General features: G+C 43.3%; 1 protein-coding gene across 1 annotated transcript; it reads right to left on the bottom strand.

Moving 5' to 3' along the window:
* Window positions 1–55,791: 55,791 nt before the first annotated feature.
* LOC124615891 lies at window positions 55,792–122,940 on the bottom strand. Its single transcript, XM_047144064.1, has 3 exons — window positions 122,610–122,940; window positions 117,435–118,209; window positions 55,792–56,622 (listed from the first exon to the last, which is right to left on the bottom strand). The coding sequence occupies exons 1-3, from the start codon at window positions 122,686–122,688 to the stop codon at window positions 56,430–56,432; spliced, it is 1,047 nt and encodes a 348-aa protein (XP_047000020.1). The 5' UTR covers window positions 122,689–122,940; the 3' UTR covers window positions 55,792–56,429.
* Between the last annotated feature and the right edge of the window lie 21,239 nt (window positions 122,941–144,179).

Below are 144,179 nucleotides of genomic sequence, written 5' to 3'. Positions count from 1 at the left end.
AGCTCTGATGATGGCGCAGGGTAGCAGTAGGGGGAAGCTATACATTTGTTCCAGGAGTGTTGTTCCTTACTTTTTCTGTAAACAGTTCAGTTATTTAGTAAAGGGAAATGTATCTACAACTTTTAAGTAACAATGGAAAGGAATTTTGTGTTCTTCAAAAACAATCCGGATTTTCATTTTCCAGATAAAAAAATATGAAAATTGCTTTGTAAGTAAAATATACTTAAATTTTAAAGCTAATTATTGCTAGAGGTACTTTTATACAATTAGAAAAAAATTATAGGCTCCTACTTGTTTGTGTCAATAGACTTATTCTAAAGTCACTACAAACTACTGTACATCATAAACATGTTTGTAAAAGAGGATTGCTACATGGATTTAGTGTTTTTCCTACCAAATCCATTTCACTTTTAAATGAACATTCTAATTTTCACTGTGACAATTGATGATACAATATGTGCACACATGTGCAGCTACAGTTCGGATTCAGGTTAAATTTTGTGCGTATGTAAATTCATTTTGCACACTTGTTTCTCTTTACAAATCGTTACGCACGATTTTTTTTAAAATTGCGTGGTTACAAGGAAAATTGTAAGGTTAACTTGTGTCAGTGATACCCTTGCGTTCTCTACTTATTGTATGTGTTTAAGGACTTGAAATTAAGTGTTCAGTTTTCATTTTGTAGGTTGCCCATTCATTACAGGACAAATGAGGCACTGAGAGCACAAGCGGACTAACCCCGGAGAAGTCAATATGGAGGAAACAGGTCTCATAATACGGGCCCACAAATAATGTATGTTTGTGATACATTGCAGCCTTGTAACATGCATATGATGTAACTGTGGTTTTATTGAACAATATTTTGACATAGATAAATTACAAAAGTACTATATAGTAGAATATTAGCAGTTTTGTTGTGGCTTAGTCCATTTGCGCTCCAAGTAGTTGAACATTCTCAATGACAGGTCCGTTAGTACGCTGATGCATGTGACAATAGTATTCATTACTAGTATACATTGTACACATTACATGTACCATTTTACATTGGTTTCTGTAATGTTACGCATTGTGTTACATTTCAAAATCATCCACAGGCAATGTTTCTACAGCATTTGATGACGTTTGTAAAGTTTTGTAGAAATCATGATGAAGTGGAGGTACATACGGAAGCAAACTTAGCAGATCCTTCTTTTTTGCCTCTGTAATTACATTTCCATTAGGATAAAGCAGTTCGAGATTGCTGATGCATGTGGATGTTCGTTTGGCCACATCAATTTCCTGAAATGGCTCTTGGTTTTGGTTCGAGTATTTATACAATATTTTGAATCTGTTGGTTGCTTCATACCGCAGCCACTGTATGTTCAACCATTGTACTTTACAATTGCCAGAAGACATTTTTCGATTCGTGATGTTTCTTTCGAGTTGTTTTGTTGAAAAGAAACATTCCGCATTCATATTAATTACCTTGAATGGATTCCTTTTTCTGGCACTCACTACCACATCATTCCAGTGTTTAGGACGGTAAATATTAGGAAAATACTTTTTTCGTTTCTGAACTAAGCCAAAATCCTGATCACAGGGCAGGTACGAGTGTCCGCTAACTAAAAATTTATGGTCTATTTCCTTCACAGAGAACTCTGAGCTGTTGACAATGTATTGGCACAGTACAGCAACCTTTATGTTTCTATTCTGGCCTCCGCACTGATCAGAGTACATAATTAGTTTTTCAGTCCTGACAAAATTGCGTATGAAGTACAGCAAACAAGAACCAATTTCTTGTGGCCCTCTCGACGCAATGGATTCATGCCACAGAAACATGTATACATCATCATTGTGCATATTGTGGATGCCAAAGCAATATGTCCACAACTGACGTTTGTAATAGCAAACTCCAGTTGAGATGATCGGTGTAGGCAAAGTTTTCATCAAATCAAATGTTATCACTGTAACGTTACCATCTGATTTGCTAAGCAATGTATCACTATGTAAACCTGCCCGTGCATACTCAGCTTTTTGCTGATGGAATTCACGTTCTGCAATTAACTCCGTCCTCTCCTTATCATTATCGGCAGCTGTTATTTTTACCTGCAAAGCATCACATGTTCGACAAGAGTCGGACACTGGTGGATGAAATGACAAATTGAAGTTTTCGTAAAAAATTTTGCGGAAAATAAAATGAGAAACGGGCATTTGCTCCTCTGCACAGTACAGTGAATACATGACTGATAAATTTAAATCTGGTCCTAAATACTTTCTACCGTTATTTTTATGATACGCATAATGGCTTTCATACGCCGGGAATTTTTCTATGAAACGTTTTACTACATCAACTTTGTGGCGAGGTGTTTTATTACCAGGTTCACCTTTACCTCTACCATCACGAGGAGGGGTGGCTTTTTCCCCTTTATTCTTGAGTACCCTATCGATTCTTCCAGCAGATACGGCTAAAGTATTCTGAAAGAATCTTTTGCACACCCTCGTTTCAGACCCATTTGAATTGAGCAAGTAATACAATCTCGTCTTCTCCCTACGTGAATGTTGCTGACCTACGTAAGACCGTGCTTTATCAACGACTTTAATCATGGTAAACAGGAAAGCCGACTGCAGATCGTGGCTGCCTAAATTATAAAACTCATTGAACACTTGTTCCTGCTGTTCTTCGTTGATGTGTTTGTGGCACTCATACCGGCACGTACACTCGCTGATTTTCCGCAATTCCTTTCGAGGTACAAGGTTACCCTTACGGTTTACATACTCTTGACCTAGAGCTCTCCGTTCTTTCCTAACGTTACGAAGCCATTTATCTTCGTTTCTAAGGCGCTTCTTTCCTCGGCTCCGTACCACGGCATCGTCGTTCGTCTCTGGCACGTCCTCTGGAACAGTTGTTGCTGCAGCCGTGCTCGCGTCTCCCGGCACTTCCCCATCGGACGCAAACATCTCTGTAATAACAATATCCATCCCTCAATGTAATATTAACTACACTACAGTAATGGTCAACGTGTGCATTGGTATCCACAGGCGAAGCAATTGCTCAACACAACTCGGCGGGCGGTAAAACATTGTTGTACACATAACATTACAAGTGATCGTTACTTGATTACACAAAATAGCAATACATAAAGTATTGTTTGTATGTCATTCTGTTTTCGTATGGAAAACAACCTGCATTTTCTGAACAAAGTCACCATTCGAGATACGGTACATCTAGACGTGTTTGCATATGAACGCGTTAGTGTACAATCGACAATGTTATCCGCAAAAAAGGAATGGAACACAATACAAACTAACCTTCCAATTGCTCCTCCACGCTTTTCGCAGGGGCTGCCATGCTGATCAACTGAAATACATGTCCACATGGTCACTGGTCCAATACGTTGTTCCACACTAAATACACAAGTCTTTCGTTCGCCGGCGTCACGCGCAATGGCAGTGGACGGAGAGCATAGAGCACAAATGGACTATGACGCATAGTCCACTCCTGCTCTCAACGGTATCTATCGGCGGTTGAGTGCAACAGCAATGTTTACGCTGCTACATTAGACAAACCTTCAGATAAACAAACAGATCAACATGCATTGCATAATACTCGTATACTGTTATCACAACATGTCAATACCTCAAATTCACAAAAAGTGTGGGTTAGTCCGCTTATGCTCTCAGTGCCTCAAATAATACCTGCAAAGTGAGGGCAGTTTGTATTCTGCTACTTTGGTTCTGAATGAAAATGTAGACAAAATAGTTTCTAGTGCCATGATTGTGCAGCTTCAGCTGGTGGTTGTAAGCGCACAGTGGCCTTTCTCATGTGGGCTATCAATAGAATGAAAGCCCTTTGTGTGCTTCAGTGGAATGCTACTGGTAAAAGCCAGCAGTTTCTTAGAGTGGGCACTTCACTTAAATATAATACTGTGAAGCAGCTGTCAAGAAATCGAAATTGTCGTATTCTGAAGTGGTACATTGCAAATGTAAACATAAGCATACCAACCTGTATGTGATATTACCTTACACCTTTGCAGGTGCAGACCATAATATTTAAAAGTGAGATAATAGAATAATTTCATATGGAGAGTTTACTTACATGAAAGTGATCCTCGCAGAAGCACACACATAGTGACCACTATCTCATTTGGATCTTTCAAGAGCTACAGATCTTCTCATTCTTTGGAACAGTGTAGTAGTACATATCCTTTGCAACCTATTTTCCGAAATGTAAATTCCAAAGCAAGCTATAACTGTGAATGAGGTTTTCGACAGTAGCAGTAGTGTGCTAGCTAGTGATATCACATGACTTGGAGCATTTTAGTGAGCTTTCAAATCATTTTAATTGAATTTATGTTTTTTAATATTGAAATTGATGAGGAAGAAAGCATGTTATGAGAATAAAATGACAGACATTTAAACAATTTCCGGAACACAGTCAAAAGCTTAGAGACAAAGAGTTAATCCAAGTGTTTCTTGACTTTACTGTGCTGAACTCGAGTTTGTCTGAAGTCAGTGTTCGTAAGTGCCAAAGCATTTTGACATTTTTCTCAATATTTATAGCCAGAGCTGTGCTTTTACAGCTAATCTTTTTGTTACACAATTCTTAGAAGTACAATTGTCTGATGCCTGCAGGGTAAATACAAGCTCTTTTTCCACCAAAAATGTTTTCATTGAAAATATACAAGTCTTTAATCCTGTTGTTTTAAGAACTTGTGCGCCTCAGCGATACAGATAACCGTACTGTAGGTGCAACCACAATGGAGGGGTGTATGTTGAGAGGCCAGACAAATGTGTGGTTCCTGAAGAGGGGCAGCAGCGTTTTCAGTAGTTGCAGTGGCAACAGTCTGGATGATTGACTGATCTGGCCTTGTAACACTAACCAAAATGGCCTTGCTGTGCTGACACTGCGAACGGCTGAAAGCAAGGGGAAACTACAGCCGCAATTTTTCCTGAGGGCATGCAGCTTTACTGTATGGTTAAATGCCGGTGGCATCATCTTGGGTAAAATATTCCGGAGGTAAAATAGTCCCCCATTCGGATCTCCGGGCAGGAACTACTCAAGAGGACATCGTTATCAGGAGAAAGAAAACTGACGTTCTACGGATCGGAGCGTGGAATGTCAGATCCCTTAATCAGGCAGGTAGGTTAGAAAATTTGAAAAGTGAAATGGATAGGTTAAAGTTGGATATAGTGGGAGTTAGTGAAGTTCGGTGGCAGGAGGAACAAGACTTTTGGTCAGGCGAATACAGGGTTATATACAAAGGCAAATAGGGGTAATGCAGGAGTAGGTTTAATAATGAATAAAAAAAATAGGATTGCGGGTAAGCTACTACAAACAGCATAGTGAACGCATTATTGTGAAGATAAACGAAGCCCATGCCTACTACAGTAGTACAAGTTTAGATGCCAACTAGCTCTGCAGATGATGAAGAAATTGATGAAATGTATGATGAGATAAAAGAAATTATTCAGGTAATGAAGGGAGACAAAAATTTAATAGTCATGGTGACTGGAATTCAACAGTAGGAAAAGGGAGAGAAGGAAACATAGAAGGTGAACAAAAGACCTGGATAAACTGAAAGAACCAGAGGTTGTAGAGAGTTTCAGGGAGAGCATAAGGGTACAAATGACATAAATGGGGGAAAGAAATATAGTAGAAGCAGAATGGGTACCTTTGAGGGATGAAATAGTGAAGGCAGCAGAGGATCAAATAGGTAGAAAGACAAGGGCTGGTAGAAACCCTTGGGTAACAGAAGAAATATTGAATTTAATTGATGAAAGGAGAAAATATAAAAATGCAGTAAATGAAGCAGGCAAAAAGGAATACAAATGTCTCAAAAGTGAGACTGACAGGAAGTGCAAAATGGCTAAGCAGGGATGGCTAGAGGACGAATGTAAGGATGTAGAGGCTTATCTCACTAGGGGTAAGATAGATACTGCCTACAGGAAAATTAAAGAGACCTTTGGAGAAAGGAGAACCACTTGCATGAATATCAAGAACTTTGATGGAAACCCAGTTCTAAGCAAAGAAGGGAAAGCAGAAAGGTGGAAGGAGTATATAGAGGGTCTATACAAGGGTGATGTACTTGAGGACAATACTATGGAAATGGAAGAGGATGTAGATGAAGATGAAATGGGAGATATGGTATTGCGTGGAGAGTTTGACAGAGCACTGAAAGACCTGAGTCGAATCAAGGCCCCCAGAGTAGACAAAATTCCATTAGAGCTACTGACAGCCTTGGGAGAGCCAGTCCTGACAATACTCTACCATCTGGTGAGCAAGATGTATGAGACAGGTGAAATACCCTCAGACTTCAAGAAGAATATAATAATCCCAATCCCAAAGAAAGCAGGTGTTGACAGACGTGAAAATTACTGAACTATCAGTTTAATAAGTCACAGCTGCAAAATACTAACGCGAATTCTATACAGACGAATGGAAAAACTGATAGAAGCCGACCTTGGGGAAGATCAGTTTGGATTCCGTAGAAATGTTGGAACACGTGAGGCAATACTGACCCTAAGTCTTATCTTAGAAGCTAGATTAAGGAAAGGCAAACCTACATTTCTAGCATTTGTAGATTTAGAGAAAGCTTTTGACAATGTTGACTGGAATACCCTCTTTCAAATTCTGAAGGTGGCAGGGGCAAAACACACGGAGCGAAAAGCTATTTACAATTTGTACAGAAACCAGGTGGCAGTTACAAGAGTCGAGGGACATGAAAGGGAAGCAGTGGTTGGGAAGGGAGTGAGACAGGGTTGTAGCCTCTCCCTGATGTTATTCAATCTGTATATTGAGCAAGCAGTAAAGGAAACAAAAGAAAAATTTGGACTAGGTATTAAAATCCATGGAGAAGAAATAAAAACTTTGAGGTTCGCCAATTACATCGGAATTCTGTCGGAGACAGCAAAGGACTTGGAAGAGCAGTTGAATGCAATGGACAGTGCCTTGAAAGGTGGATATAAGATGAACATCAACAAAAGCAAAGTGAGGATAATGGAATGTAGTAGAGTTAACTCTGGTGATGCTGATGGAATTAGAATAGGAAATGAGACACTTAAAGTAGTAAAGGAGTTTTGCTATTTGGGGAGCAAAATAACTGATGATGGTTGAAGTAGAGAGGATATAAAATGTAGACTGGAAATGGCAAAGAAAGGGTTTCTGAAGAAGTGAAATTTGTTAACATTGAGTGTAGATTTAAGTGTCAGGAAGTCGTTTCTGAAAGTATTTGTTTAGAGTGTGGCCGTGTATGGAAATGAAATGTGGACGATAAATAGTTTGGACGAGAAGAGAATAGAAGCTTTCTAAATGTGGTGTTACAGAAGAATGCTGAAGATATGATGGGTAGATCACATAACTAATGAGGAAGTACTGAATAGAATTGGGAAGAAGAGGAGCTTGTGGCACAACTTGACTAGAAGAAGGGATCGGTTGGTAGGACATGTTCTGAGGCATCAAGGGATCACCAATTTAGTATTGGAGGGCAGCGTGGAGGGTAAAAATCGTAAAGGGAGACCAAGAGATGAATACACTAAGCAGATTCAGAAGGATGTAGGTTGCAGTAAGTACTGGGAGATGAAGAAGCTTCCACAGGATAGAGTAGCATGGAGAGGTGCATCAAACCAGTCTCAGGACTGACGACCACAACAACAACAAAAACTAATGCTTTAAGACAACTGAAAATCTCATTCATTGAGTTTCCTTCTATTTTCCGTAGTAAGTTAAACAACTTAAATATTACAGGGATTGAAGGATTTATGTTTTGCTCTTTTCAAATACATTTGTGTCAATCATAAGTACACAAATATTTATTGAACTTACTGCATTGCTGAATTTCATTTCTTTGCACCTTGCCAGCAGTGCAGGAAGCTCTTTCTTTAAAAAAAAAAAGTAATTACTGACAGATTCTATGCATAAATCGTAACCCCCCTCTCAATTGTTGAGTGATCAAAAACAGGCCATCTTCAGTATGAATGATAGCCAAAGCATTAACGTTTACGGTACCCTCCAGACTATCTTACAAGATGGTTTTGTAGTTGCCTCTTTGTCCTGTGGCAGATTTAGCGTTATTTACAATAAATTAGGGTGAAAATCAGACAAAAGAAAAAATAACTTTGCTTAGCAATTTCGTGCTTGTAATAAGAGAGCAAATAAATTGTCTCCCGTAACTGAACACTGAACAGACATCATCTTTTTGACAACCGCTAACTTCCCTTGAAAGGAAGGGATCTGGTTGCTCTGCCCCCTCCTTGTATTTGAGGTCACAGACCTATCGTGTCACTTGACTTTTGTAATCTTTGAAATGAGGAAGCATACAATTCAGGAGAAGCAAGTTAACTTTCCTGCATTAGGTAATTAATGAGTTTATCACACAGAAGTAAATTTAGTGAAGTTGGTTTTATTTTACTTTTCCCAGAATTTTAGATTTTGAAGCCCTGTCTGCAAGACTGAACTCAAATTTCGTAATCACTTTCACATGGAATGGTATCAAACTGGGATGTTAATCAAGCAAAAGATTTAACAATTAAAAACAAGTGCTTTACAAGAGTTACTGTACTGTTATAGACATCTCAAGTCTACACTGCAACTTTAAAGAAAGCTTTCTCACTATTGAAATGACAATGTTCACTGTGTAATTAGGTGAAGGTACACAGCTTAGCAGATGTGGAAAAAAAGAGTGACTTCAGGAATTCTAGGTAGTGAGATTAAAGTGAACTGTAAAATTATAAGAAGGTGGTATTGCCTGTAAGAGCCTGAGGCACAGTTTCAGGAGACAACTTAGAGAGGCTGTGCTCAGTACCCTCACAACCGCAAACCCTTCCTGTACCCCAGGGCTTCACAACATACGTGCTCGCGGAGCAAGCTGTGAGCAGCCAGGCGCGTGCACGGAGCAGCGCGAGCACGCTACCCCCACTACCGGACCAGAGCGGAGAGTCACGTGGGGCACACAACAGCTGCTGCCAGTCAATGTAAATCCGCGGCCACCTGCAGGGATATCACTCACGAATTGTTACAGCGACAAATGAAACAAATAAAGGAGAATGTACACGTGCCACACAATTATACTAGCTTAGTGTATGCCTCTACATTCGTATTAATTTGTGAACTGTTACACAATAAAAGGTGTCACTGAAGTGTGGGATTCTCGGTTATCTTGTACTTTTTGCCCTTTACAATTGCGTCTATGTTCGGAGTAATTGTTCTTGTGCACTGTAGGCGCAGCGTGCAGTTTAAATTTCGATCAGACGATGCGTTTCTCAGGCGCGTCTTGTTACATTTCATTGCAGAGAACAGTTGTTCACAAACATATGTGGAACCGAACATTGATATTATTGTAGCCGCCAGTTTGTGCAAACGAGGAAATCTATCCTGAGGGAAGTGTCTGCAGAATTCCAAAATGTTTTTCTTGTTCTGAAATTTGTCTCTGTATTCTCTGTCACACTGCAGGTCAATAAGTTCTAGTTGCAGCTCAGGACGAATCTCTTCAATATTCGCTGAATATGGAGAGGAGAGCAGATCAAAATCACTGTCTAATGCTGTCAGATCTTGAAAGCGTTGATCAAATTCTTCCTTAAGGGCAACTAAACTATGTGAATAACGTTCACAGTCTTTGTGGACATCTTGCATGGGTGATAATTTAGGAAAATGAGCTAGATTTCCTGTTTCCAGCTGACTCACCCAAAGTGTCAATTTCATTTTAAAAGCTCGTATTCGATCTATGAAATGAGTAATTAGCAGATTTTTACCTTGCAGTGAAATGTTCAAAGCATTCAGATGGCTAGTTAAATCTGCTAAGAACGCGAGGTCACATTTCCATGAAGGCTCTTTCAATTCAGGAACGCACATGTTATTTATTTCCATGAACATATTTATCTCATCTAATAGGGAAAAAAATCGATTTAATAATTCGCCATGACTAAGCCAGCGGACCTCGCTGTAATAAGGCAGGCTGCCATACTGGCTTTCTACATCCTCAAGAAAGCTTTTAAATTGCCTGTGTTGTAGCCCATGCTTCCTTATATAATTGGTTGTACGAACAACACTCATCACATTTTTTAGAGTGATACTCTTTGCACATAAGTTTCCCTGGTGGATCACACAGTGAACGCCCCTTATTTCATTCGACGCGGTCAGTTTTTTCATTTTCTCGTTCAACAGCGCAATGAAACCTGATTTTTTTCCCTGTCATCGCTGGTGCACCGTCTGTAGACACTGAAACTAAAGAATTCCAGGACAATCGTATATTTGCAACACTTTCTTCAACACTACTTAAAATATCACCTCCGGTTGTAGTGTTCTTCATGGCTACTACATCGAGGAGCTCCTCCCTCACCTGAAGATCTCTATTAACACCTCTAATATATATGGCAAGCTGCGCTGTTCCAGTGATATCAACAGTTTCGTCCAGAGCTAGAGAATACGCCATAAAATCTTTACAGATATTTGCAAGCTGGCTCTGGACGTCGTCTGCCGTGTCCTGTATGCGACGCATAATGGTGATGTTAGATAATGGCACAATCCGAAACTGTTCAACTTGGGATGGATACAAATGTTCCTCTGCAACTACCAAACATTCTTTTATTAAATCGCCATCAGTGAAGGGGCGCAGAGATTTTGCTAAAAGCAAGGCAATTTTGTAACTCACTCTGAGAGCTACCTCAGTTGATTTTTCTTCGTCGTCCAGATCTTCTTCGGATAGCTTCCTTTTAAGTTTAATAACTTCCTGTGCACGACCTGGTCCATCACATTTTCCACTTCCGTAGTCTTTCGCGTGGTACGACATATAATGTCGCTGCAAATTAAATTTCCTAAAAGAATTCAGCATTTTGTGACATACTAAACATTTTGCAACACCATCTTTTACTGTAAACAGATACAATTCCTCCCAATGGGGGTTGAACTGCGAAAACATGGTTGGGGTTACACAACGGCGACTTGACATGATTCTTAACCTGCGAAGTGACTGTTAGAGCTGATCGTAGTACTTTAAACGTTACACAGTCGGCGCGAATTCAATAGGCACGCTGCGGCCCTGTTCAAACGTGCGCGCGCATTTCCCCTCCCTCCCTTCTCCGCGACCTTGCACCTGCTCGCGAGCACGTGCCTGAGCAGACGCGAGTACTCGCGCTCAAACCTGGCCAGTTGTTACGCCCTGCTGTACCCCCTCTTCACAAGCGCGCGCGTGTGTGTGTGTGTTTTGGAGGGGTGACAATCATATGTACAAACCCTCACTCCACCATGGAGAGGTTTTTAATTTAATCCAGTATATTGCACAAAGTCTGGTGATCACAAAATTATCACCGCCACCATCTCTTCCTCAGATTGGTGGCCAACTACGACTGTAAAAATTCCTTCCACCAGCAGGAGTCGACCAAGCAACCTCAGAGTTTCACGTCACCACACAGACGTGTTAGCAACCTTGGCTGCAACGGCAGCTAGTAAAGTATCTAAGGAAAAGGAGATTGCATTGGGTTCCTAGTATGTCATACCATATGACTAAATTTAAAATCAGCCTCAATCCTTTCTTTGTATTGCCAAAGGGTGTAGCATGATGCATCTTTCATTTCCAGTCATCCACTATCAAATGGTTTTGTTCATTACACCTTCCCAAGTGTCACTTAGCACTGAGAACAAAAATGTGAGGCTTTCGAGGAACTGCTCTACCATTGTACCCAATTCTTTTTAACTCCATACATACAGTCATGGTATTAGCTAGACTGCTGGTAGGATTTTCGAACTAGTGATTCCTTCTGTTGATTTCATTTGACTACTTACAACCACCCTCCACAGTACTCAATGCTTCCTGTCTGCTTTGTTTCGGTTTACCTGTGATTGTTCCTTCATGTTTCCATTCCACAATTTCATCACAAACAGTCGACTTGGGCAGCTCTGGATGGATCTGTTTCTCGGATGACATCCAATGACTACTCTGTGTTCCAAGTCACTGAGCTGTTCTGAGCCACCCATCGTGTTGTTAGTGTTTTATACTGGCAACACAACATTCTTATTATGCTGGTGGGTCTGGCTCTCATGACAGTTTGTGGTCAATTGTAAATTACATAGGGGTGCCCATATATTGTTGATCATAGTGTTCACAGAGCGGGAATGTCTAAGGGAAATCCCCTTTATTTGCTAAAGTTGGAAAGGGACTCACCTAGTGTCATGATATAGGCCAGAATACTATTCTGGTTCTTACCACACTAGACTATTCAGTGTGGGGGATAATCAGGTCCCACTGAAATGTACCATTTGTCCTTGCATGGGAGCTTCTGCAGCATCGCAGAATTAGAAACCGGAAAAGCTGTTAGCATGAGTGACATAAAAGTATATATCTTAGGTGTTGCGAAACAACTCAAATCACTTAAGAAAGGCAAGTCTTCCAGTCCAGATGGTATACCAATCAGGTTCCTTTCAGAGTATGCAAACACAACAGTGCCTTTCTTAGCAATCATATACAACTGCTCACTTGACGAAAGGTCTGTTCCTAAAGATTGGAAAGTAGCACAGGTCACACCAATATTCAAGAAAGGAAATAGGAGTAACCCATTGAATTACAGACCCGTATCACTGACCTCAATTTGCAGTAGGGTTTTTGAGCATATACTGTACTCGAACATTATGAATCACTTGAAAATGACTTATTGATACTTAACCAACACAGATTCAGAAAATATTGTTCTTGTGCAACACAAGGGATCTCAGATCGATTCCATATTCCTAGATTTCCAGAAGGCCTTTGATACTGTTCCTCACAAGCGACTATTAATCAAATTGCGTGCATGTGGAGTATCGTCTCAGTTGTGTGACTGAATTCGTGATTTCCTCTCAGAGAGGTCACAGTTAGTAGTGATAGACGGTAAATCATTGAGTAGAACAGAAGAGATATCTGGCGTTCTACATAGACCCTCTGCTGTTCCTGATTTACATAAATGATCTAGGTGATAATCTGAGCAGCCCCCTTAGATTGTTTGCACATGACAATGTAATTTACCGTATAGTAAAATCATCAGATGATCAATTCCAATTACAAAATGATCTGGAGAGAATTTCTGGATGGTGTGAAAAGTGGCAATTGGCACTAAACAAAGAAAAGTATGAGGTCATCCACATGGGTACTAAAAGAAATCAGATAAATTTTGGGTGTACGATAAATCACACAAATCTAAAGGCAGTCAATTTGACTAAATACCTAGGAATTACAATTATGAGCAACTTCAATTTGAAAGACCACATAGATAATATTGTGGGGAAGGCGAAACAAAGACTGCGCTTTGTTGGCAGAACACTTAGAAGATGCAACAAACCCACTAAAGAGACAGCCTACATTACACTTGTCCATCCTCTGCTGGAATATTGCTGCGTGATATGGATCCTTACCAGGTAGGATTGACGGAGGACATCGAAAAACTGCAAAGAAGGGCAGCCCGTTTCGTGTTATCGTGCAATAGGGGTGAGAGTGTCACTGATATGATACACAAGTTGGGGTGGCAGTCACTGAAATGAAGGCGGTTTTCTTTGCGGCGAGATCTATTTACAAAATTTCAATCACCAATTTTCGCTTCCGAATCGAAAATGTAGGCAGAAATGATCATCATAATAAAAAAATGGGAAATGAGAGCTCAAACGGAAAGATTTAGGTGTTCCTTTTCCCCACACGCCATTCGAGAGTCGAATGGTAGAGAAGTAGTATGAAAATGGTTCGATGAACCCTCTGCCAGGCACTTAAGTGTGAATTGCAGAGTAACCATGTAGATGTAGATTGCGCAATGTCCCACTTGTGGCTGCGGTCCCAGTCCATGTACTCTTTATTATTTACAGTGTGCACAGTAATTGAAGTGATGTACTCCTCTGTAAATTTAATTGGAAGACCAGCATTAATTGTCTACACTGCTGCATTACCAAATAAGTTTTAGTAAGGGGTGCCAGTCCCACTTGTGCCCCACAAGACAGAGTTAAATTTCACAATTCAAACGTCAATAATTAAAAGCTTTGTAGCTGTTTAACTATTTTCAGGCAAAGTTCCGATAATAGGTCAGTGTCAGGAAATTTTCATCACTAACAGTTCAGTATACCACCTTTGACTGGCTGTTAGCAATTGCCATTATTATGTGATGTAGTAAAAAGGGAACAAGGTAAATGTCAAGCAAACATACCATGCGCAAATTTGCACAGAAGCAAATTAAGTTTATTTGTATTAGATCATCCTAGCCAAGTATGTAACAGCTGATGCCTCCACACATCACTCAGAGACCTTCTTTCATTGAACAATTTTACACTCATTAATCCTCAATAATTGCAGAGAGCAAGAAAGTGCCTAAGCAGAATTTGAAGCCTGTTGCTGATATCACACTTCCAAATACTTTGTATACTTTCCGTACCAGAAAAGTAATGTGGAAAACAAGCAATTTATCTGGGGTCCAGTGCAGCATGATCATAAGCTTTCAGGCCAAGGGAGGAAGCATTTCCAAAATGGCTAAAATTGCAAACTGTTCACATGCCACTGTGTTTAAAGTATACCGCGGATGGCAAATGTTGCTATCCAAAAAGGTGCCGAGGCAATTGTGATGCACCATGCATAATAGATAGTGAATGAACCAGGCTGCAGAGATGTGTACGGGCGAATAGACGTGCAACTGTTGAGCAACTGACCACCCAGATGAACCAAGAAGATAACAACATGTCTCTTTAACAATGCTCAGTGAACATTGCTGTTTATGGGCCTTCGTAGCAGGCAGTTTGTTCTTGCATGCCTACTGATCGCTGTTCATCGGCAACGAAGGCCGGAATATGCATGCCTGAGTGGCAACAGATGGCCGTTTCAGATAAATCACATTTTATGTTCCATTGAACAGACTGCTGTTGGTGTGTGCAGCATCAAACATCTGAAAGAAAACAGCCTGCAACAGCTGTCGGAAGGGTGCAACCTGGAGGGCATTCCCTGGATGATCTCATCACTCTGGAAGGCACAATAGATTGACACAAATATATATCTATCCTTGAGGACCATGTCCACCCCTATGCGCAGATTGTTAATCCATGGCACAATGGCATTTACCAGCAGGGCAATGGAACATATCACACAGTTCACAGTCTACGTGCGTGGTGCAAAGAGCACCAGGATGAGTTTGCCATTCTCCCCTGACCACCAGAGACCCTGTATTTAAACACAATTGAGAATCTGTGGGACCACTTATATAAGGCTCTTTGCACCATGGATTCTCAACCAAGAAACCTAGCACAGCTGGGCACAGCACTGGCATAGCTCCACATCCCTGTTGGGTTGGTACTTTCCAGAACATCACCGACTCTTTTGCTGCACATCTTGCAGTTTTCACAATGCAAAATGTGGTTATTCAAGCTTTTGACAGGTGGTCACATTAGTGTGACTGGACAGTGTATAACTTCATCCATAATTTAAGAAGAAGCAGAAGTTAGAAATTGACAATATGCTTGAAGTATACCATTTTCAAAAGAATTATCATCTCTAAAAGAAAGGTAAGCAAAACCCAAGTCAATACTGATCACTACTGTACTACTGGTTTGATGATCAAAACCATTGGTGATTAATTAATGAAAATGAGCAAATTAAAAAAAAAATTATCAAAATGAGTTTAAATTGGTGGCACTGTACAAGAGTCTAAAAAGTCAATAATAAATAAAATAAATTCATACTGCATCTCTAAAATATGAAATGATTATTCTCAACTGAAATGCTTGGTTAAAGGAAAATCAGTAAATGTGTGAAGACAACCAACCTTAATTAATTCTCTGTATGAGTGGGCCAACATAAATTGCCATCTGAAATGTATATTTAAATAAATAAGTAGAACGTAATCAGTAGGGTCTTGCTGTGAACCCAACTATCTTTAAAAAAATCAATTAAATCATTGCGGAAAATGCATTGAAAAATGAATTATTCCTGAAGTTCTCATGGTCAGTCATTAGACATACCATGAGTTTAATGCGCCTCCCGTTCAAGCCCATGGTTGCAGAACTTCTCTTAAAGCACAGTTTCGGCATTATTAAACATTGCCATGTTTTTGTTTTCAGGTTTACCTCAATATTCTACATGCTGCCCCCTGATTTATGTGGTTTAGATTTTACAATTGCATAAAAGGTCTGTTAAGATACGTTGCAGTCCAGCGAAAAAGAGTCATTGCTCCTGCCCTAACAAGCCTATCAGCTTGCTCCTTACCATTAATTCCTGAGTGACCAGAGACATATTACAGGTTTACCACATTGCATTGCCCTAGCCTCAGAAAAGTTTGATGGTACTCTGCAACAATCTTTGATCTTGTTGCAGGGGCTAACATGAGATTTTGGAGCTGCTTGGCTATCCTTATAACAACTATGTGGATTCTCCTCCACACATGCTCGATATGAATATCTCTGCCTGGAATACTGATGCGGGATGCCAGAGGGGGAATAGTTTTGCAGCTGGTTTCTCTTCCATAGGTGATTGAAAACAATCAATTGTGGGCATCCGCTGTTCACATTGCCATCCCAACCCAGTGGCAACCTCTGCTGCCTTACTCATTCTCCACCGTGCTGAGCTCAGGTCCATGCCTCAGTCCAGAGGGAATCATGCGAAACTAGGCTTGTGTGCTCACTTCTCTTTAATTCCTTCCCTCTTTCCTTTATTAGTGGCCCTCTAGTTCTCAGATTTTTTTCCTTTCTCCATCACCTCGACATCCCAAGGATAAGTCATAAGATCCCTTCAATAGACCACAAGCTTCTAGTAATTCTATAGTAACCTGAAAATTTTCTCCTCATTCCCCAATGAAATGTTTCAAAACTTCAGCAATGCCCTTTAGAGTTACATGAAGCCAGATATATGAGCACATTTAAGTTATGTTTGGTAGAAAAGTTAATCTTATGTTATGCCACATACAAGGACATCAGTTTTGTGACAATCCTATCCTCCTCGGAACATAGATGCTGTGTTCATGTGACTACCTCCTACTTTGCGTAATGTTTTGTTAGCTTTCCTTTGGCATCATGCCGGTGTTCATACTTTTGTGCCACATCCTGCAAGAGCCTGGGGATGTCTTCCAAAATGGGAGTTGTTCTCCCACTATTTCACGCAGATATATTACTTTTCCCTGGAAATGTTAAGATTCTCCCATTCTTCTAATAATGATTTTATGAAACGTGCAATTCTAATGGAAGGCAATCGGACTTTTTAGCTGTGCTTTCTCCTCTTCCTTTGCTGATTAATATTTGTACACTCGTTTTCAAATAACACATGCAGACAATATTTAAAACTTTCTTGAAGTATATTTCAATAAAATGTAAAAATGTTGTCATGAATTAACCAGACAGCAGTACTTAATGTACAGCTCATGTGAGAACACGGAATTGTTACAGACGATAAAAGAAGATTGAAAATCCCCCCCCCCCACATCCCCATCCCCTATCTCCCTTTAGGGTGAAGAAACAACAGAGGTCATAAGCACCCATGTCATAACTGTAGAATACTAATACAAAAAAGAAGTTAAAATTGTCTACATTTGAAGTCCAATCACTGGAAGAAAAGAACAGCTACAAACAGAGGAAGGTCCATCAAATATGCTGTAGAGACAGTGGAGGTCCTAAACCAAAGATTAGATGTCCTTCACCATATTGCTATGATGGATAAGAAGTAAAATGCAGTCGACAGCCTGTGCATTGTCACTAAAATGACCTTTAATTCAGATGGCATATATACACTGGAATGTAAGTGGTTACAAAAAGGGCATTTGGTTAGCAAATGGTGAACTGTCAAAGGTTGACAACAATGGGCACAAAGTAATGAGGGTTCACCAATTAACAAATGAAGATGGCTAAAAGGACAGTGCCCAATACACAACCTAGCTAAAATGATGTCCTCATGGCAAGAGGCTCGAGAGGAGGTCAGCGAAGTTGCTGGGAGGGAATTAATTCCTCAGAGCTTGTTCCCATGAAGAGAATTCTATTGGTGATATTAAAATGACATCACCTACCAACAGGTGGCAACATGGAGATAATCTGAATGAACAAAAGAGCTAGCAGGCCAAGATAGGAAGATTGCAGCCTTGGCAGTAGTGTTGGCAGCCTCATTTCTTGTCAGACCACCATGACTCAGAGTAGTTTGTTTGGGAAGCAAATGAAGTTCAAGATGAATACAGGCTGCCACATGAAGCCAAGGCAGAGAAGGCTTCACACCCATCGGGAACATGGCAGGTAGCGTGAAGTTAAGCTGCTGGAGCAGTAGCCAAAAGCGAACTCTGGGAGGTAATAGAGAAGAAGGGCATGCCCCATACTGGCAGCCAAGGGAGTCATCAAGAAAGAGGACATAGGATGGGTGGCCAGATATGGTAGACAAAATGCATGCATATCTGCAAGGCCACTCCTGTATGACAGTGATAGTTCAGCAGCTTCTGCGTAGAGTGTCTCAACCAAGCTAGTGTAAAAGGTGCCAGTGACCATATGTAGTCCACAATGGTGGATTGTTTCAGATGGTGTATGATGGACGGACACAAATAAACGAAACACTCATAGTCAAGAGGTCAGTACACATGCAAGAGGGCAGTCTGATCTGCTCCTCCGGAAGTACCACTTAGGACATTGAGGGTCCAGGTACAGCATGTGGCCTGGTAAGACACATGCAAGGACCAAGAAAGTTTTCTATCAAGCATGAGCCCAACAAATTTTGTAGTTCCAGCAAAGAAAAGAGGAATAGGCCCAAGATGTACAGACAGTGTGCTGCCAGAAATTCATACAAACTGTTTTGTCAGTGGAAAAGCGAAATCCACTGCTGATGCTCCCCAAGAGTAAAGATGGGCAAGACACTGCTCAAGAAGACAAGTCAATGGAGAGCTGCAATAGATTGCAAGGTTATCAATGGAAAGGGAGTCGGAAATGCATGGCAGGAGACAGGCCTTAACTGGGGTTAATGGCTATAGCAAAGAGGACAACACTCAGGACGGAGCATTGAGGCACTCTGTTCTCATGGATAAAGGTGTCCAACAAGGCTAAATCCAAATGCACCTTGAAAACTCTGTCTTTTAAAAGTTCCTGAAGGAAATGGGCATGCGGCATCGGAAGCCCCATGTGTATAAAGTACGGAGGACACCAATGCTCCACCATGTGCTGTAGGCTTTCTCCAAATCAAAAAACATGGCCACAGTCTGGTATTTACACAGAAAACAATTCATTACATGGACTGACAAAGGGACAAGATGGTCAACTGCAGAACATTGCACTCAAAATCCACATTGTGCACTGGTGAGTAGATTGTGAGACTTAAGCCACAACACCAGATAATAGCCATGAATCACACATTACATCACCTTGCAAACAGAGCTGGTGAGAGAAATGTCAGGCTGAGATATGAGTATGACAGTGGCTTCACGCCAGCATAAGGAAAATGTGCCATCTGCCCAAATGCAATTGTACATATGGAGGAGAAAAAGCTTGCCCACATGAGAAAAGTGCCGCAACGTCTGAATGTGAACGTCATCTGGCCCTTCGGTGCAAGATTGGGAGAAGTGAGAGCATGGTCTAGCTCCATCATAGTAAAGGTGACATTGTACACTACTGGCCATTAAAATTGCTACACCACAAAGATGACATGCTACAGATGCAAAATTTAACCGACAGGAAGAAGATGCTGTGATGTTCAAATGATTAGCTTTTCAGAGCATTCACACAAGGTTGGCACTGGTGGTGACACCTACAATGTGCTGACATGAGGAAAGTTTCCAACCGATTTCTCATACACAACCAGCAGTTGACTGGCGTTGCCTGGTGAAATGTTGTTGTGATGCCTTGTGTATGGAGGAGAAATGCGTACCATCACGTTTCCGACTTTGATAAAGGTCAGATTGTAGCCAATCGCAATTGTGGTTTATTGTATCGCAACATTGCTGCTCACTTTGGTCAAGATCCAATTACTGTTAGCAGAATATGGAATCAGTGGGTTCAGGAGCATAATACGGAATGCCGTGCTGGATCCCAACGGCCTCGTATCACTAGCAGTCGAGATGACAGGCATCTTGTCTGCATGGCTGTAATGGATCGTGCAGCCACGTCTCGATCCCTGAGTCAACATATGGGGACGTTTGCAAGACAATAACCATCTGCATGAACACTTTGACGACATTTGCAGCAAATGGACTATCAGCTTGGAGACCATGGCAGCGGTTACCCTTGACGCTGCATCACAGACAGGAGCACCTGAGATGGTGTACTGAACGATGAACCTGGGTGCACAAATGGCAAAACGTCATTTTTTCGGGTGAATCCAGGTTCTCTTTACAGCATCATGATGGTCACATCCGTGTTTGGCGACATCATGGTGAACGCACATTGGAAGCGTGTATTCGTCATCGCCATACTGGCCTATCACCCGGTGTGATGGTATGGGGTGCCATTGGTTACATGTCTCGCTTACCTCTTGTTTGCATTGACAGCACTTTGAACAGTGGACGTTACATTTCAGTTGTGTTACGACCCGTGGCTCTACCCTTCATTCGATCCCTGCGAAACCCTACATTTCAGCAGGATAATGCACGGCCGCATGTTGCAGGTCCTGTACGGGCCTTTCTGGATATAGAAAATGTTCGACTGCTGCCCTGGCCAGCACATTCTCCAGATATCTCAACAATTGAAAACTTCACAATACGCCAGTCACTACTGTTGATGAACAGTGGTATCGTGTTGAACCTGCATGGGCAGCTCTACCCGTACATGCCATCCAAACGCTGTTTTACTCAAAGCTCAGGCATATCAAGACCGTTATTACAGCCAGATGTGGTTGTTCTGGATACTGACTTCTCAGGATCTATTCACCCATATTACGTGAAAATGTAATCACATGTCAGTCCTAATATAATATATTTATCCAATGAATACTCGTTTATCATCTGCATTTCTTCTTTTTGTAGCAATTTTAATGACCAGTAGTGTAGTATTCACAATTCTGAGAAGAGAAGGGTATCACCTGAGCCACCTTGACTTGTTTCCATGAGATGAAGGCGAGATGATAGGAGGTGGAGCTCAAAATCTCCGCAAACTAGCAGTCTAAGGTTTTGGAGACAGCTGTAGGGTCCACAACAGTAGCATCCGCCATGGTCAGGCTGGAAATCAGGGAATGGACCTTGGTCCCATAGAACCAACAGAGGTTGCCCCACATGATGGAAGAGGAAATGAAACTGATAAAAAATTAGTAAATGAAATCCCTCTAGGGTTTTTGCTATCCTGAAGAATGCAACAACATTGCACATGCTACTGTTTATAAAAAACACAGTTTGCCATCATACGATGATGATTAAAATGCGGTGAGCTCATCTCTGTGCGCAAATCACTTTGCAGCATGCCTCGGTCCATTAGGGGACCAGGACAGTGTGCGGTAAATATTAAGTGTGAAGAGTGAGATATGAAACGTTCTGCATTGGTGAGGATAACTTTCATAAGGTACTTGACCTGGTCATCACAACTGGGAAATTTTGTTCATTGAAGATTGCCAGGGAGGAGTAAAGCCTCCAGTCAGCCTTAAGAAACTGTCAGTTGGATTTACACTTACGTGGAATAAGATTACCAAATGGATAGAGCACAGGAATTCATCATTTGAGTTTGTGTCAGAGGGAACGGACCACTTGAGATGATGGGCAAGCTGGGCAGTGCAGAACAAGAGGTCTGAATGCGAGTAGGTGTGCATGGAGTTTGCAAGGAATGTGGGTGCTCCAGTGTTAAGACAGATGAGGTTGAGTTGACTGAAAAGGTCAGCCAAGAGGGCACCTCTTGGACAGGTTCTTGAAGAGCCCCAAACGGGATGTTGTTGTAACCACAACCAACAGCGGGAACACCTTGACCAACAGCGGGAACACCTTGGGCTGCGGATCGGAGCCGCCAGGCGGGGAAGCCCCCGGCAGTGGAGAACGCACCACCGGGTAAACACAGGACGAGTCAGACGACAGACCAACGACAACTGACAACAACCGACCACGACCGACTATGAGTGACACAACAAGGAAGAGATAAACAATGGAGGCTTGTGGAAGCCACAACACCAAACACCAACCGTAAATCCACTCGGAACCAGAGCCAGGCAAATGTCAACAACGAGCAACGACCAGAACGCAGTACCGCCGAGACAGAAATGAAATCCAGAGCGAGTACCAGACTGACTGGACTAGGGCAGAGCGGGTCCCTATATACGAAACTGGAGGGAGCGGCTATTGGCCGCTGTCTGCACGTGGCTTAGCAGTGACGCCCTCGCTGCGCGAGAGCCGCTGCGCGGAATAGCCGCCGCGGAGCCCTCTATGGGCTGACCACGTCCATTTGTTCTGCCGTGTGTTCGACTTCCGCGGCAGAAGGCACTAGAGATGGTGTATGTTAAAGTCACCCAGGAGCAAAAAGTGGTGAGAGATTTGACCAATAAGCTGGGGAATGACGAACGGATGTAGACGATACAGAGAGAAAAGTTGAAGTGAGAAAGGAAAATGTGAACTGCAACAACTTGCAGCCAGGTGTTCAGTGAGATGATTTGGCTAAGGACATCATTCCAAATGAGCATCATGAATCACCTATGAGATGGAATGCTGTCCTCGGTGGAAGGTCAAAGTGGACCAGAAGGAAACGTGAGAGGTCACACTGGTTGCGAGGATGCAATTTTGTATTTCGGAGGCAGAGAATAACCAGACTCTGTGATTCTGAGAGCATCTGTAATTCCTCGTTGGAGGCCATGAATGTTCAATTGGAGAAGAGTCATAATGGTGAATGGGGAGGAGGGAACAACATAGGTTACTCACCTCAGCAGCTGCCGAATGCCAGCCTTTGAAGACTAACTGCTACAGGGTGCAGAGGCTGGAGGATCCTGTACCATGGAACCTACAGAGGTATCAGCATTCTCCTTGGATCAGTATCAGCATTCTCCTTGGATCAGTATGTGGATTCCAGGGCACAAAAACAGTAGGTGTTGTGCACCAGCAAAATGGAGGTTGGCTGGATGAGGGTATCATGCGACAGCACCGTAAAAAGGATCTCCAAGCCAGATAAGGAGAAGATGGTTTGCCTTCATTCAGTTTCTTAGGGACTTTTCAGTTGACACATGAAGACTCAGATGCTTCTTGGATGGAGGGACATAGAAAGTCTTTAAAGGAGTATTCCTTTTGTTCTTTATGGCCTGCCATTTGTGTAGCAGGTGATGCTTTGAACTTGGATGGAAGCACTACTCGATCAAACATGAGAAAAAGAGTGTGTGGGGGCACTAAAAATGCATCACCCTTTTTCATTACCTGATGAACCACTGTGACATCCTGATCAGAGAGATAAGTTTGGATTTCTCCCTCAGCCTGACCATCAAGCAGCTGAATGTAAATAACACCATTTGAAGAATTCAGCATTTGATGAGCCTTGAGACGAACAGGATAACTACAGCAAAGGATTGACCTTTTTCCGTACATGATACCATGCAGAATCAAGGTACAGCTGGGAGGGCCTTTGAATCTTTATCCTCATTCCATTTACATTCAGTAGACATAGGCTGAGGTGATGATTGGCTAACTGTGAAAAAAATCTCCCATAATTGCTAGTGCCTCCCACAGTGCACTCCTTCCAACTAGAGACCCCCTCAAGGGTGGGCTCACCCACATTATGTGACTGTTCACAACTCAGGTCACACCTCCCTAACTCCGACAAGAGGGACCAATTGGCAATTTGGAAGGTAACAGCTCATGCATTCACCCCTCCCTGGGCCTGGCCTGTACTAGGAGGTGCATGTGAACCCTACTTGTCGACTTGGGCCTGGGAACTGCATGACACATAGTCACCTATTACGCATCATATGCTTGGGCTGGCCTTCAGGAGCACACAGGGAGGAAAAAGAAACAAAGAGTAATTGCAAATGCTGAAATGGAGGAAGGGGAGGAGATGGAAGTGAAGAAACAAAGAAAAATAGATGAGGAACTGTTCCAATGCTGGGCTATCACAACTGCAACATGCATTCTCAAAAATATCCAAGACATGTTCCCAAAGAGAGGGGGAAAAAGAATAGCAGGATGATAGACGTGCAGCACAGAAAGGGTACAGGTGCTGCAAAGGCTGGGCAGCCGTGGTAGCCCAGCACAAAGTTCCCAGGGGGGAAATTTATTTCTATCATGAGTCCTTGTACCATTACCATCTCATTTCTCTATACATATTACATCATAAGAAGGCAGGCTATGTAAACATCAAAGATGTGCCACGCCATGAGCACGTTGCACATTGTCACCAGCAGTCCCATGATTTCGGCTGTGGAGGGGCTCACACAGACAAATAGTTGGATCACCACACATGAAATTGCCGTTGAACTGTCAATAAGTAAATGAGTGGTGCATCGCATAATCAGTGAGGAGCTAAATTATGGCAAAGTTTGTGCATCTTTCAGAGATTCAGAAGATGGCTAAAATGGATGTTTGCCTGACCTATCTGTTGAGATACATGGAGCAAGGAAACGATTTTGTTGTTCAGATTGCGGCATGTGACGATGTGATGAAACACGGGGTCACCACTTAGACCCTGTACCCAAATGGTTGAGCATGGAATGGTGGTATCCCAGCTCCCCTTGCCCAAAAAGAGCCCACTCTACCTCAGAGGCTGGAAAAATGATGCTGAGTTTCTTTTTCAATGAAGAAGGACCTCTACTCATAGACTGGCTACCACAGAGTGCAACACTTTACTGAGGCTTACACAAGCCATCAATAACAAGTGCAGGGGACAAGCTTTCAAATAAGGTAATGCTTCTAGGTCACTCATGGCTCAGAAGGCCCTCCTCAAGTTCCTTCAAAAATTTCATTGGAAGGCCCTGGAACATCATCCTTACAGCCCTTTTATCCCCTCTGTGACTCACTTATCTTCAGCCCCTTAGAACAGTCTCTAAAAGGTCTGAGGTTCACCGGTAACAAAGAGGTGCAGGACACTGTGGAAAACTGGATCTTTCAGCAACCCAGGATTTTCCACACTGAAGCTATTCTTTCTCTTCCTATGTGCAGGGATCAGCCTATTAGTGTCAATGGCTACAATTTGTAGTTGTACCACACATACAGGATCAGTAATTGTAATATTGTTATTACAAGATCTTTACCTTTTCGTATAAGTGTAGACTCCTTTTGATTTGGACACAGATTACAGTATGAGACTCCCAGCACTTTGCTCGTACCAAATGCCTGACTTCCTAATCACATGCCCACTGCATGACAAAACCAGGCCAGTAACCAGAAAGAACTGCAGTTTGACCTGCTGCCAATTCCGACAGCTGGTCATTGCTTTCATTCCAGATGATTTGACATGACACACTATCATCGCACATACCGCAAAGTCAGTGGGCTGTGGCAGCATTTAAGTCCTTCCAAACCAGCCACTCTGGGTCAAGTAGAGCTGTTGCCTTAACTCTGCCACAATCGGGCCTTGAATGAGGGTACTCCACCTGTTTACCCAGTCCGGGTAGCCAATACTGCACTGGCCACCCACCTTATAGTCTTCGGTGTTGGTCCAGAACTAACTCTTTGTAATGCTGTTGCTGGGCCATCATAACATTCTGCTGTGCCACACAACCTCACCAGCTTATCTGTCAGTGTCCCCTCAACTTGGTATGCCAGAGCTCAAACAATTTACTGTATCTTCAGCAGATTCTTCTGCTGCACAAGCCCATCCTATCTTTGGCAGAGAATGATGTTCACACCCAGGTAAAACCTTTCTTCCCATTACAGTTGGTGTCAGGAAGACCACTGAAGATGAAGATGGACAACCAGAAGACAACACCCAGTTCCATGGTTCCACAGCAGCCAAAGGGGAGAGGGAAGCAGACAGATGGAAGACACAATTCTGAAGATTCGACAGTGTAGCGAGATACGTTAGTAGAAGCCTGAACGTTAATTTTAAACCTTTGGTTTGACCTTTCTCTACTTTCCCATGATGTTGAGTTTAAATACCATTATAGTGTTTGGTAAGGTACCGAGGGCCAGACTGGTAACTCCAGTAATATGCACGCAATGCAATTTACCTGGGCACTCTACTCTGTGCACTGAGCCACATCTCATAGTTTGTTGGGTTTGTCATACAAAAAGGCATTACACCACTGGCATTTGTAAGTTATTAGTGTAAACCTGTAGAAGATGATACAGGGAGGCATATATAAGAGCCAATTGATCATTGTATTAGGAAGCTATCCTGATACCTGTTCCCTTGTACAGAGCAAAACAACAAGCTGCTCACCAACAAGTAAGCATTTGACAAAGAACACAGTGAAAAATATACAGAGACATCTGTGTAGAGACAAGTGCTAGTGAAATCTGAAAGAAAGTGTACGTAGTGCAAAGGCTGAAATGCTACAACGAATAGAGTTGGAAATATGAAGTTTGAATAACCCATTGACTGTACTTTAGCAAAATTCATGGGAGAATTTTCTTTGTAGGAGGCAGGAAATTTGAAAGAACAAAGTTAAATGGAACTGCAAGCCAGTGACAGAATATCAGAAAGGTAATTAGACCACATACTGGAGTCAGCCAGAAGCTGGTCAGTGAACCTCGAGCTGAGTGGATTTCTACTACTTCCATGTCACTGCCGTCTGCCTGACAAAACCAGGCTGGTAACCAGGAAGAACTGCAGCTCAATCCACTGCCAATTATGACAGCCAGTAATTGCTTTCATTGCAGATCGTTTGGCGCAACACATTAGCGTCGTGCTTACCACAAAGTCAGTAAGCTGTAGCAGCATTTACAGTGAGTTTGCCCAAACCAGCCCATTGGTATTCTACCATCTGGACAGTTACGCAAAACCCAATCTGTATCAATCGGAGCCATCACAGCTACTCTGCCTCCACTGGGACGTGAACAAGTAACCTCTGCCTGTCCGTCAATGTTCCATACTTTGCTTCTGGGCAATGCCATCATCGTGCAGCTGGGACACTGTGACACTACACTATGCAAGGCACCACTGGCTCACACTGCAGAATTATGCAAGTGTTGCTCGATTTCTGCTATCAAATCAGTGTTGACATACTGAAGACACCATCTCAGTGCCACCTGAGCAGGGCGCATCCGCTGTATGCTGCACTATCTTGCTTGGTGCTACTGTGATAGGTAATTACATAAAGACAGAAATATACTTGAAAGACTGTGTGAATTTCTGGGTTAATTAAAGACTTCTTCTGTTTGTTCTTGTGTCTGCACATAGCCACTTCAGATGATTTACGTGGTGGAGCCCAAACTGTATGAAGTAGTAAGGAACTAGTAAAGAAGTTATTGCATCCTCACCAGGACCACCTCCTATTCCTACTTGTCCATCCCATCTTCGGCAGAGAAACACATGCCTTACACCCAACAAAACCTTTCTTCCCATTACACCCTCTTGCCACTGTATACTAGTGAACAGTGAACCATTATCTAACAGAACTGCCTTCTGCATGGCCACCTCCCAACAAAACCACACATCTGATTACCACCTTCTCAATAGCCATTCTCGCAGAGAACAACTGCAATAATTTTGAGATGATGCCTACCATTAAAAAAATATAGGTCACTTCTTTTAGGCCCTGGTCAAGGTCCTAGCATATCTAAACTTGCAAGTTTGAAAGGAGCCTGTGGAATAATATTTTGCATCTTCCCCATCTGTCTTTGGATGTTAGGCTTAGTTACTTGGCAAAGATGGCAGGCTACTATTTAGCAACTCCACATCAGCAATTGGAAAAGTGCCCAGACTCAGCTAGTATCTTATTTATCTTGGCAGTCAAAAAAGGGCCACACATTTCGTGACTTACCTATATGGTTCCTTCAGTTAGACGTTGAGGCATATGGGATTACAGAATACTGTATCATTGAACATCTGAAAGTAAATTTTCTTCGACTTGTTCCCCCCTTCTCCCATAAAACCAGCCATATTATATTTAGCTTTTCACTCTACTCTAGATTTAACCCTATATTCGAGAATTTACCCTGTGTTTCTTTCAGGACCAATACTTAAAAGAAATACTGTGACTCTGAATTTTTCATTCCCTATTACTTCCTGATTCTCCTTCCCCATCCCAGTGGACAATCTAGACTGCTATCTATGACCATGTTATCCCTCCCATTTTGGTAAACAACCTCAAATTGATAATCTAACAATGCAAGTGCCCATCTAGTCAAAGACCGTGTCGTAATTTGCAAGTCACGAAGAATTATGATACGTGATTGTCTGAATAGACTCTTGTAAAGTCCCCTAACAAATAAGTACAGAATTTTTTGAAAGTAAAGACAATGGCTAATACTGCAACTTTGCTTACTGGGAAATGGCACTCAAGCATTGTCAGGCATCCTGCCAGCAACCCTGTATCTTTGCCAACTGGGAAGACTTCTATTTAGGTTAAAAGTGTGCTTCCAGGGTGTTCTGTGGAGGAGTCATTTCCATTGTATGCACAATATTTCACAGCTAGTGCTCTTCAGGTGCTGTGAATTTTGCTGTTATAGTACTCACTGCCTGGACTCCAATCAGACTGTGAACTGTTGTTGGTCTATTCCGCTATTTATAGCTGAGTTCCATTCCTGATGCCCACTATCCCCTTTGATGCTCTTTTTTCTCAGAGCTCACATTGATACAATATGAAACAAAAATCCTTCAGCATTTTCCAAATCTGGTGGCTGTGATGACCCTTGAAATTTTAATAAATAGAGTACCATACCCCAAGGGTTATTTAAATTGAAATCACTGTCCCTGTTTATTAGGTTTCCTGACATCTTCATTTCAGTAGACTCCTTAGTAATGCTGTCTCAGAAACTTGGTATTTGCACCACAATATTGGTCTCATTGTATTTCATTTCATGATTATATTCAAGACTGTGCTTGGTGATAGATGATTTGCTTGGTTGTTTTAGTCTGGTATGTCACTGATGCTCCTTGCATCTCTCCACGACTGTTCTGATAGTCTGCCCCCACATGACATACCACATTCACATGGAATGCAATGCACACCTGCCTTTCAGAGACCTAGATCATCTTTGACATTACAAAAAATACTTTTTACCTTACTAAAGAACTTGCATTTCATGTAATATCAGTACAAGCTCTGAAAAATAAAAGGGCATCAAAGAACAAAGTGAGCATCAGGAACTGAACTCAGCTAAAAAGAGTAGCATGACACAAACAGTATTTCACAGTCTGGCTGGAGCCCAGCCAGTGAGTACATATAACAGGAAAACTCATAGTACTTGAAGAACATTGGCTGAGTCTGTCATAAAAATATTGTTCATAAAATGGAAACAACAACTTGGCAGAACACCCAGAAGCACACTATTAATCAATCACCCTGCAAAACCCTGAGAAATCATATCTATTCAGGTTTCACAATGTAATTTAGATGGCCAATACTAAGACAGCACTGATACATCGCTGCCATTGCCCAGAAGGGTAATAATACTACAACTTCCGGGTTTCCTTCAGCAAATAAGCTGAGTTGGTCCAAACAAAGACTGTAGCTCTCTTCCTACCATCTTAATTCCTTTTGCAACCAGTAGATTAGCTACATACCAGCCTCCACACTTTTTTTTTTATTTCACTGTTTTGCCTACTTCTTCCAGGCTTCCACCACTAAACCAATCTTGATAGTTTCTGCAGCTTGATTTCTTAATTTTCATCTTATGACAAGCATTTAATAACTGGAGTGGCTGCACAGAGTTTCCATTTCATCTAAAACATCTAATTCCCTTTCAATAGTGATGATCTCACAACCTCTTTGCCCATATTGCAACATTATACTTCGCAACATCTGTTAACTGAATCTTCCTGGTTATCCTTCATCATCCTAGCCTTACTTTTAAATTCCTCTTATTAAAATCCAGAAACAGCATCACAGAAAGAAGCATGCGTAGCACAACTGAAAACTTTGCACTAAAACCCGCACTCTAGAGAGCTGTGCAAAGCCACAGAGCTTACTTTCAAGAGAGAGCTTACAGGGTTGTTCTTGTGGGGTGTTGCAATGTAGGTGGTGATGTAGATCTTGCATAGTAATTTCCAAGCCCAGAGGGATTGCTAGGCAAAGAATTTGTGGGAAACATTGATCCATAAAATGAACAGTATGTACTGGCTACTAGTGAATGACTGACTGACGATGATTATGTGTTTAAAGAGACTAAACTACTGGGTCACCAGTCCCTCCATTTCATGAGAGAAACATGTAAAAGGATAAAAAACAAAAAAAGTGGGGACTCGGCTACTCCAAGTATACAAGCAAGTCAAAGAATTTGAAAAAGGGCATGACAGTAGCTATAACATGATGGAAAAAACAGAGATAACCCAGGTAGCACCTTGCACAAGATGTTCTAAAGGCACAACAAGGTGAAATAGGAAGAAAGTAACCTGCAGTGACATGGGGGTACCCACCACAGTGGCAGATTCTCTCCCCCACCACAACCACCCCTAACACTGAGACTGGAGGAATATTACAGTGTAGTGTAAAATCCACTCTCCGTCAGGAAATGCAACACTTTGGTTGTGGTTGTCTCATCATCCACAAGCATCTGAGGTAGTGAGGCAGGCAAGCTGAAAGTGTGCCACAGATCAGCCAGCCAGGTGCACTCAACAAGAATATTTGCTATCGTCAGTAAACTACCGCAGCTTCCACAAGGATGATCCTTTCAACGCAGAAGGAGCGCATGGGTGAGTCTCGTATGGCTGATGTGTAGTTAGCACAACACAATGCCATCTTTCCAAAGGCCTGGAAAGATGGATGTCACACCTTAGTGGACCCTTTAATCGCTCTCAACTTGTTTTGGGTCACAGTAGCCTGCTATTCCAATTCCCAGAGCCCCAAAATATTTCCTCGAAGGTGTAATTGTAAGCCAGTGTCTGGTATTCCAAGATCAAGTTGATCTCCTGTAGTTGCGTCTTTAGCCAAGTGGTTGGCGAATTAATTTCCTGGGATGCCTATGTGACTCAATGTCCAGAAAAAAGGTCAACGTCTTTCCATAGCTGTAGAAGTCTACCAGTAGGTCTTGGATGTAGGTGACCAAAAGATTTTTGGGACAGCACAGGGATACGCTTTTTAAGCTACTCATGGAATCACTACAGATGGGAAAGTTCATTTTGGCTAGGAATTTGATGTACCACAAAGCCTGGGATATGGCAGCCAACTCAGCAGTGCATCACTGCAGGCACTCAGCAGAGAGAGCTTCTCGTGTCCCCTTGCATGTGCAAAGGCATAACAACCCTGTCATTGACTTATGATCCATCCATGTAAATGCATACTGAATTAGAAAAATCATGGAGGAATGAACGAAACAGATGTTGAAGAAGGGTTGGATCAGCATCCTTCTTGGGGTCACAAAATAGTCCATCCATATCACAAGACAGGGTACAGACCATGGGGGGTGTTGAGAGGGAGCTCTGGGAACACAGGCTAAAGGAGGGTGTTGGAGGTCCTTCAGTAGAATATTGAGTCCGATCCTAGCTGGTCTATCCAGTTATGGGCAATGCAGAAACAGTGTGAACTGTTGGTTGTGAACAGAGTTGAGTGAAATGGGTGAGCATCCATCTGACAGATTGTGACTGCGTAATTTTCCAGAAGCTCCTGTTGTCTAACACGCAGCGGTGCGAAATCACCTTCCACCAGAAAGCTAGCATCAGGGCTCTTGAGGAAGACCCAAATTGCCAACTGCACACCATTGTGGTAAACAGGGTCCAGCAAGCTCAGTACAGACTGTGCTGCTGACCCACAGGCAAAACATCCATAGTCCAAGCAAGATAAAATGAGCGTTTTGTAAAATCTTAGAACTATGCGGTCTGCACCCCATGAGGAGCTACTAAGAAAACGGAGAGGAGAGCATTTAGCTTCTTCATGCAAGTTACCTTGAGCCAGGGACATGTGGCAGCCAAGTTAGCTTGTTGTCAAATAAAATACCTAGGAACTTAAAAGTTTCAACAGCATGAAGTAACTGGTCTTAAAGACAAATTTCTGGGTGTGGGTGCACAGTATGGAGTCGACAAAAATGCACAACTCATGATTTTCCAGAATAAAATTAATAGCTGTGATTCAGGGCCCAGTCATGTACTCTCCAAACAGCCCCATGAAGTTGGCTCTCTGCAGTGTGCAGTGATGCACAGGCACAGTACAGGCAAAGATCAACCACATACAGTGATGGAGAGACTGTAGGGCTGACTGCATTTGCGATACCATTGCTAGCGATACCAAACAGCATTACACTCAGAAGTGATTCCTGAGGGACTCCAGTTTCCTGTACATATTGGTTGTTGAGAGTCAAACCTATTAGGATGCGAAAAATTCGGAGAGATAGAAAATTCTGGTTAAAAATGGGTAAATTGTCTCATCCCATGAAAGAACACAGCAATAAGGTGTTGGTGATGTACAAAAGCACTGCATACTGCAGATTCCAAACCAAGCAGGTGACCTGTGATGGGCTGGAAAGCCCGAAAGCCACTTTGGAATCGTGATGTATGCCCTCCAGCTTCAAGGCACCAACAAAGATGACAGTTCCTTCCTGCCAAATACAATCAGAAAGTCCAAGGATACGCTTCATCCTGTTGGCATGAATATGTTTGAGCATTTGTCTGTGGATTTTGTCAGGTCCAGAGGCTGTATCTCACCACTCTGCCAAAGTGCTGCAAAGCTCCCACTCACTGAAAGGAATGATGGATGATAGAGAGCCTTGTGTATGGAAGGATAGCAGGCAATGCTCAGTAAGGTATTTGCAGATCATGAAATGGGGATGGTAATTACTGCCACTGGACACACCAGTGAAGTCTCCCCCAAAACAAGTACCAAGGGATCAGTGCAGATGGTACTATTGATAATGATGCCAAAAACTGTCATGGGTGATGGATGGCTGCAAATGCGATGGAGTTTAGTCCATACTTGGGATGATGGGGTGTGGGATCGCATAAATGATACATATTGCTCCCAACACTCTTGTTTCCTTTTCTTTATTAAAAACCATGCTTTCGCCAAGCATCCCTTGAATGCTATTAAATTATTCATAGAGGGACGGCACTTGTGCTATCGAAGTGCCCTGCTGCATTTCCTGATAGCTGTGGCTATACCTTCAGACCACTATGGCATCGGCAATTGTCAGGGTGATCCAGAGTAGTAGAATATTGTTGCTGCTGCAGCATGGATGATAGTATCAATAGTATCCCCTACCACTTTTGGTATCCATCACAGACTAGCAGCAAAAGTGGCTGTAGAGGCGAAAGCCGCCAGTCAGCTTTTCAAAGTGACCAATGTGGAGCATGTTCCGGATATTTGTGAGTGAAGAGGGAAAGGACAATGGGAAAATGGTCACTGTCACAAAGATCATTATGGATGCGTCACTGAAACAGGGGTAAAGTACTCGGGCTGCAAACTGTGAGATTAATATTTGAGTATGTTCCATGCGCTGCAATGAAATGTGTTGCAGCTCCAGTATTGGGCATGCAGACATCCAGTTCTGAAAGGAGGTGCTCTAGTACTTGGCCTCTGTGAGACAGTGTCGCTGCCCACAGACGAGTCTCCCAGTAAGACAGCGGGAGGTAACTGTTCCACTAACTCTAACAACTTGTGATAATGGAAAGGTCTGAGAAAGTGACGAATGGAAAATATGGGTGTGATTACTTCGCTACCAGGTCGCAGTCCATCTGATTGTGTGACCCATCATCAGTCTGCATAGGCTCGGCCTCCACAGGTATGGGGAGCAAAACATCCAAAGCTTCAGAGAGTAGTTTATCTTTCTGCTTATTCTTCTTATCTTTGTGAGACTTCGATTTCTGTGAAGATTCCCCATTTTATCTTCTGGGAGCTAAAAGGACCATACTTTTCTTCAGCTCACAGCTAGTGGCTGCTGGTCATTGTCTTGAGTAGTTGGGTAGGGCACCTTGACAGGAGTCCTTGTACCTGGCGATGCCAGAGGATGTCTAGGCACCTCCAGCTGTGTTGATGATGTGGGAACCAATGGTGCTATAAGTATAGTGGGCAAGGGAGCTGACATTCCCTTCCCCAACTGTAGGGCAGGCCCTGGAATGCTGTTTGTTTGTCTGATGGAGCAAAAACAACTAGGGTCATACGCGCCCGTGTTAAATCTATAGAACATGAAGACAAAGAGGAGTTAAAAAAGACTACATGTCAATACCAATCGACGTAAGAGAAGACAACTAGAAACGAGGACATGGAGAAAGGTCTACAAAATACACCATAAAGAAACTAAAGAACTAAAATTTAAATGGCCTTTGCCACATTGGTAAGAAGGATAAAAAGTGAAACACGGTCGACAGCCCATGCATCGTTTGCTAAAATGGCCGATAATTTAGACAGCAAACCCAATCGGGAACATATACGGTTAAAAAATGAGCATTCCATCAGGAAATGGCGGACAGTTAAATCTTGGGCGCAATGTGTACAAAGTGGTGGGGGAGTGCCACTTAACACATGGTGATGGCTATAAAAGCAGTGCCCAATATGGAACCTAGTTAAAATGACCTCACAGCGGGAAGGCTGAGAGGAGGTCAACCAATCCACTGGGACAGGCTTAATAACTTGGAGCTTATCCTCATGAAGGGAGGACAGGGGCGATGCCAAAGTTGACAGCACCTCCCGACAGACAGCAACACAGAGATCATTGGAGAGAATATACGAAATAGTGGGCTGAGGTATGAGGACTGCAGCATTGGCAGCAGCCTCATTTCCTGTCAGACCGACATGACCAGGAACCTACATAAACAGCACAGTGGCTCCATCAAGAGTGAGCAAGTGACAGTTTTCCTGGACCCATTGCACTAAGGGACAGGCAGTGTAAAGCACACAGAGGCTCTGAAGGATGCTGAAAGGGTCTGAGCAGATGACACAATTGAAAAGCCTGTGCCGCCAGATGTACTCTGCGGCCTGATACAGGGCTAAGAGCTCGGCTGTAAATATTGACCAGTGTGCCGGAGGCCGATACCGAAAAATGTCAGCGTCAATAACAGAAGCATATCCAACACCACGGTCAGTTTGAGAGCCATCAGTGTAGACAAAAGTGCAGTCGCGAAGTTCCACATAAAGGTTGTGAAACTGGAGGCGACAGGGCAAGGCTGGAGTAGTGTCCTTAGGAAGCAAATGAAGGCCAAGGTGAACAAGGACTGCTGCATGAAGCCAAGGTGCTGAAGGGTTCACACTCACCAGGAAAGTTGCAGGGACGAGAGGGAAGCTGCCAGAGCAAGAGCCGAAAGTGAACTCCAGGAGGTAGCAGAGAAGAGGGATGCACTCCATACTGGCGATCAAAGGTGTCATTGAAGAAGGAGGCATACAATGGGTGGCCACGCATGGCAGACAAATGGCACGCATGCCTGCTGAGGAGAAAGTCATGGCGGTAGGAGATCAGTAGTTCAGCAGCTTCTGCATACAGACACTCAACTGGGCTAGTGTAAAAAGCGCCAGTGACCAAACATGCCACAATGGTGGATAGTATTGAGATGGCGTAAGAGGTATGGACATGCAGATGCATAAACAAAACACCCATAGTCTAGTGTCGAATGGACAAGGAATTGGTACTGACGGAGAAGGATGGTTCGATCTGCACACCAGGAAGTACCTTTGTGGACATGTAGGACTTTGAGGGACTGTGTACAGCGTGCTGCCAGGTAAGACACTTGCGAGGACCAAGAGAGTTTCCTATTGAGCATGAGCCCCAGGAATTTCGTAGTTTCAATGAATGGAAGAGCAACAGGTCCATGATGTAAAGACAGTGGGAGTAACCAACTGTGCTGCCAGAAATTCAAATAAATGGTTTTGTCAGTGGAAAAATGAAAGCCATTGTCGATGTTCCATGACTAAAGGTGATCGAGACATTGCTGAAGATGCCGGTCAATGAGTCTGGTCCTTGGAGAACTGAAATAGAAGGCAAAATCGTCAACAAAGAAGGAGCCAGAGATGCCGGTGGGAGACAGGCCATTATAAGGTTAATGACGATGGCAACGAGGTCGTCACTCAGGACAGAACCATGAGGCACACTGTTTACCTGGATAAAGGTGTCAGACAAGGCAAAACCCACACGGACCTTGAAAACTAGGTCTGTTAAAAACGTTTCAAGGAAATGGGGCAGGTGGCCATGGAAGCCCCACATGTAGAGAGTACACAAAATACCAGTCCTCCAGCAGGTGTCGCAGGCTTTCTTCAAATCGAAAATCATGGCCACAGTCTGGATTTACTGCAGAAAATCATTCATTCATTCATGACATGGGTTGACAAAGTGACGAAATGGTCAACTGCAGAATGGTGCGCTTGAAATCCACACTGTGCAGTAGTCAGTAAATTGCGAGACTCGAGCAACCATATCAGCCAGGAATGACTCATATGTTCCACCACCTTATAAACACAGCTGGTGAGAGAGATGGGGCAGTAGCTAGAAGGAAGGTGTTTGTCCTTACCAGGCTTGGGTATGGTTATGACAGTGGCTCCATGCCAGCATATGGGAAATGTGCCCTCTGCCCAGATGCAGTTGTATGTATGAAGGAGAAAGTGCTTGCCCACAACTGAAAGGTTCTGCAACATCTGAATGTGAACATCATCTGGCCCTAGGCCAGAGGATCTGTATGAGGTGGGAGCATTATTTAGGCCCTTAACAGTAAAGGCGGAATGGCAGCAGTCACGATTCTGAGAAGAGAAGGGCATCGTCTGTGCCCCCTCCACCTGTTTTTCGATGGAGGAACTTGAAATCTCCGCAAAATGGCAGCTCAAGGTGTTGGAGATTGCTATAGGGTCCATGATGACATGGCCTGCTACTGTCGGGCCAGAAATTGGGGAATGGATCTTTGTCCCAGAGAGCCGTCGGAGGTTGGCCCACATGACAGAGGAGGGAATGAAAGTGTTAAAATAACTAGTGAATGAAATCCAGCTAGCTTTTTTGCCAACTCAAATAATGTGACGACACTGTGCATGCATCTAAATGCAGCTTGCCATCATAAGGTGATGGTTAAAAATGCAGAGAGCACATCTCTGCATGTGAATTGTGTCACAGCATGCCTAAGTCCACCAAGGGACCGGGACACGGCGTGGTAAAGAGGAAGTGCAGGGAATGGAACATTCTGCAGCCATAAGGATAACGTTTGTTAAGACAGCCCACCTGGTCATCACAACTGGGGAAATCGTGTTTGTCAAACATCACCAGGGTTGGAGTAAAGCTGCCATTCGGCCTTAGTACGCTGCCATTTGGGTGTGCATGCAGGTGGGGTGCGAGTCAGCAAACGGATAGCACAGGGGAAATGGTCGCTTGAATAGGTGTCTGAAAGAAAGGACCACTCAAGATGACGGGCAAGCTGGGCAGTGCAGAAGACTATGTCCAAATGGGAATAGGCGTGCAAGGAGTTGGAAAGGAATGTGGGTGCTCCTGTGTTAAGGCAGAAGAGCATAAATTGGTTAAGCAGCTCAGCCAAGAGGGCACCTCTCTAACAGATTCTGGGAGAACCCCAAAGGGGATGGTGCGTGTTAAAGTCACCAAGCAGCAGAAATGGCTAGGTAGCTGTCCAATAAGCTGAAGGAAGTCTGCCCTGGTGACACTGAATGACAGAGGGATACAAATGGTAAAAAGGGAAAATGTCAGGTGAGGAAGGAAAGGCGAACTGCAACAGCTTGAAGACGGGTAGTCAGGGAGATGGGTTTACTGTGAACGTCATCCCATATATGCAGCATGGCTCCCCCATGAGATGGAATGCTGACCTCAAGGGGAAGGTCAAAACGGACCAGGAAGAAATATGAAAGCTCAGAGCAGTTGTGGGATGCAATTTTGTTTCCTGAAGGCAGAGTACAAGGGGACACTGCGATTCTAAAAGCAGCCATAAATCCTCTTTGTTGGATCGAAGGCCGCGAACATTCCATTGGAGAAGAATCATGATGAGAAGATAATGAAGGGATCACCTCGGCAATGCTGAGTGTCAGCCTGAAAAGACTCGCTGCTATAGGTCACAAAGGCAGGCAGATCCTGCTCCGTGAGGTCCACAGAAGCATCGGCTTTCTTGTGCTGTTGGTCTGCAATATGGAGAAGCAGTTGGTGGTGTGCACCAGCAACATGGAGGCCGGCCAGGTGAAAGTATCATGTGGCAACACTGTCAAAGAGGATTTTTGAGTTGGCAAAGGAGAAGACCATTTGCCTTTGTTCGACTTCTTCGATCCTTTCCAGTTAGCAGAGGAAGACTCGGTGTTGGTTGGATGTAGGGACGTTGGAAGTCTTCAAGGAATACTGTCCATTCCGGCGTGCCAGTTGTGTAGCTGGTGACTTCGCTCCTTCAGGCGAGAGTTGGGTGGCTTGTTGCACAGCTGTACGAGGGGACGTCGATGCTGCCTTGACACTGGGCGATTTCACGACCTCAGAGCTGAATTGGAGATTGCTTGTCTGTGTGGCCATGTCCTTCATGGAGTGAGACGCAGCAAGAACAGTACTATAACTGCCAGACGGTAGAACGCAGAGTTTGTGACTAGCCAATAACTAGCAGATGACTAGGTAAGGAGCTTTTTCTTTTAGCCGGGTCTCCTAGACAGCCTGCTCATCGAGATACATGGGACAATCTCGATTTGCGGCAGCACGGTCGCCATTGCAGTTGATACAGTGGGGACAAGGAGGTGGACAACTGTCCTTGTGCACATCCCTATCACAAGTTATACATTTGGCCGGGTGTCGACAAGACATTCAAGTGTGGTTGAAATGATGACATGGACTGTGATAACTTGATAGCCTGCTTTGATCTTGGATGGAAGTACCATTCTATCAAAGGTGAGAAAAAGTGTGCGTGTGGGCACTAAGGAGGAATCTACCATTTTCAATCACCTGATGGATGGCAATGACAACCTTATCAGAGAGGTATGTTTGGATTTTGGCCTTGGTCAGACCATCAAGCAGCCTAGTGTAAATAACACCACGGGAAGAGTTCGGAGTTCTAAGGGCCTCAACACAAATAGGATAGCTGTGGAGAAGTGAAGCGGCAAGCAGATGTTGTGCTTCAGATTCAGAAGTAGTCTAAAAGCAAAGTGCCATTCCATAAATGAGAGCAGGACTTCACAGGGCCAGCAATTGCATGTACGTCTTTCTAAATAATAAACAGATTTACCATTGTGAATGACTGACTGTCTTCAGTACATGAAACCACGAGAAACTGCGGTGCAGCTGGAAGGGTCTATGAATCATAAGCATCATTCCGTTTACGTTTTGTAGACACTGATTGTGAAGATGACTGGCTCATTGCGAGAAAATCCCAATGACTGCCAGCATCTCCAATGGTGTGCTCCTTCCAACTGGGGCCTCCATTCACATCGGGGTGCACCCACCTTAGGTGATTGTTCACACCTGAGAGACCAATTGGCAATTTGGGAAGGTAGCAGCTCAGTCAATCACACTGCCCTGGGCTTGGCCTGTACCAGGAGGTACATGCGAACCCTTCTGTTAACCCGGGACTGGAAATTACGCATTACCCAGTCACCTGTTATGCGTCAGACATGTGGGCTAGCCTTCAGGAGTGCACAGGGAGGAAGAAGAAAAAAGAGGAACCTTAAACGCTGAAGCGGAGGAAGGATAGGAGAAGGTAAACAAAGAAAGGAAAAGGGAACGAAAACAGTGGTGGGTCTGTTCTTATGTCAGCAACATTCCCAATGACACCCCAGACATGTTCCCCAAGGGAGGGGCAAAAGAATAGCAAGAGGACATACCTGCAGCAAAGAAGGGAAAAGATGCTGCAAAGGCTGGGGCCCTGTGTAGCCAAGCATGAACCCGTCAAAGAGTGTTGACCCGGGGGGGGGGGGGGGGGGGGGTCCTGAAATGCGACCAGGGCTAGGAAATGATGTGCGAGACCTTGTCATCACATGAGGCATGGACAGCAGCACAACAGTCATGAAATCTAACAAGGGAATGGTCCAATAAGACAAGTCGAAACCTACCCTGAAATTTTTTACATGGGAAGAAGACAATGAAAGGAATACACTGCCCAAATTTTAGCTGCTAAGAGGCTCTGCAAGTATTTTGTAAAAAAATGTTGAAGTTACACATTTTTGCCACTTGAAGAACAGCTTACATCAGCGGTTTGTACAGCCCAGCCTGCCTAGTGCATGACTCTGCAAATCACTCATGCAGTGCCACATAGAATTGTCTGGATTTCACAGACACCAATTTTAAACACCTAAAGCCTGGTTTACAATGGAGCAAATGGAAGCAAACACGTACAAATGAGCATTTGCAGAAAATTCACTACCTATTGCTTGTATATGGGTAGAATTGTTTATACTAGAGGGAACATGAGAGAACATGATGTAGTGAACATTGCCTATGAACGATGTGTTATTAGTTTTTGGAGCTAATATTCGGCATACAGGATACAACTCTGTCTTGTTAGAGCCACTGTGCGAAACTTTGCTATTCAGTTACAATTATTTTGCATGGAGGGCGAATTGTGCTTGACGGAGTATGCAAAATGGCGCAGGGAAGGAAGAATTTACGTGTCTCAATTTGTATGGAAGCGTGACATGCATGGAGATCATGCACTTTACACGGAATTGCACCTCCAACTCTCCTTAGCACTGGTCCAAAATTTTTATTGTATGTCAACTGCCATTTTTCCCTGGCTTCTCATTGCCCTTGCGGGGAAATTTATAAACAGAACATTAATTACAGATGTCAAGCATCATCTCAAGAGGTGACACAGCTAGCGTTTCCATTATGTTTGTAAGATATAATGGTCATACTCCTTTTTTTTTCTAAAACAAAAATGGCCAAGTGGCAAAGCGCACACTTTGTGATCCAGAGAGTGTGGGATCAAATCCCATTCAGACCACAGCTTTGTCACTATGATTTTTATCCGAGCATTCACTTCTCATAGATGTTGGAGTAGCTATAAAAGGACATGTGGTTCGGATTCCACATTAAACTGCAGGTCTCCTTTTTCCGATTAGGTAACTGGGGAAGGTTAGGGACACGTAAGTAGTTGCAGTGGTGTCCAGTTGAAAGATCTGCAAGAGGCCTAACGGGTACACCAGACAGAATTCTCTTTTGCTCATGCTTGTTTGCTCTGGTGAAAACCTGCCATAAACTATATAAACATTTTTTTGAATAACTTCAATTCTTGCACGTGTAATTCTGATAAAAGTGTCTAGCAGAGAAAATAAAATCATGGCAGTGTTTGATGTCACTGACAATTTCCATCAATGAGGACTTGTAATTTATTGAAATGAAATGTGTCTTGCAGTACTACATTTTATAACAATTCCTGTAGGCATTCCTTATAATAATGTTTGAATGTTGTACATCTGACTATCAGTGAAACAGTTCTTTGTTTATTCACATAAATGTGAAGTGTCTACTGAATAACAAAAACAAACATTTTTCTTGCACATGGCACACCAAACAAAGGGAAAATTAATGCAATCAGTCACTTCACGGTAACCACTAGTTTTATTTAGACTGATCTGGGATGGAGTCAGAAATGGTCCTGGCCATTGTTCTGCATATTGCGCTGCGTACCAGGCATACTTGTTCAGATTCATAAAGCATAGCGAAGAGATCTGGTAATGCACAAATATCTGCAGGTTAAGACTACTGGTCTGCTGATAAACCTAAAATGAGAGGGAGGTATCAGAAATTAAGTTGTCTGATAATTTCCTGAAAAATGCTTTCCACTTTTGAAAAAATACTTTATCGAGAGGTTGAACTGCACTAGTAGTTCCAGGCTGAATCCACATTAGATCTACAGAATTTTTGTTGTCCTCCATAAAAACAGAGGCATCTTCAATATGTCCAGGCTATGAATCCAACAAAAGCAATGACTTACATTATGTGATCAAAAGTTTTTGGACACTTGGCTAAAAATGACTTACAAGTCCATGGCACCCTCCATCGGTAATATTGGAATTCAATATGGTGTTGGCCCACCCTTAACCTTGATGACAGATTCCACTCTCACAGGCATATGTTCAGTGAGGTGCTGGAAGGTTTCTTGGGGAATGGCAGCCCATTCCTCACCGAGTGCTGCACTGAGGAGAGAGATCGATGTTGGTCGGTGAAGCCTGGCATGAAGTTGGCTTTCCAAAACATTCCAAAGGTGTTCTGTAGGATTCGAGTCAGGACTCTGTGCAGGTCAGTCCATTATAGGGATGTCACTGTCATGTAACCACTCCACTGCAGTTTGTGCATTATGAACAAGTGCATGATTGTGTTGAAAGATGCAATTGCCATCCCCACATTGCTCTTCAACAGTGGGAAGCAAGAAGGTGCTTAAAACATCAGTGTAGACCTGTGCTGTGATAGTGCCATGCAAAACAACAAAGGGTGCAACCTCCCTCCACGAAAAACATGACCACACCTTAACACCACCGCCTCCAAATTTTACTGTTGGCACTACACACGCTGGCAGAAGATGTTCCCCATGCATTTGCCATATCCACCCACTGCCATTGGATCGCCACTTTGTGTACCTTGATTCATCACTCCACACGTTTTTCCACTGTTCAATCGCCCAATGTTTATGCTCCTTACACCAAGCGAGGTGTCGTTTTTCATTTACCGGCGTGATGTGTGGCTTACGAGCAGCCACTCGACCATGAAATCCAAGTTTACTCATCTCCCACCTAATTGTCATAGTACTTGCAGCGGATTCTGATGCAGTTTGGAATTCCTGTGTGATGGTCTGGATAGAGGTCTGCCTATTACACGTTACGATCCTCTTCAAATGTCAGGGGTCTCTGTCAGTCAACAGACGAGGTCAGCCTGTATGCTTTTGTGTTGTACGTGTCCCTTCACATTTCCACTTCACTATCACATTGGAAACAGTGGACCTAGGGATGTTTAGGAGCCTGGAAATCTTGCCTAGAGATGTATGACACAAGGGACACCCAACCACCTGACTACGTTCGAATTCCACGAGTTCCACAGAGTGGCCCATTCTGCTCTTTCACAATATCTAATGACTACTGACGTCGCTGATATGGAGTACCTGGCACCAGGTGACAGCACAATGCATCTGATATGAAAACTGTATGTTATTGGGGGGGGGGGGGAGGGGGGGGGGATACTTTTGATCACATAGTGTAGTTTCTGTAACTGGTAGGAATACGTTTTGAATGAAATGGTGAAGATTATTCTTTCCCATTTTTCTGGGTTTTGATACATCAATTACAAGATTTTTGCAACTAAATAGTCCATTTTTTATTTTCGGTCCTAATTTGCCTTGCAGTTCTTGAAGACAGATATACAGTTGCAGACAAAGTAAACCACTCATACTTATCAGTGACATTATTGTATGTGAATTACATTGTTCATCCAAAATACAAAAATACATCCAATCACATCAGAGGCATGCACTTACTACTATTTCACTTTGCAGTAATAACCATATTCCGAAGGGTTTTCCAATTTTCTTGACAAATTAATTTCGATTATTATTTTGTAAATCAATCCAGAAATAAACATAGTAAACAGTATCAGGTTTCGTCATTAACAATAGAAATTTTAAGTGTGCCAAATAATTCATAATTTCTAATGTTTCTTAAAATAAATATAGACACACACTCTCTCTCTCTCTCTCTCTCTCTCTCTCTGTACTAGTACTTATTAACTGTAACATCGAAAATAAAGTAATTCCTTTTCATAAATTTGTGTTTGAAATATAACATATTGTGTATAAAATTATTTGAAAGTTTACAGAAAAGCAGCCAAGATAATATTGACCTGTCCAAAATTCAGAAAATAATACGTGTATCGACAACTACTGTACATGAAAACTAATGCTACAGGAGGATGTCCCATTACAGCCAGCTGGCCCAGGTACAGCCTGGCAACAGCTCCAGTGACAACTGGAAAGTGTCGAACAGCAGCAAAAGTTATGCTGCTGAAGCTTTAGCCTTCACTGTGCAATGCAGGCCTTGGGTGACAGGCATGACTGAGTCATAGTAATGTCTGAGAATGCAATATTGTCTGAGAGTGGGGTTTGCGATTGTGCTAGTTTGTGAGCTTGGAAAGTCACAGGAGGTTCGGGAGCAGTCTGAATGTGACACTGCTCACTGTGTGCAACAACTGTAATATGTTGAAACATCTAGTAAACAGTTCTGGTACGAGGCCCTTGTGTAGCATGTATTAATTGAGTTGGCAGAAAATTTTCTTGTTATTGGGTTTGGGCAGTCTCCAATTCCTGAGATTTTGTATTTTGTAATGTAACAGTTTATTCTTAGTAGAAAACTTTTTTTTTTTTTCCTTGGAGACAGAGACTTGTTTTTTATATTACAGGTTGCAGCATCTGAAATGTGGGAAACCTCAGACATATAGTCATGGTTGTGACGACAAACTATAGGAACAACTAGTGGTCATCATAGCACCCAGTGCAGAGACATCGTCAACATCACAGTTTTGTGGCACACCACATGGTGAGGTGCAATGCAAGGTATAAGAGCTGCTTGCTTTACCAAGGCGCCATTGAACCATCTCACAAAGCATGTGGATTAGTGCTTCGTATAAGAAAATGTAAACCTTAAACTGGTGCAAGAAATCTGCATCAAGGATGGATTATTTATTTAACATCAGCTATGAGAAAAGTATGCTGTATCGGTTTCTTCATAGAGACTCTGGAGAAGAGAAACTAAATATTGTTTCTTCTTATCTAAAGGCAATACCAGAATGAGATTTTCACTCTGCAGCGGAGTGTACGCTGATATGAAACTTCCTGGCAGATTATAACTGTGTGCCGGACCGAGACTTGAACTCGGGACCTTGGCCTTTCGCGGGCAAGTGCTGTACCATCTGAGCTACCCAAGCTTGACTCACGCCCCGTCCTCACAGCTTTACTTCTGCCAGTACCTCGTCTCCTACCTTCCAAACTTTACAGAAGCTCTCCTTTCTTTCAGGAGTGCTAGTTCTGCAATGTTTGCAGGAGAGCTTATGTAAAGTTTGGATGGCAGGAGACGAGGTACTGGCAGAAGTAAAGCTGTGAGGACGGGGTGTGAATCATGCTTGTGTAGCTCAGATGGTAGAGCACTTGCCCGCGAAAGGCCAAGGTCCCGAGTTCGAGTCTCGGTCCCTCACACAGTTTTAATCTAAAGGCAATACGCTTGCACCTGAACCCGAGACAATGGGATACATTACTAAAATGCGCTTGTCTGTGATGTACAAGTGATGCAGTTTGGTAAAATTTCTTGAAATGTCATGTTGCTTCAGTGGTTCATGAAAGATTACATTACCAATGTTGGCAGTAAATGTAAGTCCATTGACAGATCTGGCAGCAGGTTTTTGTTGGTCATATTTGTTAGGAAAAGCATCAAAAGTTGTGAAGAACTGCAAACATCAGTTTGTGACTGTGGAATAGTAAGTAGTTCTTCTTGGAGCAGTGGCCAGTGAAGCATAAACCCAGCTGCTGTTGTCTTTTATAAGGAGAAATGCATTTGCCTACAAACGGGCAGAAACATCATGCATGCACCAACACAAATGTGGAGTTCATTTGAGGCTCTACAGTAGACTATATGGACTCCTGAAGGTTCACAAAGAGGGGGTACCATTACGCCCCATTGTCAGCAACATCAGGGCACCTACATATTTGTTGGCCAAATACCTGACGGGAATATTAAGTCCTTGTTATTGTTGTGGTCTTCAGTCCTGAGACTGGTTTGATGCAGCTCTCCATGCTACTCTATCCTGTGCAAGCTTCTTCATCTTCCAGTACTTACTGCAACCTACATCCTTCTGAATCTGCTTAGTGTATTTATTTCTTGGTCTCCCTCTACGATTTTTACCCTCCACGCTGCCCTCCAATGCTAAATTTGTGATCCCTTGATGCCTCAAAACATGTCCTACCAACCGGTCCCTTCTTTTTGTCAAGTTGTGCCACAAACTCCTCTTCTCCCCAATTCCATTCAATACCTCCTCATTAGTTATGTGATCTACCCCTCTAATCTTCAGCATTCTTCTGTAGCATCACATTTCGAAAGCTTCTATTCTCTTCTTGTCCAAACTAGTTATCGTCCATGTTTCACTTCCATACATGGCTACACTCCATACAAATACTTTCAGAAACGACTTCCTGACACTTAAATCTATACTCGAGGTTAACAAATTTCTCTTCTTCAGAAACGCTTTCCTTGCCATTGCCAGTCTACATTTTATATCCTCTCTACTTCAACCATCAACAGTTATTTTGCTCCCCAAATAGCAAAACTCGTTTACTACTTTAAGTGTCTCATTTCCTAATCTAAATCCCTTAGCATCGCCCGATTTAATTTGACTACATTCCATTATCCTCATTTTGCTTTTGTTGATTTTCATCTTATATCCTCCTTTCAAGACACTGTCCATTCCATTCAACTGCTCTTCCAAGTCCTTTGCTGTCTCTGACAGAATTACAATGTCATCGGCAAACCTCAAAGTTTTTATTTCTTCTCCATGAATTTTAATACCTACTCCGAATTTTTCTTTTGTTTCCTTTACTGCTTGCTCAATATACACATTGAATAACATTGGGGAGAGGCTACAACCCTGTCTCACTCCCTTCCCAACCACTGCTTCCCTTTCATACCCCTCGACTCATATAACTGCCATCTGGTTTCTGTACAAATTGTAAATAGCCTTAAGTCCTTATGTGGGTAAATGCCCTCATCACATCAGTAATTCCATGGATTTTGTTAAAGCCTTGATAGCTTCAGGTTGGATGAGTCAGATATCATGGTGAGTTTTGACGTCGTTTCCTTGTTTACGAGAGTACCACTGCGAGAGTCACTAGAATTGATTAGTCAGAAGTTTGACGAGAAGACCACTGAACTTTTTAGGCATGTCTTGACTTCCACGTATTTTCTTTTTAACGGAGAATACTACGAACAAACGGAGGGAGTCGCCATGGGTAGCCCACTCTCACCGGTGGTAGCGAATTTGTACATGGAGAACTTCGAGGAGGAAGCCCTGTCGTCATCCGAATGGAAACCTACTTGCTTTTTCCGTTACGTGGACAACACGTTTGTCATCTGGCCACATGGTATGGATAAACTCCTTGACTTCCTCACACATCTAAACTCCATACACCCCAACATCAAATTCACTATGGAGACTGAAACGGAGGGTAAATTACCTTTCCTTGACGTCTTGATCAAGAGAAGGGCTGACGGCACCCTAGGTCATGGGGTGTATCAGAAGACAACGCGCACTGATCTGTATTTGCACGCAGACAGCTGCCACCACCCTTCACAGAGGAATGGGGTACTTAAAAGTCTAGTACATAGGGCGCGCACTATCACTGACACAGAGAGTCTACCCCAGGAATTGGAACATCTGAGAACTGTATTTCGAAAAAATGGGTACTGAGAGTGGCAGATTCAACGTGCTCTCCGCCTAACCACTACAGCACAACCTGTGGAGATGGATGAAATCACGAGGGAGGAGGTAGGCACTGCGTTTATTCCATATACAGGCGCACTCTCGGGGAAAATCGCCCGCATTTTGAAGAAACACCGGGTCGGAACTGTGTTTTGTCCTCCGAATAAAACTCATGTACTGGTGGGGAGCGCCAAAGATGACCTCGGTTTGAGGAAGGCCAGCATGTACCAGATTCCGTGTCAATGTGGCAAGTCGTATATTGGTCAGACGATGCGTACTGTCGAGGATCACTGCCGTGAACACCAGAGGTACACTCGACTGATATATCTGAGCAAGTCGGCGGTCGCTGAACATTGTTTGTCGGAAAATCACGCTATGGAGTATGAACGCATGAGGATTCTGGCACAGACGTTGAGAGAGGCCATCGAAATTCACACCAATGACGACCTCATAAACCGTGACTGTGTCTATAATCTTAGCAAGGCTTGGGAACCAGCGATTGGGTTAATCAAGAGTAAATCGAGCAAACGTATAGTTGTGACGACCACGGCGGACAGAGCCATCACACCGACGTCATCTCAGACGCCGTCGCAATCTGTTCCACTGCGTGACCGTGGTGCGGGGTGTGGACGGCGGAGGGAGTGCGCCGCAGGCGGAGGGTATTTAAATCAGCCGCCGCCGCGACCGAACCCAGTTCCCCCTGAGCAGCCATAGCGTACGGATCTCCGTACTGGCATACCGGCACGTTCACAGGAGCTCAGTCCGTCAGTTCACCTGATGATGGCAACATGTATGATCGCCGAAATATCGTGCCCGTTGGACACTGTAGACCGGCAGTACACCCGTGGATATTTTGATTAATTTTGTTGTTGTTTGTTTGAGCTGCCACCATAGAGGCCTCACATTTTGTTGCAGGACGTGGATTTGGTCTGCTAATGTACTCTGGTTCTCACTAGTAGCACCTGATTAAAACTAACATACTGACACCATTACAGGTTAAGGAAGCCACACTCAAATTGCCATTTTGTATAATTTTGTAAACACTGCCAGCAACATTTAACTGAGAAGACAAACCATCACAGCTAATAGAACTCAGACCACTCTGAACTGTGAATGTCGGTTGATTAAACCACTTATGTCTTAATGTTTCATCTGGAACTTGCACTAGAATTAAAAAAGACATTAGATGCACCTGCTGGCACATTAGGTCTTGACACTACAGGAGGATGGATGAAAATGTTTTGTGAGGATGATTCAGCACTCACACTTTCTGCCAGCTCAAAAGCAAATCCATCTTTGTTACTCATGGATAAGCATGAGAGCCATATCTCAATAGATGCTGAAGATCCGTGTCAGGAGAAGATTTTATCAATTATACTTCAGTGCACCAATAAATTGCAGCCTCTTGCATCAGCATCATGGAACCATCACATACATATTATAATACTCCTGTAGATACACAGATGAGGTCACACCCAGCTGAAACATTGCCAATTTACAATGTCGCTCATAGTGTAGGAATAGCATACCCCAAAGGAATGACTAGTTAATATCATTGATGGATTTAAGAAGACAGGCAATTTTTCTATTTTATCGCTATATGTTCAATGAAGATGGTTTTTCCATCCTCTGTTACAGAAAGACCTCAACATGAAAGCCTGGAAAAAAACATAGCACCTCTCATGAGGTCCCTGCACCTGAAACTGATGTGCGACATCCATCAAATTTTGATAATAAACACTGTCTACAGTGATGAGTTCTTCACAACTACAAGGAAGACTAACACCTATGCCCTCTCTTCAGAGAAAAGAGTAAACTACAAATGAAACTAGAATGTAAAGGCATTATGAGACATAAACCAAACCAGCATTATTTCTAGATGATAGCGATCTGACGAAAGTAAATTAATTTTCCAAGATTCCTGAGATACTAAGAAATGTCATGTGTCACAGCTGTTTCAAGAGTCAGAACTTGTAACTAAAGCTTGGAGCACTCGCCCACATTGGACAAAATTTTTTTAGTAGAGTTTAAGTCAAAAAAGAATATATATTTTGTACAAAAAAACTTACAACTGTAGGAGAGTCATCAAAGTGTGAAATGAAATTTTTTAGGAAAAGTTTGAGACTCTACAATAGATTTGTGATGCCTCTAGTTCTCCAATATTTCTTACATTGACAAGAAATATATAAAACTCTTACTTTCAAACTCTGCCACAATGCATGACAAAAAAACTATGACAACACTATATGTAAATTGAAGGGGATCACTGCTATTAGCTGCAGTGGGACATTAAGCGGAATCAGTGGTGACAAGCGTAAAAGTGTACCGGACCAGGATTCAAACTCGGGATCTCCTGGTTACTGGGCAAATGCGGTAACGACTGCACCATCGGGGACACAGTGTTATCGCAACTGCACAGACTATCTCGGTATGCCTCACGGCTGATCCATACTCCCACCGAGCACCACCTACCTGCAGTCCCTGTGGTGGCACTCAGTGGCAGTGTGGATTGGCTGTGAGGTGTACCGAGATAGTCCATGCAGTTGCAATAACACTGTGTTCTGGAAGATGCAGCGGTTGCCGCACCTGCCTAATAGGCAGGAGATCCCAGGTTCGAATCCCAGTCCAGAACACATTTTCGCTTGTCACTGCTGATTCCACTTAACGTCCTGCTGCAGCTGATGGCAGTGATTCCCCTTCAATGTTTCACAGCTGCAGGATCTACTTGGTGTCTGTTCTTTCAAAGAAACGGACACGCTGCTTTCAAGAAATGACACTAATCTGCTCTTCATTTGAGATAAATTTTGTGTATTATGATGTTCATTAGGATTTGAGATACTGTCTCAATGTTCTCATGATAATAATTAATTGGGGCAGAGAGACACCTATTGTTTTAAAATATAAATTAAGATGCTATAAAATATAATTGTACCTCTCTGCATTACTTTTGCACATTATACATTGTTACCATATGATATTATGTTTATAAAGTGTTTATAGAGTTTAATTTGAGTCTCAATTTCTGCAGCTCACTATTCCCATTTCTTCTCTACCACTGCATGTAACTCTGAAATTATATCATACACCTTCATAAAGATTGAGACATGAAAAACTACAATGTCGTCAACCACAAAGATATTATATGCTTAATATCAAATATTTAAAGCATTAACTCATTTGTAATTAGATATCTGAAGCTGTTTTATACATGGGAGTTCAATTCCTTGAAGAATCAGTGGTTTTTATTTGATATATATTAAACTGCCCAATGAGCTGAAAAAGTTATTAAATATATCAATTTAAAATGCAGCTAAAACATTCTTCATAAGCCAAGCATACTACACAATCAAAAGACTACTTAAAGAATTCATAGTAGTGGTTAATAAAGGAAGGGGATAATTATGACACTGTTACATTACAATACTGTAATGCTTCTGAGTAACAGATTTAGGGGCTTGAAGGGTCTTTGATGCAGCAATTAAGAGCAAATGTGTGCTTATATCAAAAAGCAGCATACAATAGGGTCCAACCTAATAAGGCAGCACAGTTATGAATATGCAGACTTCATCTTTGGGAAGATTTAGCTTCCTCTGCTGACCATCATGATTTAAGTTTTCTTAAATAATTTCAGGTAAATGCCAGGATGGTAACTTCATCAAGCCATGGTCGACCACCTGTCCTACCCTCTCATGGTATACTTACATATTCTGTGTGTACATATATTTTTGAGCTATTTATTTTCACTGTAATATGACGACAAATCCAGCATCATTGTAAGGTGATTCATGGGTGAATAAATAAAACTATACATGCACCAAGTCTTAAATATTTGTGAAGACTTCGCCTCCAAGCAATGATCTGTTGGGCACAGTTATATTTGTGAGACGTTTTCCTCAAGCTGAATTTTATCTTTGGAGTGTTGAAATTCAAAGGTAAACTTCGCATTTTTGTTGTTCTGTTGTATTGTCTCAGGATATCTTTGCTTTTCCAGTGTGCTGAAGTACTGTGCATGTGCGAAGAAATATTATCAACAAACTACAGTCAGTCTTATTCTGCAATAGGTTCAAGAGCTATTCCTGGTACCATCCTATCTGAATCTCCGCACATTTATTGCACAAATTAACATTATTTCATTCAACATAACCAGATACTGTTCATTATTTATCAAAATACATCAAGGTGCTGGAAACAGTAAAGTGCAAAAAATATACAAAATAACAAACTTAAAAAAAGGTTGCCGAAGCAATGAAAAAAGCATGCCAAATTCAGAAGAACGCAAAATCTCCAAGACTGGCTAAGTTTCACGGACACTCGAAATTTAGTGCAGATATCAAAGCGAGATGCTTTTAGTAGTTTCCACAATGAAACATTGTCTCAAAATATGGTAGAAAACCCAAAGAGATTCTGGTCGTATGTAAAGTACACCAGTGGTAAAAAAACAGTCAATACCGTCACTGTGCGATAGTGATGGAAAGGTTACCAATGATGAGGTTACCAATGATGATGCCACTAAAGCGGAGTTACTAAATACAGTTTTCCGTAATTCCTTTGTGAAAGAAGACGAAGTAAATATTCCAGAATTCGAAACCAGAACAGCTGTTGAATGGGAGACATAAAAGTAAATATCTTAGGTGTTGCGAAACAACTCAAATTGCTTAACAAGGGCAAGTCTTCTGGTCCAGATGGTATACCAATCAGGTTCCTTTCAGAGTATGCAGACACAATAGTGCCTTTCTTAGCAATCATATACAACCGCTCACGTGACGAAAGGTCTGTTCCTAAAGACTGGAAAGTAGCAGAGATCACACAAATATTCAAGAAAGGAAATAGGAGTAACCCATTAAATTACAGACCCATATCACTGACCTCAATTTGCAGTAGGACTTTGTAGCATATACTGTAATCGAACATTATGAATCACCTTGAAGAAAATGACTTATTGATACATGACCAACACGGATTCAGAAAAATATTGTTCTTGGGCAATGCAGCTAGCTCTTTATTCCCATGAAGTAATGAGTGCTGTCAACAAGGAATCTCTTATCTATTCCATATTCCTAGATTTCCAGAAGGCTTCTGATACTGTTCCTCACAAGTGACTATTAATCAAATTGCGTGCATATGGAGTATTGTCTCAGTTGTGACTGGATTCGAGATTTCCTCTCCGAGAGGTCACAGTTTGTAGTGATAGACTATAAATTAAAAAGAAGAACAGAGGTGATATCTGGCATTCTGCAGGGTGGTGTCATAGGCCCTCTCCTGTTCCTGATTTACATAAATGATCTACGTGATAATCTGAGCAGCCCCCTTAGAATGTTTGCAGATGACGCTGTTATTTACTGTTTAGTAAAATCATCATACGATCAATTCCAATTACAAAATGATCTAGAGAGAATTTCTGTATGGTGCGAAAAGTGGCAATTGGCACTAAACAAAGAAAAGTGTGAGGTCACCCACATGGGTACTAAAAGAAATCAGATAAATTTTGGGTATACGATAAATCACACAAATCTAAGGGCTGTCAATTCGACTAAATACCTAGAAATTACAATTACGAGCAACTTAAATTGGAAAGACCACATAGATAGTATTGTGGGGAAGGCGAAACAAAGACTGCGCTTTGTTGGCAGAACACTTAGAAGATGCAACAAACCCACTAAAGAGACAGCCTACATTACACTTGTCTGTCCTCCGCTGGAATATTGCTGCGCGGTGTGGGATCCGTTCCCGATAGGATTGACGGAGGACAATGGAAAAGTGCAAAGAAGGGCAGTTTCGTGTTATCGCGCAATAGGGGTGAGAGTGTCACTGATATGATACGCGAGTTGGGATTGCAGTCACTGAAACAAAGGCGGTTTTCTTTGCGGCGAGATCTATTTACGAAATTTCAAGCATCAACTTTCTCTCCCGAATGCGAAAATATTTTGTTGACACCCACGTACGTAGGAAGAAATGATCATCATAATGAAAAAGGGAAATCAGAGCTCGAACGGAAAGATTCAGGTGTTTCTTTTTCCCATGCGCCATTCGAGAGTGGAATGGTAGAGAAGTAGTATGAAAATGGTTCGATGAACCCTCTGCCAGGCACTTAAGTGTGAATTGCAGAGTAACCATGTAGATGTAGATGTAGGTTTGTAAACTTTTTGCGACAAGATTTGTACTGTAAGGAACCTACTTTACAGTTGAAAATTCTCTCTCTATTGCATTTCCCCTATGATAGATGAGATTAATTTTTAACAGAATGAGCATCCTGTAAAAGAATTTCCTTGTCTTTCACGTATCTTGATCTTTGACTGTGGTATGAAAAATACTTTGATTAATCATTAGGATAATAATACTTCCCTTCAACATTAACCACTCCATTAAGCTCTTTTTCTATCACTGATAATGTTTTGTCCAACACTAAAACTGTTTTACACATTTTCCACTTAATTTTGAGTACTCCAGTACAATACAAATATGTGGAAAAATGAAAGTATTTCTGGCAGATAGATGGTGTCCCTTACTAAAATCCTTAGTATTCAACATTTGCACTGTTGCTGGTATGGTATCAATTACTTCACAGTCATTCCCAATTCATTTCAGATCTATGGCTATCTCGTAAAATAATAGTTGTGAACTATTGCTGTATATTGCATATAAGACCTACATAGATATAAACTACTGAATGTGCCACTGAAGAAGACACAAAACATGACCTGCATCACACCTTTAATTCACATTTGAACTGCACATTACTTTGCAGATAAGTACAGAACAAGTTATTTGTGAGCCCTGAAATGCAACATCCTGAGGCAATACAAAAGAATAACAAAAATGCCAAGCTTATCTTTGAATTTCATGCAACTTTAAAATCATAACACTGCATAGCAACAAGCCATATTTGAAGTTCACCAGCTTTGACAGATGACACTATTGCTACTCTTGGCAAATTTTCAAAGTTAACCCAGTACTGTTGCACATCAAGTAAACTGATGTCTCCATTATTGTGTGTTAATGTGAAAACAGTCCTCACATAGATCTGTAACTAACTAGTAACTAAAATCTTTAAATTTGTACGTGCTACCAATATGAACACTGTTTTATACACCAAGTGCAAATAGAAAAAACACTGAAATCTGGCATGCATTTCTAGTGCCAAATGTGTGTTGAATATAACTTGACACAGAAATGCTATCTTTTCTTGTAATGCTCCAAATATTAAACAATGCACATATTCCTCACAAAACTTCGGTGCCTAATGTTGATATGTAAATTTCAGCTCTGACCACCAGTAGTAACTGTCGCAGAATTGGTCTGCCAAAAGTAACCTCACCCTGCCAAACCAAGTTTGTCGTGAGACCTTTAGATTGCAAAGTTGCTAGTGGCACTCTTATGTATAAGGAGCAGTCAAATGAAAAAGAGACAGATGGGAAAAACAATGAGCAAATTGTTTATTATTTCAAAGTACTCACTGTAATACATTTATCTCACTGTGACACAAGACAGGCAATACCTTTGTAGAAAAATGTTTCCATCTGCCCATAAAACCACCATTGTACTCAAGTGTGCACTTACTCATCTGAAGCAAATGTAGAGCCAAAAGTATTTTCTTCAGGGCTCCAAAAATATGAAAATTCCATGGGGAGAGATTGGGACTATATGGTGGTTGTGTAAGAGCTTTCCAGCAAAACTTCTGCAGTGTACTCCAAACCACCTTGGAAACATGTGGACAGGCATTTTGTTTCGATTATGTGGCAGAAGTTTCAGCTGGAAAGTCCTTACACATCCTCCACACAGTCCTGATCTCTTCCCCCGTGATTTCCAGTATTTCCAAATTTTTAAAGCCTTTAAAGAGAGAGACAGAGAGAGAGAGAGAGAGAGAGAGAGAGAGAGAGAGAGCAAATTTTTAAAGCCTTTAAAGAGAGAGACAGAGAGAGAGACAGAGAGAGAGAGAGAGAGAGAGAGAGAGAGAGAGAGAGAGAGAGAGATATCTGCTACAGATGAAGAGGTGCACACCTGGGTACAATCATAGTTCTGAAGGCAACTGAAAACTTTTTTTCCATAAAGGCAATGGCTGTGTTGCCTCACAGTGGGATAAATGTGTTAATAGTTATGGCAATTACTTTTAAAATAATGTACAGTTTACTTACTTTCTTCAGCTGTCTCAATTAGCATATTAATAAAACTGAAAAATGTTGCTAACCTTTTGGACAAGGTCTTTTTTCAGAGCTTATTAAGAATGTGTGACCCCCCCCCCCCCCCATCCTCCACCTCCCTTGCCTCTCACCTCCACATAGGTATATCGTAATTGGGGACCACCTCACAATACAGTGCTGTAGAATGAGTTGTAGTATTTACTCTTTTCATTATTCCCTAATATATTATCTTTTCCCAAATAATTACAAATTCTCTCGCATGTGTCTTGAATTATTTTTAAAAGTTGTTGATAAAAATGAGGTAGGTAAGCAATCCATTACTATTCTTATCTCACTTTTGTAAAGTGGCTTGATAACAGCTGCTGCTTTAATTTGAAATGGAAGCAAAGGAGGGGAAAACAAATACACCAGAATATTAACATGCAAAAATACTCTATTTCCAATTAATTTTATATGAACAAATGCAACCAATGTGGCAGTAACATATGAAGCGTTTTCTTTGTATCAAGTTACATATTCAATACTAACTAAGAATAGTCTTGGTAAAAGAACTGACAGCACCATAGTATTAGTATTGATCAAGATGCACTACAAATATCACAAAGGCAAGAATGCACTGATGATTACATACTTTTGTGCTGCAGTGTACATGAAAAACTTAGTTACATGTGTTTCTTCGAATTCAGCACACTTTTCAACATTCAAAAGAGTATAAACAAGTTCAATATGAATTTTAATGATGTGTCTGAAAATACTGTAACATCAAATTATTACAGCAAACATCTTTCTACAAACACATTAAAGTCAGAAAAAGGAAACTAACTACCAATATCAAGGATCACACTTTGGAATGATCATTTTACTGTATATATTACTGCCTTTATTGACAGACACTACAATATGATACCCATTTTAATTATTTTGCATATCTGTAAAAATAACAAAGACACACAAACACAAAAAAAAAAAAACATCTTTATTTAGTAATTTGTCAGTCAACCTCTCTCAGTGCAAGTGGCAAAGGAATGTTAAACATTTATAGAAATAGCTAGTTCACCCAGTTTTAACTTTAAGAACACCTATCCTCCTCAAATAGCGAACAATGAAAGGAGCTGCTGTTAGTGTTATGCCAATTCTCACAGGAGCACAAACTTTATGAACAGCATAGGCCACGACAAAAGTGCTAGCCCCTGCAGCGACATCACTAGCACCAAATGTCCGAAGCAAGGCTGCAACATCTAGTCCGCTAGATTAAAGAAACAAAATTTTAGTATAAGTAATAATAATAATAATAATAATAATAATATAATAGAAGGAAACATTCCACATGGGAAAAATTATATATAAAAACAAAGATGAGGTGACTTACCGAACGAAAGCGCTGGCAGGTCGATAGACACACAAACAAACACAAACATACACACAAAATTCAAGCTTTCGCAACAAACTGTTGCCTCATCAGGAAAGAGGGAAGGAGAGGGGAAGACGAAAGGAAGTGGGTTTTAAGGGAGAGGGTAAGGAGTCATTCCAATCCCGGGAGCGGAAAGACTTACCTTTGGGGGAAAAAAGGACAGGTATACACACTCACATATCCATCCACACATACAGCCACAAGCAGACATATTTAAAGGTCTCTAAATATGTCTGCTTGTGGCTGTATGTGTGGATGGATATGTGCGTGTGTGCGAGTGTATACCTGTCCTTTTTTCCCCCAAAGGTAAGTCTTTCCGCTCCCGGGATTGGAATGACTCCTTACCCTCTCCCTTAAAACCCACTTCCTTTCGTCTTCCCCTCTCCTTCCCTCTTTCCTGATGAGGCAACAGTTTGTTGCGAAAGCTTGAATTTTGTGTGTATGTTTGTGTTTGTTTGTGTGTCTATCGACCTGCCAGCGCTTTCGTTCGGTAAGTCACCTCATCTTTGTTTTTATATATAATAATAATAATAATAATAATAATAACAAAGTTTTCTGTGAAAATGGAAAATTATAATAAGCAATTATTTTCAATAACAAACAGAAAGACATATCTAAACTGAAACTATATACTATTTTATTATTTCATCAAGTGTGCAATAAACATGTCTGACAAGTATCAGGTGTAAGCAGGCCTGAGCCATGTTTTAGAACGTTATCACAAGTGATTCATCTTAATACTTATGTTTTCATTAAAGTGTCCCCTCCAAGCTTTTGATTTGACTTGTAACGCATTCAGTTTAAGTTTACACAATGTTTGGCGCAGATGCTCTTTCAATTAGAAGTTTTATGAGAGCAAAAGTTTTTTAGCCTAGGAAAAACACAGTGTTGATATCAGTAAAACGATGTTTTTGTGACCTGAATACACTGCTACAGATGTAACTGCCTTCTATATTATGGAGCGAAGCAAGTGTAACTAATACATGATTTGAGGAAGAATTTTACAGAGGGAGGTCAGCAATTTACATCTCTCACTTTTTGGAGGCTTTTATTTATCTGTTTTGCATAGCAGAGTTTGAAGTAGCACACTGCACCAGGGCATCAGGGAACAACAAAAGAATGTTGTTCTTCATAGTAATGTTAGGTCAAGATATTCATACAAGTAATGTTCCATGTTGTAACACAAGAAGTTATTGTACAAGGGGCAACCAAATGAAAATGGACAGATGGAAAAAAGAAGGTAAACTGCTCATAATTTCAAAAGTAATTGCCCTAACTGTTACGACACTGTGAGACAAGATGGTCAATGTCTTCATGGAAAAATGAAGGTGCCTATGGAAGTTTGGTTGTACCTGGACATGTACCTCTTCATCTGAAGCTAATGGAAGGCCACGTATGTCTGTCTTAAGGACTTGAAAAATTTGTAAATTGTATAGGGAAAGATCAGGGCTCTATGGAGGATATGTAAGGGCTTCCTCCACTAACTTCTGCAGCTTACTCGAAACAACCTTGGCAACATGTAGGAGGGTATTCTGCTGGCAGGATGTCTTGAATATGCAGCAGAAGATCTGCTGGGAAGCCCTTCTACATCCTCCACACAGTTCTGATGTCTTCCCACCAAATTTCCATGTTTTCAGAGTGCTGAAGCAAGACATTCATTGTTGTCAATTTTCTTCAGAAAAAGAGCTGATGTCTGGATACAATCATGGTTTTGTAGGCAACCACCAACATGAAACTTCCTGCCAGATTAAAACTGTGTGCCGGACCGAGACTCGAACTCGGGACCTTTGCCTTTCGTGGGTAAGGTTCGCAGGAGAGCTTCTGCAAAGTTTGGAAGGTAGGAGACGAGGTACTGGCAGGAGTAAAGCTGTGAGGACGGGGAGTGAGTCGTGCTTGGGTAGCTCAGTTGGTAGAGCACTTGCCCATGAAAGGCAAAGGTCCTGAGTTCGAGTCTCGGTCCGGCACAGTTTTAATCTGCCAGGAAGTTTCATATCAGCGCACACTCCACTGCAGGGTGAAAATCTCATTCTGGAAACCACCAACATTTTTACTTGAAGGCATTGACCACTTGTCTCACAGTGAGAGAAATATATGGGAAGTGTTCAGTAAGTAATGCAACACATTTTTTTTCTCAGCCAGTTTTGGTTGGGGTGGGGAGTGGAAGATGTGGGACATCTGGGAATATTCCCACTTCAACCCCTATAGTTTCATGAAGTTCTGATAGCTGGCAATACTATACATAGCCTTCAAAATGACATCTGTAATGGAGGTGTGTTCCAAACAGAGAGCTCTCACCGAGTTTCTTTGGCAAAAAACCAAAGCATTGCAGATATTCATAGGCAACAGCAAAATGTCTACAGAGATCTGGCAGTGAGCAAAAGCATAGTGAGTCATTGGATGAGGTGTCTCAACATCACAACAAGGTTGCACAAACATGTCCAATCTCCAACGTGTCAGTGGCAGCACACAGCTGTGATTCCTGCAATGTTAGAATGTGCAGACACACATTCAAGGTGACGGATGGATCACAGTCAAACACCTTGATGCCCAACTGGACATCCCTGCTGGTAGTGTGGACACACTCGTCCACTGACTCCAACGCCAAACTGTAGAGTGGTACCATGCGACCATACAGGACTTCCCAAGTAAGGTGGCCTAAGCCTGTCACTTTGAATGAAGATTATGTTGAACAATAAAGTTTTGTAGCCAAAAGAATGGAGAATAATATGGTTTATTGAAATCTTGAGTAAAACCAATCTACTTTCAGCAAAAAAGTGCTGCATTACTTACTGTATGCACTCATATTAACAGTTATGGTGATTATTTTCAAAATAATAAACAGTTTACTTACTTTTTTTCATCTGTCTGATTTTCATTTGACTGCCTCTTATATATTGGGATGCAATACATGGAAATGGTGACAGAATAAATACTACTTGTTCACTTATAGGAACTTGAAATTTTGTTGAAGCTTATCTGATACCAGCTCAAACACAACTGCATTGGAAAGAAGTTTGCTTGGACTGCATCAGCATGGTCAGAATGTAATTTAATTTCAGGTACTGAAGTTCACAGGGAAAGAAGATAGCCAACTCTAATATGAACACACTAAAATTTGAACATTTAAAATTGGAACATTGCAAGTCTTTAAACACTCACTGAAACTCTTCTAAATGAGCCAAGACAAATGGCACATTTATATGGTCCAAAAGTAGCATAATAAGATGCATATTGCACGGAGCCAAGAGTCAGCAGGTAGACATCACAACTGACAATGGTTCAGCAGCAGTTGAAGAACAAAGAGCGACTGTAATAAGTGTAATGGGAATGGCAGTTAGGCACGGAATGATGTACAAAGCTGAAGTAGTATGAAGAAATGCTATGACTAGAAGAAATGTATGCGAGAACCTGCAACACATGAGCTTGAAATTTTTATGATGTTGTGTGACTGTAGAAATAGGAATTTAATCTTACTTGCAGACAAATAAGATTGCAAGAGATATTCATAAATGTTAAAAATGAATAGTATCAATAAAAGTATTTTTTTTAAATCTGCGAATATTAATATTTCTGTTACTACCAATAACTTTATAATGTAATTGGATAGATAAAAAAAATCTTTTCACCAAGCAGTGGCTGGAGAACACATATACAAAAAAAGTTTTTGCATATGCAAGCTTTTGGAGCCAGTGGCTTCTTCTTCCCGAAGAAGGGTTGACGAGGAAAGAAGACGGCTTAAGGAAAGGGACTGGAGTGGTTTAGAAAAAGATGTATAATTCAGAAAAGTCACATAGAACCCCAGGGCAAGAGAAACTCACTGGACGGGATGAGAAGGAAAGACACTGCCGAGGACTGCACCACATAAGATTCTGGACGACTTTCCCAAACTCTACTTTTTTTTTTAAAACCTCTCCAATCCTTTTCCTTCACCCCTCTTCCTTCCCCTTCAACATTTCTTCCAGAAGGAGCCACTGGCTCCAAAAGCTTGCATATACAAAACCTTTTTTTTGCATGTTCTCCTGCCGCCACTTGATGTGTAGATTTTTTATCAATCCTATTACATTATACTGTCAAAAATTGATATTTTCATTGTTATACCATTAATGCTATGTTATATAAAATCACATCATAAAAGCTGATGTTATGAATAACAGTAATAATTGAAGTTTCAGTACTTTATGTGGATGTTATTCAAACTATTAATGGTAATTAGTAAAAATGAAAATTGTCCAACTGATTATCAAGGGCAATTCAGCTTTACATAAATTAAAAAGTAAATCCAATATTACAAAGAACAACAAAGAGAAATGTGGTTTCACAAAATGAGAAGAACTTCCACAGGCTAAGTATCAGCTGTGGTGATGAATCCATTTCTTTCCTATTATCCTACAATTAATACACTCCTGGAAATGGAAAAAAGAACACATTGACACCGGTGTGTCAGACCCACCATACTTGCTCCGGACACTGCGAGAGGGCTGTACAAGCAATGATCACACGCACGGCACAGCGGACACACCAGGAACCGCGGTGTTGGCCGTCGAATGGCGCTAGCTGCGCAGCATTTGTGCACCGCCGCCGTCAGTGTCAGCCAGTTTGCCGTGGCATACGGAGCTCCATCGCAGTCTTTAACACTGGTAGCATGCCGCGACAGCGTGGACGTGAACCGTATGTGCAGTTGACGGACTTTGAGCGAGGGCATATAGTGGGCATGCGGGAGGCCGGGTGGACGTACCGCTGAATTGCTCAACACGTGGGGCGTGAGGTCTCCACAGTACATCGATGTTGTCGCCAGTGGTCGGCGGAAGGTGCACGTGCCCGTCGACCTGGGACTGGACCGCAGCGACACACGGATGCACGCCAAGACCGTAGGATCCTACGCAGTGCCGTAGCGGACCGCACCGCCACTTCCCAAGCAAATTAGGGACACTGTTGCTCCTGGGGTATCGGCGAGGACCATTCGCAACCGTCTCCATGAAGCTGAGCTACGGTCCCGCACACCGTTAGGCGTCTTCCGCTCACGCCCCAACATCGTGCAGCCCGCCTCCAGTGGTGTCGCGACAGGCGTGAATGGTGGGACGAATGGAGACGTGTCGTCTTCAGCGATGAGAGTCGCTTCTGCCTTGGTGCCAATGATGGTCGTATGCGTGTTTGGCGCCATGCAGGTGAGCGCCACAATCAGGACCGCATACGACCGAGGCACACAGGGCCAACACCCAGCATCATGGTGTGGGGAGCGATCTCCTACACTGGCCGTACACCACTGGTGATCGTCGAGGGGACACTGAATAGTGCACGGTACATCCAAACCGTCATCGAACCCATCGTTCTACCATTCCTAGACCGGCAAGGGAACTTGCTGTTCCAACAGGACAATGCACGTCCACATGTATCCCGTGCCACCCAACGTGCTCTAGAAGGTGTAAGTCAACTACCCTGGCCAGCAAGATCTCCGGATCTGTCCCCCATTGAGCATGTTTGGGACTGGATGAAGCGTCGTCTCACGCGGTCTGCACGTCCAGCACGAACGCTGGTCCAACTGAGGCGCCAGGTGGAAATGGCATGGTAAGCCGTTCCACAGGACTACATCCAGCATCTCTACGATCGTCTCCATGTGAGAATAGCAGCCTGCATTGCTGCGAAAGGTGGATATACACTGTACTAGTGCCGACATTGTGCATGCTCTGTTGCCTGTGTCTATGTGCCTGTGGTTCTGTCAGTGTGATCATGTGATGTATCTGACCCCAGGAATGTGTCAATAAAGTTTCCCCTTCCTGGGACAATGAATTCACGGTGTTCTTATTTCAATTTCCAGGAGTGTAGTTTCTACCTGTTTTGTAACCAGAATCAACAAGACTAAAAGTTTTCGGGATGTTTGAGGCAGTACCTTGCCTTATTATTATACAGGGTGATTCAAAAAGAATACCACAACTTTAAAAATGTGTATTTAATGAAAGAAACATAATATAACCTTCTGTTACACATCATTACAAAGAGTATTTAAAAAGGTTTTTTTTTTCACTCAAAAACAAGTTCAGAGATGTTCAATATGGCCCCCTCCAGACACTCGAGCAATATCAACCCGATACTCCAACTCGTTCCACACTCTCTGTAGCATATCAGGCGTAACAGTTTGGAAAGCTGCTGTTATTTCTCGTTTCAAATCATCAATGGTGGCTGGGAGAGGTGGCCGAAACACCATATCCTTAACATACCCCCATAAGAGAAAATCGCAGGGGGTAAGATCAGGGCTTCTTGGAGGCCAGTGATGAAGTGCTCTGTCACAGGCTGCCTGGCGGCCGATCCATCGCCTCGGGTAGTTGACGTTCAGGTAGTTACGGACAGATAAGTGCCAATGTGGTGGCACTCCATCCTGCTGAAATATGAATTGTTGTGCTTCTTGTTCGAGCTGAGGGAACAGCCAATTCTCTAACATCTCCAGATACTGTACTCCAGTTACAGTAGCACCTTCGAAGAAAAAGGGACGCTGACGCCTAGTCAACAGCGCCTCAAGCGAACAAATGTACAACTAAATGAAACTTTATAGCTCCCTTAATTTGCCGACAGATAGTGCTTAGCTCTGCCTTTTGTCGTTGCAGAGTTTTAAATTCCTAAAGTTGTGGTATTCTTTTTGAATCACCCTGTACTATTACATTTTGAGTGCCTCATTCTAAAATTTATAGAATTGTCTGACAGCATACAAATTTTATAACAAAAAGTCTATAGTTGATGTATCATTGCATTTGTGTTCTACCACGTTTCTCTTCTCTTTACTAGTTTCCACGATCTGCAAACCTAACTTTTGTTGGGAAATACCAGCAATTACTATATGTACATGACGACAATACTATTCTTTTCCCAACAATTCACTGCTCAAAATATATGACATTGTTCTGTATACCCATGAATCTTTGGTAGTTGTGGTCACTGTTTTTATTTATATTGTACTAACATATACTGAATTTTTTCTTTGTGGATTCCAACTTGTTTATGAACACAAAACGATGCTGAGTAAGTTAATGATCATTGATGAAGCAAAGATGAAGATGATTAGGGTTTGTAGGTGGCTGAACAGTGTTTATTAGCCCCTTTATCCTCACAATCAACAAGCCAACAGTGCAATTTTGCAAAGAAAGCAGTACAGAGTTGGGTCAACACTTGTGGTGCTGGCACAAGAAATGACTTAAAGAGAATAATAAGCAGAGGATCGGCAATACAAGCACTTGACATACACATGTAAAGGTACAGTAACTGGAGGATAAAAGCTTCCCTGCAACATGAACTTTGGCAGGAGATGTACCCTCATGGCTCCTCCTCTCCCGTCTGCACTGACACCATGAGAAAACATTATAAAAAAGAAAAGTCTTCAGTGTATTAAGTGTTATATGGAAAAATAACAGATTTCAAGTGTAAGGAGTCATATTCATTTACATGACTGTGTGTGTCTCTTCTTTTGGACATGTCCGAAAGAATGGACACCATGTGGAATCCACAGCTATGATACATATTATGTAAACTGGAAAGGGAAGGGAAAAGGGGGAAACTCTTCAATCCAGCCATACAGCCGGTCTGATATTCCGTAGGCTCTCACTTTGTTTATCAAGCGACAGTGCGGAACTGTATCGAAAGCCTTCCGGACGTGCCCCCTGCCGCCGTTGGATAAGCAGCTGAGCAGCAAGTCGTATACTCCTAGCTCACTCATTTGTTACATAGTTTAATTCTTAATTTCTTTGCGTGTTTTTGGTACTTGCATTGTTTAATTCATAAATTTCGGGCGTATTATAGTATTTGAGAGTTGTAGCATCGCGTTTTAGTACCTGAATAGTGTAAATTCGCGTAGTCGTTTGTTTACTGTTTTGTTTTGAACGGCCAGTGTCGGTTGGTCGCAGTCAGTGTGCCCCCTGCCGCCGTTGGATAAGCAGCTGCAGCAGCAAGTCGTATACTCCTAGCTCACTCATTTGTTACATAGTTTAATTCTTAATTTCTTTGCGTGTTTTTGGTTCTTGCATTGTTTAATTCAAAAATTTCGGGCGTATTATAGTATTTGAGAGTGTAGCATCGTGTTTTAGTACCTGAATAGTGTAATTTCGCTTAGTCTCCTTCCGCCGCCGAGCAGTGTCAGCAGTGCGCAAGTAGCAGCATTACTGCATTTACTAGGCAATCTTGTATTTTAATAACCGTTTAAATTTTGTCGATTTGTTTGCGCTCTCTGTAGATTAGTTCAGACGTTCTTCGCAAAACAGTTTTTAGCATGGATAGGGACTGCAACTGCTGTGTTCGGATGTGGGCTGAGTTGGCATCCCTTCGCTCCCAGCTTCAGGCAGTGTCGGCTTCGGTCACACAGCTTGAGGCTATTGCCAATGGGCATCACTGTGGGGGTCGGGATGGGGGTTTGTCGGGGACGGCCAGCTCGTCCCACGCATCCCCTGATCGGACTACGGCTGTGGTTGCCCGGGATACTGCCCGCATTGAGGCTGATCCCTCACCTGTGGTAGAGTGGGAGGTCGTTTCAAGGTGTGGCAGGGGGCGAAAGACATTCCGGAGGGCTGAACGGAAAGCCTCTCCAGTTTGTCTGACGAACCGGTTTCAGGCTCTGTCTCAGGCTGATACTGATCTTCGGCCTGACATGGCTGCTTGTCCTGTTCCAGAGGTTGCCCCTCAGTCTGCAAGATCCGGGCAGTCGCAGAGGGTGGGCTTACTGGTAGTTGGGAGCTCCAACGTCAGGCGCGTAATGGGGCCCCTTAGGGAAATGGCAGCAAGAGAGGGGAAGAAAACCAATGTGCACTCCGTGTGCATACCGGGGGGAGTCATTCCAGATGTGGAAAGGGTCCTTCCGGATGCCATGAAGGGTACAGGGTGCACCCATCTGCAGGCGGTCGCTCATGTCGGCACCAATGATGTGTGTCGCTATGGATCGGAGGAAATCCTCTCTGGCTTCCGGCGGCTATCTGATTTGGTGAAGACTGCCAGTCTCGCTAGCGGGATGAAAGCAGAGCTCACCATCTGCAGCATCGTCGACAGGACTGACTGCGGACCTTTGGTACAGAGCCGAGTGGAGGGTCTGAATCAGAGGCTGAGACGGTTCTGCGACCGTGTGGGCTGCAGATTCCTCGACTTGCGCCATAGGGTGGTGGGGTTTCGGGTCCCGCTGGATAGGTCAGGAGTCCACTACACGCAACAAGCGGCTACACGGGTAGCAGGGGTTGTGTGGCGTGGGCTGGGCGGTTTTTTAGGTTAGATGGCCTTCGGCAAGTACAGAAAGGGCAACAGCCTCAACGGGTGCGGGGCAAAGTCAGGACATGCGGGGACCAAGCAGCAATCGGTATTGTAATTGTCAACTGTCGAAGCTGCGTTGGTAAAGTACCGGAACTTCAAGCGCTGATAGAAAGCACCGAAGCTGAAATCGTTATAGGTACAGAAAGCTGGCTTAAGCCAGAGATAAATTCTGCCGAAATTTTTACAAAGGTACAGACGGTGTTTAGAAAGGATAGATTGCATGCAACCGGTGGTGGAGTGTTCATCGCTGTTAGTAGTAGTTTATCCTGTAGTGAAGTAGAAGTGGATAGTTCCTGTGAATTATTATGGGTGGAGGTTACACTAAACAACCGAACTAGGTTAATAATTGGCTCCTTTTACCGACCTCCCCACTCAGCAGCATTAGTGGCGGAACAACTGAGAGAAAATTTGGAATACATTTCACATAAATTTTCTCAGCATGTTATAGTCTTAGGTGGAGATTTCAATTTACCAGATATAGACTGGGACACTCAGATGTTTAGGACGGGTGGTAGGGACAGAGCATCGAGTGACATTATACTGAGTGCACTATCCGAAAATTACCTCGAGCAATTAAACAGAGAACCGACTCGTGGAGATAACATATTGGACCTACTGATAACAAACAGACCCGAACTTTTCGAATCTGTATGTACAGAACAGGGAATCAGTGATCATAAGGCCGTTGCAGCATCCCTGAATATGGAAGTTAATAGGAATATAAAAAAAGGGAGGAAGGTTTATCTGTTTAGCAAGAGTAATAGAAGGCAGATTTCAGACTACCTAACAGATCAAAACGAAAATTTCTGTTCCGACACTGACAATGTTGAGTGTTTATGGAAAAAGTTCAAGGCAATCGTAAAATGCGTTTTAGACAGGTACGTGCCGAGTAAAACTGTGAGGGACGGGAAAAACCCACCGTGGTACAACAACAAAGTTAGGAAACTACTGCGAAAGCAAAGAGAGCTCCACTCCAAGTTTAAACGCAGCCAAAACCTCTCAGACAAACAGAAGCTAAACGATGTCAAAGTTAGCGTAAGGAGGGCTATGCGTGAAGCGTTCATTGAATTCGAAAGTAAAATTCTATGTACCGACTTGACAGAAAATCCTAGGAAGTTCTGGTCTTACGTTAAATCAGTAAGTGGCTCGAAACAGCATATCCAGACACTACGGGATGATGATGGCATTGAAACAGAGGATGACACGCGTAAAGCTGAAATACTAAACACCTTTTTCCAAAGCTGTTTCACAGAGGAAGACCGCACTGCAGTTCCTTCTCTAAATCCTCGCACAAACGAAAAAATGGCTGACATCAAAATAAGTGTCCAAGGAATAGAAAAGCAACTGGAATCACTCAATAGAGGAAAGTCCACTGGACCTGACGGGATACCAATTCGATTCTACACAGAGTACGCGAAAGAACTTGCCCCCCTTCTAACAGCCGTGTACCGCAAGTCTCTAGAGGAACGGAGGGTTCCAAATGATTGGAAAAGAGCACAGATAGTCCCAGTCTTCAAGAAGGGTCGTCGAGCAGATGCGCAAAACTATAGACCTATATCTCTTACGTCGATCTCTTGTAGAATTTTAGAACATGTTTTTTGCTCGCGTATCATGTCATTTCTGGAAACCCAGAATCTACTATGTAGGAATCAACATGGATTCCGGAAACAGCGATCGTGTGAGACCCAACTCGCCTTATTTGTTCATGAGACCCAGAAAATATTAGATACAGGCTCCCAGGTAGATGCTATTTTCCTTGACTACATCTACATCTACATCTACATTGATACTCCGCAAGCCACCCAACGGTGTGTGGCGGAGGGCACTTTACGTGCCACTGTCATTACCTCCCTTTCCTGTTCCAGTCGCGTATGGTTCGCGGGAAGAACGACTGTCTGAAAGCCTCCGTTTAGTATTTCAGCTTTATGTGAGTCATTCTCTGTTTCAAGGCCATCATAATTCCAGAGTGTCTGGATATGCTGTTTCGAGCCACTTACTGATTTAACGTAAGACCAGAACTTCCTAGGATTTTCTGTCAAGTCAGTACATAGAATTTTACTTTCGAATTCACTGAACACTTCACGCATAGCCCTCCTTACACTAACTTTGACACCGTTTAGCTTCTGTTTGTCTGAGAGGTTTTGGCTGCATTTAAACTTGCAGTGAAGCTCTCTATGCTTTCACAGTGGTTTCCTAACTTTGTTGTTGAACCATGGTGGGTTTTTCCCATCCCTCACAGTTTTATTCGTCATGTACCTGTCTGAAACGCATTTTACGACTGCCTTGAACTTTTTCCATAAACACTCAACATTTTCAGTGTCGGAACAGAAATTTTCGTTTTGATCTGTTAGGTAGTCTGAAATCTGCCTTCTATTACTCTTGCTAAACAGATAAACCTTCCTCCCTTTTTTTATATTCCTATTTACTTCCATATTCAGGGATGCTGCAACGGCCTTATGATCACTGATTCCTTGTTCTGCGCTTACAGAGTTAAAAAGTTCGGGTCTGTTTGTTATCAGTAGGTCCAAGATATTATCTCCACAAGTCGGTTCTCTGTTTAATTGCTCAAGGTAATTTTCGGATAGTGCACTCAGTATAATGTCACTCGATGCTCTGTCCCTATCACCTGTCCTAAACATCTGAGTGTCCCATATCTGGTAAATTGAAATCTCCACCTAAGACTATAACATGCTGAAGAAATTTATGTGAAATGTATTCCAGATTTTCTCTCAGTCGTTCTGCTGAGTCAGGAGGTCAGTAAAAGGAGCCAATTATTAACCTAGCTCGGTTGTTGAGTATAACCTCCACCCATAATAATTCACAGGCAGTATCCACTTCTATTTCACTACAGGATAAACTACTACTAACAGCAACAAACACTCCACCACCGGTTGCATGCAATCTATCCTTTCTAAACATCGTCTGTGCCTTTGTAAAAATTTCGGCAGAATTTATCTCTGGCTTAAGCCAGCTTTCCGTACCTATAACGATTTCAGCTTCGGTGCTTTCTATCAGCGCTTGAAGTTCCGGTACTTTACCAACGCAGCTTTGACAGTTTACAATTACAATACCGATTACTGCTTGGTCCCCGCATGTCCTAACTTTGAGGCTGTTGCCCGTTCTGTACTTGCCCGAGGCCATCTAACCTAAAAAACTGCCCAGTCCACGCCACACAACCCCTGTAGCCGCCTGCTGTGTGTAGTGGACTCTTGACCTATCCAGCGGAACCCGAAACCCCACCACACTATGGCGCAAGTCGAGGAATCTGCAGCCCACACGGTCGCAGAACCGTCTCAGCCTCTGATTCAGACCCTCCACTTGGCTCTGTACCAAAGGTCCGCAGTCAGTCCTGTCGACGATGCTAAAGATGGTGAGCTCTGCTTTCATCTCACTAGCGAGACTGGCAGTCTTCACCAAATCAGATAGCCGCCGGAAGCCAGAGAGGATTTCCTCCGATCCATAGCGACACACATCATTGGTGCCGACATGAGCGACCGCCTGCAGATGGGTGCACCCTGTACCCTTCATGGCATCCGGAAGGACCCTTTCCACATCTGGAATGACTCCCCCCGGTATGCACACGGAGTGCACATTGGTTTTCTTCCCCTCTCTTGCTGCCATTTCCCTAAGGGGCCCCATTACGCGCCTGACGTTGGAGCTCCCAACTACCAGTAAGCCCACCCTCTGCGACTGCCCGGATCTTGCAGACTGAGGGGCAACCTCTGGAACAGGACAAGCAGCCATGTCAGGCCGAAGATCAGTATCAGCCTGAGACAGAGCCTGAAACCGGTTCGTCAGACAAACTGGAGAGGCTTTCCGTTCAGCCCTCCGGAATGTCTTTCGCCCCCTGCCACACCTTGAAACGACCTCCCACTCTACCACAGGTGAGGGATCAGCCTCAATGCGGGCAGTATCGTCTGAACTAATCTACAGAGAGCACAAACAATTCTACCCAAAATTTAAACGGTTATTAAAATACAAAATTGCCTAGTGAATGCAGTAATGCTGCTACTTGCGCACTGCTGACACAGTGCTCGGCGGCAGAAGGAGACTACGCGATTTTAAACTATTCAGGTACTAAAACGCTATGCTACAACTCTCAAATACTATAATAAGCCCGAAATTTATGAATTAAACAATGCAAATACCCAAAAACACGCAAAGAAATTAAGAATTAAACTATGTAACAAATAAGTGAGCTACGAGTATACGACTTGCTGCTGGCACCTATTTATCCAACGGCGGCAGGGAATGCTCAGCGATTGCTACTTACTGGGCTGTTTCCCTGATTTACGTACACCAAGGTTGTCCTTGACACTACCAAGAAGGCTCTTGGTTTTGCCTGGAGGATGGAAGATGGTTTTCACTTGGTGTTTACGTAAAATGCGTCCAATTTTTCCGGATAAGGCCCCACAAAATGGAATAATAGCCAAGGCTGCTGCCTCCTGAGGTTCATCCTCAGTTTCTGCCGGTGCTGCAGGCGTGGGATGTAGAGCCTTCCGAATTTGCCCTTCCTTGTAACCGTTCCTCCGAAACATGGTCTTCAGATGGTCCAATTCTTGTTGGAGACTGTCCCTGTCGGAGATGGTGTGAGCTCTGTGTACAAAGTTTTAAGCACACCAGTCTTTTGTGCTGGGTGGTCGCAGCTAACCACATGTAGGTACAAACCGGTATGCGTCTTCTTCCTATACACGCTGTGGCCCAAAGTGCTGTCAGCTCGTCTTCTAATCAAAACATCTAGGAAAGGGAGCATCCCATCTGTTTCGATCTCCATGATGAACTTAATATTCTCGTGTCTGGAGTTGAAATGTGTGAGGAAGTCTGCCAGTTTCTCTCTTCCATGTGGCCAGATAACAATGGTATCTTCCACATATCTAAAGAAACAGATGGGTTCCTGATGTGCTGATTCAAGAGCTCCCACCTCGAAATGTTCCATGTACATATTTGCGACAACAGGTGAGAATGGACTCCCCGTGGCTACTCCTTCTGTCTGCTCATAGTAGCCGGAATCCTTGAGAAGCATCAGAGTCTTCCCCTTGACCCTCTTGGTAGGATTGGTGTCAAGCTTGCGATATGCACTGTCACTAGTAGGCCCCGCATCTTCTCAGCATAATCCTGTCGGGATAGGATCACTCTTGTGTTGCCCTTGTCTGCAGATAATATTACTATGTCTGGATCTTCTCTTAGCTCCCGTATGGTGGCACTCTCCCTGTATGTAATGTTTGGTTTCATCAGTTTTGTTTTGGTTAGAGCTCTGCAGGTTTCGCAACGAACTTCTTCAGCAGCTTCAGGTGGAAGTCGAGCAGCTGTTTGTTCCACTGTGCTAATCATGTCAGCAATGGGTACATCTTTAGGAGTTGGAGCGAAATTCAATCCTTTCTTAACAACCGAAATAGCGTCATCATCCAGTTCCTTGTTAGTGAGATTGATGATGGTCTTTCCGCTGCCATCAGAAGGTTGTTTCTCCGATATACATTCAAACTTGGATGCCTGTCGTTTGGCTGACTCCCTCTGGGTTGAGTCTGCTGTGGCCCATGTGACACCATCAACCCAATCCCACATCCAGGGGTTGAACCGGTTGGCAAGTTGTAGATGTAACTGTAGGAGTTCTTTGTTGGTAGTATCGAAGCGCCACCGCGTGAAGCGAGCTCTCTCTCGTACCAAAGCTAGGGTGGCACATTTCTTGATTCTTCTGGCCGCCGCTGAGTTGATGTGATGCTTGACCTTAGCAAAATTCAGTACCACATGTTCTTCTTGGCATTTCATAAGAAAAACAAAAGAACTCAAAAGACAAATTCTCCGATGATGCAGCTTGTCGATCCTTTTCATGCTGCGATACATCTCCTGCCCGAAGAGGTATGTGATATGATTCTTTAATTTCTCCAGGCATATTTTATGACTAAATAAATGTCGGGTGAACAGCCTGGTATGAGTGTGCATAGGACACAATATTTTGGCAATCGACCACGTTGCCATCATCAGGTGTGCTGATTTAGTGACCGGTGGTGGGGCGGCGCCAGGTATATATAGTACAAACCCCCTCCTGCTCCTCCCTATGAGTCGGTGTGGTCCATGCCCTGCATGCGGTCCAGGTACAGCATCCGTTCTCCCGCCATCTGGGCGCTGCGTCCTAGGTCTCCTCATTCAGGAGGGTCTGCCGGCACCATTTTTGCTATTCTTCCCTCCTCCCCCGAAGTTGGTACACTCTGGGAAATATCCTTTTTCTTCTTAATCCAGGTGATCGCATGTTCCCACACCTTGCTAAGGATGTAACCGCTGTCATGATTTAGTTGTGGCTCCTTTACTCTGATCTCTATGGCTTCTTTGATGACACAGTCCCAGTATTTGAAAGTCTGTGTCAGGATTTCAGTTTGGTCATAATCCATGCTGTGGAGTTCCGACAGGCAATACTCAGCGATTGCCGACTTACTGGGCTGTTGCAGTCTAGTGTGCCGTTGATGTTCTGGGCATCGGTCCTCAATCGTACGAATGGTTTGACCTATGTATACACTACCGCACTGGCAATGTATCTGATAAACCCCTGACTTATGTAAACCAAGGTTGTCCTAGACACTACCAAGAAGGCTCTTGGTTTTGCTTGGAGGATGGAAGATGGTTTTCACTTGGTGTTTACATAATATGCGTCCAATTTTTCCGAATAAGGCCCCACAAAATGGAATAGTATCCAAGGCTGCCTCCTCCCGAGGTTCATCCTCAGTTTCTGCCAGTGCTGCAGGTGTGTGGGATGTAGAGCCTTCCAAATTTGCCCTTCCTTGTAACCATTCCTCTGAAACACGATCTTCAGATGGTCCAATTCTTGTTGGAGACTGTCCCTGTCGGAGATGGTGTGAGCTCTGTGTATCAGTTTCAATAATCTGACTTAACAAACACCATACTGAGTTAAAAGCTGCTGATTATACAAAAGTGACAACAGAGTTCACTGTTGTAACTACACAAATTCTGCAGATGATTATAGAACAAATATTACTACCCACTGTAACTGAAATGTGTCACTACATAGGTTCTATATGTTACAGCAAGGGAAATGATCAGCTTGCTGCATTCCTACTTTCACTGTTCTGAAATATACATACTGTTAGTTATTAGACTAAATAAATTATGATACACGTGTGTGACATGGTTTGGCATCATCATGAAACAATGACTAAGGAAAGGACGTCACTGAATTCCTTTTACACAATAATAACATAAATATGTTCATAAGAACACACGCGCACACACACATGCACACGCAGATTATATATACACGTGGCAGCTGAGCTCCAGGTGAGGAAGTCTGTTGACTAAGTTCACTATATATATAATTTTAAGTCTGATGAAATGGTCAGAATAATTTTCCATAATAAGTGACAGTAAGTTAGAAATTTATTTTATGAGTATTTTATGAGTAAACTATGATTTCTCTCTCTTTTTCCCTTAGCCACTACTACAGCAATCAGAGAATTTTCACAGTGTCAATGCCTCACTTGCTGTGCAGTATGGCTGTTGTAGCCACAGATTCAAATCTCACTAGAAAATTATATTTAACATCAGATGTTTTTCACCACCGCCGCCGCCTCCTCCTCCTCCTCCTCCTCCTCCTCCTCCTCTTCCTGCTCTGCTATAATTTAGAATGATCACAATGAAATTAGATAACCGATTCTAAATAAACCCTTGACTTCGTACTGCAGTGCTGTGTTCATAAAAAAAGGAGCTTTCCATAACTGTCAGATGACAGTTGAAGTTTATCAAACTTCAATAAACATTGTCATATTCTCATTTATTAGTTCATAGGTGCTTTTTGTATACTTTCTACACTACTTTTTGAATGATGGAGCTGGCAGAATGGAAACACTGGACGTTTGCACTGGATGTTAGCAGAAGCTGGAATGTAACTTGCACTGCGTAAACTTGCTGGTGTCATTTTCTCAACAGCTTCCTGAGCCTGCTTCTTCAGTCATTCTTGATGTGAATCTTCACTTTATTTGTAACTTATGACGCATCTCCAAGAATGTTCATGACATTGAAATTAATGCTGTTCTCTTTCTGTTTCACTTCCTGTTTTCAGGGATGGTGTTAACGACACCATTTGGCGATACACCACATAACTGGATAAAATGATATTGAAGAACTCCACAAATATACCAAAACTGACATTGTAATAAAACAAATATTATCTCAGAAAAATAACAAAGACTCTAATCAATATGATCTGGAAAAGTAATTGCAATCTCTGGGTATTTTTTTTTTTTTTATGTACCAGCTCCTATATTCATGAAGCAGCAAAATTAATGTCTTTATGCAAATTTTATAGGGGAACATTGGTGCAGAGGTCAGCACCAGTGTTCTAAATGATAATGGCCCTGAGTCATAATAAATATTTTAATATTCGCTAATTTTTACAAGTAAAAATAAATGTAAATGTAGGAGATTTCTCTTGATTAGCGATTCTTCCCTTGAAACAGTAAAAGTAGCCAATATTTGCAATATTGAATCATATTTGAGTAAACTGTTTCAGTAATTTTTTCCTAATCCCGCTTAACGAAATTGTGAGAATCTCCTTAGCCTTGTATTTTCACAAACATAAAAATAATTTAAAACAAAGATGATGTGACTTACCAAACGAAAAAAGATGATGTGACTTACCAAACGAAAGCGCTGGCACGTCGATAGACACACAAACAAACACAAACATACACACAAAATTCCAGCTTCCGTAACCAACGGTTGCTTCATCAGGAAAGAGGGAAAGAGAGGGAAAGACGAAAGGATGTGGGTTTTAAGGGAGAGGGTAAGGAGTCATTCCAATCCCGGGAGCGGAAAGACTTACCTTAGGAGGAAAAAAGGACAGGTATACACTCGCGCGTGCGCCCACACACACACACACACACACACACACACACACACACACACACACACACATCCATCCGCACATACACAGACACAAGCAGACATTTTGTCTGCTTGTGTCTGTGTATGTGCGGATGGATATGCGTGTGTGTGCGCGAGTGTATACCTGTCCTTTTTTCCCCCTAAGGTAAGTCTTTCCGCTCCCGTGATTGGAATGACTCCTTACCCTCTCCCTTAAAACCCACATCCTTTTGTCTTTCCCTCTCCTTCCCTCTTTTCTGATGAAGCAACCGTTGGTTGCGAAAGCTTGAATTTTGTGTGTATGTTTGTTTGTCTATCGACCTGCCAGCGCTTTCATTTCGTAAGTCACATCATCTTTGTTTTTAGATATATTTTTCCCACGTGGAATGTTTCCCTCTATATATCACACACACACACACACACACACACACACACACACATATCCATCAGCACATACACAGACACAAGCAGACATTTTGTCTGCTTGTGTCTGTATATGTGTGGATGGATATGTGTGTGTGTGCGCGAGTGTATACCCATCCTTTTCCCCCCTAAGGTAAGTCTTTCCGCTCCCGGGATTGGAATGACTCCTTACCCTCTCCCTTAAAACCCAAATCCTTTCGTCTTTCCCTCTCCTTCCCTCTTTCCTGACGAGGCAACCGTTGGTTGCGAAAGCTAGAATTTTGTGTGTAAGTTTGTGTGTCTATCGACGTGCCAGCGCTTTCGTTTGGTAAGTCACATCATCTTTGTTTTTTTATATATATATATATATATATATATATATATATATATATATATATATATATACACATGGAATTTTGTTTGTTGGTGGTGTCTTTTTATATAAAACACCACGTCGGGCAAACTAACTGCGAGGAGTACCACAACTGAGTCACTGATGTGAAGAATTTTCCAGTTGTGAAGCAGGCAAAATAACATTAACTTCAACTTTTCATAATATATAAAAACCAATACATAAATAACCACCACAACTATTCTTAGGAAAAACATTTTCTAAGTCTGTAATGATGAAAAGACATGCTCATTGGTATTTATAGTATAACCACTGGACATCATCTGGACATGTGCATTGCACCTGGTGAAATAACTTTTCAGTTACCTGTGCACTTAACGCACAGCAACAAAATTAATTTTGACAGTTATTGATCTACAATGTTTAGTTTGCAGTTGGTGAATCTGATTATTAGTAACTACACCCTAAACCTAGTTACAGAAATGAGAATAAAACTACTTTACATGTAATTTTGGTATTCTGGCCCTCAGCAGCTGCATCCGTCAGATGCTAGCTGTAGGCACTTCAACACCTGATCAAAGAACACACTGGCTGGTGAAATGTACTCTTCATGCTGGTAGAATAATTGAACCTCGGCATCAACAGAGAATGTGCTCGGCAACTGTGTGACCATTGGAATTACTTCCTGGGTAGCATGGAAATACCCTGTTAAATTCACTAAATATTTGTGGCTCCATAAACTTTCCTGGTGTAATAATTGGTTGTATTCATCTCAAGTCTCCACCCGACCCAACATGAATACAACCACCTGATATTTCCTTGTCATTTCCATTGAGTAATCTGAGTGATTTTCACTAAAGGTGTGGTTTTGGGTTACTAGTTTATGTATTTGAGCCCAGGCAGGTCATTCCATGCAGAAACAGCACCTAATCTCATGTTTTATGTTGCAATTTATCTTTCCTACTAACCAATGGGGCAATATGGGGGAGAGAACTGCAGCAGCTCTTCTTTACATCCGAGACATTGTGGTTGTGCTGTGAAGTAAATGCAGTATTTGGTCTCGTTTCCAGTCTCTAAGGAAGACAGAGCTTTCATCAGCCAATCAATATGGAAGACTTTAGAAAACTTCTACATCTTAAGCCCTCTCGCAACTTCCATCATGCCTTAGAGTAACAGTGAATAACTTTTGATATTGCACATGTGAGCCTCTTGTGCTCCTTCCAACATAATTTTTGGTTTTTGTGAATGCACAGTTTTCTCTATGAAATTGTGGCACTATATAATTCCTTAACTGGACTTCTTTATGCGTCTACTCCAATTTCCAAATTACGAGACTACCGTGTATAAACTGTTCTCATCTTGAAAGAGCCATGAGCTCCTTCATGGAAGGTTTTGCTATTACTGTTGGGTCAGAAAGTGATATAAATTACCTTTGATTATCCACCTTTAGCGGACAGCCAAAAATACAGGAATGAGGGCACAAACTCACAGCTTTGCTTGTACATTGGCCACTGCACAGCTCAAGTGGAAGATAACACTTCCTCCAGACACATCTGCATCTTACAGTGTTGCCAGATAGTGCAGATGACTGGACTTTGAATTCTGAGAGTAGCTAGTTTTATTGTTGCCTTTAGGTGGTGACTCAGCCTTAGATTCTGCAGCTGTCATGTCTTATGTCTCAGACTACATAAAAATTTGCATGGCAGTGCAAAAGGGAAAAGTAAGTTGAGGTCACTTGGGGCACACATGAGGTACTCTCTCCCACATCCACCCAATACTGAATGTGGAGATGCATTATATTTTGTCATAAAATCAACTTTCCCTCAGGAAACATACGACTTTGTTATCAACCACGAGCACACACTGAGAATACATGCTATCATGAGATGATTGCCTCAGCTTCAGTGGGGGGAGTCCTCTTGACACAAGAGGGTAAGTCTGGAGTGGCAGATACACAGTCAGCACAGTGTTTGATGGCATCTTTCATGGAGGCCTGGAGAGAATTATGCTATGTCTCTGTAGTCACTGTCATTGCCCACAGCTTGAGGCATGTGGTTATCTGCTATTCCATATCTCAGGTTTTCAAAATCTAATGTTGCAATTGCAATCTTAAGTCTTTGCCTGATACTCCTAGTTCAAGTTTGCCTCTTGTTGTTGCTTCTTAAGTTATTTTACCAGCAAGATCATGACTTTCGAATCATCAGTGTAAACAGATGCTGAATTTGGGTACTCATGGGGAATGGAACTTGTATCTGAGAATGGTGGAATCAGCATTTTTCTTAAGGCCCCAAAAGAGGTCTAACCAATTCACAGGACTGGGTACATACCACAGGGGTGTGCCATGGGGAACATACACATAAGGGGACAGCTGGAGAACCCTCACACAGTCTCTCAAATCTTACACTACTGGTCTAATCATATTTGGGCGATTTGTAAGAAGTCTGAACTGTTAGTTGCGAAACACAGGTGAGTAACACAGATGAGTAGGAACCTGATTGATTGTGTCAGCATAGATCACCAAGAGTTGATGGTGTCTAACTCTCAGTGGTGATATGCCAGCTTCCAACCAGGGCACTCTACTGGCATCATACACAAGATTCCAGTTTCCAACTACACACCACTGCAGTGGACAGGGTCTAAAACATTCATTACTGGCAGCACTGCTGAGCCGAAGGCAACACATCAACAGTCCAAGCAGGATAAAATCAAAGCTTTGTAGAAGCTTAATGGGAGTGGGCCCAGTTATGTACTTTCTGTATGGGCCCCCATAGCTGGCACTCTGCAATGTGCAATGCTGTAATGCTGGCGAAGGTCATCCACACGTAGAGACAGTGAGACCCACAGTCATATCCTTCCGGACCCGGAATCTGAGAGACAGGAAATTCTGGATTGGGTAAAGAGGCGAGGAAGCCCACTCACACAGTGTTGACAGGATGTGATGGTGCTAGGTGGTGTGTATATACATTGTTGTTGTTGTTGTGGTCTTCAGTCCTGAGACTGGTTTGATGCAGCTCTCCATGCTACTCTATCCTGTGCAAGCTTTTTCATCTCCCAGTACCTACTGCAACCTACATCCTTCTGAATCTGCTTAGTGTATTCATCTCTTGGTCTCCCTCTACGATTTTTACCCTCCATGCTGCCCTCCAATACTAAATTGGTGATCCCTTGATGCCTCAGAACATGTCCTACCAACTGATCCCTTCTTCTGGTCAAGTTGTGCCACAAACTTCTCTTCTCCCCAATCCTATTCAATACTTCCTCATTAGTTATGTGATCTACCCATCTAATCTTCAGCATTCTTCTGTAGCACCACATTTCGAAAGCTTCTATTCTCTTCTTGTCCAAACTATTTATCGTCCATGTTTCACTTCCATACATGGCTACACTCCATACAAATACTTTCAGAAATGACTTCCTGACACTTAAATCAATACTGGATGTTAACAAATTTCTCTTCTTCAGAAACGCTTTCCTTGCCATTGCCAGCCTACATTTTATATCCTCTCTACTTCGACCATCATCAGTTATTTTGCTCCCCAAATAGCAAAACTCCTTTACTACTTTAAGTGCCTCATTTCCTAATCTAATTCCTTCAGCATCACCTGACTTAATTAGACTACATTCCATTATCCTTGTTTTGCTTTTGTTGATGTTCATCTTATATCCTCCTTTCAAGACACTGTCCATTCCATTCAACTGCTCTTCCAAGTCCTTTGCTGTCTCTGACAGAATTACAATGTCATCGGCGAACCTCAAAGTTTTTATTTCTTCTCCATGAATTTTAATACCTACTCCGAATTTTTCTTTTGTTTCCTTTACTGCTTGCTCAATATACAGATTGAACAACATCGGGGAGAGGCTACAACCCTGTCTTACTCCCTTCCCAACCACTGCTTCCCTTTCATGTCCCTCGACTCTTATAACTGCCATCTGGTTTCTGTACAAATTGTAAATAGCCTTTCGTTCCCTGTATTTTACCCCTGCCACCTTTAGAATTTGAAAGAGAGTATTCCAGTCAACATTGTCAAAAGCTTTCTCTAAGTCTACAAATGCTAGAAACGTAGGTTTGCCTTTCCTTAATCTTTCTTCTAAGATAAGTCGTAAGGTCAGTATTGCCTCACGTGTTCCAGTGTTTCTACGGAATCCAAACTGATCTTCCCCGAGGTTGGCTTCTACTAGTTTTTCCATTCGTCTGTAAAGAATTCGTGTTAGTATTTTGCAGCTGTGACTTATTAAGCTGATAGTTCGGTAATTTTCACATCTGTCAACACCTGCTTTCTTTGGGATTGGAATTATTATATTCTTCTTGAAGTCTGAGGGTATTTCGCCTGTTTCATACATCTTGCTCACCAGATGGTAGAGTTTTGTCAGGACTGGCTCTCCCACGGCCGTCAGTAGTTCCAATGGAATATTGTCTACTCCGGGGGCCTTGTTTCGACTCAGGTCTTTCAGTGCTCTGTCAAACTCTTCACGCAGTATCATATCTCCCATTTCATCTTCATCTACATCCTCTTCCATTTCCATAATATTGTCCTCAAGTACATCGCCCTTGTATAGACCCTCTATATACTCCTTCCACCTTTCTGCTTTCCCTTCTTTGCTTAGAACTGGGTTTCCATCTGAGCTCTTGATATTCATACAAGTCGTTCTCTTATCTCCAAAGGTCTCTTTAATTTTCCTGTAGGCAGTATCTATCTTACCCCTAGTGAGATAGGCCTCTACATCCTTACATTTGTCCTCTAGCCATCCCTGCTTAGCCATTTTGCACTTCCTGTCAATCTCATTTTTGAGACGTTTGTATTCCTTTTTGCCTGATTCGCTTACTGCATTTTTATATTTTCTCCTTTCATCAATTAAATTCAATATTTCTTCTGTTACCCAAGGATTTCTACTAGCCCTCGTCTTTTTACCTACTTGATCCTCTGCTGCCTTCACTACTTCATCCCTCAAAGCTACCCATTCTTCTTCTACTGTATTTATTTCCCCCATTCCTGTCAATTGCTCCCTTATGCTCTCCCTGAATCTCTGTACAACCTCTGGTTCTTTTAGTTTATCCAGGTCCCATCTCCTTAAATTCCCACCTTTTTGCAGTTTCTTCAGTTTTAATCTACAGGTCATAACCAATAGATTGTGGTCAGAGTCCACATCTGCCCCTGGAAATGTCTTACAATTTAAAACCTGGTTCCTAAATCTCTGTCTTACCATTATATAATCTATCTGATACCTTTTAGTATCTCCAGGGTTCTTCCAGGTATACAACCTTCTTTCATGATTCTTAAACCAAGTGTTAGTTATGATTATGTTGTGCTCTGTGCAAAATTCGACCAGGCGGCTTCCTCTTTCATTTCTGTCCCCCAATCCATATTCACCTACTATGTTTCCTTCTCTCCCTTTTCCTACACTCGAATTCCAGTCACCCATGACTATTAAATTTTCGTCTCCCTTCACAATCTGAATAATTTCTTTTATTTCACCATACATTTCTTCAATTTCTTCGTCATCTGCAGAGCTAGTTGGCATATAAACTTGTACTACTGTAGTAGGCGTGGGCTTCGTATCTATCTTGGCCACAATAATGCGTTCACTATGCTGTTTGTAGTAGCTTACACGCATTCCTATTTTCCTATTCATTATTAAACCTACTCCTGCATTACCCCTATTTGATTTTGTGTTTATAACCCTGTAGTCACCTGACCAGAGGTCTTGTTCCTCCTGCCACCGAACTTCACTAATTCCCACTATATCTAACTTCAACCTATCCATTTCCCTTTTTAAATTTTCTAACCTACCTGCCCGATTAAGGGATCTGACATTCCACGCTCCGATCCGTAGAACACCAGTTTTCTTTCTCCTGATAACGACATCCTCTTGAGTAGTCCCCGCCCGGAGATCCGAATGGGGGACTATTTTACCTCCGGAATATTTTACCCAAGAGGACGCCATCATCATGTAATCATACAGTAAAGCTGCATGCCCTCGGGAAAAATTACGGCTGTAGTTTCCCCTTGCTTTCAGCCGTTCGCAGTACCAGCACAGCAAGGCTGTTTTGGTTATTGTTACAAGGCCAGATCAGTCAATCATCCAGACTGTTGCCCTTGCAACTACTGAAAAGGCTGCTGCCCCTCTTCAGGAACCACATGTTTGTCTGGCCTCTCAACAGATACCCCTCCGTTGTGGTTGCACCTACAGTACGGCTATCTGTATCGCTGAGGCACGCAAGCCTCCCCACCAACGGCAAGGTCCATGGTTCATGGGGGGGTGTATATACATATATATTACTAAAAAGCTTGCCTTCACTGTAAGTCTCTTGAATGCTACGAAAACTTCCACGAGAAGATGGTGTTTGCACTTTAAAGCAATCCACATTTATTCTTCTGCCTCAATTGTGTGTTATATATAACACAAACATACACACAAAATTCCAGCTTTCGCAACAAACTGTTGCCTCTTCAGGAAAGAGGGAAGGAGAGGGAAAGACGAAAGGAAGTGGGTTTTGAGGGAGAGGGTAAGGAGTCATTCCAATCCCGGGAGCGGAAAGACTTACCTTAGGGGGAAAAAAGGATGGGTATACACTCGCACACACACACATATCCATCCACACATATACAGACACAAGCAGACATATTTAAAGACAAAGAGTTTGGGCAGAGATGTCAGTCGGCGGCAACTTGAAATTAGCGGAGATTGAGGCCTGGTGGATAACGGGAAGAGAGGATATATTGAAGAGCAAGTTCCCATCTCCGGAGTTCGGATAGGTTGGTGTTAGTGGGAAGTATCCAGATAACCCGGACGGTGTAACACTGTGCCAAGATGTGCTGGCCGTGCACCAAGGCATGTTTAGCCACAGGGTGATCCTCATTACCAACAAACACTGTCTGCCTGTGTCCATTCATGCGAATGGACAGTTTGTTGCTGGTCATTCCCACATAGAATGCGTCACAGTGTAGGCAGGTCAGTTGGTAGATCACGTGGGTGCTTTCACACGTGGCTCTGCCTTTGATCTTTCACCACAACACCACTCCTTTTAATACATTTACACGTTTTTTCGAAATTTTCCCGAATTTCTCCGTCCTTTAACGTGTTTCAGCGGCAACACAACCACTTAACCTTCATGCACATCGCTGTCTACCAACCCAAGTTCACCACAGGATCAACTTAACCAACACTTTTTCGCCTTTTTTCATACCAGATCTCCAGTTACTTTCTAGTTCACCCTTATCTCTCCCCATATATTTTTATCTTTCATTTTCATTTCAACCTCATGTTACACTATCCACCTTCTAATACCATGTCACCCTCACAACACCCCCACAACGACCTCATTAAGTTTTATTTACATTCCCTCCGCAAACATGCCTCCACCCTAGCCAGATTACGCTCGCATATTTTATTTTCTCAGGCTTGTCTGACATTTGGCATAACCCCCAAAGGCCTCACACTTAAAGTTCCCATCTCTGGCTGCAACCCTTCTTTCCATCAGTCCCTATACCAGTTCCAAACTGAACAATCCATTGCCCTCACCCACCTAATCCTTCACCTACACATCAACTCAGCCAATGAACACACCCGTCAACTCCTATCCTTAATAAAAGTCCTCAATCTTTCCTCTCCCACATCCACACCGGCTATTCAGAGCATCCTCCTACAGACCAACCGCAAATTAGAACACCATGCCACCCTTCACCTCAAAAAACTATCCAATCTCCTGGTTTCCCACCTCTGGAAAGGCAACTCACTCACACTTCACAACCTTTCCAGCAAACCTCAACCACCTCTCATTGCACACAAACCCAGTCTCTCCCATCTACTCAGTCTCCCACTTCCAGCTCCACTCCCTCCAAAACCTCAAAATTCCAATCAACACAATCTGGCACCACAACACCTTCATTCAGTAGTTAACCTTTCCTCCAAACCTCTCTCCCAATCCGAAACCTCTGTCCTAACCAAAGGCCTCACCTTCAGCCCCACTCCCACATCCAACCAAACAGCCCTCGTCAAAGATTTACTGTCCTACACTCGTACTCTCTGCTGGAAGTATCACTTTGCCACGAAGAAAAATGATCCTAATCCTACTCCTAATGATCCAAATCCCCAAGACACTATCCAAATTGAACCCTGCCTGGAACAGTTTCGTCCTCCGTCACAGCGGGACCCACCTCCTCTTCCTCAAAATCACCCTCTCCAAACCTTCCAGGAATTTCTGACTTCCAGCCTTGCCTCTCAATCCTTCTTAAAAAACCTTAATCCTACTCCCAACATCACCACTGCTGAAGCCCAGGCTATCCGTGATCTGAAGGCTGACCGGTCCATCGTCATTCTTCCGGCGGACAAGGGTTCCACGACTGTGGTACTTGATCGTCGGGAGTATGTGGCTGAGGGACTGCGTCAGCTTTCAGACAACACCACATACAAAGTTTGCCAAGGTAATCCCATTCCTGACGTCCAGGCGGAGCTTCAAGGAATCCTCAGAGCCTTAGGCCCCCTACAAAACCTTTCACCTGACGCCATCAACCTCCTGACCCCACCGACACCCCGCACCCCTACCTTCTACCTTCTTCCTAAAATTCACAAACCCAATCATCCCGGCCGCCCTATTGTAGCTGGTTACCAAGCCCCCACAGAACGTATCTCTGCCTACGTAGATCAACACCTTCAACCCATTACGTGCAGTCTCCCATCCTTCATCAAAGACACCAACCACTTTCTCGAACGCCTGGAATCCTTACCCAATCCGTTACCCCCAGAAACGATCCTTGTAAACATTGATGCCACTTCCTTATACACAAATATCCCGCACGTCCAGGGCCTCGCTGCGATGGAGCACTTCCTTTCACGCCGATCACCTGCCACCCTACCTAAAACCTCTTTCCTCATTACCTTAGCCAGCTTCATCCTGACGCACAACTTCTTCACTTTTGAAGGCCAGACATACCAACAATTAAAGGGAACAGCCATGGGTACCAGGATGGCCCCTTCGTATGCCAACCTATTCATGGGTTGCTTAGAGGAAGCCTTCTTGGTTACCCAGGCCTGCCAACCCAAAGTTTTATTGATGACATCTTCATGATCTGGACTCACAGTGAAGAAGAACTCCAGAATTTCCTCTCCAACCTCAACTCCTTTGGTTCCATCAGATTCACCTGGTCCTACTCCAAATCCCATGCCACTTTCCTTGATGTTGACCTCCACCTGTCCAATGGCCAGCTTCACACGTCCGTCCACATCAAACCCACCAACAAGCAACAGTACCTCCATTATGACAGCTGCCACCCATTCCACATCAAACGGTCCCTTCCCTACAGCCTAGGTCTTCGTGGCAAACGAATCTGCTCCAGTCCGGAATCCCTGAATCATTACACCAACAACCTGACAACAGCTTTCGCATCCCGCAACTACCCTCCCGACCTGGTACAGAAGCAAATAACCAGAGCCACTTCCCCGTCCTCTCAAACCCAGAACCTCCCACAGAAGAACCACAAAAGTGCCCCACTTGTGACAGGATCTTTCCGGGACTGGATCAGATTCTGAATGTGGCTCTCCAGCAGGGAAACGACTTCCTCAAATCCTACCCTGAAATGAGATCCATCCTTCATGAAATCCTCCCCACTCCACCAAGAGTGTCTTTCCGCCGTCCACCTAACCTTCGTAACCTCTTAGTTCATCCCTATGAAATCCCCAAACCACCTTCCCTACCCTCTGGCTCCTACCCTTGTAACTGCCCCCGGTGTAAAACCTGTCGAATGCACCCTCCCACCACCACCTACTCCAGTCCTGTAACCCGGAAGGTGTACACGATCAAAGGCAGAGCCACGTGTGAAAGCACCCACGTGATCTACCAACTGACCTGCCTACACTGTGACGCATTCTATGTGGGAATGACCAGCAACAAACTGTCCATTCGCATGAATGGACACAGGCAGACAGTGTTTGTTGGTAATGAGGATCACCCTGTGGCTAAACATGCCTTCGTGCACGGCCAGCACATCTTGGCACAGTGTTACACCGTCTGGGTTATCTGGATACTTCCCACTAACACCAACCTATCCAAACTCCGGAGATGGGAACTTGCTCTTCAATATATCCTCTCTTCCCGTTATCCACCAGGCCTCACTCTCCTCTAATTTCAAGTTGCCGCCACTTATACCTCACCTGTCATTCAACAACATCTTTGCCCTTGCACTTCTGCCTCGACTGACATCTCTGCCCAAACTCTTTGTCTTTAAATATGTCTGCTTGTGTCTGTATATGTGTGGATGGATGGATGGATGTGTGTGTGTGTGTGTGTGTGTGTGTGTGTGTGTGTGTGTGTGTGTGTGCGCGCGCGCGCGCGAGTGTATACCCGTCCTTTTTTCCCCCTAAGGTAAGTCTTTCCGCTCCCGGGATTGGAATGACTCCTTACCCTCTCCCTTAAAACCCACATCCTTTCGTCTCTCCCTCTCCTTCCCTCTTTCCTGATGAGGCAACAGTTTGTTGCGAAAGCTTGAATTTTGTGTGTATGTTTGTGTGTCTGTCGACCTGCCAGCACTTTCATTTGGTAAGTCACATCATCTTTGTTTTTAGATATATTTTTCCTACGTGGAATGTTTCCCTCTATTATATATATATATATATATATATATATATATATATATATATATATATAAAAAAAAACAAAGATGAGGTGACTTACCGAACAAAAGCGCTGGCAGGTCGATAGATACACAAACAAACACAAACACACACACAAAATTCAAGCTTTCGCAACAAACTGTTGCCTCATCAGGAAAGAGGGAAGGAGAGGGGAAGACGAAAGGAAGTGGGTTTTAAGGGAGAGGGTAAGGAGTCATTCCAATCCCGGGAGCGGAAAGACTTACCTTAGGGGGAAAAAAGGACAGGTATACACTCGCACACACGCACATATCCATCCACACATACAGACACAAGCAGACATATTTAAAGACAAAGAGTTTGGGCAGAGATGTCAGTCGAGGCAGAAGTGTAGAGGCAAAGAAGTTGTTGAAAGACAGGTGAGGTATGAGTGGCGGCAACTTGAAATTAGCGGAGATTGAGGCCTGGCGGATGACGAGAAGAGAGGATATACTGAAGGGCAAGTTCCCATCTCCGGAGTTCGGATAGGTTGGTGTTGGTGGGAAGTATCCAGATAACCCGGACGGTGTAACACTGTGCCAAGATGTGCTGGCTGTGCACCAAGGCATGTTTAGCCACAGGGTGATCCTCATTACCAACAAACACTGTCTGCCTGTGTCCATTCATGCGAATGGACAGTTTGTTGCTGGTCATTCCCACATAGAATGCATCACAGTGTAGGCAGGTCAGTTGGTAAATCACGTGGGTGCTTTCACACGTGGCTCTGCCTCTGATCGTGTACACCTTCCGGGTTACAGGACTGGAGTAGGTGGTGGTGGGAGGGTGCATGGGACAGGTTTTGCATCGGGGGCGGTTACAAGGATAGGAGCCAGAGGGTAGGGAAGGTGGTTTGGGGATTTCATAGGGATGAACTAACAGGTTACGAAGGTTAGGTGGACGGCGGAAAGACACTCTTGGAGGAGTGGGGAGGATTTCATGAAGGATGGATCTCATTTCAGGGCAGGATTTGAGGAAGTCGTATCCCTGCTGGAGAGCCACATTCAGAGTCTGGTCCAGTCCCGGAAAGTATCCTGTCACAAGTGGGGCACTTTTGTGGTTCTTCTGTGGGGGATTCTGGGTTTGAGGGGACGAGGAAGTGGCTCTGGTTATTTGCTTCTGTACCAGATCGGGAGGGTAGTTGCGGGATGCGAAAGCTGTTTTCAGGTTGTTGGTGTAATGATTCAGGGATTCCGGACTGGAGCAGATTCGTTTGCCACGAAGACCTAGACTGTAGGGAAGGGACCGTTTGATGTGGAATGGGTGGCAGCTGTCATAATGGAGGTACTGTTGCTTGTTGGTGGGTTTGATGTGGACGGACGTGTGAAGTTGGCCATTGGACAGGTGGAGGTCAACGTCAAGGAAAGTGGCATGGGATTTGGAGTAGGACCAGGTGAAACTGATGGAACCAAAGGAGTTGAGGTTGGAGAGGAAGTTCTGGAGTTCTTCTTCACTGTGAGTCCAGATCATGAAGATGTCATCAATAAATCTGTACCAAACTTTGGGTTGGCAGACTTGGGTAACCAAGAAGGCTTCCTCTAAGCGACCCATGAATAGGTTGGCGTACGAGGGGGCCATCCTGGTGCCCATGGCTGTTCCCTTTAATTGTTGGTATGTCTGGCCCTCAAAAGTGAAGAAGTTGTGGGTCAGGATGAAGCTGGCTAAGGTAATGAGGAAAGAGGTTTTAGGTAGGGTGGCAGGTGATCGGCGTGAAAGGAAATGCTCCATCGCAGCGAGGCCCTGGACGTGCGGAATATTTGTGTATAAGGACGTGGCATCAATGGTTACAAGGATGGTTTCCGGGGGTAACAGATTGGGTAAGGATTCCAGGCGTTCAAGGAAGTGGTTGGTGTCCTTGATGAAGGATGGGAGACTGCATGTAATGGGTTGAAGGTGTTGATCTACGTAGGCAGAGATGCGTTCTGTGGGGGCTTGGTAACCAGCTACAATGGGGCGGCCGGGATGATTGGGTTTGTGGATTTTAGGAAGAAGGTAGAAGGTAGGGGTGCGGGGTGTCGGTGGGGTCAGGAGGTTGATGGAGTCAGGTGAAAGGTTTTGCAGGGGGCCTAAGGTTCTGAGGATTCCTTGAAGCTCCGCCTGGACATCGGGAATGGGGTTACCTTGGCAAACTTTGTATGTGGTGTTGTCTGAAAGCTGACGCAGTCCCTCAGCCACATACTCCCGACGATCAAGTACCACGGTCGTGGAACCCTTGTCCGCCGGAAGAATGACGATGGATCGGTCAGCCTTCAGATCACGGATAGCCTGGGCTTCAGCAGTGGTGATGTTGGGTGTAGGATTAAGGTTTTTTAAGAAGGATTGAGATGCAAGGCTGGAAGTCAGAAATTCCTGGAAGGTTTGGAGAGGGTGATTTTGAGGAAGAGGAGGTGGGTCCCGCTGTGACGGAGGACGGAACTGTTCCAGGCAGGGTTCAATTTGGATGGTGTCTTGAGGAGTCGGATCATTAGGAGTAGGATTAGGATCATTTTTCTTCGTGGCAAAGTGATACTTCCAGCAGAGAGTACGGGTGTAGGACAGTAAATCTTTGACGAGGGCTGTTTGGTTGAATCTGGGAGTGGGGCTGAAGGTGAGGCCTTTGGATAGGACAGAGGTTTCGGATTGGGAGAGAGGTTTGGAGGAAAGGTTAACTACTGAATTAGGGTGTTGTGGTTCCAGATTGTGTTGATCGGAATTTTGAGGTTTTGGAGGGAGTGGAGCTGGAAGTGGGAGATTGAGTAGATGGGAGAGACTGGGTTTGTGTGCAATGAGAGGAGGTTGAGGTTTGCTGGAAAGGTTGTGAAGGGTGAGTGAGTTGCCTTTCCGGAGGTGGGAAACCAGGAGATTGGATAGTTTTTTGAGGTGGAGGGTGGCATGCTGTTCTAATTTACGGTTGGCCTGTAGGAGGATGCTCTGAATAGCCGGTGTGGATGTGGGGGAGGAAAGATTAAGGACTTTTATTAAGGATAGGAGTTGACGGGTGTGTTCATTGGCTGAGTTGATGTGTAGGTAAAGGATTAGGTGGGTGAGGGCAATGGATTGTTCAGTTTGGAACTGGTATAGGGACTGATGGAAGGAAGGGTTGCAGCCAGAGATGGGAACTTTGAGTGTGAGGCCTTTGGGGGTAATGCCAAATGTCAGACAAGCCTGAGAAAATAAAATATGCGAGCGTAATCTGGCTAGGGCGAAGGCATGTTTGCGGAGGGAATGTAAATAAAACTTAATGGGGTCATTGTGGGGGTGTTGTGAGGGTGACATGGTGTTAGAAGGTGGAAAGTGTAACCTGAGGTGAAATGAAAATGAAAATAAAAATATATGGGGAGAGATAAAGGTGAACCGGAAAGAAACTGGAGATTTGGAATGAAAAAAGGCGAAAAGGTGTTGGTTACAGCTGGGCTATGTTGGACTTGGGTTGGTAGACAACGATGTGCATAAAGGTTAGGTGGTTGTGTTGCCGCCAAAACACGTTAAAGGACGGAGAAATTCGGGAAAATTTCGAAAAAACTGCGTGTAGTATATTAAAAGGAGTGGTATTGTGGTGGCAGATTATGAAAATGAGGCTAACAATTGTCTGACGAAGAAATAATGGCGTTAAAACCTGTGGGAAGCGGCTAAAAATGATCGGTGATGTGGGAAAAACGGAAATGGAAATAAAGCGAAAGTTATTAGAACTGGCCGAAATGGTTGTTTAAAAGGTGAAAGGAGCTGTTTGTGAACTAGAAACGGTGGATATTATAGCGGCGGTAGTGCTGAAAGTGGCAAACAAATTTTTTGGTTATGGTTTGGAAGTGGGTTACGTATTGTTGAGTATATATATAGGCGGGATAAAATAGTATAGCAGATTACGGTAAAAAGGAGAAGGTGAATACAAAGTGAAACTACTGGCAAAAACAGAAAGAGGAAAATAAGACGACAGAAAAGATTTCGAAATGGAACAGTGACAATAACAAACGTAATTGTTGGATTCAAATTAATGATATCAATATAATGGAAGGAAACATTCCACGTGGGAAAAATTATATATAAAAACAAAGATGAGGTGACTTACCGAACAAAAGCGCTGGCAGGTCGATAGATACACAAACAAACACAAACACACACACACAAAATTCAAGCTTTCGCAACAAACTGTTGCCTCATCAGGAAAGAGGGAAGGAGAGGGGAAGACGAAAGGAAGTGGGTTTTAAGGGAGAGGGTAAGGAGTCATTCCAATCCCGGGAGCGGAAAGACTTACCTTAGGGGGAAAAAAGGACAGGTATACACTCGCACACACGCACATATCCATCCACACATACAGACACAAGCAGACATATTTAAAGACAAAGAGTTTGGGCAGAGATGTCAGTCGAGGCAGAAGTGTAGAGGCAAAGAAGTTGTTGAAAGACAGGTGAGGTATGAGTGGCGGCAACTTGAAATTAGCGGAGATTGAGGCCTGGCGGATGACGAGAAGAGAGGATATACTGAAGGGCAAGTTCCCATCTCCGGAGTTCGGATAGGTTGGTGTTGGTGGGAAGTATCCAGATAACCCGGACGGTGTAACACTGTGCCAAGATGTGCTGGCTGTGCACCAAGGCATGTTTAGCCACAGGGTGATCCTCATTACCAACAAACACTGTCTGCCTGTGTCCATTCATGCGAATGGACAGTTTGTTGCTGGTCATTCCCACATAGAATGCATCACAGTGTAGGCAGGTCAGTTGGTAAATCACGTGGGTGCTTTCACACGTGGCTCTGCCTCTGATCGTGTACACCTTCCGGGTTACAGGACTGGAGTAGGTGGTGGTGGGAGGGTGCATGGGACAGGTTTTGCATCGGGGGCGGTTACAAGGATAGGAGCCAGAGGGTAGGGAAGGTGGTTTGGGGATTTCATAGGGATGAACTAACAGGTTACGAAGGTTAGGTGGACGGCGGAAAGACACTCTTGGCGGAGTGGGGAGGATTTCATGAAGGATGGATCTCATTTCAGGGCAGGATTTGAGGAAGTCGTATCCCTGCTGGAGAGCCACATTCAGAGTCTGGTCCAGTCCCGGAAAGTATCCTGTCACAAGTGGGGCACTTTTGTGGTTCTTCTGTGGGGGATTCTGGGTTTGAGGGGACGAGGAAGTGGCTCTGGTTATTTGCTTCTGTACCAGGTCGGGAGGGTAGTTGCGGGATGCGAAAGCTGTTTTCAGGTTGTTGGTGTAATGATTCAGGGATTCCGGACTGGAGCAGATTCGTTTGCCACGAAGACCTAGGCTGTAGGGAAGGGACCGTTTGATGTGGAATGGGTGGCAGCTGTCATAATGGAGGTACTGTTGCTTGTTGGTGGGTTTGATGTGGACGGACGTGTGAAGTTGGCCATTGGACAGGTGGAGGTCAACGTCAAGGAAAGTGGCATGGGATTTGGAGTAGGACCAGGTGAAACTGATGGAACCAAAGGAGTTGAGGTTGGAGAGGAAGTTCTGGAGTTCTTCTTCACTGTGAGTCCAGATCATGAAGATGTCATCAATAAATCTGTACCAAACTTTGGGTTGGCAGACTTGGGTAACCAAGAAGGCTTCCTCTAAGCGACCCATGAATAGGTTGGCGCACGAGGGGGCCATCCTGGTGCCCATGGCTGTTCCCTTTAATTGTTGGTATGTCTGGCCCTCAAAAGTGAAGAAGTTGTGGGTTTATATATATATAAAAAATCAAAGATGAGGTGACTTACCGAACGAAAGCGCTGGCAGGTCGATAGACACACAAACAAACACAAACATACACACAAAATTCAAGCTTTCGCAACAAACTGTTGCCTCATCAGGAAAGAGGGAAGGAGAGGGGAAGACGAAAGGAAGTGGGTTTTAAGGGAGAGGGTAAGGAGTCATTCCAATCCCGGGAGCGGAAAGACTTACCTTAGGGGGAAAAAAGGACAGGTATACACTCGCACACACGCACATATCCATCCACACATACAGTCGGTGTCTGTATGTGTGGATGGATATGTGCGGGTGTATACCTGTCCTTTTTTCCCCCTAAGGTAAGTCTTTCCGCTCCCGGGATTGGAATGACTCCTTACCCTCTCCCTTAAAACCCACTTCCTTTCGTCTTCCCCTCTCCTTTCCTCTTTCCTGATGAGGCAACAGTTTGTTGTGAAAGCTTGAATTTTGTGTGTATGTTTGTGTTTGTTTGTGTGTCTATCGACCTGCCAGCGCTTTCGTTCGGTAAGTCACCTCATCTTTGATTTTATATATAATTTTTCCCACGTGGAATGTTGCCTTCTATATATATATATATATATATATATATATATATATATATATATATATATCCTACGTGGAATGTTTCCCTCTATTATAACTATATATATATGACATGTTTCTATCTTCCTGGATCATTATCTGATCTATGCAGTTGCATTAGTAACCCATAGTGTATTTCAGAACGCTACATAAGAGCATTCTCTCTCTCTCTCTCTCTCTCTCTCTCTCTCTCTCTCTCTCTCACACACACACACACACACACACACACACACACACACACACACACAAAATAGGTTGCTGATGCAGTTACACAGATCTGAAGATGATCCAGCAAGATAAAAAACTCGTCAAGTATTAAAAAATGTGCAACTGAGACTTAACAGTAAATTAAAATTGATTTTTAATACTAATCCAGTTGATGTTCTCTCATGACAAATATACCAGCTAGAGTCTTAGTGTTTAGTGTAATTTAAACACCCTTTGACACTCACAGTTGCAGCCATTTCTTCAGATCATTGTGGCACAGGTTTCTGGTAGGGAGGGCCTCAAGAACAGGGCAGCCTCATGTCAGCAGCACGTATAATAATGTCAACAGTATCTTGTACCACTCCTTCCACGTCGTCCTCTCAGTTGGCTTCAAAATTTGCTTTTGAGGTGAAAACTTACAAATTGGCTTTCCGAAGAGACTAAAATGGTGCATTTGTTGGCAGTCTGAGAAAGAGACTGTGATAGGAAAGTGGTCACTACCACAGAGGTCTCCATGAACACATTGCTGGATCATGGGTGAGATGCTCAGGCTGCAGACAGGAGGGAGGGAGGGGAGGTGTGTGGCAGGTGGACCAGAGCAGCAGTATTTGGTTCAATGTTCAATTTTTCCTTCTTGCCCCTGTGAGGTTTTGCTTTCTGTGGAGATTTTCCTGAGTTCACTTCTGGGACAGAACAGCAACATTCTTTTCTACAACCCGCAGCCTATGGCTCTATTGGCCACTGATTGGTGTAAATTTCTCTTCTGTTTCTTCCTGGGAAGGAGGCTTTGCCTATGGGATCGTTGTCATTAGTGCCGTGGGTTTGGGGGTCATGGCAGCTGGGGTCCCCCACCCAGACTGAAAAAGAGGCACTAGCATGTGGCTAGCACTAGAAGTTGCTGTCTGAGACCTTATCATGCCACGTGTGGATTTTGCCAATGTTTGAAAAGTTTGGCTTCAGACTGACTGGGTGGAGTTGTTCATAAGATTTTCAGCATCTTAATATGACAGGCGGTCAAGTCTGTTAAATTCTTGAATTATTTTCTCGGTTGAAAACTGAGCCTGTAAGCAAATTGGTGCGGGGGGAGGGGGCAGTTTACACATGTATGGAATTGTTCACAAGATATGCCTTCACATGTTGTCCTCCTGCATGTCCTACACGTAACTTCATTAGCACAGCAGGAGGATCTCTGGCACCTAAAACATTTCACAGGAGGAAAGAAGTGTTTAATGTCCTACCTGCTACTGCAAATAAAACACTTCTATAAAAGTCTGGGGTGAAATGACAATTGATGATTTGGGTTGAGGGGGACACTCGGCATCATGGTCATCAGCACCCTGACGAAAAGTCAGCATGGAAATCTCATGGGTGGGGACAAAGGCTGTCTCCACATCCAGAGCAGTTTATTATATATTAAACTCTGCCACCTTTCCCCACCAATTTAGGGATGAGGCCTGACAGCTCACAAAATTTCACCACCCTCGTAACACTGAAATCAGTAACTGCAACGATGGTGGGCAGATCTACAGCAAGACTGAGGGCTGCCCTAATATCAATATATACGATACACATAACCGCAGTACGCTGAACTGAAAGTGGCATGCCAAGAACTTCACGGAGTGGTGGATCCTCCTGCTGGAGGAGGAAGCCACGTGTTAAATGGCTACGCCCAATGTGCAATCTGGTAAGCAGAACCTCCTTCCAGTGGTGAGGCTGACATGAAATCCACCAAGCCATGAAATCCGCCAAGCCTTTGTGGTCGATTTGAGTGACCGCAATTTGTTGTCTCCCACTGACGCATGATGCATCTGTTAGAAAATGAGATGATGGCATGCAACGGGATGGGGCATTGATGGATAGCACCATCACAACATGGTTCCTTGGCAGCTTTGTTGGTCCTGTCATTGCCCTGTATCCCAATGTGACCAGGTACCCAGCAAAAGATCACCACCTTGCCACGTGTTGGAGCCGCTGTAAGATGTCATGGATGAGCTGAATCAGCAGGTCTACTGGATACTTTGTTGAAGTGCTTGTAGTGCACTAAGAGTGTCTGAACAGACAAGAAACCTTGAACAGTGATGTCTGTGAACCCTCTCCAGTACTATTAGAATGTCATATAATTCCACATCATAATTTGCAAATTGTTCCAGAAAAGGCACTTTAAAAGCCCTATCAGGGAAAACAGCAGAACAGCCGAGAGTGTTCTCTTACTCTGTATGAAGATCTATAAAACTGTGGTACGTAATTAAAATGTACGAAAACAAAGTTGTAAAAACAAAATCTAGAGTACAAGTTTTCTTGTACTGTGTTAAGCTTAAAATCACTTTGAGGCTCTGAAAACACTACAGTAACAATGTGTTCCATCCCTGACTGTTTACTTTGATGCCCGATAGATCCAGATCCCCGAGACAGTCTGTAGCATGTATCCCAAATGGCTTGGTCGCATGGAGCTGATTCCTGAAAAGCTGTTCAAAGAAGGGTTGGATCTCAGAACTAAATGTCAGTGACTGAGGTGACACAGAGATTTTCAGCACCTGTCGAGCCAAAAAGGATCTGTAGCCAAATCCAGAGTGGTCGTTCACCAGCCTCTGCACACAGACTCTGAACTGGGCTGGTCCAAAAGGCTCCACTCGATACCTGAATGCCCTCAAGGTGGATAGTATCTAACATCTTGAGGTAGGAAGAAGGGCCGATCCATAGATCACACTACCATAATCTAAGTGCGATCAAACAAATGCGCTATAAAACTGCAGGAGGTGGGACCTGTCAGCTCCCCACTGTTTTCCGCTAGGGCATTTCAAAATACTCAATGACTGAAAGCCCTTTGTTCATAGGTCTTTCAGGTGTAGGAGCCAAGTTAATTTCAAGTCAAATAATAAACCCACAAAGCGCACAGTGTCTTGAAAACATAAAACGTTGTCCCCATTGTGAGCACTGGTTGGTTAAAGCTTCGATGAGCACGGTTAAAATTGACACATGTAGTTTTCTCAGGTGAGAACCGAAAACCAGTTGCCCTGGCCCAGGTTTCCAGACTCCTAATGGTCAGCTGTAGCTGCCTCGCCATCATAATATCAGAGAAAGAGTAGAAACTGCAATGTCACTCACAAACAAAGAACATTTGACAGGGCTCCTGACTGTGGAGGAAATGCCATTGATTGTGATGGCAAACAATGTGACACTAAGGATACTGCCCAGGGGGACTCCATTCTCCTGAACATAGTCAGACATGGCATCACCAACGCGATATCAAAAACGCCGGTCCTTGAGAAAGGAATGGATAAGAAGTGGCAGGCGTCCATGTAGTCCCCATTCATGAAGTTGGTAAAGGTGGTTCTGCACTGGGAGTGGCTCAGGTGACCTTGGGATTGGAGCAGCCAGACAAGGCAGGGGTTGACCATGCGTTCGAGAATCTTAGCCATACAACCGGTAAGGGCGACACTCCAGTAACTGTTAGGGGTGCTACAGTCCTTGCCTGGTTTCCAGAATGGAATTAATATTGCCTCCTTCCATGTCATGGGATACTGTCCATCAAACCAGATCTTATTGAAACAAAAGGAGAGATGTCTTTTCGTTTCAGGGCACAAATGACAAAGCATGGCATAATGGATCCCATCAGGTCCTGGAGTAGTGTCTCTGGCTGCAGACAAAGCTGACTGGTTGGTTGGTTAAAGGGGAGGGGGGAGGGAAGAAGGGACCAAATTGTGAGGTCATTGGTCCTTTGTTACCAGTAAAATAATTACACAATGGAAAGAAGGAAAGAAAGGAGCCATACAGCACAATAACAGGAGACAGGAAGAACCAGAAGAATAATCAAAGGAAAACGAACACTACTACGGACAAAACAGGAAAAGAAAACCACAGAGAGAAGTAAAAAACAGGTAGAAGGGGTAAAAACGAGAGCAGATGATTGTGGCTGGCCGACCACGAGAATAAAAAGGAAAAGCCAGCCACTCTGCGACACATTAAAACATCTACTCAAAAAGCGTTAGAGGCAGAACACAAAGGGACAAAGGACATGCGCTAAAACTTATACAGAAATATAAAACCCATCGTCACGTATAAAACGTAAAACTAAATTATCAGATGAGGCTTTGTCAGCTAAAATTAATGGCAATGGGTTCGGTAACTGAAGAGTGTGTTGCAGGGCAGCCAAAGAAGGACAGCTCACAAAGATATGAGCCACTGTCAGCCAGGTGCTGCACCGACACTGAGGTGGGTCATCATGTCACAGGAGGTAGCCGTGTGTCACCCAAGTGTGGCCAATATGGAACTGGCAGACAATCACAGAGTCCCTGTGAGAGGCCCTCATGCAGGACTGCCACACATTCATAGTCTCCTTAATGGCGCGCATTTTGTTATGCGTGCTCAGGTTATGCCATTTCGTCTCCCAAAGCCACTAAACCTTGCGGTATAGTACTGAACACAGATCAATTGCAGAGAAGCTGATCTCCATAAGTGGTTTCCATGTAGCCTGTTTTGCCAGCCTGTCGGCAAGTTTGTTGCCTGGGATTCCGATGTGTCCTGGGGTCCAGACAAACACCAATGAACGATTGGACCTTTCCAGGGCATAGATGGACTCCTGGATGCTCATTAACGAAGGATGACAAGGGTAGTACTGGTCGATAGCTTGTAATATGCTCAAGGAGTCAGCACACAGAAGGAACGACTTCCCAGGGTAAGCCATCAGGCAAGGAATGCTTTTCAAGATGTCCTCCATGGACATCTGCGAAGCCGACGTGAGCAGCAGCCATCGAGCCGCTGGTGCAAACCACTTCGTAGCCTTGGTACATGTCAAGAATCTAGACGAAGAGTCCTTAGGGCCATGTGAAAGGTATAAGCGAAGCCACAGCCTAGGTGTACACCACGGAGGTGTACGTGAATAGACCTCAAGTATAGGTGGTAAAGGCAAGGACTCCAGTTTGGAAAAAAGGGATCGGCACAAACTGCATTTTTAAGCCCTGACCTGTGCCGCCGATGCGGGAGATGAACCACCATGGGTGGGAAAAGGAGACGATGATTCGGATGCGCAGGAGAAATACAAACGTGTGCAACGTAACTGGCCAGCAGTTGTGCACGCCTAAACTGCAATGGAGGGACTCCAGCCTCCACAAGGACGCTGGTTACCGGACTCTTCCTAAAAGATCCTGTAGCAAGGCAAACGCCACAGTGGTGCACTGGGTCGAGTAAATGCAACGCTGAGGGCGCCACCGAATCATAAACCACACTCCCATAGTCAAGGTGGGATTGAACAAGGGCTCTGTAGAGCTGCAGCAGCATAGAGCGATCTGCACTCCGGTTGGTGTTGCTCAGGCAGTAGAGGGCATTGAGGTGCTGCCAGCTCTTCCACTTGAGCTGTCGAAGGTGAAGAAGCCCAGTCAATTGGGGGTTGAAAACAAGTCCTAAGAATCGATATGTCTCCACTACAGTCAGTGGATCTTCATTAAGGTAAAGTTCTGGTTTCGGGTGAATGGTATGGGGCTGACAGAAGTGCATAACACACGACTTTGCGGCCAAAAACTGGAAACCATGGGCTAGAACCCATGACTGCGCCTTGTGGATGGCTCCCTGTAGGTGCCCCTCAGCAACATGAGTACTGGTGGAGCAGTAAAAAGTGCTGAAGTTGTCTGCATACAGAGAAGGAGAGACCGATGGCCCTACAGCTGCTGCTAGACCATTAATGGCCACTAAAAATTGGCACATACTCAATACGGAGCCCTGCAAGACCCCATTCTCCTGGATAAGGGGGGACGGGGGACGGGGGACGGGGGACGGGGGGGGGGGGGGGGGGGGGGGGGGAAATATGGGAGACACCTCCTACTTGGATATGGGAAGTATGAAGCGATAGGAAATTATGGATAAAAATCAGGAGCAGACCTTGGAGACCCCACTCGTATAATGTGGTAAGGATATGACGCCACCAGGTGGTGTCATATGCCTTCCGTAAAAAAAAAAAACCGGCAACCCTGGTGGAAGCCGCCCTGGCATAGAGCCAGTAGGCCAAGTGACTACAGGACCCAACCCAATCGCCAACACACCATACGTTCCAGCAGCTTAAAAAGAACATTGGTGAGGCTCATAGCTATCAACATCAAGCGGGTTTTTACCAGGTAGAGCACTGGAATTATGGTGCTCCTCCGCCATGGGGGTGGAAAGACGCCATTGCACAAGATCTGGTTCAAGACGACGATGAGATGTCGCTTGTAGTCAGATGAGAGATGTTTAATCATCTGACTGTGGATCCAGTCTGGTCCAGGAGCTGTGTCGGGGCAACGTGCAAGGGCACTGAGGAGCTCCCCACTCTGTAAATGGGGCGTTATAGAATCTTTAGGATTCACTGTGGCGTATAGTAAATGACAGGACTATCCCTTCCAGCCACCATTTGAGAGAGCTTGGCAATTGGATTTGCGTCGGCAGATAACATGCCATTTATGTTAACACCGGGAACACCTGTTAGGGTGTGGTACCCGAAAACATGTTTGATCTTTGCCCAGACTTGGGAAGGTGACCTATGGCACCCAATGGTCGAAACATCTCTCTCCCAAAACTCCTGCTTCTGCCATTTGATAACTAGGGGAACGTGAACACGGAGCTGTTTAAAGGCTATGAGGTGCTCCAGGGAAGGGTGCTCCTTATGCCTCTGTAGAGCTCATTGATGCTCCTTAATTGTTTCAGTGACTCTACACAGAGTACGCGAAAGAACTTGCCCCCCTTCTAACAGCCGTGTACCGCAAGTCTCTAGAGGAACGGAGGGTTTCAAATGATTGGAAAAGAGCACAGATAGTCCCAGTCTTCAAGAAGGGTCGTCGAGCAGATGCGCAAAACTATAGACCTATATCTCTTACGTCGATCTCTTGTAGAATTTTAGAACATGTTTTTTGCTCGCGTATCATGTCATTTCTGGAAACCCAGAATCTACTATGTAGGAATCAACATGGATTCCGGAAACAGCGATCGTGTGAGACCCAACTCGCCTTATTTGTTCATGAGACCCAGAAAATATTAGATACAGGCTCCCAGGTAGATGCTATTTTTCTTGACTTCCGGAAGGCGTTCGATACAGTTCCGCACTGTCGCCTGATAAACAAAGTAAGAGCCTACGGAATATCAGACCAGCTGTGTGGCTGGATTGAAGAGTTTTTAGCAAACAGAACACAGCATGTTGTTATCAATGGAGAGACGTCTACAGACGTTAAAGTAACCTCTGGCGTGCCACAGGGGAGTGTTATGGGACCATTACTTTTCACAATATATATAAATGACTTAGTAGATAGTGTCGGAAGTTCCATGCGGCTTTTCGCGGATGATGCTGTAGTATACAGAGAAGTTGCTGCATTAGAAAATTGTAGCGAAGTACAGGAAGATCTGCAGCGGATAGGCACTTGGTGCAGGGAGTGGCAACTGACCCTTAACATAGACAAATGTAATGTATTGCGAATACATAGAAAGAAGGATCCTTTATTGTATGATTATATGATAGCGGAACAAACACTGGTAGCAGTTACTTCTGTAAAATATCTGGGAGTATGCGTACGGAACGATTTGAAGTGGAATGATCATATAAAACTAATTGTTGGTAAGGCGGGTACCAGGTTGAGATTCATTGGGAGAGTGCTTAGAAAATGTAGTCCATCAACAAAGGAGGTGGCTTACAAAACACTCGTTCGACCTATACTTGAGTATTGCTCATCAGTGTGGGATCCGTACCAGGTCGGGTTGACGGAGGAGATAGAGAAGATCCAAAGAAGAGCGGCGCGTTTCGTCACTGGGTTATTTGGTAACCGTAATAGAGTTACGGAGATGTTTAATAAACTCAAGTGGCAGACTCTGCAAGAGAGGCGCTCTGCATCGCGGTGTAGCTTGCTCGCCAGGTTTCGAGAGGGTGCGTTTCTGGATGAGGTATCGAATATATTGCTTCCCCCTACTTATACTTCCCGAGGAGATCACGAATGTAAAATTAGAGAGATTAGAGCGCGCACGGAGGCTTTCAGACAGTCGTTCTTCCCGCGAACCATACGCGACTGGAACAGGAAAGGGAGGTAATGACAGTGGCACGTAAAGTGCCCTCCGCCACACACCGTTGGGTGGCTTGCGGAGTATCAATGTAGATGTAGATGTAGAATGCCTTTTGCAAGGGGCACCCTAAAGAGTGAGGGATCACATTTTCTGCCACAGAAACGATTGTTGTAGCCACCTGCTCAACCATCACATTGATGTTACCATGTGGGGGAGACTCAATGCTAACAGTAGAGATGAAAGTTTCCCAGTCCGCCTTGTTTAAAGCCCATCTGGGCATGTGTCCATGGGCCTGACACCGGGGCAGTCACAGTAAGGTGGGGAAGTGGTCACTACCACACAGGTCGTCATCTGCTCTCCAGTAGATAGATGAGAGAAGTCCTGGGCTGCAAATTGATAAATCAATGGCTGAGTAACTACCATGAACCACACTGAAACGTGTGGCAGCCCCAGTATTTAAAAGGCAGAGGTCAAACTGAGAGGTAAAGTTTCGACATCTCTGCCTCTGCCAGTAAGCACGGTGCCACCCCACAAGGGGTTATGGGCATTAAAATCACCAAAAAGTAGGAAAGGTTGAGGGAGTTGATCAATCAGTGCAGCTAATAAATTCAGGGGTACTGCATCATCTGGAGGAAGATATACATTGCAGACTTATTTCCTGCGTCGTCCTTATTCTGACAGCCACAGCTTCAATAGGAGTTTGAAGGGGCACAGTTTCACTACAGACTGAGTTTACGACATAAACGCAAACTCCACCTGACAACTATATTAGCTATGGTTTCTGTAGTATCCCTTATAGCTGCGGAGTGCAGATGTTCGCATTGCCAGGAATCAGGTTTCCTGGAGGGCAATGCAGAAAGCTGTAAAGCTTAACAGCTGCTGTAGCTCAGCCAGGCAGTGAAAAAACCGCTGCAATTCCACTGGAGGATAATGTCATCGTGAGACTGGGAAGGCATGGAACATTCAATGAGGCAGTTTACACCTCAGGGTCACCTGCTGCCACCGACTTTTTGCTTGAGCAGTCTATAACCATTGTGTCTGATTGTCCGGTGAGATCTAGGTCTTCAGCAGACACCAGAATTTCCACCTCATCTGCAGACGCAGAGGTTGTAGGTAGTGGTGGTGTGGGTGCCACCACAATTCCCTTGGTCTTGGGGACCTTCTTTTTGGATTTCTCTTGCTGTTCCTTGGGTTTCCCTGGCTGGGAGGACTTCACTGATTCAATCTCCGGGACTGAGGATGAGCATGAAGTCCTATGACCAGCTGCTTTTGAGCTCTTCACCCACTTGCAGATGTCATCTTTCCCACTAGCAGAAACCTGGGAAGGGAGTGACCCAAGGGACCCATTCCTAGCAAGAGGAGCCAAAGAAGACTTCCGCTTCTCCAGTTCAAAAGTGGGGACTGATATCCCCAATGGTTGGGGGGGAGGGGGGGTGTTGCTCCCAAAGTAGGTGGTGCAGGAGCAACAGGGAGGGAAGTGCCCCCACCATCAAGGGGGCAGGTGTAGATTTTTGGTTCTGAGAGGCAACAGGAATGCGAGGAACTGATGGGGTGACATCTGTCCTCATAGCGGTGGCGCAAGAGGAGGTCATAGCCACAGGATGTAAATGCTCAAATTTCCTCTTAGCCTCAGTGTAGGCCAGTCGGTCCAGTGTCTTATATTCCACGATTTTCCTCTCTTTCTGTATTGGGATGTGATGGACGTCCACAATCTTGACATGTGATGCTGGAAGTACAGCGGAAAGACATATGGCCCAACTTCCAGCACTTAAAGCTCCGCATCGGTGGAGGGCTACATGGCTTGACGTCACAGCGGTAGACCATCACCTTGACCTTCTCGGGCAATGTGTCACCCTCGAAGGCCAAGATGAAGGCACCGGTGGCAACTTTATTATCCCTCAGACCCCGATGGACATGCCAGATGAAATGAACACCTCACTGCCCTAAATTGGTGCGCAGATCATTGTCAGACTGTAAAAGAAGGTCCCTGGACCATATTTAAGCTCTTATGAGGCGTGATGGTAATGGAAACATCCCCCAACTTGCCACAAACGAGTAATGCCCGTGACTGGCCGAAGGATCCTGTTTTTATCAAGACTGACCCAGAGCGCATTTTGGACAAGCCCTCCACCTCTCCAAATTTGTCCTCCAAATGTTCCAGAAAAAACTGAGGCTTCATGGACACGAAAGATTCCCCATCAACTCTCCTACATACGAGGTACCAGAGCGAATAAGCTTCACTGCCATCCTTAGCCTGGCGTTCCTCCCAGGGTGTGGCCAGGGAGAGGAACGATCTGGGGTCATATTTCTTAGCACTGATGTTAGACTTTGCCCACTTAGAGACTGCTGGCAGCGGACCACCAAATAGAGATGATGTACTATGCTTCATAGTGTGTCATCTGCCCTGATGCCATCCACTCCAACCAGGGGCCCTCCCCTTGGGTGTCACCCAGCCTCAGCAAAAGCCACCTGGCAGGATGGCCATTGCTGGGAGTCCCTACTCCCCAGGGCGACGGGCATCTACTCCATGGCATACATGGGGAGTTAATGGCGCAGGCATACATGGGGAGTTAATGGCGCAGGCATCAGCAGAATGGTCCCTGTGTTGTCAGGGGGCTACGACCAACGGGGTACATGGTGGCCCCACCACAATGGACTGGCCACCATTCTGCATCTGAGGTGCAAAGAATTCCATGGTCCTTGTCGGCACAGAAAACGACACTGCATAGTGGATGGGAGAAAATGCACCCAGGAAGGTGTCCTCGCTCAAGAGATGGAGGATGAGTAGGACTGCAATGCCACGACGAGTGTGGGCTAAAGATCTCAAAGCACGATGGACACGATGCACCATGTAAGGCGCCCTTCCCCAATGGGCTCACTCTTCAGGAAAATTTTGAAAAATGGACGTCAAACCCTACAGGGGACCATCACATAAAGGCCGAAAGGTGTGAGACTACTTTTAGTCGCCTCTTACAACAAGCAGGAACACCAAGGGCCTGTTCGGGGACCCACAGGGGGAGCAGACAAACCTGATTCCAGTTCCTACATGGAGAACAGAAGGTTATAGACTTCTTCATTATGCGAGAAGAAATTGAGCTTCCTCATAGCTGCAGTCCTATGGAACACCTGAAAAGCAGGAGCTTGTCTGGATAATGTAGTAACAATAAAGAAGTGCTCAGCTAAAACCTGAGTCACACCTTCTGGCATGTCCACCACAACCCCATTACTTGACAAGGCTGTAAGGGGTCATGTACTATCCTTGCCTGAAATCTGTTTTATTGATTCCCAACTTGTGCAGTGGAAGTGCACTGATTAATGGAAGTAGTGAATTTCCTCCAGGAAGCCCTCTTCCGTTATTTTATCAGTTGCCTCGCATGTGCTCTCTCAGATCTGAAGACATGAAGATTGTCTGTTGTTGGAGAGTGAAATTCCACAAAGCTGTTTATCTGGCCCTGATTACCAATTGACAGCCGTCATTCCACCAAGGTACAGGTTGTCATCTAAGGTAGTTACTAAACCTGGGGATGGACTCTGTGGCAGCCCATTGGATCTGACAAGTGATATGGGCCACCGCCTCCTGTGGACAATCCTTTTGTTCAAAAATAGCCTGTCGACTCTACTATAACCAATTTGACCTTTATATCATCCAACTGTGTGGTCTCCTGTCAGCTACTGTCCTAGTTGGCAGACGAATCCACACTGGGAAGTGGTCACTAGAATGTAAATCTGGAACCACTGCCCACTGAAATGAGTCTGCAATATCTGGGGAACAAAAACAAAGGTCAATGGCTGACCCTGAAGCTGTGGAAAAGTGTGTCATTCAGAAGGCAGAGATTCTCAGAATGGACGAATCGCTTGATCATCTGACCCCTGGAGCAAGTGGTACCTGAGCCCCACAGCACATTGTGTGCATTTAAGACCTCCACAAGTAAGAATGGGCGAGGGAGTGCCCAGAAGAGTCCTGCCAGTGCGTCTGCATCCAAAGCCTCATTAGGGGGAGCTACGAAGAACACACTGTGATATTAAAGGGTGCGAGAGCTTCCACAGCAATTGCTTGCATGGTCATGGTGAGACGGACAGGAGATGCGTTGCATCTGCCATCAATGAAACAGCCACTCCACCTTTAGCCCTGTCTCTAGTAGTATTGTCCTTCTTGTATGTGTGGTAGCCCTGTAATGCAGGTGTGTAGGTGACTAAGATGTGTTTCTTGTAAGCAGATGCAGAACAGTTTCTCCTGGACCAGTAGATGCAATTCTTCCAAATGTGAGCAATATGCAATTCTTCCAAATGTGAGCAATATGCAATTCTTCCAAATGTGAGCAATATCCATCAAATTCCACTGCAACACTGTGAAAGCCATTGGTTAGCTATGGTTGTTCTTGTCTTTCTCCCTCACAGGCGCTGATTTACTGGGGAGGTCAGGGGGAACGTTAGCCAATTCCTCGCTCTCCTGTTCCTCCCTTTGGAAATCCTCAAGAGCATAGTCCCATAAGAAAGGGAGAGAGTTCACCGATCTGAAGGTTTAACTATCATTTTCTTGGATTTAAAACTACTTTTCAAAGGACTTTTTCTTTACTGATGGGAGGAGGTGGTTGCCTGAGTTGCAGAGATGGCTTAGTTGGCTTCTGATGTTGGATAGTGGAATGTGTCTCAGGTGGTAAGCCTATTGCTGATGGCTTCTGAACAACTTCAGTTTCAAGTGGAGCGTTTCTCCCACAGATACATTGACAAGTGCAAGTACTTGTACTTAAATCTCTGGTCTGAGTTTGTGTGGAGGCATCACACTTAGCAACTGGCGTCTTATGGGGTGGTGCAAAAGAAGTATTACAAGCCAGTGGTTGCATAGCTTTGAAAGCTTTTTTTAGCTTCACCATAGGGTTTGTATCTCTTTACTTTCAACTCCTGAATTTTCCTTTCCTCGTCGTAAACATCACGCTTTCTGCTCCACACTGGGTGATCCTCTGAGCAGTTTATGCATTTCGGAGGAAGTGTACAAGAATTGCCTGATTCGTGATCTGAGCCTCCACAATTGCCAGATGTAGCCTTCCCATTGCATCCCATTGCGGTATGGTCAAATCTTTGACACTTGTTGAATTGCACTGGGTTAGAAACAAACAGGCGAACCTTAAGACGGATATGGCCTGCAAGGATATGTTCAGGTAATTCTAGAGTACTAAACGTTAGAATAAATGTTGCCGATTTTTCCAATTTGCCATTGGCTCTCCTCATATAGCTCAGCACTTCAGTGATGCCCATATTTTTCCATTCTTCACGTAACTCCACTGGGTCCACCTTCATTATATTGGAGCAGGTAACCACGCCCTTACTAAAGTTAAGTGTGTTATGCAACTCAGCGTCAACTGGTTAGTCACCTAAGGTATTACACCCCAGAAGCTTAGATATACAATTTGAATTAGCAGTCTCAACTAGAAGTGTTCCATTATGAAGCCGTTTGACACTTTTTAGAGACGCAGCAATACCTTCCGATGTTTTGTGAATATAGAAAGGGGAAATCTTCTCAAAGGGTCCCCCTGTTTGCTTGATTACAATGAAAGTGTTTGATTACAATGAAAGTGTTATGGCACACTAATGCCCTATTACTAAGATTCTGAGACTTCTTTTTGCAAGAACTGACCAGCTGAGCTCTCTTTAAGGAGTGGGTGTAGGTACGACCTGACAGTACGCTCGTCCTATTAGTAGTAGTAGTTTGATGAGATTGTTCCATAGGGATTCCACGAGACACTAGGGAAACAACCGTTGACCTAGGCAGAGCCCTGCTTGCCTGAGGAAGCCTTATACAACTAGAGGGTGGCAGGAGCCCCAGAGGTTGCCTGCTAGAGACTGTTTTACCTCAACAGCCATTCACTCCGTCAGCATGTAGCACACCTTGAGGACGAGATTTTTTTAACAGAGGTGTGTACCTTCCTTGCAGTCCAGGTGGTGAAGCCAAGACGAAACACACAAAATTCCACTGCTGGGCGGTATGGTGGTCACCGAAGCAAACTCAGAGCTTACAGTGACAGAGGGCTGATGGCAATTACCAGTCAAGCTCAGGAACCCCGGGGTCACCAAGCCCATACTCAGAAAGCGAATGCTGGGCCCCTGAGGGGTCTAGGGTGAAAGCTTCATTGTCAACCCTCCAATATTTAGGTCCTTTCTGAATGTGATAAGCAATATGTATTCCACGCTTCTCTAGGTTACAGCACGGCATATCTGTCTGTAAGTTCCCACTGGAAGAAGACACCTCGAATCCTTTTGAATTTGTTATGGTTGGTTGGTTGGTTTGTGGGATTAAAGGGACCAGGCTGCTTCGGTCATCGGTCCCTTTTTCCAGAAAACAAAAACCACCCACAGAGAATAAAAAACGAACAACAGAGAAGACTGTAGATGACACAGGACAAGAAAGACTCAGACAGAGATCAGACGAAACAAATTAAAATCACACAGAGTGTGAAGGTGGTTGGCCGACCATAGAGAGTAAAAAGGAAAAGCCAACCACTGAGAACACATTAAAAACTCAGTGTAAAAACCGTAGGCCAAAGGCCAGAATCAACACAAAACAATAAAATAAAACAAACACTCAGATTAAATGAGAAAAACCCCCTGCCCGAATAAAACGCAAAACTAAGCCAGCCATAGCAGGGTCATCAGTTAAAAGGGCAGGGAGTGTATCAGGCAGCGCTAATGATTGCCTGAGCACAGCTAAAAGGCGACACTCCAACAAAATGTGGACCACAGATAAACGGAGCCACAGCGACATAGAGGTAGGTCCTCACGGCGTAATAAGTGGCTGTGCGTCAGCCAAGTGTGCCCAATGCGCGGCCAGCAGAGGGCAACAGACTCCTGGCGGGAGACCCGCACGGACGACCACCACACAGTCGTCATCGCCTTGATAGGGCGAAGTTTGTTTGGCATGGGCAGGTTGCGCCATTCAGTGTCCCAGAGGTTGAAAATTTTGCGGCGTAAGATTGCCCGCAAATCAGTCGCCGGGAGGCCAATCTCCAGAGATGGTGCACTGGTGGCCTCTTTCACCAGGCGGTCAACTTTTTCATTGCCGGGTATCCCAACATGGCCTGGGGTCCACACAAAGACCACAGAGCGGCCGCAACGGGCAAGAGTATGCAGGGACTCCTGGATAACCATCACCAGATGAGAACGAGGGAAACACTGGTCGAGAGCTCGTAAACCGCTCAGCGAATCGCTACAGATCACGAAGGACTCACCTGAGCAGGAGCGGATATACTCTAGGGCACGAAAGGTGGTGACCAGCTCAGCAGTGTGAACGCTGCAGCCAGCCGGCAATGAACGTTGTTCGGAATGGTCCACCAGAGTTAGCGCATAACCGATACGACCGGCAACCATCGTGCCGTCAGTGTAAACAATGCCAGAGCCCTGATACGTTGCGAGAATGGAAAGAAAGTGACGGCGGAAGGCCTCCGGAGGGACTGAGTCCTTCGGGCCCTGTGCCAATTCCAGCTGAAGGCGAGGGCGAGGCACACACCACGGGGTGTACGCAGAGGTGCCCTGAAAGGAGACGGAAGAGGTAAAGCCCCAAGCCCAGAGAGAAGCTCTCGGACGCAGACCGCCATCGTACATCCAGCCCTGGGCCGACATTCTGGAAGATGGACGTGCGACTGTGGGAATAGGAGACGATAGTTAGGATGCCCGGGCAAGCTAAAAACATGGGCAGCATAAGCAGCCAGTAATTGTTGGCGTCGTAACTCAGTGGAGGGACACCTGCCTCCACTAGTATGCTGTCCACAGGGTTGGTAAGGAAAGTACCAGTGGCAAGGCGTATCCCGCTATGGAGGATTGGGTCCAGCACTCGCAACGCAGATGGGGATGCAGAGCCATAAGCCAGGCTCCCATAATCCAGACAGGACTGGATTAATGCCTGGTAGAGCCGTAACAGGGTAGATTGGTCGGCGCCCCAGCGGGTGTGGCTCAAGCATCGCACAGCATTTAGATGCCGCCAACACATCTGTTTAAGCTGCCGAATATGAGGCAGCCAAGTCAACCGGGCATCAAAAACCACACCCAAAAACCTATGTGACTCCACCACAGCAAGATGTTCGCCATCAAGATAAAGCCGCGGCTCCCGGTGAACAGTGCGTTGCCTGCAGAAATGCATAACGCAGGTCTTGGCTGCCGAAAACTGGAACCCATGAGCTACAGCCCAAGAGTGCGCCTTACGGATAGCGCCCTGTAGCTGACGCTCAGCAGCTGCAATGCCAATAGAGCTGTAGTAAAGGCAGAAGTCGTTAGCATACAAGGACGCTGAGACAGACGTTCCCACCGCCGCAGCAAGCCCGTTAATGTCTATTAAAAACAGGCAGACACTTAAAACAGATCCCTGTGGCACACTGTTCTCCTGAACTCGGGAGGAACTATGGAAGGCCGCGACTTGCACGCGAGAGGTACGATACGACAGAAAATTTCGGATAAAGATCGGCAGAGGGCCCCGAAGACCCCATCCATGAAGCATAGAAAGTATGTGATGACACCATGTCGTATCGTACGCCTTCCGTAGGTCGAAAAAGACAGCTACAAGGTCCTGACGGCGGGCAAAGGCAGTACGGATGGCCGACTCCAGGCTCACCAGATCGTCGGTGGCAGAGCAGCCTTTACGGAACCCACCCTGAGACGGAGCCAGAAGGCCCCGAGACTCCAGTACCCAATTCAAGCGCCGGATCACCAACCGTTCGAGAAGCTTGCAAAGAACGTTGGTGAGGCTAATGGGGCGGTAGCTGTCCACCTCCAAACGGCTCTTGCCCGGTTTCAAAACGGGGATGACAATGCTTTCCCGCCATTGCGACAGAAACTCACCCTCGACCCAAATACGGTTGTAAAGGTCGAGGAGGCGTCGCTCGCAGTCTACTGAAAGGTGTTTCAGCATCTGACAGTGGATGCGATCTGGCCCAGGAGCGGTATCAGGGCAAGCGGTGAGGGCACTGTGAAATTCCCACCCACTGAATGGAGCATTGTAGGATTCAGGATGGTGGGTGCAAAAACAAAGGCTCCGACGTTCCATCCGGTCTTTAATGGAGCGGAAGGCCAGTGGGTAATTCGCAGAAGTGGAATTTAGAGCAAAATGCTCTGCCAAGTGGTTGGCAATTACGTCGGAGTCAGTACAAACCACTCCATTCAGTGAGAGCGCAGGGACGCTGACAGGGGTCCGATAGCCATAGAGGCGTCGAATCTTAGCCCAGATCTGTGATGGAGTGACATGGAGGCCAATGGTGGACACATACCGCTCCCAGCACTCCTGCTTGCGTTGGCGGATAAGGCGGCGGGCTCGCGCACGCAGCCGTTTGAAGGCGATAAGGTGTTCGATGGAGGGATGTCGCTTGTGACGCTGGAGTGCCTGCCGACGATCTTTAATCGCTTCAGCGATCTCAGGCGACCACCAAGGCACAGTCCGCCGCCGAGGGGACCCAGAAGAACGGGGAATGGCAGATTCTGTGGCAGTAACGATGCCGGTAGTGACCGATTGAACCACCGCATCAATGTCATCATTAGAGAGAGGCTCAATAGTGGCAGTGGAGGAAAACAAGTCCCAGTCAGCCTTATTCAGAGCCCACCTGCAAGGGCGCCCAGAAGACTGACGCTGTGGCAGTGACAGGAAGGTCGGAAAGTGGTCACTACCACACAGGTCGTCATGCACTCTCCATTGGACAGACTGTAAGAGGCTAGGTTTGCAGATCAAAAGGTCGATGGCGGAGTACATGCCATGCGCCACACTGAAGTGTGTGAAGGAACCATCATTTAAAAGCGAAAGATCGAGCTGTGACAATAAATGCTCAATGGTGGCACCTCGACCTGTCGCCACTGACCCACCCCACAGAGGGTTATGGGCGTTGAAGTCGCCCAGTAACAAGAAAGGTGGCGGCAATTGGGCTATCAGTGCAGCTAGGACATGCTGCACGACATCACCATCCGGTGGAAGGTAAAGACTGCAGCGGTAACAGCCTGTGGCGTCCACACCTGAACAGCGACAGCCTCTAAATGTGTTTGTAGAGGGACAGACTCGCTGTGAAGAGAGTTAAGGACATAGATGCAGACGCCACCAGACAACCTTTCATAAGCTGCCCGGTTCTTATAATAACCCCGATAGCCACGGAGGGCGGGGGTTCACATTGCTGGAAACCAAGTTTCCTGAAGAGCAATGCAGAAGAAAGGGTGAAGGCTGATAAGTTGGCGGAGCTCAGCTAGATGGTGGAAGAAACCGCTGCAGTTCCACTGGAGGATGATATTGTCCATGGCTGAGAAAGGCGTGAAGGGACTGGAAAGTCAGATTATGCCGCTGGATCACCTGCTGCCTCCAATGGAGCACCTGTGCGAGTGCTATCCATCGCGTCTGAGGGACCGGCGAGATCGAGGTCCTCAGCGGACACCAGAATCTCCACCTCGTCCTCAGACGCAGAGCTGGAAGGTTGCGGTGGGGTGGCTGCCACCGCGAGTTCCTTGGGCTTAGAGCTCTTCTTCTTGGGTTTCCCACGCTGCTCCTTGGGTTTCACTAGCTGGGAGGGCTTCACCGATTCAGTCTCCGGGACGGAGGAGGATCGCGAAGCCCTACGACCAGTTGATTGTGGGCACTTACGCCACTGTCGGTCGTCAGCCTTCCCGCTGATGGAAACCTGGGAAGGGAGGGACCCAAGGGACCCCTTGCGAGCGTGAGAAGCCGAAGAAGTTGGACACTTCTCCGGCTTAGAAGCGGGGACGGACGTCCCCGATGGGTGGGATGATGTTGCTCCTGAGGTAGGTGGCGCAGGAGCAACCCGGTGGGTAGAGCCCCCCCACTGGCGAGGGGGCAGGAGGAGTTGTACTACTCGTCGATCCAGCCGGAATTCGAGAAACTGATGGGGCTAGCACAGATGTTGTAGCAGCGGCGTAGGAAGATGTCATTCTCACAGGATGGAGTCGGTCGTATTTCCGTTTGGCCTCAGTATAGGTCAGTCGGTCCAGGGTCTTATATTCCATGATTTTACGCTCTTTCTGGAAGATTCTGCAGTCTGGCAAGCAATGTGAATGGTGCTCCCCGCAGTTGACACAGAAAGGAGGCAGGGCACATGGAGTATTGGGATGTGATGGGAGTCCGCAATCTCGACATGTGAGGCTGGAGGTGCAGTGGGAAGATTTATGGCCGAACTTCCAGCACTTAAAGCACCGCATCGAGGGAGGGATATAGGGCTTGACGTCACATCGGTAGACCATCACCTTGACCTTTTCCGGTAATGTATCACCCTCAAAGGCCAAGATGAAGGCACCGGTAGCAATCTGATTTTCCTTCGGACCCCGATGAACGCGTCTGATGAAATGTACACCTGGGCGCTCTAAATTGGCGCGCAGCTCGTCATCAGACTGCAAAAGAAGGTCCTTATGGTAAATAACTCCCTGGACCATATTTAAACTCTAATGGGGTGTGATCGTAACGGCAACATCCCCAACTTGTCACAAGCAAGTAACCGTTGTGACTGGGCAGAGGATGCCGTTTGTATCAGGACTGACGCAGAGCGCATTTTGGACAAGCCCTCCACCTCCCCAAACTTGTCCTCTAAATGCTCGGCGAAGAACTGAGGCTTTGTGGAGAGAAAAGACGCCCCATCAGCTCTCGTACAAACTAAGAATCGGGGCGAATAACTGCTACTACCATCCTGAGACTTACGTTCCTCCCACGGTGTGGCCAGTGAGGGGAACATTTTCGGATCATACTTCTGAGCATTAAATTGAGCCCGAGAACGCTTAGAGACTGCTGGCGGCTGGCCACCAGTGAGAATTTGTTATGAGGTGTGATGGAACTTGTTCATATTTGAGCATGTCACCAGAATGCAATGCCTCTGCTTAGTCATTAATTAACAGTAATAAACAGAGATCCATTTCTCAGTTTCTTCTACAAATCTATCATTAATACTTTCTCAACTCAAAACAGTGGCTTTGTTGTTGCATAAGATCCTCTGTCAGTTCTGGAGCACACCAGAACTGGGCGAACTGTCCACCTCCGTTTCTCCTTGCCTAACTCAGCCCTTGACATGGCTAAAGACTGAAATGCCACGTGGTTGTAAGCCTCTGCATTAAATACTTGATTTCTCTTTGCTGAGATGGCTGTGTTGGCATGACCTTCAGTACGAGTGAGTTTGACTTGTTTCATTGTGGATCATCCCCTTGACACCACTCACTCTAATCGAAGGCTTTCCCCACAGGCACCGCTGTGCCACAGCAAAGGCTACCTGGTGTGGCAGTCGTTGCCTGGAACTCTAGTGGCCCAGATTGGACAGACATACTTGGGAAGGTTACGGCTCAGGCATCAGCAGTGCAATCCCTGCTTTTTCCAGCGATATGACCACGAAGGTACATGACGACATCTCTATGATGGATTGGCTATCGCAATAGATTTTGGGCGCAAACGTAAATCCACTCTTCATAGTTGACAGAGAAGATCACAGCACACATTAGATAGTCTATGCATCACATACTGCAACCTTCCCCAAATGATCCGCACTTCTGAGAAATTTAGGAAGTGAAGGTCAACCCTAAAAGGGAACCACAAGTATGTCAACAAGTTCAAGAGAAAGATTGCGAAATGAGCTAAAAATGACAAGTGTTGTAGTAATAGCCAAGTCACCAATGTAAAAGTCTGACTAGATATAAGACTCAAGTCACCTCTTAGGACAGGCAAGGAACTGCCACAGGTATATTCTAGCCCCTGACACCACAGGATGGTGTTTACATCATTTCTTTATCAAGGCTCCTCTTCGAAGAAGATGCTACTCAGAATTTCAGCAGAGCCTAACGGAGAAACTACTTAGTTCTTTCATGATGATTGCATCATAGATCAGGTTCTGGGATACTACTCTGCATTATGTAAGGAATCTGGCTGTCATTCTTTCTTCACTCTCAAATATTTCTTTGAGGGGAAAATGTCAAGTTGTACAGACATCAACATAAAATAAATACTCAGATATGACACGGCATAAAATGCTCTGTAGACCAGGAAAGGGAACCATGTGAACAGTGGGCCAAGGAAGAGAGACAGCAGCCATTGCCGCTATATCGACTACTTCATTTCTGCATTTACCAACATGCCATGGGATCCAGAGGAATGCCACAGAGATGCCCCCAAGTGGAGCATGTGGAGGCAGTCCTGAATCCGGTGGACCAGAGAGTGGACGGGATAAAGCTTGGAGGTTGAGTAAAGAGCTGAGTGAATCCAAGCATATAATATACTGTCTCTACCGATGGTGACGGATGTATTGGAAAGCCTGGAGAACAGTGTAAAGCTCCGCAATAAAAACTGAACACTGGCCGGGAAGCCGAAATCTAACAGTGGTGTTGTCAATAATACAGGCACTCCCAACACCAAAGGTGGTCTTGGAGCCATCTGTGTAAATAAATGTGGCATCCTCCATTTGAGCACATAGAGCATCAAATGCCCGATGATAAACTCCAAGCTGACCAAGGTCATGTAGAAGACAGGTCCAGGGGCAAAGCCAAGGTGAACTTGTACCCCCATTTGTCAAGAAAGTTTTAGGAAATTGGAAGGAATGTTAATGTAGCAGTTGATGGAAACAGACTCTGGGTGGTAGTAGAGAGGAAGGGCTGCCTGCATACCTTTAAAAAAAAAGGAGGGGGGCATGGGTCAGATGAGCAGGCATGGAAGACAGATGACTAGCGTAACAACCCAGAAGGACAGTTTGCCGATTGGACAGCAGAGGTTCATCAGTCTCAGCGTAAAGGCTCTCCACAGGACTAGTAAAAAAGCTCCAGGCACTAAACGCAATTCATGTTGGTGGACAGAATCTAGACGCCAAAGGATAGATGCCCATACAGAGGAGTAAACTATGCTTCCATAGTCCAATTTCGAGCACACTAAGACGTGATATAGGCGGAGGAGCACCACTTTGTCAGCTCCCAAGGAGATACCACTCAGAAAATGGAAGGTGTTGAGGGATTGCAGACAGTGAGCCAAAAGATATGAAACATGGGAAGACCAGCACAGTTTTCTGTCAGAAGTAAGTCCCAAGAATCTGGCGACATCGCGACATCCATGAATGGAAGGTCAACAGCGCCTAGACGTAGAGAAGGTGGATAAAACTCCATACGACGCCAAAAATTTACACCGCCGGAGCTATGGTAGTGTGGGATACCCTTAAAGGGGACTTCAGAACTAAAGTAAAGAATAAAATTGCTGCAATGAAGGCAGACTGACTTATTCATTATATTTAAAGGCGCAACTTCATAAAACAGATGCTTAGCATCATATCAAACCATTTACAGACTGTCTCAGGAAACACTACTCCAATTGGCTTTTAGAAGTGGATCATGCACTCACTCCTCCAAGCAAGATTATGAAATAATCAACGATTTCATGGTGCATAATATCGCCAGAGTCTATCATCAAAAAGCTCAAGCAAAGCTGTATGTCCAGTGTCCTGGATGGTGGTCAGGACTACACAGTTTGGGAGAAGAGGACAAGAATAAAAAAAATTCCAAGATTTCCTGGTTAAAAATACACTTTTTCCTGGGCAAAAATACGCTATACCTCAAATGAACATATATTTTTCCAGTGTTATATGAGCTTATCAATCCTTTGAATGGTAAAGGTCTTATACATCGGTGTAGAACTTCCCAGCACTTTACAAAAAAAATGTTTTGGCAGCATCTTTCATGCATAGGAACATGTATGCTTCATATTTTCATATTACGAAAGTATAAATATTAATTCCATCAAATGTAGCACGGCAGCTTCCAATGCACTGAAACAGAGACTGCACTGTACAACATGTTTTTGTCAGCCTACCAGAGCTCATGCCACATGATCATGCTAGTCAATGACAGCAGATATTCAGAGCATAATATGGATAAGATGAGACAATTCACTGGCAAAACAATGAGAAAAGAAGCAAATTAGTATTGCTCTCATTTCAACATATCTCTCTGCATGCCAGAACACTTCGACTATTACACAGAAAAGCAAGTTATGTGTGAAACTGCAAAAGAACTCACCTCGCATAATACCTTTGCCACCATTATTGCACAATTTGTGATATGTGAAAGAATTAATATAAGTATGAAAAAGTAACCTTGAACCTTCATATTTTTTAGCGTGTGTTACCCTTTGAGATATACCAACCCCGAATGTGCAAGTAAAATTGCAAATAATGGCATAAATGGCTGGTCTTCTGGTGCCAAAATTTTAAGTGGCTAGTTCTCAAAATGTTAAGTTTTGAATGAGAGTCAAACATTCTGTGATTTAAGAAATTCATTGCACTCTCGTATGTAACATAACACACCTTGTGTAAAAGGAAATTTACTTTGGAAGTAATGCTTCTCAAACTACCATTCGCAATATTACACATGCCCTATTAGAAATGTAAACAGTTATTATGTTAGCTTCATTGAAAGGAGTTTACAAGACTTCGTAAAACATAGTCTTTGTCATAAAGCCTTCGATATATTTTTCTGTCAGTAGACACCTGTGTGTGCACTGTGTTTTGTTGTATATGGCACATTTTCTTTGCGGCTAAAGTTCTTTTGGTGTTATTCTCCTGTTTATGTTTTACTGCTGCAGTATTATTTTGCCGTAATTGGCTACAGTAAAATAAAATTCTTTGTTCAAGTATCACTACTTACCAGTCAACATTCCAAAAACTAAATGAAAGCTAAAATAATGAAAAATTCCCAATATTCTAAAAAATTTCTGGGGTTTTCTCACACGAAATAATTCCCAGTTGTCCCAGGGCATATACATCCTAAACAAATTCCAGTTGTAAAGTTAAGAATGACATGAATGAATACTGATTAACAGGCTGTTATTTCTGTGTATTTTATCTACATAAAACAGAAAATGAGATTTAGAGTGACCACTTGCGAATATTTTTGTAAATGGTTAATGTGACAAATTTTTCTCTACCGAGAACCTCCCCACCTCTCAAAATTTAGGGCACAGCTTATTTTTGAGCCAATTTGGTATAATCATTTCTGAAATTCATTCACTCATCAATTAAGCATTTAATTTATCTGATATGTTTCAATTCAAGAACTCAGGAAGCAATGTAGCTCTTCTGCTATCCTCGCTCTATCAAAACTTTAGATTGATATCCACACTGTGGAACATTCTTGGACAGGAAGTTAATGGAAGATGTTAAAAGTCATAAATAACTCATTACAAAGAGGAATATAAAATATGAGGCATGATAATTATGCATAAAAACAATTACTGTGAGAAATTTAAACCCTTATAAGAGTACATTAGTATCTGTTGTTCATAACAATGTGCTGTTAGAAGCTATTACGTATTCACACAAACTTTGCTAGTGCTTTCACATCTGCCCAACAGAGCACGTAAGAACAGAACATGATTCTGAAACAATTTTTAAAATCAAACGATTTTCAGAAGCCCAATGAGTCATAATACATTTATCAACAAATATGAGTGCACTAACATTTTGTGTGCATTACACCTTTACTTCTTGAGTTAATGGTTGTCAAAGTTACAGCCATCAGTTAGAAGGAAATATTCTCCGATTCCCAGCCAAGTGCAAAGACAGTCATGCAAAGATTTGTGTTAATACAACATTACTGTATGTTTACAACCAGTATGATTAAAGATAATTACACAACAGTGGTCGATGAGTGGGCGAACATACCTTGATACAGCTAGATAGAATCCCCCTAAAGATATTAATGATATACCAATGTGGAACACAATCACAGTTGCACCATAATCTTTCACAGCTTGCTTTAGCTTTTGTTTTTGAGAGAGGGGCTTGTTTGCATCGTTAGTGCTGCAGTATCTTGTGGGCACAAAGCTGACCTGAGGAATTATATACTGACACCGAGTGCTTAGGCTTTTTTTTAGATTTAAATTTACCGGCAAAGCATTATTCCTGGAATTTAATCTGTCAAAACAGTTAAGTGCTAAAATACCTGATCTCTTATTTTTTTCAAATTTCTCATGGGCTTCAGCAGCCGAATTTGAAAAGTGGGAATTTCTCAGCTCTTCGGCTACATATTTATCACTCTGGCCCCACTGTCCACCAGGCATGTTGAGGTAAGTGCTTTTGCCTTGTGATGAGAAGGGCTGTGGGACATTCGTCTGCATTACAGAACTCAAAGAAACAGCACCTCTGCAGTCGTAGCTTGCCACATGTGGATCAGAAGCATTTTCCGTTTTCCTACAGCCATTCTCTTGCCAGTCAATGGAAACAGCTTTTGCAGTTATTACTGGTCCAGATATATCTCTTGATCTCTCTGGCGAGAAGCAAGCTTTTTCAGCAGCTTCAAACTCTTCAACATTAGTAGGCAGCGGGAGTGGTGCTGCTGCCGGATACTGTGTGATTGTTGACTTGTGTAGTGGTGCAGCACCCTCTCTTGTTGTCACAACAGGTGCTTGCTTGTTTCTACCACTGAACCAGTTACCACCTTAAGAAAAAGAAATTATGTTAAGAAATAACAGTCAAATGTCACAACAACAGTTAAATAATAAAGAAAATCCCCAAAATAAATACATTAATTCATAGTCTAATGCACAGTACAGTTTCATTCCAACTAAGCAACTGGATACATGTTTGAGACAGTGATTAATTTATCTGACGAACTGCAATTCTTCCTCAGTTCTATCAATCTCCTCTGCAGAAATCAGCTTCTCAACAAAGAGAATGGTATATATGGGGTGGCACTAGGGCACGATGTCCGACGTTACTGGCTGGTTACCTATTTGGTAATCATTCCTATTACTCACACATCCTTAATACTTTGAGCACAAGCCTGGGGGAGGGGGGGGGGGGGGAGAGGAGGAGGAGGCAATGATGTCAAACAGAAGTACACAAGACATAGTAGAGAGAACATTTTCATCAGTGCACCCATGTTGAACAAGCAATATGTGGATGACATGGATTCAAGCTGACTATTTAACTCAGTATGCTTTTCACGTCTAAGCTCCGGAGTGTGTAAAAAGAAAGGTTTACAAATTTACAAACTGACTGACGAGACATGGACTTAATGTACAGTGGTGGTGGATGATGAAAGAAGGGAGAGGGTGAAACACCGTGCTGGCACATAGCCTACTCCTCTCAAATAGCACCAAGGGAGCCACCGAGCTTCCTGTCCCCATCCAGACAGACAGATCAATATCAACAGGTCACATACCCTCACTTCTGAGCAGAGAGGTTTGGAATTTAATACAGGACATTGGTGCAAAGACTGGTAATCAGAAACTTTATGACACCACATCTACTCCCCTTGCTGGCCAAATATTGGCACTGGAAATTTCATCCACCACCAGTATTCGAACCAGCTTATCTCTAAGTCGAGTGCTACCACACAGGCATGTGTTAGCAATCTCGGCTACGGAGGCAGATAAAGCAACGCACAGATCCACATTGAGAATTAATAGTACGAGCGGGGAGGGGGGGGGGTGTAGTATCAGGAAACAGACTGAAGTGGAAATGGTATAAAGGGCGATCAAAAAAATTTCTTCAGGTTACCTTCCATTCAGAAGGCTGTTGCACGCAGTGACTTATATTGACTTGTAAATAATAGATTTCAGCTATCAGTAGTCCTTTTTAAATTTTATTGGAAGATCTAGATTTCAGCTAGAAACTAGCCATTCTCAATGCACTATCATTTTTGATCAATGCATGTAATGCCTGTTGGACGGGCTTCATCCACAGTTCATTACCTACACACAATAAAAAAAAATAAAAAATAAATAAATATGTTTTAGGGCATTGTTGCAGTGTACATACAATGTAGCATGAATCTGATGCAGGTGTATAAGCACCAACATATAGGCAAGGGTGGCATTTGTATCTTTCCAACGTGTGTGGGTAAATGCGGAAATGTGAAATATGGCAATGTTATTACCAAAAAGGACCAATATGCTGTTATTTTTTTCTTGATTGCCAAAACACAAACAAAAATAAGAAATCCATTATGTGATTAAGACTGTCTATGGGACAGCATGACTGTTGTAAAACCTGTTTTGGAACGGTGTGCCAAGTTCCAAGCTCCTCGTGATTCGACACAAGACACCAGTCGATCTGGGAGGCCAGCCTCATCCATGGCTATTTGCTTGAAGTACCTGATGTGTCATGGACTACAGCACGCAGCAGGTCATGGTTTAGTACCAAATGGATATCTTTCATTTCATGGAATGCTGCTGCCAGGTTTATAATTTAAACTAGTATGGCTGTAGCCATCACCTTTTTGTACACGGTAACAGTAACAAATGGTGATCCTTTTAATTGTGAAGGAAACCGCCTGACACCAGTATTCATCCACTATCTTGGCAAAACTATATAAGGCAAACAGTACTTCAAAAATGTTTGTGATATTACTGCAGAACTGGCCCAAAAACAGTAACTTTCAGAAACCCTCCAACAGTTCGACACAACAGTAACAATGCAACTGCCAAATCTTTGATTACGGCGTGGTAAAGTAACTGGCATTATACTACACAGACAAGCCAATAGGCCCAACAGGTCACATTGGGATTGTAAGTTCCATTAACAGTAACGTAATTGTTCAGAATGGACAAAGGAAGGAATCTGTCCACCTCCTAACCAATGTTTGTCTTAATTAGGGAAACAAGGTAAAATCGAAATATGGGTGACTGGGTGAGGATTGGACCACACTTGCCTTTGACATGAGCCCAGTGCCATCTTAAGTCTTATTTCTCTGTACTACCCAAAGATTTTCCTTGGTGGCAACACTGGAAAAGAGAGCACTAAGACTCCGAGGGCAGTTCAAGAGTTACTTTGAGGAGAGGCAGTAGCCCTAGTTTCAAAAAATCTAATCTTGACTGGAATGCTATCCATATCACCCTTTAATGACCCAACAGGGGACACATGACAGCATTCAGTTGGCACTGCATGTCACCATGGGCCTATCTGTTGGTGTCACCATAGCCAATAAATGTGAATATGAAGTAAATGTTTTGACAAATTGAACTGCAACACAGCCTGATGCCTACCTTCTTCATTTTCAAAATTCACTTGATATTCAACATTTTTCTTATTACTAACTAACATAATAAAGTAAATTTTGAAATATTATATTGCAATGACAGAACACCAAAAAGTTATTTCAGGGCATTTTATATACATGCAACATATACGAGCAATAAAAATTATAATGGGAGGACTAGTTTAATTTTTAATCCTGTTTTAAAAGTGTATACTCCCAGAAAAAAATCAATCAGTACACTACACTCTTCTGTTTCTAATGTGGTCATGTGGAACACCAATTTAAAACCTAACTGTCTGGAGCACACTTCCTGTTCACAATCTGAATGTGCTGTAAATGTATTGTTCTATGTAATTTCTAAATCTTATATTATTCATGTATTTTCTGACAAACTAAGCTCCTTGAGGTTTGAAAATATTACTTTATTTTAGTAGTCAGCATTCTAGACATGTCAATTATCTGTTTATGTAGTTGTAGTTGTAGTAGTAGTAGTAGTAGCAGCAGTAGCAGCTTTATTCATCCGTAGATTTCTTTTTACAAGGATATAGGAGATGTCAGAGCATTTACGATTTTATAGCAATTTAAAGCAAGCTAATTTGTATACACATATATTTCCAGATTTCTAGATAGAGACAATCATTAGATTTACTCCTAGTATACAATACATTTTTTGCAAATAACTTATTAAATAACGTAATGCTACACTGTTCACTCATATCTCACTATCAGTCACTGCACACACTATACACACTTTGTTTTCCATAACGAGTGAGGTGTTGAACACAGAAAGAGGAAGAGGTGTTAGTATTGTGCTATGCATAGCTTGGGGTTAAGTATTTCTAGGGGAAAAAAAACCACACAGGAAAATAATAAACTGAAGGTGTTACGTGGAATTTGGATGTTTTCTGTTTCTTTGCAGATTACATTTACCACAAAGAGCTTGTTTAAGCTGAAATTTCCTGGCAGATTAAAACTGTGTGCTGGACCGAGACTCAAACTCGGGACCTTTGCCTTTGGCAGGCAAGTGCTCTACCGGCTGAGCTACCCAAGCACGACTCACGCCCCGTCCTCACAGCTTTACTTCTGCCAGTACCTCGTCTCCTACCTTCCAAACTTTACAGAAGCTCTCCTGCGAACCTTGCAGAACTAGCACTCCTGAAATCTGCCAGGAAGTTTCATATTAGCGCACACTCTGCTGCAGCGTGAAAATCTCATTCTGCCTTGTTTAAGCTGTTTACATTTAAGACATACAATACAACTGTATGACAACAAACAGAACTTTGGCACTTGACATATTTCTGCCTTTTCATGTTTAGTGCACAACCGTTTGCTTCAGTTGTTGAAGTGACGTATCTGGGCATTCATAAGTAACAAATTCTTCTTCCAAAGTAATGCTCACCGAACTGTTTCACTGTTTAGCTTTCTACTGTGGGGGCACTAGTACGAAAATAATAGGCATGTTGAAAACTTGCTAAGAAAAAATGAGAGATTCGCAAGCGTTACAGCCCACATGTAAAGCAAATTTCCTAGTTAAAAATGCAGAAAACTGTAGGTACGTCAAAGGAATTACAGAGAAATTATGCTTTAGGTTACAATCTCCGAACTACAAGCAGTGCGGGTTTAGTGATGTTGAGACAGATGCGACCATCACAATAGCAGTAAAACGAAGATATTGCACTATGTCGGAAGGGCAACTGAGCTCATGCAACCAAGTATATACAATTAATCTTATACTTTATTTGGTTTTATTGTACTGCTTTCAGCGATACGGGTAGAGACACCATTCTAAGGGTATATTTGGTTGAAACCTAAGATACGTTTCTGCTGTAACGCCACACTGTTTATCTCCTACTTACCTGAATTACTCCTAACAATTGAATGTAGCCGTGCTGACGTTGTTGTATAACCGTAAAACAGATATTTTGAAGAAATCATTCTTCCCTAAATGTGTTGTCATGTGATCTTAACTTTCCCTTCCAGACCACACTCCTTCGCAAATGACAGCAACTTTTCCAAGGTCGCCCCTTTCAAAAGCACAGCACTTTCTGTAAACTACAAGACATAGCAATGCTGACACTCTCCACATACGAAACTGTATACGAGCGGATCCATATGAAAAGACTCGTCTGCGCAAATACAATGGTGTCCAAAATTAAATCAACAAACGCATATTTTGCAAGGTTGCTTATATCTCGCCACAAAACGGTATAAACAGGTGATAGTAAAGTAGAAACAGTGCAAAGAATTCAGAAGGTTACTACTGCAACCTGCATAGGGGTAGACAAAAATGTTCTTCGTTTTTTCCATCTTAAGGGATTTACATACGCATTCCGACAACCGGTTAATGTGCTCAGTATGGGATGCGACCCCCTCTGGCAGCAATACAGGCCTGGCACGAATGGGTATACTGTGAATGGTGTCATCAGTCTCATGTTGGGGCCAATGACGCCCATTCTTCTTGCGGAGCTGCTCGCAGTCTTGGAGAGTGGTTGATTGATGCTGACGTGATGCAAGTGTATCCCAGACATGATCTACGGGATTCAAACTGGGAGAGCGAGCAGGCCACTCCATCTTCCGTTTCCAAGAAAACATCAACCACGTGTGCTCCATGTGATCTAGTATTCGTCCATCATTACGAAATCTGGGCGCACAGTACCTCGCAACAACCGCAAATGAGGTCCCAAGAACTCGTCACGATACCTTACACCAGTTAAACCTTGCCGATTCACCCTTACAATTTCATGAATAGGGGTTCGATAGCTAAACATAATCCTTGCCCACACCATTAGGGATACATCTCGACATCAGTCTCTTTCCACAATATTTGGGTACAAATGTGAATCCATCGAGAATCACTCTCCAGACTAAATTGGGTCTCATACAGATGAGCAACATTGGTCCAAGGTGGCATGTTGATGACTCCACTCTAGGCGTTCCCTTCTGTGAAGGTGCGTGAGAGATAGTCATTCAACAGGTCTCCAACAATAAAGGCCACTCTGCTGTCGCCTTCTACAAACAATTTGCCTCCGTACAACATGTTCAGTGCATGTTGCGAGCTCACATGCCAATTGCCCTGCGGTACTAAAGTGGTACTGTCGTGTCCTTACAGCCAAATTATGGTCCTCTCTTCTGAAGTCACACCTGCCCTAATCTTCAGGATACAGATTCGGTCTTTATAAATTGTCGTCTCATCCGCCGAAACAACAGAACGCTTCACACTAAGCCATCGAGCCACATCAGTTTGCGACTGTCCTGCTTCCATTCTTTCTATAGCCCCCCCCCTCCCACCCCCACCACCACTGCAGAGAGTATGGTACGCATCTTCCCTGTGCCATATTGCACCATTATGACTGTGTACAAAGCGATTGTGGATGTGGGACTACCCGGCAGACACTACCTCATTTCGTAGGTGACCTGATGTCATTATTGGCACGATTGTCTGCTGACCGGAATGCCATCTTCCATTTAAAACAAGATGGTACGTACATCTGGTTGACAGTTTGTATGATTACATCGTGAATTAGACACAGGACGGAGAAATAATGGTTTGGTGCTTTAATTTTAGACATCAGTGTATCTGTGCATGAAACAAGTCGCTGCAGATCTTCTGTGTCCACACAACGTAGCTTCAATCTACTGCTTGCCCAGAATCCGTCGGTCTAGGATGAACCTTTTTTTCCATTCTGAAGAAGCTGGGCGGGCAATTGAGAGTTTATGCTCTAGTGGACCATCGTTTTGCGTTTTGCATTTTTATTTTTCTCTTTAATCTCTTTTGTCAATATTTTTTTAAAGTGCTACTTACATCTATTCTTACAATTAGAACTTGAGCTAAGTTTAAAATTTACAAATTATTTAATGGTGGTGCCTAGTGTATTTTCTAATTTACACCGTTATTTTTCTCATCTTAATTACTACTAACAAGGAAAACTCCCAATCGCACATCTCTCACATTTAGTGGTGAGATGGCCCTGTGGATAGCCTGACAAAAACTGAACACAGATCAATCATTAAAGCAGGAAGAAGGTGTACTGAACTACAAAAAGGGAAGCGAAATAGGAACAGTGAACAGTCAAGATGTGCGACATTGGATGAAAGTGATTAGCGAGGGCATCGTGGTTTTGTGGTTATGGTGTTGGATTGTGCAAGGGGGGATCCACATTAAAACCTCCCTTGTGCTTAATTTTTTTTCACCGAGTTATGAACTCCCCATCCTATCTCTGACGTTTCTGTTCGCTGAATTCAAATTTTTGTCTGTGTTGTGGTGTGACGTCCGTGTGCAACAGTGAGGTGTAACGAAGGGACCTCCAGACAACGTACTTCCTACTTGTTCTGCGCAAGTACTACATGTTATGACTCTTGTGTTCCATTTTGGAAGTTTTGATTCTTGAATTCCTTTATTGTAACACAGTTCACACTCGTTTTTCTTTTTTGTGAGAGGTCTATACGGCATCCCGCCTGTTGTCACTCTTCATCACATTTACTTGCTTCAGTAATAGATTCTTACGACATGACTTATTTTCTGTAACTGATGTATATTATGACAATTGCAAAGACTACAGAAGGAGAACAGATATGTTAATAAATGGATGGAGAGTTCATGAATTTCTGAGAAAAAAAGGAACATGAGATAGGTTTGCACACGGATATTGCACTTGGCAGTCCGAGTCCGACACCGTGACTACTCAACAACGACGCTGTAGTCCTTGCAATTCGCTCAATGTTGCACATCTTAAGCTTAGATCGTTCATTGTTTCTATTTTGCTCCTTTTTTCACAGTTCAGTACAACCCGTCTAGTTTTCACACCTGATTTGTGTTCACTATTTGACGGGCTACCCACTGGACCATTTTACCACTAAAGCAGAGGCGTATGCGATGGGGAGTTTCCTTTGTAACTAAAACGAGGTTGACAATTAATTTACTAGCAAAAACTGGTTGTTTTGATTTTTCAGTATTTTTATGCCTTAATAGCTATTAACATAGTAATTCTTGGTACACAAAACAAGGTAATTCATTAGTTTGCTGTTTTTGGTAATTTAACTACTGGTACTGGCATTGTTTTGGATCTGTGCAACGTTTCATTGCACATGGTTAAACACTTTTATCTTATGGAATTGTAGTTGACTATTACAAATGTTTCTGTCTTTGTGATGGTCAGAGGGCGACTGTAAGGGGACATTGATGATGTCAGTGGGTAGTTTGTTATTGTGAGACTGTGGGACTGAGCTGCATTGTTGTGTGATCAATGTTGTCGCAGTTGTTAGTTTTCAGCGTCTACTTCTTTATTCTCATTTGAACCTGGCTCTTATTCTGGTCCCTCTAGTACACAGCCTGTGGTGGTAATATTTCCTACTGGTGTTTCAGTTTCTTGTGTCCTGAGGTCGGGGTATATGTCGAGTGTGTTTTATATAATGATGTGGTGGGGGAGGGTTAGATGTATTTAAAACTGGGTTTGTTGTTTATTGTGGGACAAAATGTTAATATGTTTTTCATGTTTTCTCTGTTGGCGAGAATCTGCTGGTCATAGCCTGTTCTCTGTTTTACGAGGCATGTTTGAAGTGGGGCGATCCCTGCTGATTCGTAGACAATGTCTGAGATTGTTCTAAAGTCAAGTTTGAGAACACTTCGGATAAGTCGTCGTTCAGCTGAGAACAGTTTGGTTACCATTGGGAAGGGTAGTCCAGCTAGTAGTGCAGAGGCACATTCCGTGATTGGTCAGATGAACGTCTTATAGGTGTGAATGGCTGTGGCGTCTGAGCAACGATGAATCGTACTTGAATCAGTCTGCTTAGGGATTTTCTTTGTGGTTTTTTTTTCTAGAATGTGGAGAAAGTGCACCTTTGAGTTGAAGTATTTGTCGAGACGTACTCCTGAATACTTTGCTGAGTCGTTCAGAGTGATTGGGATGTACCAAGCATTAGATCTTATGTCGATTATTTGTTATTTTTATTTTACTTAAATTTCGGTCTTTGAATAGGACTATCTGAGTCTTCATAGGGTTGGGCTTAGTTCACCATGTCTTCATCAATGTGGGGCCCTTTTAGGTAGTCGTTCGTTTGTCTTTGCGTTGTTATGGTAGAGATTACAGAGCACCGCTATGCCATATTGTCCGGTTTTCTGTTGGTCTGTTGACAGGTGGAATGTCAGTGTTATATAGGGAGAATATGAGTGGCGAAATGATTCCTCACTGCGCCATTCCTGCCCAGCAGACTGTTAGTAATAAAATATTAACGCTGTTTTAAGGCTGCAACACTGTTTTTCTTTGGTTTGTATTAACATCCATTCTTCAGACGCTTTAGTTTTTTGTTTATCCTCTTTATGCTTTATTGTCGCCCCCATAGAGCGTATGCTATTACTACAGTCTAAAGAATACAGTCACGACATTCACTGGCGCGAAAGTTGTTACCGTTTGACAATTGGAGCGACACTGACGCTCCAAGCAACGAGGAAGTGGACACTCACAAGCACCGTATGGATAAAGTTTGTTTCTAATTATTTTCTACTTAATTAACGGAATAGTTATTATATTGTTGCGTTCTATACATTACTTAATTACCAAGAAACACGAAGTATCGTGAAATACATATAGAAACAGCCAAACCACACCGCTTCAGTGATATAAGCTACAAGTCATTCATGAAGAAATACTTTCGAATACATCTGTATTTGCAGCTTACTCTTCTGAAAGGAAGAAAATATAAACACATTTCATGCATCAGAAGCATGTATTGTTTATTGTTTGTTGTTACTACCATAGACACTTTCCTTGACACTTAAAATTTTTTTCATGGAGTCCAGTGGTTTGGCCTTTCTTACGCTTCATGCGAATTTCTAATACTAGAGTATTTATGTAAACGTAGTAACGCTTGCTCCAAAAGAGAATATGTCGAAGATTCTTGCCGTTTGTAACTCTGATTTAGCAATAAGTCTTGAATTTGTTTCTCTTTTGTTGAGAAACAGTTTCATTGCTTTTGACGATTTAGTATCACGCCAGTAAGATTTTCCCTTAAGCTACATGTGTAGTAGTTCATTTGATACGTCAAATAGTGTAGATATTACATTCCATATCGGTTTCCTACGTTCCACTTTCACTGGTTTGGCCGAAGGTACAGCGAACAAAACCCTGCTTTATTGGATAGATATATGACGTCTTTCTGTAAGATGTCAGGTCTTGTGGTATATATTAGTAATTTTTTGTTGTTGAAGGAAAATGGCATTATGCAATAAATATTTGTATGATAGATGAGAATAGTAAATTAACTGTCTTTAAATTAACCATTTTCTATCTCCCAGGGTGCTACGAAACTAATTAATAAAAAATATGGTGTAACTTTTTAGTTATTGTCGATTTTTATGGCATTGTAAAAACTATGTCTCAGATCAAAGTAAACATTAGTATTCGCACTCAAAGGATACCGTATTCAGAAGTGTTGCTTGCTGGCCGCTTGGGGCGCTGCTATCGCTAGAGATAACAAAAACGACTGTCATGTTAGACTGTCCTATTACATATTTAAATAAATTCTGCCCAAACAGACTTATTATCGAGATTCATTTCCTGCGCCTGATAATTGTTTGTGGGTCAAGTGCATGAGTCGGTTTTTCAGTATGATGACACAGTTTTTGGTGGTATCACGAGCAACAGCAAATTTGACATTACTGGCTAGTGTTGGTGTTGTGCGATGGAGCAGTCTAAGCATCAGTGATTGAAGTTGGCTGGAGAGGACAACTGGGCAGTGTGGATCTTCAGAAGAAAAGACCTTTTAGATATTGTCAGTGGCATACCTATTAAGCCACTGAAAGAGAAAGAAGTTGAGAAAAAATCGTGGCTGGAAAAGGGCTCAAAAGCACAAGAACTTACTGTGACATGGGTGGAGGTAGCACCACTCACTTACTTACTTTCGTGTATAACGTTAACTGGCATGTAGGTGAAGACGACATATGAGAAAGAGTCCATAGTAAGCATTCACCAACTTCAGCAAAAGTTTTTCTCGCTCCAGTTTGGTGATCACTCAGTGGTTAAAGTTATGTTGAAAATGGAAACATCAATACTAAATTGAAGCAAGCAGGTGAACCATTTTAAGAGAAAATGAAAATAATCAAAGTGTTGATGCCATTGGCAGAGAGAGATGAACATTTCAATTCTGCATGGGAGTCTGTTCTCTTTGAGAAGAAAACTTAATGAGTTAACTTCAAGTTTGCTCATTGAGGAAGACAAGCAAATGAGTCTGATCAGATGGAGGCAGCTTTGGCCAGTGTGAGCAGGCAGCAAAAAATTGCCTCTTATGCCTGTGGTAGGGGGGCCATTTTGGAAAGGATTTTAAAAATAAAGCAATAATTGTAAGAAAGCAGGTAATTTGAAGTCAGATTGTTGAAATCCAAGGAAAGCAAAAAGCCTCAGGATGCAAATGGCCTTATGTGTATAAGTCAACGAGTCGACCCAGAAAATTATTGATTCATTCATACAGGTGCTAGCGAGCATATGTGCAGTACAAGAGAATTGCTTAAGAAACTGAGGGTGATGGTAAACTTCTTGATATGATTGGGTACGCTACTGTGGAACTGTATGCATTGAATAGGGTTAAATTTATCAAAACTACATAGTATATTACTTTTCGTGCCTGCACTGAAGTTCAATCTGTTTTCAATCTGTTTGTTGGACAAAGTTGTGTGTTTAGTGACAAATAAGGAACTATGTGAATTTTTGAACAGTAAAAGTGAAGGTTGCGCATTATCCAAACGTTCCAATAAAATGTATCATATGTTGTGTGCTATAAATGGAACACAATTGGAACAGGCAATGGTTACTTTGATGTGTGCAGATAACATACATTCTATGGTTGATGTTAATGTCACTAGTGAGCTTTCATTGGTCAGTACTGATAGTGGCCTGGTCAGTTTGTCTAAACGAGTTGAAAACTTGAGCGTCTGGCATAAAAAATTGTTCATCAGAGCATTATGTATGTGAGAGTGTTCCTGTCACATAAATGAATGGACTTTATTGATGACTTTCGTCACTTGTAAAGAGTGTTTGGTGGGTGAACAACACCGTTTGCCTTTCCCCGTCAGTTTGTTAGAGCTACTGTCACACTTGAAAAGGTTCATGCAGACATCTACATCTACATCTACATCCATACTCCGCAAGCCACCTGACAGTGTGTGCCGGAGGGTACCCTGAGTACCTCTATCGGTTCTCCCTTCTATTCCAGTCTCGTATCGTTCGTGGAAAGAAGGATTGTCAGTATGCTTCTGTGTGGGCTCTAATCTCTCTGATTTTATCCTCATGGTCTCTTCGTGAGATATACGTAGGAGGGAGCAATATACTACTTGACTCTTCGGTGAAGGTATGATCTCGAAACTTTAACAAAAGCCCGTACCGAGCTACTGTGCGGCTCTCCTGCAGAGTCTTCCACTGGAGTTTATCTATCATCTCCGTAACGCTTTCACGATTACTAAATGATCCTGTAACGAAGCGAGCTGCTCTCCGTTGGATCTTCTCTATGTCTTTTATCAACCCTATCTGGTACGGATCCCACACTGCTGAGCAGTATTCAAGCAGTGGGCGAACAAGCGTACTGTAACCTACTTCCTTTGTTTTCGGATTGCATTTCCTTAGGATTCTTCCAATGAATCTCAGTCTGGCATCTGGTTTACTGACGATCAACTTTATATGATCATTCCATTTTAAATCACTCTTAGTGCGTACTCCCAGATAATTTATGGAATTAACTGCTTCCAGTTGTTGACCTGCTATTTTGTAGCTAAATGATAAGGGATCTATCTTTCTATGTATTCGCAGCACATTACACTTGTCTACATTGAGATTCAATTGCCATTCCCTGCACCATGTGTCAATTCGCTGCAGATCCTCCTGCATTTCAGTACAATTTTCCATTGTTATAACCTCTCGATACACCACAGCATCATCTGCAAAAAGCCTCAGTGAACTTCCGATGTCATTCAAAAGGTCATTTATGTATATTGTGAATAGCAACGGTCCTATGACACTACCCTGCGGCACACCTGAAATCACTCTTACTTCGGAAGACTTCTCTCCATTGAGAATGACATGCTGCGTTCTGTTATCTAGGAACTCTTCAATCCAATCACACAATTGGTCTGATAGTCCAAATGCTCTTACTTTGTTCGTTAAACGACTGTGGGGAACTGTATCGAACGCCTTGTGGAAGTCAAGAAACACGGCATCTACACTCTGAGTCTCGTGGACGAATAGCGCGAGCAGGGTTTCACACGACCGTCTTTTTCGAAACCCATGCCGATTCCTACAGAGTAGATTTCTAGTCTCCGGAAAATTCATTATACTCGGAGATAATACGTGTTCCAAAATTCTACAACTGATCGGCGTTAGAGATATAGGTCTATAGTTCTGCACATCTGTTCGACATCACTTCTTGAAAACGGGGATGACCTGTGCCCTTTTCCAATCCTTTGGAACGCTACGCTCTTCTAGAGACCTACGGTACACCGCTGCAAGAAGAGGGGCAAGTTCCTTCGCATACTCTGTGTAACATCGAACTGGTATCCCATCAGGTCCAGCGGCCTTTCCTCTTTTGAGCGATTTTAGTTGTTTCTCTATCCCTCTGTCGTCTATTTCGATATCTACCATTTTGTCATCTGTGCGACAATCTAGAGAAGGAACTACAGTGCAGTCTTCCTCTGTGAAACAGCTTTGGAAAAACACATTTAGTATTTCGGCCTTTAGTCTGTCATCCTCTGTTCCAGTACCATTTTGGTCACAGAGTGTCTGGACATTTTGTTTTGATCCACCTACCGCTTTGACATAAGACCAAAATTTCTTAGGATTTTCTGCCAAGTCAGTACATAGAACTTTACTTTTGAATTCATTGAACGCCTCTTGCATAGCCCTCCTCACACTACATTTCGCTTCGCGTAATTTTTGTTTGTCTGCAAGGGTTTGGCTATGTTAATGTTTGCTGTGAAGTTCCCTTTGCTTCTGCAGCAGTTTTCTAACTCGGTTGTTATACCACGGTGGCTCTTTTCCATCTCTTACGATCTTGCTTGGCACATACTCATCTAACGCATATTGTACGATGGTTTTGAACTTTGTCCACTGATCCTCAACACTATCTGTACTTGAGACAAAACTTTTGTGTTGAGCCATCAGGTACTCTGTAATCTGCTTTTTGTCACTTTTGCTAAACAGAAAAATCTTCCTACCTTTTTAATATTTCTATTTACGGCTGAAATCATCGATGCCATAACCTCTTTATGATCGCTGATTCCCTGTTCTGCGTTAACTGTTTCAAATAGTTCGGGTCTGTTTGTCACCAGAAGGTCTAATATGTTATCGCCACGAGTCGGTTCTCTGTTTAACTGCTCAAGGTAGTTTTCAGATAAAGCACTTAAAAAAATTTCACTAGATTCTTTGTCCCTGCCACCCGTTATGAACGTTTGAGCCTCCCAGTCTATATCTGGCAAATTAAAATCTCCACCCAGAACTATAACATGGTGGGGAAATCTACTCGAAATATTTTCCAAATTATCCTTCAGGTGCTCAGCCACAACAGCTGCTGAGCCAGGGGGCCTATAGAGACATCCAATCACCATGTCTGAGCCTGCTTTAACCGTGACCTTCAGCCAAATCATTTCACATTTCGGATCTCCGTCAATTTCCTTCGATACTATTGCACCTCTTATCGCTATAAACACGCCTCCCCTTTCACTGTCCAGCCTGTCTCTGCGGTATACATTCCAATCTGAGTTTAGGATTTCATTACTGTTTACGTCTGGTTTCAGCCAACTGTCTGTCCCTAGTACTATTTGGGCGTTGTGACCGTTTATTAATGAGAGCAGTTCTGGGACCTTTCTATAGACACTCCTGCAGTTTACTATTAGCTCATTAATATTGTTATTCCCTGTTGCATTTTGCCTACTCCTACCTTGCCGCGTCTCAGGAGGCGTCATGTTGGGCCTAGGGAGGGAATTCTCTAACCTAAAAAACCCCCATGTGCACTCCACACGTAATCCGCTACCCTTGTAGCCGCTTCCGGCGTGTAGCGCACACCTGACCTATTCCTACATTTCTCCACTCAATAGCAGAGGTGGAGAAATTTGCACCCCAGATCTCCGCAGAATCGTCTGAGCCTCTGGTTTAAGCCTTCCACTCCGCTCCAAACCAGAGGACCGCGATCGGTTCTGGAAATGATACTACAAACAGTTAGCTCTGATTCCACCCTGCGAGCGAGGCTTTCCGCCTTCACCAATTCCGCAAACCGCCTGTACGAACTGAGGATGACCTCTGAACCCAGACGGCAGGAGTCATTGGTGCCGACATGAGCAACAATTTGCAGTCGGGTGCACACAGTGTTCTCTATCGCCGCCGGCAGGGCCTCCTCCACATCTCGGATGAGACCCCTCGGCAAGCAGACAGAGTGAACACTGGCGTTCTTCCCCGACCTTTCCGCTATTTCCCTAAGGGGCTCCATCACCTGCCTAACATTGGAGCTCCCAATAACTAGTAAACCCCTCCCCCCGTGTGCCTGCTCGGACCTTGCTGAAGGCGCAGCCACATGTCCACTCACAGGCAGAGTGGGCGATGCCACACGGCCAGCCTCCACATTTACCCTTCGCCTCGTGCGCCGCGAACGCCGCTGAACCCGCCACTCCCCTTGGGGAGAGGGTGGCCCAGCCGCGCCCGGTACCCGCGAAGAGGTCTCGACAGCAGGGACAGTGGGTGAAGCATGTAACACCTGGGGTGTACCATGCAACGCACCAGACTCCCCACTGCCGCTACATTCAGAGGCAGCAGCCTGAAGACGGCTGACCGTGGCCATCAACATGCGCAGCTGTTCGCGAACAGTGGCCAGCTCCTCCTGCGTCCGTACACAGCAGTCACACATTCTATCCATCCTAAGGAATCAATTTACTATAGAGAGTTAATCAACTTTTAACTAGACTGCTAATTCACTAAAGGTGTTGACTAAACTGTGATTGCTAGCCATTTCTTGTAGAAAACAATTAAAATAGCACTACCTCTCTCTGGACTGTATTGAAAACAAACACTAGTACTACTGGCACTATGGTTGACTAAAGGGACTCTCTCTGACTGTATTCAAACCAAACACGAAATCTATGGAACACTATTACTACCACTCGGCAATTAAAGGTTCCTAAAAGCAAAAGCACACGGAAGAAGAAGTGACAAGTAAGAAAAATACAGTTAATACTTAAATTAAGGTAGCTCGCTGCACAGCAGACGTGAAGCAGACGGCAGTTACGACGACACTGACCTGTGAACCTATGGAGATACGTTCGATTGGGAGAGTGAGATACTTTTTGCTTTTGAAACATGACTACTCAATTTATTGCAATATATTCTTTATGAAACAGAAAAATGAATTTAAAGATTTGATCAGGAAATTTGTTGCAAAAGCTCACAGAGAAACTGGTCTGAAAATTAAAGTTCTAAGAAGTGACAATACACTGAAGTTTATGAATACTGATTTAGGTACATTTTTGAGTGAAAATGGCATAACTCATCAAAGAAATACTGTGTACAACCCAGTGAAAAATGTAAGAGCTGAAAGGGAAATGCACACCTTGGTTGAAGATGCCCATTAAGTGATTTCAGGAATGCCCTAAGCTGTAACATTTCTGGACTGAAGCAGTTAACACAGTAGCTTATGTACTTGTTGCGAGGCTAGTTGAATTTACTTTACTGCAACATATAATCCGAATCTTAAATCATATACCTCCATTAAATAATACATTCAGAAACAGAATAAAACGTATATAAAACAAAGAAAAAACATGTCAGCCATTGTGCCAAAGATAATCTTTAAAAATATCAATCACTTGGGTGTAGCATTACACAATACATAGCATTTTACTTCACTCCATCCTTTACTTTACTCCATCCTTAGTATTAACGATATTTTCTGTTGAATCAGATGTGTTGTCTGGACTGGGTAACAACAGGTCATGCACAGACTCCTGACAGTACATTAGAGGTAGCCTCTGGCGACCATTGCAGCTGATCCATGATGTGCAGTGGAGAAACTGGAGCATTTGTGTGTCAGTACCAATGTAGTGTGCATGGCTGGTTTGAGCCTGTCGATGGTGATAGTGGTTGGCATACCCATCACATCAACTTTGAATATCTTGTCCTTCCTATTGATCACAAGGTAAGCTCCATTGCAGGGTGGCTGCAATGGCTTGAGAACTGTCTTATGCTGTACAAAGACATGATTTCACTCCCATAGCTCCAAAAAAATAATAGGGCTACGGATCTGCTGATCCCTTGGAGGAACAGCACTAGTTGTCGGATTTGTGATGCAGCTCTTGTATGGAATCTGATGGGTCAATGCAGTCATTTGCCATGTTTGCAAAGAACACCGTCCTGTCTGCCCGCCATAAACAAGTTCTGCAGTCATCGCTTTTAAGTTTTCTTTCAGCAGTGCGTAGAGACCCAGGAGAACGATGAGCAACATCTCTGTCCACTACTGTGAATCATGATATCGAAGTGGTGCGTGCGTTCAAGTAAGCCATTCGCTACTGTGTAGTAAGCTGTTGTTCTAATCTGATTCATTGCCAGTAGGAACGCAAGTGTTTTGAACAGATACGACTCAAATTGCCTTCCCTGGTCTGTTTTAATTCGTAGAGGCACACCGAAATGGGCGATCGATTCACAGAAGAACACAATCGCGACAGGTTCGGTGGTAATGTCGGTGATCGGGAACACCTCAGGCCAGCTTGTAAAACGATCGATGGCTGTAAGGCAGTAGGTGTATCCTTCCGTTGGTAGGAGAGGTCCTATGAGGCCTAGATGGACGTAATTAAGTCTGTTATTTGTGGGAAGAAGCGTCCCAAGAAGTGATCTGACGTACCGGCTAACTTTATTCCATTGACAGGTCACTAATCGAACATACTGTTTGTAATCTTTGTCCATGTGTGGCCACACAAAAGCTTGATTTAGCATGTTGGTAGTGGCTCGTACTCTAGGTTGCGACATATTACACAAAGAGCCGATTGACCGCTGGCGAAAGTCAGTTGTCGCAAATGGTCGCTGTTTTTTTATTGGTGACATCATAATACAGCACAGCAGTTGACAGTGGCACTGTAATACGGCGGAGCTGTAAACCTGTTTATTGTACCAGCAAATCTCATAGCTCGCTATCTGATTGTTGGTCTGCAGTGAGAGCTTCAAAATCAACTGGATCATTGATCACTTCGATCTGAGAAAGAGCGTCACATGGCACAATCAGTTCTCCTTCAGTGTGAACAGTATAAGTAGTGAAATGTCCGAAATAGTTGAGATGTCGCAGCTGATGTGGTGCCCCTTTTTCATGACTCTGGCGGAAAGCAGGTGTTAGTGGTTTGTGATCTGTGATCTGCTTCCCCTCCAACGCACGTGACGAAATTTCTTAATAGCAGCATAGGCAGCATAAAGTTCGAGATTATAGATGGATCAATTCTGTTTAGATGGCGATAATTATTTCCTAAAGAAGGCTAAAGGCTCATCTATTTGTTATTGCAGTGTGGCACTTGCAGTGGTAGATGTGTCGATGGTCAGGGTGAGAGGTCCCTGCGGAACTGGGTGCACTAACAATAGAACTTCTATGATGGCAGTCTTCAGCTTGTTTTTGCCAACTTGGCCTAACTATTCGACTGGAATTTCTCCATTAGCTTCTTGGACTCATACAAGAATGTATTCAGTGGCGCAACTAGGAGGGCACCGCTGTGAACAAACTGAGGGTTAAAAATGGTTACGCCAAGAAATCGCTGTAACCCTTTAACTGTCTTAGGCTGCAGATAATTAAGTATTGCTTCCACGTTCCCTTTTGGTGGCTGTATGCCTTGCATGTTGATAATATAGCCTAGGAACTGTGCTTCAGCTGCTCCAAAGATGCACCTTGGCAGGTTGATGAACATGCCATGTGCATGTAGATTAGTGAAGATCTGTCGTAAGTGTGACAGGTTTTCTGCCTCTGAGTTTGACATGCAGAGGATGTCGTCGATATACAAACAACGATAGTCTGTGTCACGTGTGACATCATCCATGAAACTTTGAAATGTTTGGACAGTATTACAAAGTCTAAAAGGCATTTGAGTAAATTCAAATAGTTCAAATAGTGTGCAGCGTCGCCAAAGATATCTGGTAGAGTGTACAAGCTAAGTGCTACATAGAAAAAATGTGCTTACTGCAGAACATTGAACGTGCAGTCTTCGATGTATGTCGCTGGATATCGATTGTGACAATGAGCTGTCGCCAGATGGACGCCATCCATTATTCTTCTTTGGGACCACGTGTAGTGGAGATGCCCAACTACTGCTCGATAGGTAGCAGATTCCTTATGAAAGCTTGGACGAGAATTCCTGTTTAACTATTTTCATTTTCTAGGTTGTCATCTTGCACTGTTGAAGGTGAAGGGGCGGTCCAGGTGTAGTGAAAATATAATAAGACCAGTGTTGGGGCACACAGCCATGATGTCGGAAAAGGCCGCTGACAGACACATCATGGCTCTACAAATGGTGCAGAACCGAGCTCTGAAAACCGCTCTGCACCTCCCAAGGCAGTATTCATCTCATCTGCTGCGCAAAGACGCTAGAATACCGGTTTTACAGAATCCAGCAGAGTGCATGTGCCTTCTATGAAAGGTGAGGTCAGTCCTGCAGTCGGTTTATCATGGTAGTGGACCACCAACCACACCACAGGCCCACAACATGTTGACCTGACCTGCTGTGAGCTGGCTGTTGTGGCCTAGAGGTTCTAGGCGCTTCAGTCTGGAACCACGCGACCGCTGCATCGCAGGTTCGAATCCTGCCTCGGGCATGGTTGTGTGTGATATCCTTAGGTTAGTTAGGTTTAAGTAGTTCTAAGTTCTAGGGGATTGATGACTTCAGATGTTAAGTCCCATAGTGTTCAGAGCCATTTGAACCATTTTTGACCTGCTGTGAGAGTAATTATATCTGCAGCTGCCTGCAGTAAACTCACCTCAACACAATCAGAGGCCAATCTTGGTACAAAGACAATTTCCTCTGCAGCAGCATGAGGACAATCATCTTAAAATATATGAGGCCCACCCATCAAGTCAGATAACATGTAACACTGCACTGAGAGATTCAACAGGGACGAATTTTTAATGTTAACCTGCACATGTGCCAAGCATGGAACGCTCAATAGTTACGACGTCTATCGACTGTCACATAGTAAATACGCATGCACCAAAGATGAACGACTAATAGCTGTGAAGCTTGAAGTCCTATCAATCGAATGTGGCATCTCTAGTGTCTGCAGAGAAATGACTGTTGATGTGGCCTTCGTTTGCATGAGAACTGTTATTTTGTTTTGCCTGGAAAGTAATAAGTTTTTCATGTACGCGAGTTTTTGGGTGGTTCGAAAGTAGTGAAGATGAACGAGAGGACCTTAAAAATGACTTACAAATGGGACGCCCTTCAACATGAAAAATGGATTAAAATTTCGGAAAAGTAGGTAGCCTGATTCGATCAGACCATCAGTTGGTCGAGTGCTGAAACTTTAGGAGTGGACAAAGAATGTGGAACACAAATTTTATATTACCAACATAATGAGAGAAAAGTGTGTACAAATCTGATACTGAAAATTCCCATAGTGGAACAAAAAGAAGCTCGTGAAAATATTTATACTGAAAAAATCCTAATTTCTTGGAAAGAATGAGAGCATTTGACGAATCTTGGTGTTTCACTTATAAACCAGAAACTAAATGTGCATTCTCATTTGTCAAGTTTAGTTGACTGATTTTAGTTTATCAGCAAAAGGTGAATGAAAAACTTAGTGAGAAACCTTTGTTTCAATACAGTTGATCGGCTTTTCTAATGGGTCAAGAAAAGTTTGACTGAGTCAAACTTTATCATCCAAGTGAAGACTCATCTTGAGCTAAGCAAGGTACTGACGTGTGTGAACCCCATAGATTGGCCGATTGGCCTGTCAGTTTGCTTCCAACTCATATTGAATACTAGTGTTTTTATGTGTTATTTTGCATGTGGTGTTTTTGAATATCTTACAATATGACTAACAAGTGCTCCAAATGCATGATATTAAATTTTTAGAACTATACAACAAGTGTGATTGTCTTTGCAACCATCTTTGGGGTAATTATAAAAATTCCATTAATGAATATTCCATTCTTAAATGAATATGCTCTAGATGCCACATATTCTATGACTTACTTTGTGAATTCTACAATTTATATGCTTATTGTGAGTAAACTACTACAAATACACTAATTATTGAGAATGATTAACTTTTTTCTGCCGATTGCAAGAACAAAGCACCCTTTTTTGTGTATAAAATTTACATGTATTATTTGTTTAGGAAATATACTACATCACTTGTCAACTAAGTATTTATTTGCTTACTAATAAGTATTTTTGATCAGTTGGTGAGCAGCATTTACATGGACATGAATATAAAAAGAGGATAATGTCTTATAATCTATAACGTTCCTAGACAGTAAAGTACATAGCTACAGTAAATGATTATTCATGAAGAATCCTCTGAGGACTGTTAACAGATGCACTTTAAATCAGCCACTTCCTAAAAAATGTTCCAATGGTGTACTTCATATTTTCAATGCAACCATTAATGTAACATTTATTCTAGAAAACTTTATATATTTATACTTTTTTTCCACTCTTGATTTAAATAGTTGTGGTTTATGTTAATGCCATCTAGTGTGGCTTGTCATCTGGTCAGTTTAAGATGCTTATAGTTTTGAAAACTAATTTCATAAATGTCGGAATTTCCGTTAACCAAAATGTTGCCAGACTCTCAAAATGAATCTTGCACATTAATGAATGCAAGCAAAACTTTGCTAGGTTCTGCTAATTATAAACAACTAATTTGAGTTCTCCAGAAGAACAACATGAACCAATAGCGAGTCAAATTCAATTCAAGCGTTGGAAAGAGCTGCTATTTGAGTCTTCAAGTAATGTTGTCCCATAGGTAGTTATCAATATTGTGAGCTCAGAGTTTCTGTTAATTTGCCATAATCCAGAAACTAAAGGTGCATTCTCACCAGTCAAGCTTAGTTGACTGATTTTAGTTGATCAGCAAAAGCTGAATGAAAAACCTAGTGAGAAACTTTTGTTTCAATACAGTTGATCAATTTTTTAATGGCTCAAGAAAAGTTTGACTGAGTCAAACTTTATCATCCAAGTGAAGACTCATTTTTGAGCTAAACGAGGTACTGATGTGTGTGAACCCGAGATTGACCGATTGGCCTGTCAGTTTGCTTCAAACTCATATCGAGGACCAGTGCTTTTTGTGTGTTATTTTGCGTGTGGTGTTTTTGAATGTCTTATAAAATGACTAACTAGTGGTTCAAATGCATGATGTCAAATTTTTAGAACTGCACAATAAGTGCAATTGTCTTTGGAACCATCTTTTGGATAATTATAAAAATAAAGATGCATGGCATAATGCATTGAGAAGTATAATAAAAGAAGTGAACATTTCTGGTTTAACCAATTCTGATTTAAAAAACAAAGTTAAGACAATCAGATCTACGTACAAAAAAAAAGAATGTTTGTTGGTGTACAAGTGCAATAAAAGTGGAATGGGAATGGAGGAATTATATGTGTCCAACCTGTTTCAGTATAAAAGAACAGATACATTTCTGAATAATGTTGCAAATACAAGAGATACATTATCAAATTTAGTAAGTATCATACCCAGTTGCCACCAACACAGGACCTCTTCATCAAAAATATTCTGCATATTCAGCATGCACAGTAGATGATGATCTGGTCTAGCTACAACTCACTAAAACGACTTGCAAATTAACTAAATCATTCACTTGAGCGTTCCATGTTCTGCAAGAACCTGGTATAGTCCGCTGGTTATTAATATCTTCAGTATCAGTATCTGCAGGTAAATATTCTTCATTCAAACTCGTTCTTAACAAGCTATGTAATGCTAATGCTATTTTGACAGTTCTGTTCACAGGAAGTAACTGCAGTGGGTATAGGTCGTTCTAGATCTGAATCTAGAAACCAAAACTCTGATTGCATTTTCAACTATGTAACAAGTTCTTGAGAAGCGATAGTTGAAGATTATTTATTTTGTTGGAAAATTAATATTTCTCTTAAATAATTTTAAAATGTTTAATCATAAGAAAAAAGTGTCATCATAAACACTTATTCCATTTCATGGGGGATTTAACGAGTTACTGAAAACTTCAACACTGCATTAAAAGATGATTTTCCAAAAATGGCAGCAACATTTGCTCATGAATTTGCTCCTATGTGAAAGAATTGAAAACAAAAAAACAATAGCTTGTGTCTATTAACTCCATAAATATTTTCCTGTTTGTGACTTTGTAATTAAAATATTCTGAAGAACTATGATGGGCATTCCATGTAACAACCCGCTCTCTGTCTACAGAATCGCAACATGTGGGAAATTTCCATTGGAAATTGTATTCCTTTTGAACTGCCTTCTATTCCTCCTCTGTTTGTGGCACACAAAAAAGAAGCCACCTATACTGTACAAAATTGAAACATTGAAATTGTTTATACATAACAATGGATTATGAACAATGAATGAACATTAAAATATTAGATAGCTGTTCGAGTCCAGAAACTGTTACACATCATTGTAATGTTTGATTTGTTGTACACTTTTTCACAGAACATTTTTGATGTTAGAAGTTTCCAAAACAGCTCTGTGAGCTGTACAAATTTTCTTTATCTTTCAGAATTTCTTGCAGGACAAAGGACCTGAAAGCGAAATGTACAAAAAGAAACAAATAATCCTAGAGGAAAGAGGATTTCCTACATCTACATCTATTACTACCACAAAAGCCTATACTCAGTGAGAAATAATATATATGGAAAACACAGAATCTGCTAATGAGTTTACTCAAAAACCATCAAAGCCAACAACTGTGTTCGTGATCCGCAGAGTAGCAAACGGAAAATGGGGTATAACATAAGTGCAGTGATTGATAAAGTTAATAAGTTAGTGCAAAGTAATAATAAAGTAGATACTAAAAATGAATTTGATATATTTGTTGAACATGTTGATGTCTAGCTAAAGCAGATTCCTCCTTATGATGCTACCATCTGCCAAGAACAAATTCAAACTATATTAAACAGAAATGACTGGAATTCGTAGCAAAACAGTCCTAGTATACAACTCCGTCACTAGTGTTTTCACCTTCTCCAAGTGCTACTCCTTCACCAGAGTCTTCAAACAGCATGGGTGGAGAATATTGGTCATTCTCATTTGCAACTGATATCCACAACAAACAACAACGAGAAAAAGTTTTGCAGCAGCCATCTGACATACTCATCAAAGTTCTAAGCAGCATTTCATTGTAAAAAATAAAACAAAATGTCAAAAAGCGTCTTAAATTTGATGCTTCTGTAAAACATATTGTATTAATTTAATAAAATCTTCTAAAGCTTCATGTATAGATGCATAAACTTTCTTCAAAAGTTTGAAATGATATTTTTAGTTACACAGTAGTAGTAGGGCAATGCAGGCCTCAACCCACATTGCAGGTTGCCTGTATCAGGGGCAATCATACATTCATTGGTAAACCTATTCTTCTCTTTTTATTGACATGCCCTTAACCTATTGTTTTGCTAAGTGGATCAGGACCGCCTTCGAATAATCCTTCCTTTTCATTGACAGGTTCTTCACCTATTGTTCCCCCATCCATGCCCTCTCCTCCTTCCCATCCCTTCGGGAACTGCTCTCACTGATAGAAGTGCACTTTTGATATCGATCTGATTGACTAATTAATTAAATTGATCAAGTGATTAAATACACCCTCTGGGAAACCCTACAGCAATCCCCCTCACCTCCCCTTCCCAGAAATTTGCATGAAAAAGAATCAGTTGATCGGTCATTTGGACAGAAGTCGATTGCAGTAAATGCAATAATGATTAAGCAATTTAGACAATGTGTGGAATAAAGTTTATTTAAAATGTTTATGGGATTCAAGGTGGTGTGTGGAATATCGTTTATTTATTTAGTTAACGAATTTGTCAGAAAGTAAACTGCAGAGTATGGAATACTGTTTATTTAAACAATTTACAGGATAAAACATGGTGTGTGGAATATAGCTTCTTTAAAGAATTTGTCAGGCAATCTATTGCAGTAAGGAATATTGAAACAATTGCGACGCTTTTCTGATCGCAATTGGGAATGCTGAGTTGGCTTAGTTTATTTTTGCTGCCAGAGTCAGGGATTTCATGCTCTTATTATTTATTGTCCTCACTTTTCGATGAACACTGTGTCTAAGCATAGATGGGAAAATCAGAACAATTGCATATCTAAAAGCTCATAGCCGGCCGAAGTGGCCGTGCGGTTAAAGGCGCTGCAGTCTGGAATCGCAAGACCGCTACGGTCGCAGGTTCGAATCCTGCCTCGGGCATGGATGTTTGTGATGTCCTTAGGTTAGTTAGGTTTAACTAGTTCTAAGTTCTAGGGGACTAATGACCTCAGCAGTTGAGTCCCATAGTGCTCAGAGCCATTTAAAAGCTCATAACATATTTCATAACCCACTGTCACTTTCTGCAGACAGACACATTACTAGAATTTCAGCGGCAAACAATTTTGTACAGATTGAGAAACATACAGCAGTCATGTTGCACTGACAGTTTAACCCTGCAGAAGTGGCCAACAGATCATGAATGGAATGAATTGGCGTCTCCTGGCGTGTTATCATCAGGGCACTGCAACGAAAATCAAAACCGCCCAATGTCCTAATTACAGCTCACATTACTAAGTACCACCGACCATGGACGACATATCGGCCTCCTTTGATCTCATGAGCCCCAAACAAAGCATCAAGTGGCGGTATTCTGTTGTTTGGGAAATTCCAGACTCACTTCCTGTCTCTGTCTTGCTCAAGAGGCCATTTCCGGTTTTTCCGTGTGAACCAATGTCCCGAAACATGCAGATGGAGTTTTGCATCTCTCATCACAGTGAAATGGAAATGAAGTCCCATGCTTCTTTACAAAGCGTAGGAGAACGATGCAGGAGACCCGAAACGCTTTAATAGGCAAGGTCCTAGTGGAGGTGGTTTGCCATTGCCTTCCTGTGACCGTGATGGGGATGAATGATGATGATGAAGACGACAGAACAACACCCAGTCATCTTGAGGCAGGAAAAATCCCTGACGCCACCGGGAATCGAACCCGGGACCCCATGCTCGGGAAGCGAGACCATCAGAATACAGTGTTCCTATTGGCTAACGCTAGAGACAAAGGCAGAGAAATAAGCCATTTGCACTACCCTTTAAAATTAATTGTTTAACAATTTACAGTAGTCACATAGATCGCTTAAAACACTCACCACCTCACAATGATTATTCTTCGTAATAAAAGGTATTTTCAACATTTAAGTATCAACATTTAAGTATCACATACAAACATTATGCAGAACAAAGTAACGAAATTT

Source organism: Schistocerca americana, chromosome 5 (assembly GCF_021461395.2).
Source record: "Schistocerca americana isolate TAMUIC-IGC-003095 chromosome 5, iqSchAmer2.1, whole genome shotgun sequence".
NCBI lineage: Eukaryota > Metazoa > Arthropoda > Insecta > Orthoptera > Acrididae > Schistocerca > Schistocerca americana.
The sequence above is the reverse complement of the archived record's forward strand: the minus strand, read 5'-3'. Positions and strand labels throughout refer to the sequence as shown.

Coding starts and splice junctions, on each gene's coding strand:
- LOC124615891 (XM_047144064.1), bottom strand. CDS start 122,688: ATGATTTCTTCAAAATATCTGTTTTACGGTTATACAACAACGTCAGCA. Junction 118,210..122,609: donor AATTGTTAGGAGTAATTCAG/GTAAGTAGGAGA, acceptor CTTTTTCTTAAG/GTGGTAACTGGTTCAGTGGT. Junction 56,623..117,434: donor TTCTATCTAGCTGTATCAAG/GTATGTTCGCCC, acceptor TCTTTAATCTAG/CGGACTAGATGTTGCAGCCT.